At 41.4% G+C, this 121,783-nt stretch overlaps 4 protein-coding genes across 8 annotated transcripts; 2 read left to right on the plus strand and 2 right to left on the minus strand.

The window, feature by feature from the left end:
* Window positions 1–1,874: 1,874 nt before the first annotated feature.
* Window positions 1,875–35,720, minus strand: fam161b (FAM161 centrosomal protein B). Of its 2 annotated transcripts, none has more exons than XM_078562092.1 (11): window positions 35,674–35,720; window positions 32,108–32,431; window positions 30,907–31,052; window positions 20,730–21,140; window positions 19,698–20,038; window positions 17,660–17,787; window positions 9,152–9,319; window positions 8,731–8,830; window positions 7,544–7,698; window positions 5,682–5,844; window positions 1,875–2,065 (listed from the first exon to the last, which is right to left on the minus strand). In XM_078562092.1, exons 2-11 carry the CDS (start codon window positions 32,359–32,361, stop codon window positions 2,045–2,047), a joined length of 1,887 nt encoding a protein of 628 aa, XP_078418218.1. In that variant the 5' UTR covers window positions 32,362–32,431; window positions 35,674–35,720; the 3' UTR covers window positions 1,875–2,044. The 2 variants fall into 2 exon arrangements, with proteins under 2 accessions (XP_078418218.1, XP_078418217.1); XM_078562091.1 differs by lacking the exon at window positions 35,674–35,720 and adding an exon at window positions 34,963–35,165.
* Window positions 35,721–40,405: 4,685 nt separating this feature from the next.
* Window positions 40,406–59,709, plus strand: coq6 (coenzyme Q6 monooxygenase). The gene is made up of 12 exons (XM_078562110.1): window positions 40,406–40,678; window positions 43,685–43,819; window positions 44,745–44,803; window positions 47,994–48,120; window positions 50,788–50,918; window positions 52,424–52,531; window positions 52,814–52,876; window positions 54,042–54,149; window positions 55,456–55,658; window positions 57,365–57,480; window positions 58,361–58,527; window positions 58,958–59,709. Exons 1-12 carry the CDS (start codon window positions 40,483–40,485, stop codon window positions 58,985–58,987), a joined length of 1,443 nt encoding a protein of 480 aa, XP_078418236.1. The 5' UTR covers window positions 40,406–40,482; the 3' UTR covers window positions 58,988–59,709.
* Window positions 59,710–61,003: 1,294 nt separating this feature from the next.
* On the minus strand, window positions 61,004–98,616 carry entpd5a (ectonucleoside triphosphate diphosphohydrolase 5a). Its single transcript, XM_078562111.1, has 14 exons — window positions 98,585–98,616; window positions 87,925–88,225; window positions 85,025–85,101; window positions 83,571–83,714; window positions 82,436–82,511; window positions 78,268–78,303; window positions 77,717–77,805; window positions 75,200–75,279; window positions 69,500–69,561; window positions 67,950–68,051; window positions 66,485–66,625; window positions 66,331–66,387; window positions 64,811–64,926; window positions 61,004–63,419 (listed from the first exon to the last, which is right to left on the minus strand). The coding sequence occupies exons 2-14, from the start codon at window positions 88,151–88,153 to the stop codon at window positions 63,333–63,335; spliced, it is 1,296 nt and encodes a 431-aa protein (XP_078418237.1). The 5' UTR covers window positions 88,154–88,225; window positions 98,585–98,616; the 3' UTR covers window positions 61,004–63,332.
* A 207-nt stretch (window positions 98,617–98,823) lies between these two features.
* On the plus strand, window positions 98,824–119,257 carry LOC144692940 (basal body-orientation factor 1-like). Of its 4 annotated transcripts, XM_078562107.1 has the most exons (12): window positions 101,027–101,138; window positions 101,170–101,289; window positions 101,712–101,964; window positions 104,710–104,775; window positions 106,504–106,647; window positions 109,308–109,388; window positions 110,555–110,625; window positions 111,891–112,035; window positions 114,427–114,920; window positions 115,220–115,321; window positions 117,554–117,613; window positions 119,001–119,257. In XM_078562107.1, the coding sequence occupies exons 2-12, from the start codon at window positions 101,270–101,272 to the stop codon at window positions 119,131–119,133; spliced, it is 1,569 nt and encodes a 522-aa protein (XP_078418233.1). In that variant the 5' UTR covers window positions 101,027–101,138; window positions 101,170–101,269; the 3' UTR covers window positions 119,134–119,257. The 4 variants fall into 4 exon arrangements, with proteins under 4 accessions (XP_078418231.1, XP_078418233.1, XP_078418232.1 ...); XM_078562105.1 differs by lacking the exons at window positions 101,027–101,138; window positions 101,170–101,289 and adding an exon at window positions 98,824–99,277; XM_078562106.1 differs by having other exon boundaries at window positions 101,138–101,289.
* The last annotated feature ends 2,526 nt before the right edge of the window (window positions 119,258–121,783 follow it).

Genomic DNA, 121,783 nt, shown 5'->3' on the forward strand with positions numbered 1-121,783 from the left:
GCAGCATTTGTTGCTCATCTCTATTTGCCCTTGAGAAGGTGGGTGTGGTCAACATGGATTTTAGCAAGGCTTTTGATGAGGACCCATGTGGCAGATTGGTCAAAGAAGTAAAAGTCCTTGGGATCCAAGGGATACTGACGAATTGGATCCCAAATTAGCTCTGGCAGGAAGCAAAGATTAATGGTTATTGGGTGTTTTGTGGCTGGGAGGCTGTTACCAGTGGAGTTCCACAGGGCTCAGTACTCGATCCCTTGCTTTCTGTAGTTTATATTAATGCTTTAGATTCAAATGTAGGGGGTGTGATAAAGAAGTTTGCAGATGATGCAAAAATTGGCCATATGGTTGATATTGAGGAAGAAAGTTATAGATGGTCTGGTCAGTTGCACAGAAAAATGAAAGATAGAATTCACTGTGGATAAGTGTGAGGTAATACATTTTCAGAGATGCAGCAAGGCAAGGGAATACACAATAAATGGGAAGGTATTGCGTAGTGTGGAGGATCAGCAGGACCTTGAAGTATTTGTCCACACATTCTTAAAGATTGCAGCACAGGACAATGTGGTTAAGAAGGCATAGGGTATGCTTTCCTCTAGCTGAGGCATTGCATAAAAGAGCAGGGAGGTTATATTAGAACTGTATAACATTATTCTGATTACGGCTTAACTTCTGCAAGGGGTGAATTAATTGAGGGGGTGGGATAGAATCCATAGGGATGACCTATTTACCTTAGCAGACAGGGCATAGATTTAAAGGGGAGATGAGGAAATTTTTTTTCACCGAGGATGGTAGTGATCTGGATTTCGCTGACTGAAAGGGTAGCGAAGGCAGAAACTCTCATCACATTTAATGGCTACTTGAGGAGCTATGACCTGTAGGGCTATGGACCTTGTGCAGGAAGATGGTAGGATGAGGCTGGATAGCTCTGCATCAACTGCCATGGACATGATGGGCCAAATGATAGGCTACTGTGTGGGAAGGTTTCTATGCCTGCCACTGTAATCCTGAAGCAGAATGTGTTTGTAATATCCTGTGCAAAATTGTAGATGATGTCCAAGGTTAATGGAGTCAAAATGCACACTGCTTCTGCTGTTGAATGATATATGATGTTGAGGCCAACATTGGTATATCGATTAGCAATAGACAAACAGCCCGTGAGCACTGGAAATATAGTGTTTCCGAACTGCAGTACTGTACCATAGAACACAAAGGAATACAGTTCCTGCTTTAATAAGATGTTCCCTTTCTTGTTTTGCTTATTTCCCCAAGTGTACGTGCTCCCCTGGGTGTCTGCTAATGCAGCTCTATAACAATGCTCGAAGTCACAGAAGAATTGCATAGAAATTACAACACGGAAACACTTGGCCCAACCAGTCCCTGTTGGTGTTTATCCTACACAAGAGTGGAGTACCTCAGCCATCATTCATTTTTGTTTTTCCTGTCTCTCTGAGGAAACACCTGGGTTTACTGTTTTTCACTAATGGTATTGTTAAGGCTGGTGTTGGAGATGTGAAGCTGTAGCCTGGCATAGCATGTAGAAACATCAGAGTACTGTACCACTCTCCTATCATACTGAATTTGAAAGGCATCCACATTCTCTGAATTAAGGGGACCAAACAGAAATAATTAGCCATTATCTCCAACTGGTTAAGGATAGGCTGTCATTGGAACCTGGAAGTGTGGTTGTCTTGCAGAGATACCAAGTAGGTCAGGTGAAAGGAGCTGGAGCCAGTTGAGGGGAACTGATTCCTCTCAATCACCAGTGCGAATTGCTGGTAGGAAGAGGGATTGGTTCTTTGTAACAAGGTTACGGGTGATGCATATTCACTTGGTTACCAGAAACTAATCAGATCCAAGAAGAAGGAATGATGGAAACTGACAGTGGCTAGACGTAATTTAATTTTAAAGATACAATTCCTTTTCAGAGATATTTTGTTACAGTTAAAATTAAAATCAGTATTGCCAAATGAACAAGTGTGAGACAGACAGGAACAACTGATCAGAGCGACAATGATCCACATATAGGTTGCTCCATTCTGTAGTGCGTTTACCATCTGATCTTATTCTCCTGCAAAAATGAAGATTCTAAACTTGCGTAAGTGTTATCAGGATCCAAATTCTGAGCCATATTAACATACTTTTGATTGGGATCAATTTATGATATACAATTTCCTATATTCCATAGAAAACAGTGAGTGAGTTGACCATTTTACACACATTGGAGATCGCAATGATAAATGTAGATAGTGTTGTTTTCCAAGATAAATTATAACCAAATCACAACAAAGACAGCAAAAAGAAAAAATAGGCAGAAAGCCAGATTTTTAAAACAATATAGTAGTTATCGACCTTTCTGTATTCTGGAGCAAGAGACCCGTTCAGAAAGCTTCTAAGATTAGCACAAAGGCTTGTTATGACTTGCAAAAGAGTTCACATTTGCATCAGTCTTACTCAATAATAAAGTAGGAATTTGCCAGATAAAAATTGGATCCAAACACAAAAAAAAACCAATGCATACGAAAACAACAAAATAAAACAAATCAAGCTATAACAAAAGTAAAGAAATTACCTGGGACAAGTATTTTACTTTTTTAAGAGGCAAATCAGTTCAAAGATTTTGCTGCAGCAAACTGGAAAATCTCTGTTCCTCACCTGAGGAAGTGACTTTCAGAAATAAAATTCAGAGACATTTAAAAGAAACATAGGATGCAGCTTCTGACAGTAAAGAGCTGGGATTATTGCAGCTCATGCCATTGAGGAGATTTTGCTTGATAAAGCTCCTATGAAGTACCTTGGGATGTTTTACTACATCAAAGGTGCTATATAATTGCAAGTTACAGGAACAGGGCCCAGGGAGAATAACACAAAACTAAAAAAAGTGTTGCTACTGTACCCAGAACTTCAGTGGAAGGAGAAGAAAATGTAAAGAAATAATATACAAACAATAAAATGCATTTTCTTATCCGCTACAATGATATAATAGCATTGCTGTCTCAACCTGATTACGCACGAAGAATACAATTTAAGTGTTTTTTTTTAAACTTGCATCTTACTGTTTCCAATTCTGACTTGTGTTTGTGACTCATTCTTTAAACCCTACCTACTCTTTTCAGTTCCCATAGCAATAAGGATTATTTTCTTCTTACTGCATTTTTAAAAAACCTGTTTAGAATCAGACTTGAAGGGTAGAGTGTTGCGAATTAAAATAAAAACTCTTTAAAATTCCGAATGGATAGTTATTCACTTTTTATAAGAAGTTCCAGTAAAAGTTACCAGGCGGACATCTTAGACAAGCTGTGATCAAAACTTAGTAAGTAGCGGCCTAGCAAGATTCAACAAACCACAGCCAGAGGGGAAGAAACTTGATTATTAATGTACTGGGGCTGAAAGGTGGTGTATTTGCAAGGGATTGAGGTGTAGTCATGTGCACTGAGGCCTGGAAGATACCTTTGAGGCAAGACTGATTGATCCAAACTGTAGGAAGGGAGACTATAAAAGGGGTTTCAGCCCTCCATCTTGTAAGATGATGGTTTGCACCGTGTTGCTCAACTCTGTGCTAAGCATCACCTGGTCTGGCTTAGGAGCCCCACTCTCGCATCTCAGTCTCTGTTGCATTTGCTGCAGAGGAAGATGTTGGGCTGAGAAGATGCACGATTTGCTGGCCTCTGTTTTCTTTGGGCCCTCTTCTCGGCCAGCTGAGCTTTTAGTTTCTGCTCGCCTCTTCCAATGCCCTTCTAAACAGTCAGCCTCCAGAGGTCTCAGCCATCAGCAACTGTATTCCGGTTGTGTCAAAGTTCGCCATCTTTATGTCTCACTTGTAGGTGTCTTTGTAATGGAGGTCATTACTCAGTGGCCAGTTCACCGTACAGATGGTCTTTAGTTATAGGCCTTCATCATCCAATGAATGTGGCTGAGCCAGCGCAGACACCATTGGCTTAGCAATGAGTGTATGCTGATGGAATTAGCATGCCTCAGGACCTCCGAGTTGGTGACCTTATCCTGCCTAGAGATGCCAAGGCTACGTCTGAGACAGCATAGGTGGAAACTGTTCAGCCCATTTTTCCTGCCTAGTATATGTTGTCCAGGTCTCACTACTTCGAGGAGGGCGCTGAGGATGCAGGCTTGGTAGACTCGCAGTTTGGTGTTCTCAATCATGTTGCTGTTATTTTACACACCCTTACTTAGCTTGGTCATAACAACTGCAGCTTTTATGATGCATGCGGTGATTCCAGCATCAAGTGACAGAATGCTAGTGATTGTGGAGCCCAGATATCGAAGCTATCAACAACCTCCAGTGTCACATTGTCATTGCAGATAGATGGTGGTATGGCAACATCCTGGACCCTGACATTTGTCTTCCTGATGCTGCTGGCCAAACTAAACTCTTTACAGGTGTGAGAGTATCTATCCTGAAGGTATGAAAGGGGAGTCCTTAAGTTTCTTTAGTTATTGGATCATAGGGTGGAGAATTACTGATTTTAATGTGATTTTTGTAGTTCATTAGGAATTTATTTTTACCATTATGTGATATTGTGGGTGCCGAAAGGAGTGTAATATTTTCAGTGATTTGATTGCTTATTCATTAAATGTGTGTGCAATTAGGAAATGTATTAGAATGATTCTAATTTTAAGGATAGCAGAAATTTGAAGAGAAAGAATGGGAAGTGGGACTAATTAGATAGCTCTTACAATCAGCTAGTGTAATAGGCCGAATAGCCTCTTTCCATGATAAAAGCAAAATACTGCGGATGCTGGAAATCTGAAACAAAAACAAAAATAGCTGGTAAAACTCAGCAGGTCTGACAGCATCTGCGGAGAGGAATACAGTTAACGTTTCGGGTCCATATGACTCTTCATCAGACCTCTTTCCATGCATACTTTGCTTCCTGGTTTATGGACATTTTCCAGGAATAGTCTGTGCATTTATGCCATCCAAACACACAGATGGAAAACATTACATTAAGTACATAAATAAAATAACCCAGAGACTTGGACGTCTGACCAGTTACAACTTTTGAAATATTACATTAACTGGTCAAAGTGAAATTCAAATGGTTTATCAATGCTATCTCAGCTCTAGATGACAATATCTGTGCGCTTGGACTCTGAAGTGATGTGTTTCCCAGATACACTGATAACAGGCTCATGCAGATGAGGGGGAATTTCTTCTCTCAGAGGGTCATTAGTCTTTGGAATTCTCTTCCCCAGAGGGCAGTGGATGTTGGATCACCGAATGTGTTTGAGTCTGAGTTAGATTTTTGATCTACAAAAGAGTCAAGCGTTATGACGCAGGCAGGAAAATGGAGTTAGGGCAAGAATCAGATCAGTCATGATCTTGTTGAATGGTGGAGCAGGCTTGATGGGCCGAATGGCCTACTCCTGCTTTCATTTCTTATGATTTTATAAAACAACCAGGCATGGGTCAACATTAAGCAATGGAAGAGAAGAATGAAAACATACCCAAATGCCAGTCTAACCTCCAAGCCAACAGCAAGAACCAGAACCAACAGAGCCTGCCATTCTGACAGAATGAGAAATGTTTGCTAATGTACCCAAGTCAGAAACTACAAACTGCAGGAACTGCAATTGTTTCAGTAGAAGGCAAGAAGAGTCTCTCGAGATACAAAAGCAACAAGAGAAGGTTAAAATTATTAGTACCATTCACAGGTTGAATTTTATCTTACGTAAGAATCGAGACTATTTTGCTTGTCAGGGTAGGAATCATCCTCTTGCTCTCTGTTCTTTTCACCTTCGTCCCTGTACTGAATATCTTTTTCTTCATCTACTTCCACTGGTTTGATGCTTTCCAAAGACTCACTCGTCTCACCATTCTCATGTTTTGCTCTGCTATAAGAGGAAAACAACATAGCTCAGAATTTGGATCCTGATAACACTTAACGCAAGTTTAGAATCTTCATTTTTGCAGCTCTGAACCATGTCACAGATTGAGGTTTTGAAAATTCAAAACTGGATTTTGCAAAGTAAAACTCAAGTCTCCATATTCAATCTGTCAAACTGGCATCCCTGCCCAGTAAGCAAAACTGAATAACTCAACAAGCTATGTAGTTCCTTTTCGTGACCAAGAAATTCTGTATATCAATGACTTAGCACCCAGCACACACATAAGATAAAGAAAATTGGAAGATTAAAGGGGTAATCTGAGGTATTTAAAATGATAAAGGGGCTCAATAGGGTAGGTATGAGATACTATTTCTTCTGGTGTGGGAAATCAAGAGGAAACATAATCTTAAAATTAGAGCTAGGTCATTTAAGAGGGAAGTTAGGAAGCACTTTTTCTACACAAATGATAATAGAAATCTGGAATTCTCTCCCCAAAACGTGATGGATGCTGGAAGAATGGAGCTTTCAAGGATATTGATAAAGTGTTGCTGGGTAAAGGTATCATGGAACTAAGGTGGGTGAGTGGAGGTACAAATCAGCCATAATGTAATTGAATGGCAGAGCAGGCTTGAGAGATTAAATGGCCTCCTCCTGTTCTTAAAATATAAATGATTCCACTGTTTTATGTGTGTTCATTGATACAAATGTCGCTGCTGCTTTAATACTTCCTGTGCCTATATATTTTCATTGAGAATCCTAAGTGAAGGTTCAGCTTCAACCTTGGCTCTGTAGTAACACCCATCTCTCTCTCTCCCTCGTTCTCTCTCAAGCCCTATCAACCTCCTTGGAAAGATACATAGTACTATTTCAAGATGGGCAGGAGACCATCTTCAAACACCACCAATGGCTGGCTTCTATATTGCTCCTATCCTGTTGTCCCTAACCTCTTTTGGTTCCTTGTTCTCATGCTGCATACCTCACAAAAATTGTCTCTTTTGGTTACTAGCCCATTATCTTCCCATACCTCCCAAATAGCCAGAGTACCATCAGGAATGTGCTGTGTAAAGAGCCAGTGTCCTACTCTTCAGACTAGATTTAATGGAGAAGGATATGCTGTGTAAATGGGGTGGGGTACTTTATATTGAAAACACTGGCCCTGAGCTTCAGTGGAGTTCTTCTGATCTCCTGCTGTGACTTTAGTCGGAAACCCACAAGAAATGACGTAAACAGCCTTTTAACTGGTAACACTTCCTCCAGGGTTTCTGTTGATCTCCCGCTAGGGAACCCCGGTGGATATGCCATGCATCCCTTTCCATCCTCCCCATCTTTGAAATCTTGAAAAAGAAAGTGTACAATCCTCTATCTGACAGGATACAATCTATCATTTCCTTCATCTGAGACCTACTGTTTTGTTCTCTAACACCAACGAGCATTTGACCTTAGTTATGGGTGCAAGGGGGAATGATACGTGACTGCTCTGAATGTCAAAAGAAAAGCTGGGAAATAGCAAAATTGCTGAGCATCTCCTACCATTTATTTCAACTGTCATGTGAAGGCCCCCCCCCACCACCCCCACCACTACCTTCCCAGCAATGAGATTTATTTCTTGCAATCTGATGTGGCAGTAATTCACAATTCGGTTTTCTTTTGCCAGCACCCTGTAATAGCCCAATACCTCTAATATATATGTCACAAATCGCTCTACCTGTATTCACTGCCAAAGCTACTGTCTTCATCGTTGGATATTGTGAGAGGAATATCCTCTGCATTTCTTCCTTTATTCTGGACAAATTCTTCATCCACCCCAGCTTGCCGCAACCTTTCACGAAATCGTCTCTCAGCTTCTGATGCAGCATTTTTCTGAAGAAAAAAAGGAACATTTATAGTGCTAAGTAGATATCTATGTTGCACTCTTTCACATGGGGCAGAATTTTGCTGTCGGTGAGCAGGGGGCGGGGCCCGCTCGGCGACGCGTAAAATGACGCGGGATGATGTCGAGCGGAACTCCCGACGTCATCCCGCCCCATTTAAATTTTCAGGAAGGCGGGGGCGCAGCAAAATTAGCTGCGGGCCCATCGACCTGTCAATGGTCAATTGTGGCCATTGACAGGATCATTTAAACAATTAAAGGACCTGCCCGTCCAACCTTAAGGTTGGCGGGCAGGCCAGGAGCCCCGGCGGCAAATAGAGAAAACATGAAACCTCATCCAGCAGCGGGATGTTTCATGCAGGGTTTTAAAAATTTTAATAAAGTTATTATGTAAATAATGAACATGTCACATGAGGGGGACATGTAAGGGATTTTTTTTTTTCTATTTTTAATATTTTTCAACGTGGAAGCAATCTCCCTGAGGCTGCACTTAGCCTCAAGGAGATGTGCGCACTTTCATCCGCATGCGCGAAAGAGCGCACTTTCACTTTTAGGGAATCCCCCCCACCCACACAGGAAGCACATAGCGCTTCCCGCTGGACGACACGCTGGGCTGGCCTTAATTGGCCCTCCCACGTAAAATGGTGGCGCAGCCCACTTCTCTGGCAGGGATCGACTCCCCACCCGCCCGACAGGCAGAAAATTCTGCCCTTGGAGATGTTAAATTTAAATAATTTTCAATCTTCTGTTTAATTCTCTCTCCTTTTCCTTCCTGAATGTATTGGCTTCCTTGTTTAATAGTTTTACTGGTGATGGTCAAATCATGTGGTCATACTTCCAGTATCCTCTTAACAGGTTATTGATCTGAAACATTAACTCTGTTTCTCTCTCCACAGGTGCTGCATAACCTTCTGAGTATTTCCAGAACACACTTTTTTATTTCAGATTTCCAGCATCTGCAGTATTTGGCTTTTGTATTTGTAGCTCTGTGCTTTATTACTCTCAGCCATTTAATTCCTCACCTGAGTGACTTGTTCAAAGAGGTAGGGTCTGCTGCGGACTCGCCTCTTCATCTCCTCCAGTTCCTTCTTGTACTCTTTCTTCCTCTTGAGATCTCTCTGCCTGAAAATGAAAGGACAACTGATTAATTGGAATTTGGGGACACCAAGGTTTCAAAAACTACAAGTGAGATGATGGAGCAGTTAATCTGTCTTTGGTGTTGGTTGACAGAGGCAATGTTGGGCATACACTGGCAGAACTCGCTTGTGTCTGAAATAATGCCATGTGATTTTTAACATCCAACTGAACAGAGATTATATAAATCATGTCTAATTACCATTAAGCGTACATAGTAGATAAGCCATTTTATTATATGTTATTGATATTGCAAGACATCTTTATTTCTATACAGCTGAAAAGTGGTATAGCAAGAATCAAACAAACCTATACTGCTGCAATGTTTTTTTGTAGGTCTCTGCTAGACTTTGATGAGGATCCATAGCTTTAGCCCGTGTCAGTAATGTTTTGCTCATGTCATGGGTGTTCACCTTGTACTTCTCCATCCATTGAGCTTTCTCTAGTTCCTGTTTATCCCGTTTTTCCAGGGATTTTCTATGGGATAAAATCATATCACCTATTCAAAGAACTATAAAACACTAATGTTTCCTGGTGCTCACCGATTGTGGGCTGACCCAAAGGTGGACTTGTCATTCTTGTCCTTTCTGCCAGCCATTTTCCATGTTAGTTTTATCAGATTTTAGTCTAAATAGCTGAAAGAATGAGCACAACAGAATGGAGATGCAGAGCAAATAATGGATAAGTATATAACTATTAATTTGCTTATGTGGCACTATTTTCTTTCATTGCATGCTACACGCTGTTTCTGCATCAAGAGCACAGATGTGCTATTTAACCTCCAGTCTCCAGTTAAAATGTCACTTTTTATCTAGCATGATTCCTTGATTTGTCCTGGATGAACTAGAACTATCTCCAGCTCAATATCAACAAATAGAAACCAGAGCAAAAACCAGAAAGATAGGCCTTGATATTTACGGACCTGCACGTTCAGAACTGGGGATGGGGGTGTTGAGGGGAGGAATTACTTGTGAGGAAACCTGGAAGACAGATGTCTTTAGTATTTTTTTTCTTTAGGTTTCCCACACAACATCAAGCCTCCCTGACAAATTGGTTTTTGGGGGCAGAACTCTGCGGCAGGATAGAATGGAGGAACAGGTAGAGAGGGATTGCTGTCACAAATCTACTGAGGGTTGGAGAGATCACGAGAGTTGGAAAAATTGCTATTCGGGGATTGCAATGGTGGTTGGGTTGGGAGGGTCTCATCGTGCCAGGGGAGGCAGGGGTGCTGAGATCGGGGGTCAGACATAGTGTAGTTGGGAAGGAGACGAGGTCAGACAGATCATGAATTTACAGGTTATTCAACTGAGATAAAAATCTCCTGCTCCTCCTGGCCCATAAGCAGTGCTGGAAAAGCACTTACCTGATATCCAACCTTTCTTGCCTCCTTTTACCTGTCAGGAAAACCCAATTTAAAATTTAAAAAATTGTTAAAATGGAATCACGCAGTCTCCTTAAAAAGTTTTACCAACTGATCCGCCCCGGGAGTTTTTTGGTCGCCCGCCTTCGCCCTGTCTCCATTAAAACTGCAAGTTGGCGGGTTTGTCAGGTTTTGAAATCTTTAAAATTTTCAGGTGACCCAAACCCACCTTTTTTAGGGAAGTTAAAATTACCCCACATAGTGCCTGAGGTATCAATTCTATTCCCCTTCCTGACTGCTCACTTAGGCTGGTGCACAACATCGGTGTCCTGTTTGACTCCCAGCTGAGCTGAGCTTCAAATCTATCACATCCAGTCCCCAAGACTATCTATGTGCACCTCGATACCATCACCTACATAGCTAACTCAGCTCACTGTCACAGACAGTGCCAATCACATCTTTGGCAACTCAAGGCTCCATTTCTCCAGTGCTCTGCACTTGCCTCCTGAGATCCACCATGTAGAAACTCAATTTATCTATCACTCTGCCAATGGTATGCTACCCCATCCCATGTCTCACCCGCCTATCATTCCTGTCCTTTGCCAATCTGCAATGATTCACTAACTTTATCATTATTCACGTTTTTAGATGCCTTCATGGCCCCATTCCACCTGACCTCTATCACTTTTTTTAGTCCTATACTCAGCCTGCACGTGCCACTCTTCTGATTTTGGTCTATTATCACAGTTCACCCTTAGGAGAGGGAAACTTCTGCCATTAAGGCTTACATAAACATAAGAAACATAAGAAATAGGAACAGGAGTAGACCATTCGGCCCCTCAAGCCTGCTCCGCCATTCAATAAGATCATGGCTGATCTGCTTGTTTCGAATTCCACATTCCCATTTACCCCAGATAACCTTTGATTCCCTTGCCTAACAAGAATCTATCTACCTCTGCCTTAAAAATATTCAATGGCCCTGCCTTCCGAGGCAGAGAGATCCAAAGTCGCACAACCCTCAGAAAAAATTTCTCCTCATCTCTGTCCTAAAAGGGCAGCCCTAATTTTAAAACACTGACCACTAGAACTCTATTCCTAAATCTCTCCACTGCACATTCTACCTTCAAAATCCTCCTCAAAACTTGCAGCTTCCACTGCGCCTCTAATCATCTCCTGGAACCTCTCCCATTTCCTTCTTGGTGCTCTCTAAATTCCTGGAAAGCATGGTGGGCCATTTATGCTAGGAAAGGTGCTACATAAGTATAGTTATGTTTGGTTGCTGTACAAGTGTTAAGTTGTAAGCTGATATCTAAGTTTAAGTTGTTGGCTGCTGTTGTAGTTGGCTGATATATAAATGTGAACTGTTGTTGGCTGTCATGCGAGAGTAAGTTATTGTTGGAATTTTCCTAAGTACAAGTTGTATTTGGCTCCTATGTAATTCACTTGTTGGCAGTAATAGAAGTTTAACTTGCTGTTGTTGTTTCTGGCAATGTAAGTCTAAGTTGTTGGGAATTTTGCAAATATGTATAAATTGTTGATGGATACTGTAAGTTGCTGTAAATGCAAGCTCTTGTTGGCTGCCAGGTAAGTGTAAGTTGTTGTTGAATGTTTGATAAGTGTGAGATATGTTTGGCTGCTATTTAAGTGTAGGTGTTATTTGTTGCTATACGAACGAACACTACTGATGTTGCCTGTTATACTAGCATAAGTTGTTAGTTCTCTCGCAGCTTCTCTAGTTTAGGAGACCCACTTCTTGCTCCCTCAAATCTATTTTCACAAAACAGCTGACCACCCAACTTTCCTTCCTGTCTCATATTAACTAATATTGTTACCTGATCCTTCCCCTCAGGTACTGTCCTGCTCCCCTTCTAATTTGCAGTCATCACCTTCCTTCAAAGGAAACTCATCTTTGACCCCTCTGCCCTACAAAGCACAGCGGCCATCCCCAATACAAAGGTAAAATACTGTGCATGCTGGAATTTGCATTTTAAACAAAAAATGCTAGAAATACTCAGTCAGCTCAGGTCCATCCCCAATTTCCACTTCATCTCCAAAAGATCTGTGCCCATCTCGCCCATAACTCCATATTTGAACCCATTGTTTCTGATGAAAAGTCATTGATCTGAAATGTTAACTCTGTTTCTCTCTCCACAGATGCTGCCTGACCTGTTGAGTATTTCCAGCATTCTTGATTTTATTTCAGATTTCCAGAAACCACAATCTTTTGCAATTGTGATGAGCAATTGTTTTTTTAAGAATGGAGGGAAGTGTGCCGCATGGGTCAGTATTTGAGCTACTGCTCTTTTTGATTTAAGCATATGAACTAGGAGCAGGAGAAGGCCATTCAGCCCCTTGAGCCTGCTCCGCCATTCAATAAGATCATAGCTGATCTAATTGTGACCTCATGCCACTTTCCTGCCTACCTCCTATACTCTTTGGTGCCCTTGTTAGTCAAGAATCTATTCAATGACCCTGCCTCTGCCACTCTCTGGGGAAAAGAGTTCCATAGTCTCATGACCCTCTGAGGGAAATAAATTCTCCTCACTGTCTTAAATTGAAGACCTCTTTTACCCTAGTTGTGGTCTCTCCCACAAGAGAAAACATACTCTCAGCATCCACCCTGTCAAGTCCCCTCAGGATCTTGCATGTTTCAATAAGATCACTCTCATTCTTCCAAACTCCGATGGATACAGACCCAGCCTGTCCAACCTTTCCCCTCAGGTTAATAAACAACAATTCCATTTGCTTTCCTAATCATTTGCTATACCTGCATACTAATTTTTTTTGTGATTCATGTACCACGACACCCAAATCCCTCTATACCTCAAGAATTCTGAAATCTCTCTTCATTTAGGTAATATGCTGATTTTCTATTGTTCCTGCTAAAGTGGGCAATTTCACATTTCCCCACATTATACTCCATCGGCCAATTTTTTTGCCCAGTCACTAACCTAGCTATATCCCTTTGCAGATTCCTTATGTCCCATTCACAACTTACTTTCCTATCTATCTTTGTGTCATCAGCAAATTTAGCAACTATACATTCAGTCTCTTCATCCAAATCATTGATATTGATATTTAAATAGTTGAGGCCCCCATTGATTCCTTACATCCTGCCAACCTGAAAATGACCCATTTATGCCCACTCTTTGCTTCCTGTTAACTTATATCCCACCATGGCAGCCATTTGGCCCATCATGTCTGTGCTGGCTTTCTGCAAGAACAACTCACCTATCCCATTATATTCCCCATAGCCCTGCCAATTTTTTTCTTTCCAGATAATTCTCTTTTGAAGGCTTAAATTGAATCTGCCTTCACCACTCTCAGGCCCTGGATTCCAGATCCTAACCACTTGCTGCTTAAAAAAGATTTTCCTCATGTTGCTGTTGCTTCTTTTGCCAGTCACCTTAAAACAGTGCCCTCTGGTTCTTGATCCTTCTGCCAATGGGAAAATTTCTCCTTACCTGTCTATCCAGACCCCTGATAATTTTGAACACCTCTATCAAATTTCCTCTTAATCTTCCCTTCTCTAAGGAGGACAGCCCCAGCTTTTCCAATCTATCCATGCAATTATGTTCTTCATCCCTGGAATTGTTCTCTTAAATCTCTTCTGCAGCCTCTCTAATGCTTTCACACCCTTCCTGGACACAGTACTCTAGTTGAAGCCAAATGAGTGTTTTATACAGGTTTTTCATAACTTCCTTGCTTTTGTACTCTCTGCTCCTACTTATAAAGCCCAGGATCCCAGCATCACTAGTATCACTAATGATGAATTCTCCAGAAAATGAACTACTGGGTTGTTGTAAAAAAAAACCCATCTGGTTCAAATGTCCTTTAGGAAAGAAAATCTGCCGTTTTTATCTGGTCTGGCCTATATGTGACTCCAAACCCACAGCAATGTGGTTGACCCTTAGCTGCCTTCTGAAATGGATTACTACCTGAGCCACAGGCAAACTGGCACAGGGTAAATAAAGTTAAGGCGTGAAATGCTTGGCTCAAAGATTGGTGTGGGAGGAATGGGTTTCAATTCATCGGGCACTGGCACCAGTACTGGGGTAGAAGGGAGCTGTTCTGGTGGTATGGGCTTCACTTGAACCATCCTGGGACCAGTGTCCTGGCGAATCGAATAACTAGGGCTGTAGAGAGGGCTTTAAACTAAATAGAGCAGGGGGAGGGTTCTGGAGACGGGATACGTAGGCTTACAAATCAAAATGATATGGCAGCATTGCAGGGCAGCTATTTAGATAATGATACCCAGAGTGTGACAGGAAGGGACAAACAATAGCAAATAGGGTCAAAGGGAAAAAAAAAATCATAAAAAGGCAATCGTAAAAGGGGAAAAAGTTGTAAAAAAGGAAAAATTAATGGCTCTTTACTTAAATGTATGTAGTATTCGGACAAAATAAATGAATTAAAGGCACAAATGGAGGTTAATGGGTATGATCTTATAGCCATTATGGAGACATGGTTACAAGGAGATCAAAGCTGGGAACTAAATATTCAGAGGTATGTGGCTTTTTGAAAGGATAAGCAGGAAGGAAAGGGTGGTGGGGTAGCTTTGTTAGTACAAGATGGAATAAGTATGATAGCAAGAAATGATCTTGGATCGGAAGATGTAGAATCCATATGGGTGGAGGTAAGAAAGAACAAGGGGAAAACACTTGTGGGAGTAGTCTATAAACCCCCTAACAGTAGCTATACTATAGGACAGAATAAATCAGGAGATAGTGAGGGCACGTAAAAAAAGCAGTACATTAATCATGGGTGACTTTAATATTCATGTAGATTGGGAAAATCAAATTGGCACAGGTAGCCACGAGCAAGAATTCATAGAGTGTATTCAGGACAGTTTCCTAGAACAATATGTTGTGGATCCAACCAGGGATCAGGCTATTTTGGATCTGGTAATGTGTAATGAGGCAGGTTTAATAAATGATCTCAGAGTAAAAGATCCCCTAGGAAACAGTGACCATAACATGGTAGAATTTAACATTTAGTTTGAGAGTGAGAAACTTGGGCTGGAAACAACTGTGCTGACCTTAAATAAGGGTAATTACAAAGGAATGAGGGCAGAGTTGGCTGGAGTGGACTGGGAAAGGAGTTTGGCAGAATAGCAGAAAAGGCAGCTGATGAACGATGGCAGACGGTTTAAGACAACAAAGATATATCCCAGTGAGGAAGAATGATTCTAGGAAGGAGATAAACCAACCATGGTTAACCAAGGAAGTTAAGGATAGTATCAAATTGAAAGAAAAAACATACAATGTGGTAAAGATTACTGGTAAGCCAGAGGATTGAGAAAGTTTTAAAAACCAACAAAAGATGACCAAAATAATAATAAAGAGGGAGAAAATAAACTTTGAGAGTAAACTACCAAGTAATATAAAAACGGACAGTAAGAGCCTCTTTAAGTATATAAAAAGGAAGAGAGACGCCAGCAGCCCATTAGAGATGAGGCTGGGGAAATAATAATGGGGAACCAGGAAATGCCAGAGGAGTTGAATAAATACTTTGCATCAGTCTTCACAGTAGAAGACACTAATAGCATTCCAAAATACTAAATAACCAATGGGCAAAAGCGGGGCAGGAAATAAATCAATAACTATCACTAGAGAAAAAGTACTAGAGAAACTAATGGGGCTAAAGGCTGATAAGTCCCCTGGACCTGATGCATTGCATCCTAGGATATTAAAGGAAGTAGCTACAAAGATAATGGATGCACTGGTAGTGATCTTCTAAGAATCCTTAGATTCTGGCAAAATCCCAGAGGATTGGAAAACTGCCTATGTAACATCCTTATTCAAAAAGGGAGACAAAAAACAGATAACTATAGGCCAGTTAGCTTAACATCTGTCATTGGGAAAATATTAGTCTATTATAAAGATGTAATAGCAGAGCATTTAGAAATAAATAATATAATCAAGCAGAGTCAGCATGGCTTCATGAAGGGGAAATCATGGCTGACAAATTTATTAGAATTCTTTTAGGAGGTAACAAGCAGGATAGATAAAGGGGAACCAGTGGATGTAATATTTGGATTTCCAAAAGGCGTTCAATAAGGTACCGCACATGAGGCTACTTAATAAGATAAAAGCCCATACTGTTGGGGGTAGTATATTAGCACGGATAGAGGATTGGCTAATAGAAGACAGAGAGTTGGGATAAGGGGGGCATTTTCAGGATGGCAACCTGTGACTAGTGGAGTGCCACAGGAATCAGTGCTCAGGCCACAATTATTTATAATATTTATTGACTTGGATGAGGGAAGTGAATGTACTATCACCAAGTTTGCAGATGACACAAAAATAAGTGGGAAGGCAAGTGGTGAGGGTGACACAATGAGTCTACAGAGGGAGACAGGTTAAGTGAGTGGGCAAAAACTTGGCAGATGGAATATAATGTGGGAAAATGTGAGGTTATCCGCTTTGGCAGGAAGAATAGAGGAGCTGAATATTACTTAAATGGAGAAAGACTGCAGAAAGATGCAGCACAGAGGGATTTGGGGGTCCTCATGCATGAATCACAAAAAGCTAGCATACAAGTTCAACAGGTAATAAGGAAGGCAAATGGAATGTTGGCCTTTATTTCAAAGGGAATGGAGTATAAAAATAGGGAAGTCATTGCTAAAACTATACAAGGCACTAATTCGACTACATCTAGAATACTGTGAACAGTTTTGGTTCCCTTGACTAAGGAAAAATATACTGGCATTGGAGGCAGTCCAGAGAAGGTTCACTAGGTTGACGCCGGGTATGGTGGGATTTTCTTATGAGGAGATGTTGAGTCGGTTGGGACTGTACTCATTGGAGTTTAGAAAAATGAGATGCGACCTTATTGAAACATAGAAGATTCTAAGGGGTCTTGACAGGGTAGATGCTGAGAGGCTGTTTCCCCTTCTGGGAGAGTCTAGGACCAGAGGGCATAATCTCAGAGTAAGGGGTTGCCCATTTAAGGCAGACTGAGGAGGAATTTCATCTCAGAGGGTAATGAATCTGTGGAATTCTTTACTGAAGAGGGCTGTAGAGGCTGGGTCGTTAAGTATATTCAAGGCTGTGAAAGACAGATTTTTAATCAGTAAGGGAATCAAGGATTATGGGGAAAAGGCAGGAAAGTGGAATTAAGGATTATCAGATCAGCCATGATATCACTGAATGGCGGAGCAGACTCGATGGGCAGAATAGCCTACTTCTGCTCCTATGTTTTATGGCTTAGCAAGTTACTCAGTTGTATTCAAGAAGGAAGCTCATCAATACCTTCTCAAGGGCAATGAGGGATGGCAATAAATGCTGGCCTTGCCACAACGGCAACATTCCATGAATGAATAATAAAAAATAAAAAAAAATTCTGAGGCAGACTTCACACTCCATCATTTGGTAAATTTATTTTCAATGCATTGAAAAGAAAGCATGGTCGCACCTATCATGACGGTTTATACTTAACTTCCAATTTTGTTTTACCTGACAGCTGATTGCCTTTTTCTTGCAGCATCTGTTGTATAGGTGGGAAGCGTATCAGAAGATAGTGAATGAATGCCACCGAAAGAATTTCTTCTAGTCAACCGAGTATTTACCTTCTTATGAGAATCCTGTTAATGTGACAGCAAAGTATCCACTTACTGCTTAAAAAGTGTTGTGCAATACCCATAGTTGTTTAATACAAGATTTTTATAAGGAAGTAACGATTTTTAATAAGAAAAAGGGGCAAATTATTGCACTTGCACTAAAGTTGGATAATTAAGTGCAGTTAAATGAATGTTGTTTAATCCAAAAGGAGCCACAAGTATACAATCTGAATTAAGGGCTTCAATTAAGGTTATAGCCACCATCTGAACCCCAATATTTGATTACAGAGTTTACTCCTGATAATTCAAAATTATTTTCTGAATCATCTGATCATTTGAATAAAGCCATGCGAATAACACAACAGAATCATATAAAAATATTGATTTGGATCAAGCAAATTTGTACTCAGACTGCATACAAGGGTATGGTGAAAAGAATACAGGAATATAGGGAACACTTTTCACCAAGTGCACAGATACTACCAGTCCTGGGGGGTCAGTTGGTGTTGCTAGAGATTTTGCCTTCCTTCATGCCAGGATCATTGACTCAAGTTTGTTTCTGTTTTTTCACACTGGAGTTACGCTACTGCTGCTCAAGACTCTCGATAATGAGGAGCTGGACACTCATTACAGTTTTGAAATGATGCTAATCAGTCCTGGGTTCATTACAGTTTTGAAATGATGCTAATCAGTCCTGGGTTCCTTATCCATGCTGTACTCACCTGAGTTAACGTGTAGGAATCTGATTGTCTGACCCACAAGGTCAATTTTGGCATTAATAGTTTCACTCCAATCATAAATAGCTAACTCAGTACAAGTCATACATTGAACCTAGCACCTACAGGCCTCAGATACCACATCAGGCAGTGTACTTAGCCTCTGAGCTATGGAGCTGCCAGACAGTTTACATTTTAAGTTTAAAAAATACAAACTCTGTTTCTTACTTTCAGTCTGGAGTATTTCAGTGACTTGCACAAATTTTCTCACCAGACTTGCATCCTACAGCCAGCTCTATGTACATTTGTAGTCTGGAATGATGTAGGTATATTCTTTCCACACTTGATTACCTGTAAGCAGACACCTCACAGCACTGGTGAAGTATCACTAGTGGTGCCTTCGCAAGATTCTCCAAATCTGCTGTCAAGAAAGTGCAACATTAGTGTCCTCTCCAAATCAACTTGCCCAGCATTGAGGTGCTAATCACTTAAAATCAGCTCCGCTGGGTGGGACGTGTCGTTTGTATGCCTGACGCCAAACTCCCAAAGCAACTATTCTACTTGAAACTTGGGTGCGGCAGGAGACTCCCAAGAGGACAGTGGGAATGCTTTAGGGATGTCCTCAAAGCATCTCCGAAAAAGTCAAACATCCCTACTGACTCATGGGAGTCCCTGGCTTGTGACCAACCAAAATGGAGAAACCGCATCCAGGAAGACACCTAACACATTGGAAGATTTTGTCGGGAACATGCAAAGGTGAAGTCTAGGTGGCAGAGGGAGTGCACAAGCCTCCAAACAACCCATCTGCCCATCCTTTCAAGCACCATGACCACGCATTGCACTTATCAACCATCTCGGAATCCATTGAACCGCAGTGGAATCAAGTCATCGTCGATCCCAAGGGACTGCCTAGAAAGAATAACCTGTAAGTAAAGTCCCAAGGGTAAAGTTTCCACGGTGATTCCCTGCTCTTCTGCCGTAACTTCGGCAGAAGATTGGGTGAAACCCTGGAGAAATGGCATAAACAAAGGCTAGAAAACCAAGCACTAATGGTGGGCAATCTGCGCTGCCAGGTTATAGCCCATTAAGTGAAAATGAAGATCTACTCCTGTGTATCCAGATAGGGATTCTTGGTATGTATGTGGCTGCTGGAATTAATTCTCATAATACATCAAGCTTTGACATGGTCCTCCAGTGGCGTTGCAGAGAAAAACTTACCTTCGAAACAATGTCTTCACTTGTTTTACTTTGCCGTGGTGCTAACTTTGATGTATGGAGTTCAAAAGGTACACATTTTGTTGTCTCCTTCACCTGTTGCTTTCTTCTCACTTCTCTTTGAAATGCTTTATAGAGTTTTGTATAATCTGGAACTTCATGATTTATCCTTGGTTTGAACTTTGGTATTTCTTCTAAGAATCCCAGCTTTTCCTGTCTTGTTTTTGTAGAGCTTGATCTGGCCAGCCCTTTTTTGTAAGGATGAAGATCGATAGGTGAGGAAGCACTTTTGAGCAAGTCTGCAGCTCGCATCTGTATCCGGATCTTTCTGAACAGTTCCTCTTCTTTAAGAAAGAGATATAAAAAAAATGTACTTTAACAGAAACATACTTAGCAATATGCTTGGTAGCATTAATATGTGATAAACTGGGGAGAGGATAAGCAAAGATTCAAACTCAACACTGCACGATTGGAATCTCAGCTGTACTATTATGGGGCATTTTAAGCAGAGGCCTGGTCTCTTCTGTTAGGGATAGTTGTCCCAGGTTTCAGCTCAGTCAGTTCCAAACCTCTGATAAGAATACCTTTAAGTGCCACATGGTTCTGGCAGAGGGTTATTAATAATTAATTATCTAATATGTTGTGTGGTGTGTTGGACATTCAACAGCTGTATATAATAGGCAACGTGTGTTGGTTTGTTCCTGAGGTTTCTGCAGCAAATTTCCAATCTCAGCCATCTTGTCCACTGGAAGAGAGAGGGATGGAGCAAGGGCTAGAAACAAAATCGCACAGAAGAGAAAGATAAATAGGTTCCCTACCCTCATTCCTGTCACTACCTGCTCTCAAGACAGCTCCTATTTTTAGTTGATGGCTGCATAGGCAGATGCTGGAGGATCAGGTTACCATCCCATTTGGAGATGGTCTGTGCCATTGGGAATTCTGTTTTGGTTACCGAGGTGTAGCATGACCAGAATATTGCACCACAATGTAGACCAGTCATTATAAATGCATATTGCAATCAGTTACTCAGCTTACCTTTTAATTTCTCGCTTACTGTTGGATCTTGAACGGACCAAGGAATTTTCTTTATCTGTTTGACCGTTTTTGCTGTTTCTGGTGCCGCTGTACTATGCTGTAGTTTCAGCTTCTCCTTCCTCTCTTCCTCCTTCTCAGTAAAATTAAATGGTTTCTGTGTGGACATCAGAAATTCTCTGCGCTTCTCTCTTTCTCTCTTTCTCCTTTCCTCGTTCCGTTCATTCATTTCTTCATAAAGTTGCAAATAAACATGAGCGGGTACAGGAAGAGCCCGGAATTTCTTCTGGCATTCTGTTTCTTCCTCCTTCTGTTTTTCCACTAGATCCTTCTCTATTTCCAGCAATAACCTGGATCTGAGAAGCTGAGTCTTCTTTTGACCTTCCCGCATCGTCATGTTGAATGGCTGAGGGACTGCACAAAACAATTCAGTAAGAAAGTATGTAGAGTCATGTAACAGTGACGGATATTACACAAGTTCTTCCCCGGGTTTTAAAACATCCATAAATCATTGAATGTCTTTGCTATGAACGATAGAAGAGCATCAGCTGTTCAATTTCTCTCTCCCTAGAATTTACAGCATAGAAACAAGCCATTTGGGTCCAATTGGTCTATACTCACCCACCTTTCTTTATCTTACCCTATCAACATATCCTTCTATCCCCTTCTCCCTCACGTACTTATCTAGTGTTTCCTTAAATGCATCTATTCTACCCACCTCAACCATTCAATGTGGTAGCGAATTCCACATTCTAACTACTCTAAGTAAAGAAATTGGTCCTGAATTTCTTATTAGATTTAAGAACATAAGAACAGAAGAAATAGAAGCCAATCAAAAATGATCATGGATGATTTTCTGCCTCAACGCCACTTTTCCATCCATGCCTCATCTCCCTCGATTCCCTGAGAACACAAAAATCTATCTGTCTCAGCCTTGAATATACTCAATGATGGAACATCCACATCCTCTGGGGTAGAGAATTCCAAAGATTGATAACACTCAGTGAAGAAATTTCTCCTTATCTCAGTCCTAAATGATCGACTCCTTATCCTTAGACCCGTGTTCTAGATTCCCCTCCCAAGGGATTATCTTATATTTATGACTTTTGATTATTTTTGTGCCCACCAAGGTGAAGTGCAGTACCTTTCTACTTTGGATATCAAATGCACCCAGGTCAGCTATAACACAGGTCACATGCAAAATCATGCCCCCTCTAACCATCATACTCAGAAGAATGTCCCTGTTGAACTAATGTGAATCACATCAGCCACCCTTATGTTCTCTCTTTCCAATATTAATTGTGAGTTTGTATAATTACTGCACTGTCTATCACTTATTACACAGGGTGAGCATTTTGTCATCTCCAACTTTGTTTTAACACTGTTGACAAATCATCTTGGAGGTATGTTGGTGTGGTTGACTCCTTATTCTTCAATGCTATTCCATTGAAAGCAGAAGAGTTTGTAGTTCTCTTGATTTCAATACTGCATAGTCTCCACCCCCCCACCCCGAGTTTTCTTCTTTATTTGTCCTCCTTTCCTGAAGGCAGTGGCTGAAACTCAAATATTTTTCCACAACCATAACATAACAACTCTCTAGCAATGAGGAGTCATAAAGATAACATCTCTTTCCAACAAGCATCTTGGAAAGGCAGTGGCTTAGTGGTATTGTCACTGACTAGTATCCCAGAATCCCAGAGACCCAGGGTAATGCTCTGGGGACCCGGGTTCAAATCCCACAGCAGCTGGCGAAATTTGAATTCATAAACCATTGCCGATTGTTGTAAACATCCATCTGGTTCACTTGTACCTAATATGGCAAAGATGTGACTCCAGACACACAGCAATGTGCCCTCTTACATGTACTCTGAACAAAGGCAATTAGGGATGGGCAATAAATGCTGGCCACATCCCATGATTGAATTTTTAAAAAGCCTCCTTCGCCAGCTCCTTCTAAACCCGTGACCTCCACCACCTAGGAGGACAAAGGCACAGGGGCAAGGGAACACCACCACCTGCAAGTTCCCCTCCAAGCCACACACCATCCTGACTTGGAACTATACTGCCTTCCTTCACTGTTGCTAGGTCAAAAACCTGGAACTCCCTTCCTAACTATAGGTGTACCTACATGGACTGCAGCTGTTCAAGAAGTGGGCTCACTATCACCACCTCAAGGGATGGGCTGGGCAATAAATGCTTGCCTTGACATTCACATCCCATGAATGAATTAAGAAAAAAATAGTTGTACATTACTGATGTACAACTGATTTCCCAATCCTATTTCAGGGTCTACTGCCATGTTTCGCATGGCCATTCCTAGGGCTGGTGGAGATCAAGGCAATATCTACTAGTTATTACTTGGAAGGTTCAAGTCCTTTAGGGAAGGACTTGAAAGGTAGAGGAACAAAGGGATCTCAGAGTACAAATGCACCAATCACTACAAGTCGTGCCAAAGGTTAACAAGGTCATTAAAAAAAAACCAAGCACTCGGCTTTATTTTTAGAGGGATAGGGCTAAAAAAGTTAGGGACGTTATGTTAAACCTATAACAGGTTTAGACGAGAGCTTAGAATACTGCGTGCAGCTCTGGTCACCATATTGTAAAAGGATATAGAGGCACTGGAGAGAGTGCAGATAAGATTTACAAGAATTATAGCAGAAATGTGTGGGTATTTATATTAGGAAAGGACTGACAGGCTGGGTCTCTTTTTTCTTGAAAAAAAGGCAGAGGAGTGACCTAATTGAGGCCTTTAAAATTATGAAAGGTTTTGATAGAGTGTAAATGGAGAGAATGTTTCTGTTTTGTGGGAAAGAGCACAACTAGAGGTCATCAGTATAAAATAGTCACCAAGAAATCCAATAGGGAGTCCAGAAGAATCTTTACCAAAAGAGTGGTGAGAATATGGAACTTGTTACCACAGGGTGTGGTTGAAGTGAATATGTAAATGCATTTAAGGGGAAGCTACACCAGCATATGAGGAAGAAGGGAATTAATGGTTAGGATGATAGATTTAGATGAGATAAGATGGAGGAGGCTCGAGCAGAGTATAAACACCAGCATGGACTGGATTGGCCAAATGGCCTGTTTCTGTGCCATATTTCCTATGTAATCCTATATGAGTCAGCTCACTAGACTTCATTTCCCTGCCAGTACTTGCATGTGGCTGCTGGGGAATGGGCAGCTGATAACTGTCCCAGCAGAATTAGAGGGAAAGAAATTGAGTTTGGGGTTGGAATGTAACATTAAGGTTTACTAACTGACTTTGCCCCATTTTTCATCACTATCACACTTGTCTGTCCTGTTCAGACATATCCTGCTAAAAGTTCAAACAGCAATTATCATTTTATTGCAATCATGACTACAGTGTGCTTGCACACGAACAGGGGAGAGAGCACATCCTGAGTGGGGCACAGCCAGAATGGGTATTGGCAAATTGGTGCAAAGTGGGAATTCAGTGCATAAGGGACGAGGTGCTCTTTGCATTTTTTCCTTGCTATCCAACCTCTTAAATCTTCACAGCGTGGGTGTTGCCCTGCTGCAGCAGTAGAGGCTAAAAGGGAAAGGAATCACTGGTAAGTAGCGGGTAAGGTTTTTACTACTTTAATCGCTTATAGTTGAAGCTCTTTTTGTGGTTTATAGTTTGTATATTCTACAGTAATGAGGATCAGGAAAGAAGAGCCCTAGAATAATTGACTTAAAAGGTTTAATTTAAAGGGATAAGTCATGGCAGGAGCGCTCAAAGCCGTGGTGTGCTCCTCGTGCTCCATGTGGGAAGCCATTTCCAGTGCCCGGGACCAGCATATGTGCAGGAAGTGTGTCCAGCCTCAGCTCCTGGAAGCTCGGGTTTCAAAGCTGGAACGCGGCTGAGGACACTGTGGAGCATCCGCGAGTCTGAGAGCATCGTGGATAGCAGGTTTAGAGAGTTGGTCACACCGAAGATGAAGGGACTTGAGGAAGGAAGGGAATGAGTAACCACCAGGCAGTCCAAGAGAAACAGGCAAGTAGTTCAGGAGTCCCCTGGGGTCCCGCTTGCAAATTGGTATTCCATTTTGGAGGCTGATGAGGGTGCTGGTTCCTCCAGGGAGTGCGGACAGAGCCAAGCTTCTGGCACCACAAGCAGCTTGTCTGTACAGGAGGGGAGGAAGGGAGGAAGAGCAATAGTAATAGGGGATTCTATAGTCAGGGGAACAGATAGCCACAGTAGTGCCTGTCAATGTGACTCTAGGATGGTATGTTGCCTCCCTGATTCCAGGGTCCAGGATGTCACTGAACGGCTGCAGGGCATCCTGAAGGGGGAGGGTGAAAAGGCAGAGGTCATGGTACATGTTGGTACCAATGACATAGGTAGAAAGAGGGATGAGGTCTTGCATCAAGAATTCAGGGAGTTAGGCAGTAGACTAAAAAGCAAGACCTCTCGGGTTGTAATCTCTGGATTACTCCCAGTGCCACGTGCTAGCGAGCTCAGAAATAGGAGAATAGCACAGATGAATACGTGGCTTAAGAGTTGATGCAGGAGGGAGGGTTTTAGATTCCTGGATCACCGGGACCGTTTCTGGGGAAGGTGGGACCTGTACAAGCGAGATGGTCTACATCTGAACCAGAGCAGGACTAACATCCTTGTGGGAGGGTTTGCTAGTGCTGTTAGGAGGAGTTTAAATTAATTCGGCAGGGGGAGGGGACACAGAATGTTAGCAGAATAGGGACACATCATAAAACAGTAAAACAATCAAGTCAGAGGGAGTACAGCTGCATTAAGCTTCAAGGGAGTAAGGCAAGGCTGGATGGCCTCTAATTTAATGCCAGGAGTATTACAGGTAAAACAGATGAGTTAAGGGTGAGGATTGACATGTGCAAGTGTGATATAATAGCCATCACTGAGACGTGGTTGAGGGAAGGGCAGGATTGGCAGCTCAACATTCCGGGATATAGAATCTTCAGGCGAGACAGGGGATGGGGTAAAAGAGGAGGAAGAGTTGCATTATTAGTTAAGGAGTCAGTTACTGCAGTAAGGAGAGATGATATCTTGGAGGGGGCATCGAATGAAGCTTTGTGGATAGAGCTTAGGAATAAAAAAGGGGCAGCCACATTGTTAGGCATTTATTATAGACCCCCAGGTAGTCAGCAGGAAATTGAGGAGCAAATATGTGCACAATTTGTGGAGGTGTGTAAAAACAAAAACAATAGGGTAATTATATTAGGTGATTTCAACTTTCCCAACATTAATTGGGATAGACATAGTGTTAAGGGCTTGGATAGAGTGGGTTTCTTGAAATGTGTACAGGAGAACTTTTGAGGATAATATGTAGAGGGCCCAACAAGGGACAGCGCAGTGCTGGACCTAATTCTGGGGAATGAAGCCGGACAGGTGGCTGAGGTGGTGGTGGGCGAGCATTTTAGCGATAGCAACCACAACATGGTACAGTTTAAGTTTGTTATGGACAAAGAAATCGACAAGTTGCAAAAATATGTTTTGGACTGGGGGAGAGTGGACTTTAGTAAAATAAGGCAGGATCTGGCCAAGGTAGACTGGGAACAGTTACTTGTGGGGAAATCTACAGAGGAACAGTGGGGGGTGTTTAAAAAGGAAATGGGGAGGGTACAGGCTCAACATGTTCCCGCGAGGGTGATAGGAAGGAGTAACAAGCCCAGAGAACCATAAGATATTCAGGTTACGACGAGAAGGAAAAGAGAGGCTTTTAGCAGGTACAAGGGAAGCAAATCAGCAGAGGCATTAGTGGAGTACAGAAAGCGCAGGGTGGAGCTTAAAAAAGCAATTAGGAGAGCAGAGGGGATATGAGAAAGCTCTGGCTGGTAAAAGTAGGGAAAATCCCAAGATATTCTATAAGTATATCAATGGGAAGAGGATAACCAGGGAAAGAGTAAGGCCCATAAGGGACCAAGGGGGCAATCTATGGGTGGATCAGAGGATGTCGTTAGAGTGATGAATGAATACTTCACATCCGTCTTCACTCAAGAGAATGAGGATGAAGGTATCGAACTCAGGGAGAGAGACTGCAAGGTTCTTGGGCAAATTGATATAGGGAGTGACAAGGTATTGGAGGCGTTGGCAGGCTTAAAAGTGGACAAATCTCCAGGTCAGAATGATTTGTGTCCCAGACTGCTGAAGGAGGCAAGGGAGGAGATCGTAGGGGCTCTGACCCAAATTTTTAAGTCATCTCTGGCCACGAGGGAGGCGCCAGAGGACTGGAGAACAGCTAATGTGGTTCCGCTATTTAAGAAGGGTTGTAGAGAGAAGCCAGGGAACTACAGGCCAGTGAGTCCCATGTCAGTGGTAGGGAAACTATTGGAGAAAGTTCTGAAGGAGAGAATCTATCTCCACTTGGAGAGGCAAGGTTTGATCAGGGATAGTCAGCAATGGCTTTGTCAGAGGGAGGTCATGCCTAACAAATTTGATTGAATTTGTTGAGGCGGTGACCAGGTGTGTAGATGAGGGTAGTGTAGTTGATGTAGTTTATATGGATTTCAGCAAAGCCTTTGACAAGGTCCCACATGGGAGACTTATAAAGAAGGCAAATGCACATGGGATACAGGGTAATCTGATAAGGTGGATTCAAAATTGACTTAGTTGTAGGAGGCAGAGGGTGATGACAGAAGGATGCTTTAGTGACTGGAAGCCAGTGTCCAGTGGCGTACCGCAGGGATCTGTGCTCGGTCCCCTATTATATGTCATTTATATAAACGATATAGATGACTATGTGGGGGGTAGGATTAGTAAGTTTGCGGATGACACACAGATTGGCCGGGTGGTTAACAGTGAGGTTGAGTGTCTTGGGCTACAGGAAGATATAGACGGGATGGTCAAATGGGCAGATAAGTGGCAGATGGAATTTAACCCTGAAAACTGAGAGGTGATACACTTTGGAAGGAGTAATTTGACAAGGAAGTATTTATTGAACGGCATGACACTAGGAAGTTCTGAGGAACAAAGGGACCTTGGTGTGTGTGTCCACAGATCTCTGAAGGCAGAGGGGCATGTTAGTGGGGTGGTGAAAAAGGCATATGGGACACTTGCCTTTATCAATCGAGGCATAGATTACAAAAATAGGGAGGTCATGTTGGAGTTGTATGGAGCCTTGGTGAGGCCACATCTGGAGTACTGTGTGCAGTTCTGGTCGCCTCATTATAGGAAGGATGTGATTGCACCGGAGTGGGTGCAGAGGAGATTCACCAGGATGTTGCCTGGGATGAAACATTTAAGTTATGAAGAGAGGTTGGATAGACTTGGGTTGCTTTCGTTGGAGCAGAGAAGACTGAGGGGCGACCTGATTGAGGTGTACAAGATTATGAGGGGCATGGACAGGGTGGATAGGGAGCAGCTGTTCCCCTTAGTTGAAGGGTCAGTCACAAGGGGGCATAAGTTCAAGGTGAGGTGCAGGAGGTATAGGGGGGATGTGAGGAAAAACATTTTTTACCCAGAGAGTGGTGACGGTCTGGAATGCACTGCCTGGGAGGGTGGTGGAGGCGGGTTGCCTCACATCCTTTAAAAAGTACCTGGATGAGCACTTGGCATGTCATAACATTCAAGGCTATGGGCCAAGAGCTGGTAAATGGGATTAGGCAGGTAGATCAGGTGTTTCTCACGTGTCGGTGCAGACTCGATGGGCCAAAAGGCCTCTTCTGCACTGTGATTCTGTGATGGTGGGGAGATGGTGGTATAATGATAATGTCACTGGATTAGTAATCCAGAGGCCCAAGCTAATGCTTTGGGACACAGGTTCAAATCTGACATGGCTGCTGGTGGAATTTAAATTCAATTAATAAACCTAGAATATAAAGCTAGTCTAAGTAATAGTAACCATGACAACTATCATCAATTGTTGTAAAACCCATCTGGTTTACTAAATCTGCTAAACTTATCTGGTCTGGCCTACACAGAACTCCAGACCCATAGCAATGTGGTTGACTTTAACTGCCCTCTGAAATGGCCTAGCAAGTCACTTAGTACTAGGGCAATTAGGGATGGGCATCAAAAGCTGGCCTTGCCTGTAATGCCCACATGCTATGAAATAATAAATTTAGAAGACACCTTATTTTAGATGGCATTGCGAAGGAAAATCCAGCCCCTCCATCATTTTCACATGGTCCATCTCTGACACTTCCCTTCCCTTCCTTGACCTCTCTGTCTCAATTTCTGGTGATAGACTGTCCACCAGTATCCATTACAAGCCTACCGACTCCCACAGCTACCTCGACTACAGCTCCTCACACCCCGCTTCCTGTAAGGACTCCATCCCATTCTCTCAGTTCCTTCGCCTCCGTCGCATCTGTTCTGATGATGCCACTTTCAAAAACAGTTCCTCTGACATGTCCTCCTTCTTCCTTAACCGAGGTTTTCCACCCACGGTCGTTGACAGGGCCCTCAACCGTGTCCGGCCCATCTCGCGCGCATCCGCCCTCACGCCTTCTCCTCCCTCCCAGAAACATGATAGTGTCCCCCTTGTCCTCACTTATCACCCCACCAGCCTCCGCATTCAAAGGATCATCCTCCGCCATTTCCGCCAACTCCAGCATGATGCCACCACCAAACACATCTTCCCTTCACCCCCCCCGGCGGCATTCTGTAGGGATCGTTCCCTCCGGGACACCCTGGTCCACTCCTCCATAACCCCCTACTCCTTAACTCTCACCTACGGCACCTCCTCATGCATATGCAAAAGATGCAACACCTGCCCCTTCACTTCCTCTCTCCTCACCGTCCAAGGGCCCAAACACTCCTTTCAAGTGAAGCAGTATTTCACTTGCATTTCCCCCAACTTAGTCTACTGCATTCGTTACTCCCAATGCGGTCTCCTCTACATTGGAGAGACCAAACGCAAACTGGGCGACCGCTTTGCAGAACACCTGTGGTCTGTCCGCAAGAATGACCCAAACCTCCCTGTCGCTTGCCATTTTAACACTCCACCCTGCTCTCTTGCCCACATGTCTGTCCTTGGCTTGCTGCATTGTTCCAGTGAAGCTCAACACAAACTGGAGGAACAGCACCTCATCTTCCGACTAGGCACTTTACAGCCTTTCGGACTGAATATTGAATTCAACAACTTTAGATCTTGAACTCCCTCCTCCATCCCCACCCCCTTTCCATTTCTTCCCCCTCCCTTTTGTTTCTTCCAATAATTTATATAGATTTTTCTTTTCCCACCTACTTCCATTATTTTTAAATTTATACCTTTTATGCCCTGTTAGTCTTATTTCACCCCACCCCCACTAGAGCTGTACCTTGTGTGTCCTGCCATCCATTCTTAATTAGCACATTCTCTTAGATAATATCACCACCTTCAACACCTCTTTGTTCTTTTGTCTGTGACATCTTTTGATTATCTGCTCCTATCACTTCTTGCTTGTCCCTACAACCAACCCCCACCACCCCCACTTCTCTGCCCCCACACACCCCCTCTCCCCCCCACCCCCCCAACCTTAAACCAGCTTATATTTCACCCCTCTCCTAATTTTACTTAGTTCTGTTGAAGGGTCATGAGGACTCGAAACGTCAACATTATTCTTCTCCGCCAATGCTGCCAGACCTGCTGAGTTTTTCCAGGTAATTCTGTTTTTGTCCCAGAAATCTTTCTTTACTTTAACTTTTGTGCAGGTAGTAATAATTCTCCTTTCCCAACTGTTGATTGCAGAAGAGCTACTGGAGGCTTTGGCACAATGCTAAAAGATGTTTAGACAAAAATAACTCCCCCCCCCCCCCCCACCAACATATGTTTTTTGATATGTGGCTCTTAATAAATTTCTCCTTCTGATAGCAAATATTTTGTTTGCTATGGAAAGCTTGGTTTCTGTGTAGTTCAGTAATTCAAGCTGAGGTCATCAGACCTTGGGCATCCAAGTGGAGACTTTCCTGAGGTTTGTGAAATATTATGAAAGTGCAAGCTGGGAGGCAGGAGTGAAGAGTGGCTGGCACATATGCAGTGCAGAGTGGGTCTACTGACTCACTAACAGGGGAGCGTGCAAGGAGGAGCTGAAGTACAAAAAGTAAATACCTGTTTTCCCAAAAGCAATACTAAATCACTCTTTACACGCAGCATTTTCATATTATGAGTATTATATAGTATAATTTAGATGGGTCTGTGATTACTAGTGGGAAAGGAGTTCTTCAACCAAAAATAGTTTCTGAACCACATGGTGTTATTAATACATTTGGGAAACGTTTCACCTGTAAACTGCAAGATCCAATCTGAAGTAGTGCTCTTAGGTCTGCTGGACTTCTTCAGCTGTGAATGATCCTTTTTAGCATTCAACTCTGAATCAGTTAAACTGTAGCATTCTTTCGCAGAGTAGGAATTTCTCACCATTGTGTTTCTGACAAAAATAATAATAGCTGAGTGTAAGATTTAAAAAATGAATAAAATGGCCAGTGTTTGACACTGGTATATATAACCCAAACTATATAAGTATGATGAGTACTGTGCATTTGGTATCATACAATTTGGAATAGTAGTGGAGTCTGAAAGAATTCCCAGTTTGAAATTCCTAGGCAGAGGGTGCTGAAGGACATAGAGAAAATTGTCCTGCTCGCCTCTCATTTATTTATTACTAAACTGCATTATCATTTACTGCAGGCAGGTTTCGGGTCCAATTTCCCTTACTGCTCTGGCTGAAGTACAATTAGAGATAAGGCGATGGCGAGGGAATACAGATAAAATAAACTTGCAAAGTTTATTTTCAGTATATAAGAGACTATTACTGTTAACAAGGGAATCTTAGATTAAAAGCACCCAGTGACACTTTATGTCAATTCTCTATGCTGTTTGTAAACATTTGCTGAAATTCCCACATGCTGTCACATAAGAAATGGGTTCATGGCCACAATTCATGAGTACAAACCCACATCCATCCATTCAGTGGCACGGGACATAAGATTCCAAAGTGCTACATCACAAGTCCATCTGAGGTCAGCTTTAGTGAAAAATATTTTGCTTCAGAGTTTAACAGCAACGTTAATGGCTCCAAGATTGCCAATTTTAACTGAATTATTAACTCTGTGCATCCCTGATTTTAATCACTCCACCACTGGCAACTATGCTTTTGGCTGCCTGGGCCCTAAGTTCTGTAATTCCATCGCTAAATATTTCCACCTCTCTCCCTCCTCCTTTAAGGTCCTGCCTAAAACCCATCTCTTTGGCCAAGCTGTCCTGATATCTTCTTTGTGGCTCGGGGCTAAAAATATTTTTATTGATAACACTCTTGTTAAGTGCATTGGGATGTTTACCTATGATAAATGCATTATATAAATGCAAGTTGTTGTTGCTGAAGCACCAAAAGTGAACCGAGGGGCTAAATTAATGTGTATGGGAATTGAGGGGCAAATAATTAACCCAAGATGGATTTATCTATTTTGACCACAACAGACTCACCCAGATGAATACAACTTGCAGGGACTATTCATCACAGGAGTTCTTCCTTCATTAATCATGAAAAACTTGTCTAGTTCCTCCGTGAGTCCCAAACTTTTCATGTTATCCTTATGCTGCATGTTACACTTATTCTTCTGTTGCTTGTAGTGCTTGCCTAGCATCAGCAGCCTCTGCCTACGTGAGTTCTTTAAGGTCAAAAGCTCTTCGTAGTACTGATTTTCAAACAGTATTTGATCTTGCTCCAAAGTCTCCATTATTTCAGCTTTGTCGAACCTGTTTGACCCAGCAGTCTGAAATGAATCTATCTTGTTCAGACATATCCCGCTGAAAGATCAAACAGCAATTATCACTTTATTGCAATCATTAAGAAACCATGAATGTGTAAATCAATAATAATATAGTAACTTTTTGGATGAGTTCCCTTTCAAAGACTAACTGACCTTTTGTATGTTCCTAGGAATTTTATATTTTTACTGTGGTAGCTTTTGGCACTGCAAATTTTTCACTTGACAATCGTAATATTCATATTCTTCAGATCAGGAGTCAAAGATACTTTGAGTAAGCTCCTGAGCAAATTTATCAACCCAGTAGATCTACAATTCCCAAGAACTATGACTGGTAAAGATGTACATATAATAAATTACTCGATTTTATCAGCAACATTAGCTAGTTCAGTGGATATAGCAATGGACTAGCAAGCCAGAGTCCTTGAGTTCAAAGTCCTTGTATGAAAGATGTGAATGTAGTCTGGTAGTTTGTGGCTGATGTCAGAATAAAATGGCTATAAAATGTTGTTGTAAGGGAAGTGTCCTGCCATGTCTACTTTAGTCTGGCTTTGATGCAAGTCCCACACTATGCAGTTGACTTTTAATGTTCTTAGGGCATCTAGCAGTGCATAATAAATAATATCTTCCCAGTGTCATCCAGATCTCTATTATTAACAATAAAAAAGTTGAATTAATTTAAAAATATTTGTGCTAAGAAACTGTCATTATACTTTACTCAAAGTGCCATAAGTTTTTTTTTTAAGCCAGCAATTTCCTTCTGCTTTGCCTAACCTTCATAAAGTGACCTCTCCCCAAAGGTGGGAGTCGGAGACTGACAAGCTATCGACAAAATCTGTTCCTCCTCCACACAAAAGACTGTTAATTTTCCTCAGGCTATACATTTTTGGCCACACTAGGAGTTTTGCAGAAAGGCCTTAAAGGGAAAACCCACAGCCAGCACATCTAAATATCACAAGTATTCTCCAGACTTCCATTATCACTCCTCTACAGTTTTTGCACATCACTATAATTTCCTTGCAAATTTGCTTCCCGACATCTTTTCCACTATTTGGTGGCCTATAGAATACACTAATTCTCCAGCTGCCATGGTGGGAATTTGAACTTGTGGCTCTGGATTACCAGTCCAGTAAAATAGTCACTATGCTACCATTCCCCAACATAAAAATAAAATATAAAAAAGACAAAATACTGTGGATGCTGGAAATCTGAATAAAAACAAAAAGTGCTGGGAATAGTTTGCAGGTCAGGCAGCATCCATGGAGAGAGAAACAGAGTTCACGTTTCAGGTTGATAAACTTTTGTCAGAACTGGCAAAAGTTGGAGATGTAACAGGTTTTAAGCAAGGCAGGGAAAAGTGGGGTTTGGAGAGGGGCGGGGTGGGAACAAAGGGGAAAACCTGTCCTTGCTTAAATCCCATTATAACTCTAATTTTATCTAGTTCTGATATAAGGTCATAGATCTGAAATGTTAACTTACTTTCTCTTTCCACAGATACTGCCTGACCTGCTGAGTATTTTCAGCATTTTCTTGGTTTTATTTCCATTAAGAATAAAACTCCAAGTAGGTCTGGTTAAGTTTTTTTTCTTGGGAAATTTGTAACATAAACAACTTCTTAAAAAAAAATTTCATTTCAACTCAAAGGTTGGGAATGATATTCCAGCCCAAAGTAAGCTTGAGGAACAGCACCTCATCTTCCGATTAGGCACTTTACAGTCTTCTGGATTCAACATCGAGTTCAACAACTTGAGACCATGAACTCTGTCCTCCGGTTTTGTAATTTTTTTCCCCCCAGTGCCAGTCTGAATCTTGTTCTCTTGTTCCATTTTAAGCCAGTGCTTTCTTTTATTCTGCTATTACTCCTTTACTAACACCATTACCACACACTTTACCTTTGGTTCCGTGATTTTGTTGTCATTTGATCTCGCCTTCCCTCTAACCTATCTCTGATTTTTCCTTTTGCTCCACCTGACCCTGACCTCTTTTAAAACAGCATAAAACTCATCACATCGCTACCTCTTTTTCAGTTCTGAAGAATATCATACTGGACTCAAGATATTAACTATGTTTCTCTCTCTATAGACGATGCCAGACTGTCTGAATTTTTCCAGCACTTTGTTTTCATCCCAAGGATCTGTCAGGTCAACCTTCTCTTGCACTCTCAATAGCAAGCTTATCATTGCTTCTGTACAGGGACCAAAACTGTACACAATACTTTAGGTGCAGCCTCACCAAGGCTCTATATAATATATTGGAGTTGAAATGTTAATTCTGTTTCTTTCTCCACAGATGCTGCCAGACCCGCTGAGTTTTTCCAGCACTTTGTTTTTATTTCCGACCTCCAGCATCCACAGCATTTTGCTTTTATTATAATAGAAGTGAGATTGGTTGGGATAATAATCTCGAATAAACTGCAAACATTTACCATTAGGCTTGCCAACTGTAATTAAATGTATTCCTGGAGGTTACATGACTTGACCTCACGCTCCAGCCATTAGCCGGCCGGCACATCCATCCTTGTGACACAAACTGCCTTTCTACACCAATTGAAAAGTAAAAAAGACTCGTTACCTAATTGGATGATGTGTCAGCCAAATAGCCTCCCCTACCCCAAATTTTCAATATTTTTATAGCTGGTAAAGAGAAACGTTCAAAGAAAATGAATTAAAAAAAAAAAAATAAGCAAAAGATACTGGGGATTCTGGAAATCTGAAACAGAAATAGAAAATGCTGGGAAAACTCAGCAGGTCTGACAGCACCTGTGGAGAGAGAGAGAAAAACAGAGTTGACGTTTCTAGTCGGTATGACCCTTCTGCAGAGGACTTCAAAGGGACTTCAGCTCTGAAGGAGGGTCAATGGGGGCCGCATATGTACCAAGCCGGCCAGCTCAGCTATGGGCGTGTTACCATGGCAACCGACAAACAACCGGGCCTGAGGCCTGTAGGAGCCATGGCCGCACCGACAGAAGCTCGGGAAAGGGAGCAAAAAAATGAGCCGGCGGCCCGAGGTGTCGGTGAGCACACGAGCCGAGCCCGGCCCAGCCCCGCCGTGTCCCGGTGTCCGGCTGCAGTGTCGCCCGCCCTGTTATTCTGCGAAGGAAATGGCCCGGGTCCTTCACACTGCCCCGGGTCAGGAAGGGCCTTCCCCGCCGCCCGCTCCCCTCCCCTTCGGCGTCGCTTTCCCGAATTATCCAGAACCCGCAAAGCCTGCGGCACCGACTCTGAAGAGAGAAGAAGAAGAAAGAAAGGAAAAAAAAAATCAAATTTATATCATCTTCAGCACCAGAGGAAAAAAAAAACCGCAACCCGTTCACCGTGAGCGCCGCCTTCCGCTGCGCCCATTGGTGGGATCGCGGACCCGAGGTTGGTGCCGATTGGGCCATGCGGCCGTCAATCACGTCGCGGCCCCGCCCCCCCCGTTCCCCAGTGACCGTAAAGATAAAAGCGAAATATTGCCCATGCTGGAAATCAGAACTAAGAAGAGCCATATGGACTCGAAAGGTTAACTCTCTTCCTCTCTCTCTCTCTCTCTCCACAGATACTGCCAGACCTGCTACGTTTTTAACCAGAGATTAAAAACAAAAAACTGCAGATGCTGGAAATCCAAAACAAAAACAGAGACAGAAATACCTGGAAAAACTCAGCAGGTCTGGCAGCATCGGCGGAGAAGAGCACAGTTGACGTTTCGAGTCCTCATGACCCTTCAACAGAACGAAGTAAAATTAGGAAAGGGGTGAAATATAAGCTGGTTTAGGGAGGGGTGGGGGGTTGTTGGGACAAGCAGCCAGTGAAAGGAGGAGGAGGAGATACCCAAAAGATGTCACAGACAAAAGAACAAAGAGGTGTTGAAGGTGGTGATATTATCTGAAGGAATGTGCTAATAAAGAGTGGAGAGCAGGACAAGCAAGGTCTAGTGGGGGTGGGGTGAAATAAGACTAAAAGGGCATAAAAGGTATAGATAAACGATGGGTACATTTAAAAATAATGGAATAGGTGGGAAAAGAAAAATCTATATAAATTATTGGAAAAAACAAAAAGGAGGGGTAAGAAACGGAGAGGGGGTGGGGATGGAGGAGAGAATTCAAGATCTAAAATTGTTGAACTCCTGTGACACCCTGGTCCACTCCTCCGTCACCCCCTACTCCTCAACCCCCTCCCACGGCACCTCCCCATGCAAACACAGAAGATGCAACACCTGCCCCTTCACTTCCTCTCTCCTCACCGTCCAAGGGCCCAAACACTCCTTTCAAGTGAAGCAGCATTTCACTTGCACTTCCCTCAATTTAGTCTACTGCATTCGTTGCTCCCAATGCAGTTTCCTCTACATCGGAGAGACCAAACGCAGACTGGGTGACCGCATTGCAGAACACCTTCGGTCTGTCCGCAAGCATTACCCAGACCTCCCTGTCGCTTGCCATTTCAACACTCCACCCTGCTCTCTTGCCCACATGTCTGTCCTTGGCTTGCTGCATTGTTCCAGTGAAGCTCAATGCAAACTGGAGGAACAGTACCTCATCTTCCGACTAGGCACTTTACAGCCTTCTGGACTGAATATTGAGTTCAACAATTTTAGATCTTGAATTCTCTCCTCCATCCCCACCCCCTTTCCGTTTCTTCCCCCTCCTTTTTGTTTTTTCCAATAATTTATATAGATTTTTCTTTTCCCACCTATTTCCATTATTTTTAAATGTATTTCCACCCATCGTTTATCTATACCTTTTATGCCCTTTTAGTCTTATTTCACCCCACCCCCACTAGAGCTATCTGTACCTTGCTTGTCCTGCTCTCCACTCTTAATTAGCACATTCCTTTAGATAATATCACCACCTTCAACACCTCTTTGTTCTTTTGTCTGTGACATCTTTTGGTTATCTCCTCCTCCTCCTATCACTGGCTGCTTGTCCCAACAACCCCCCCTCCCCCCTTAAACCAGCTTATATTTCACCCCTTTCCTATTTTTACTTAGTTCTGTTGAAGGGTCATGAGGACTCGAAACGTCAACTGTGCTCTTCTCCACCGATGCTGCCAGACCTGCTGAGTTTTTCCAGGTGTTTCTGTTTATGTTTTTAACCAGCATTTTCTGTTTTTATACCCGGTGTCCGCTGCTGGCTGGGCTGCACAGGCTGTGATTGGCTCAATCATGCCATGTGCTCCACCATCTCCCCCCCCCCCCCCCCCCCCACCCCCTCTCCACCACCCAATCATGAATTGTGGCCCTGAAGGTGCTTCATAGTGAAGACTTGCATTGATGGAAGGCACTTCAAGGATATCAGGACAATTGCACAAAGTAAAAGCAAAATTCTGTGGATGCTGGAGATCTGACATAACAGAAAGTGCTGGAAAGGTCTGACAACATCCGTGGAGAGAGAAACAGAGTTAACATTTCGAGTCCAATATGACTCTTCAATTCTATCTTCTCCTTCTTAGGCAGTCCCTCAAGACCGAGGTTCCACTCTGGGGTTGTGGGTCCTGAAGTGACTAAAAAGTCCAATGCTGGATCTGCACCGGAAGTGCTGCGACCTGCAAGGCTACAAACCAGGTATTGGAAGGTGGGATTAGAATGGGTATGCGGACTCATACGGGAGTCATACAGACTCGAAACGTTAACTGTGTTCCTCTCCGCAGATGCTGCCAGACCTGCTGAGTTTTTCCAGGTATTTTTATTTTTGTTTAGAATGGGTAGCTAGTTTTTATATTTTTTCATTTTCAGCTGGCACAGACATGATGGGCTGAATGGCCCTTTTCTGTGCCGGAACTTTTCTATGGATCCGCACACACTGCTACAAGTAGGGGAGATAGTGTTTGATGAGGCGGATTGGCGGGATGCTCGGATTTTGGTTTGCTCCTTCTGCTGTTTGCGCTTGGTCTCCACCTGGGCCTGTTGGAGACGTTCAAAATAGTTGGCACCTTCACGGATGCTTCTTCTCCAGTTTTGGTGGTCTTGAGCAAGAGATTCCCACATTGCATAGCACCTTAGTGAGACCGCACTTGGAGTATTGTGTATCGTTTTGGTCTCCTTACCTAAGCAAGAATAGAGCAATTGCAACGAAAGTTCATCAGACTGGATCCCTTGGAATAAAAACAGAAAGTGCTGGAAAAAAAGCAGGTATGGCAGCATCTGTGGAGAGAGGAATAGAGTTAACATTTCGAGTCCAATATGACTCCTCGTATTCCTGGGCGGGAATGTACTTTGAGGAGAGATTGAGGAGACTGGGCCTGCATTCCATAGAGTTTAGAAGAATGAGAGGTGACCTCATTGAAACATACAAAATTCTTATAGGGCTTGGCAAGGTAGATGCAGGAAGGACTTTTCCCCAGGCTGGTGGGTCTAGAACCAGGGACACATTCACAGAATAAGGGGTAGGCCATTTAGGGCTGAGATGAGGGGGAATTTTATCACTCAGAGGGTGGTGAATTTTTGGAATTCTCTACCCCAGAGGGCTGTGGAAGCTCAGTCATTTGGTATGTTCAAGTCAAAGATTAATAGATTTCGAGATATTAAACACATCAAGGGATATGGGGATAGTGCAGGAAAACAGCGTTGAGGTAGAAGGTCAGCCATGATGTAGTTGAATGGCAGAGCAGGCTTGAGGGGCTGAATAGCCTACTCCTGCTCCTATTTCTTTTTTTTCCCTATGTTCAAGTGCTCCAAAGCCAACAAAGTACTTTTGAAGTGTGGATATTGTTGTAAAGTAGCCAATTTTCACACAGCACAAGCTCTCACAAATTTACAAGCTTCCCTCAAAGTCACATATCATCCTGACTTGGAAATATATCACTATTCCTTCATCGTTGCTGTGCCAAAATCATGAAATTCCCAAATAGCACCTTGTGGTTTTTTATACCACACAGACTACAGTAGCTTAAGATGGCAGCTCATCAACAGTTTGTCAAGGGCAATTTGGGATGGGCAATAAATGCTGACTTTGCCAGCAACAGCCACATACCTTGAACAAATTAAAGAAGCAGTGAAATAAATGATCAGATCTCCTCTAGAGCCATCTTTTATTTCTTGCACAATTACCACTCCCTTTAGCCTTGCATTATCATCCCTTTTTTGATTTAATCACAGACCTTCTTTCCTCCTAGCCCTTGCCTCTATACTTAGCACCTGTAACAGCTCTAAAGATTTCCAGTTCTGATGAAAAATCATTGATCTGAAATGTTAACTGGCTCTCTCTCAGCAAATGCTGCCTGACCTAGATACATAAAATTTATGGCACAGAATGTGACTATTCAGCCCATCATGTCAGTGCCAGCTGTGCCAACCTGCTGAGTATTTCCAGCATTTTCTATTTTTATTTCAGATTTCCAGGAACAGAATTTTGTGTTTGTATATTAAATCAACAGATCATTGGGATTAGATAAAGAGGGATGTATTTTTGGAGTTGTTGGGCCAATTTCTCTGTCAATGCTGTTAATGCTGCGTGATAATTATGTTGTTTGAGGTTAAATATTGGCTGGCACACTGGGGAAAACTTTTCTGCTGTTCTTCAAAATAGCACCAGGGGATCTTTACATCCACCTGTGAGGGCAGATGGGGGCCTCAGTTTGACATCTCATTTGAAAGTTGACACCTCCAATAGTGCAGCACTCTATGTAATGCACTGGAGATGTCAGCCTGGATTATGTATCAATTCCTTGAGTGGGGCTTGAACCCAAAGGTTTTGACTCAGAGGTGAGGCATAACATTAAATCACTCTGTAATGCTTCAGACTGATATAAATCATGGAATAGTACAGCGCAGAAAGAAGCCATTCAGCCCATTGATTCTGTGCTGGCCTTTCACTATAATCCTTTCAATGGTGCTGACTGTACGCATGACAGAATTTATTTTTGAATATTTATATCCAGTAATATAGGCATCAGATGGAATATTGCAATGAAACTTATCCTTAAACATAAACCCATGCTGGCACCATTCAGAAGTGTTTCAGAGCTGCAGCTGATGCGCATGACCGGAAGTATACGGGTACATGCCGCATTACGATTGGCTGACTATCACCTCACTTCCGCCCCGCAGCGCCATTTTGCCCCGCTGGTGGAAGGTGACCATTTCCATGGAGGACGCCCACCTGCTGGTCTGGTTGTCATGAACCTGTGGAGAGGAGTGGGGTTGCTTTGCGGCCTCCGGGCCCAGGGACGGCCTTGGCTGCTGGGGAGTGGAGGCTTAAGGCGATGCTCGTCCTCCTCCAAGCGGGAGCAGCAGGAGCCCAGGCCTCCCGAGCTCTACGATGTGGTCATCTCGGGCGGTGGAATGGTTGGCACCGCCATGGCCTGCGCCCTAGGTAGGACTCGGGGTACCTGCCCTACCGGTAGAGCGGGGGCTCCTGAGGTGAATAGGACATGGGTAGATTGTGAAAAGCTACCAACATAGGAGAAAAATGTGTACCAGGTGCTGGTAACACTACTAAGTTTGAGGAGCAGCACCTCATTTTCCGATTAGTCACTTTACAGCCTTCTGGACTCAACATTGAGTTCAACAACTTCAGATTGTGAACTCTCATTTTGTTTATTTGCCCAAGTGCCAGACAGTATCTTGTTTTCATGTTTTTTTCTTTCAGACAGAGCTGTCCTTTATTCTGCCATGAATACTTATTCTGGACCAATGCTTTGTTTCTTTACCACAACCGTCATTCCTCCCTTTGCCTTTTGTTTCATGACATTTTAGTCTTTTAATCTCTCCTGCCCTCTAACATATCCCTAACCTTCCTTTTTGTTCTGCTTGACCCTTTCTCCTTTTTTCAAAGGCATAAAACCCACCACATTTCTTCCTCTCTTGAGTTATCACTTGTGTCCTGGCCAATATTTACCTGTCAATCAACATTTAAAAAAAACAAACATTATCTGGTTATTACCCATATTCCAGATTTTTATTGAATGCAAATTTCACCATCTGCCATGGTGGGACTCAAACTTGGGTCCCCAGAGCATTACCCTAGGCCTCTGGAATACTAGTTCAGTGATAATATCACTGTGCCGCTGCCTCCCCACTTGAGGTCATCCAAAACACTACTATCCTTGTTCATGCCAATTCCTGCTCACCTATCACTCCTGTGTTCGTTGGCCTACATTAGCTCCTGGTTAAGTAACACCTCATTTAAAAATTCTGATTCTTGTTTCCAAATTGTTGCCCCCTTATCTCTTTAATCTCCTCCAGTCCCACAACTGCAGCAACTTGTATTATATAACACCTTTTAATGTAATAAAACACCCCCCCACCACCAAAGTGCTTCACAGGAACATTATAAAACAAAATGTGACATTAAACCACATAAGAGTTATTTGGACAGATGACCAAAAGCTTGGTCAAAGAGGTAGGTTTTAAGGAGTACGTTAAAGAAGGAAAGTTAAGTGAGGGAATTCTAGAGCTTGAGGCCTGGGCAGCTGAAGGCATGACCACCAGTGGTGGGGTGATTAAAATTGGGATCCTCGAATCCAGCATTAAAAGTGTGCGGAGACCCGGGAGGGTTGTTGGGCTGGAGGAGGTTCTAGAGATAGGGAGGCACATTTGGCTCATCGTGTTTGTGCCAGTCTTTTGATAGATCTATCTGATTAGTCCTATTCCCCATCACCTTTTAAGATTTTTTTCTCCAACTATTTATCCAATCCTCATTTGATTGTTGCAGTGGATTTACTTTTGCCACCTTTTCAGGCTGTGCATTCCAGAGCACCACAACTCGCTGTCTATTCTGGTTGTTTTGCCAATCACCTTAAATCTGTGCCCCCTGGTTCCTGACCCTTTTGACATTGGTTTCTGCCACATTTGCTACATTACAACCGTGACTATACTTCAAAAATACTTCAACTGTAAACCACTTTAGGATGTTCTTAGTCATGAAAGGCATTATATCATAGCAAGTCTCTTTTTTAACTTGTCATTCATCCACAGAGCGCTCTGTTCCTGTATCCCGTTTAATATTATGCTGTTTAGTTCATATTTTCTCTCCAGATACTTCTCCGCATTAAATTTTGAGCACTGATTTCATCCGTCTGTGCCTCCCTGAAGTCTGTTACTGGCCACCTTGCTGTTTACTATATAACTGCATTTCATGTCCTCTGCAAACTTTGAAGTTGTACCCAGTGTGTACCCAAGTCTGTCATTAACATCCATTAAAAAGAGCAATGCTACCGATACTGACTGTGGGCAACACACTTTATACTTTTCTCCAGACTGAAAACCAACCATTTACCACTGCTGTCTACTTCCTGTCCCTTAGCCTATTTTGTATCCATGCTGCAACTGTCCCTACAATCCTGTGGATTTTAACTTTGCTATCGTCTCTTAAGTGATATTTGTCAAATGCCTTTTGATATTCCAAATTCACATCAACCACACTACACTCTTCAACTCTCACTGATACGTCATCAAAGAATGCAATCAAGCTAGTCAACTGAGATTTGCCTTTAATATATCTGAGCTGATTTGCGTTTTTTAGACCATTCGTTTCTAAGTACAATTAATTTTGTGCCGGATTGTGATCTCCTAAAGTTTCCCCGCCACAGATGTTAGGCTGGCAGATTCGTTGCTGTGGGTTTGGCCCTCTCTCCTTTTTTAAATGGCTCTAACATTTTCAATCATCCAGTCCTCTGGTACCACCGCCATATCCAAGGAGGATTGGAAGATTGTTGCCAATACTTCTCTCAGTAACTGCGGATGCACCCAACCCAGACCAAGTGACTCTTCCGCTTTGAGGACTGAGGTACTTTTGAATACCTCTTTATCTGTTTTTATCCTATCCAGTTTTGATATTACCATCTCCTTTATTGCTGCATTCACAGCAACATCTTCTGTAGCTAAGACAGATGCAAAGTACTCAATACATCAGCTATGCCGCATGCTTTTCACTGGAAGGGCTTACTCTTGGTTCCTAATCGGCTCCACCCTTCCTCTGACTGCTAAAGAAGGAAGACTTGTATTAATATAGCACCTTTCATAACCTCTGTACCTCCATAAGCTTTACAGCCAGTGAAGTACTTTTTGAAGCGATAGTCACTGGTGCTGTCAGTTAAAGTGCAGGTCACATCAAGCCTGAAATATGTGACAAACGAGTCTGGCTAAGAATGTAGCCGATTAAATGAACTAATCATAGAAACAGAAAATTTGCATCACAGGAGGAGACCATTTTCCCTGTGTCAATGGTAAGAACTGTTGGGAAATATAAGATATTTCCTGCTTTTTAAAAGCAAAAACATTTGAAATGATCTTTATACGGTGACAGTCTTGTATAGTTATGTAAAATAATTTTCAGGTGAATATTTGTATCGCACTAGCTATCTTTATTTCTCTGCAGCTCATGATGAGAATCTATCAGAGAAAAAGATCCTGTTATTGGAGGCTGGAAATAAGAAAACAGATGGAAAGCTGCCAGAATTGCACAGTAACCGAGTGAGCGCACTCACTCCAGGCACTGCAGCCTTCCTAAGCAGTATGTTTCATTTAACCCTTCGTGCTTTTATTTCAGTGTTGTGCTGCAATTATTCATTTCTGGGAGGTAGCAGAGCAGAGTACTCAGGCTCGTCCATGCTCTTGAGGATTGCAGTTGGGTTAGGTTGCTAGTCTTGTGATGCCTGCCAGATTGGCTAGTGGGTGTACTTCAGCCTTCTCTCTTGCCAGTTTGCCTCTATGGCAGTGCTTCCCAAACTATTTTCCAAAACGACCGTATTTTAACTCTCAAAAATAAACGTGACCCCAGATACCTACAAAAGCAAAACAGCAATAAAGCAGCAGAATTCAGTATACGATTATTAAAGTTATTGTTTTACAGATCAACATATAATACATGATATAAATACGAAAACCCCAGCCCCTGAGTAACTAGGCTGCCCCGCAAGTCGCTGAATCCTCATCCTCCTCCATCACCGCTACTTCCAGAAGCCACTCCGGGAAACCTCTGATATATATTTATGTAGACGCATGGTTACCTCACAGCACACCTGATCAGAGCCACCACAGCCAATCAAAGTGCCCAATCGCAAGAGTTTGTCTTGTGATTAGTTATTTCCCACTGCTGGGACAATAAGAGGGGATGGGAGATTAATGTGATTTTTATTTCTCACTTGCTGTTTCTGCCACCCCAGTTGGGGTTGCGACCCACAGTTTGGGAACTGCTGCTCTATGAAAAGGGTTAAAAAGCCAAGCTGCTTTTTTCAGTATAAAGATGTGTTCTTATTTGTGTTCATCAGGATGAAGAGATAAAGGTGCCAAAGAATCTGCGTTGAACATTTTTCTTTCCCGATAATTCAGTGGTTTTGCTTTGTTCTTGTGCATGTACGTACTGCTCAAAATACCAAAAAAAAAGACCTTTTTCATTATTTGAGCTTTACTTTTCTATTACCTTCGTCTCTTTTTAGGTTTTGGGGCTTGGGATCATATATGCAACATGAGGTACAAGCCATTTAAGAGAATGCAGGTAAACACTATTGTTCCGTCAGTGGGATTTTTACCTGATTCATTTTCTACAGTTTTTTTGTTTTCAGTTTGTTTTTTAAGGTTAGATTGAAGCTCCCACTGATCACTGTGAATTTGGCCATTGAGGCGCTGAGCTATACACAGGAGGAAGATTCATGGTTCAACTCCTGGCCTGTGAGGAAGTTTTAATGAGTTGCAGCAGTGCATCTTGTAGCTGGTAACACACTGCTGCCATAGTGCACCTATAGCAGAGGGTGTGCTGGCCAAGTGGGCTGCTTTTGTCTTGTATGGTGCCGAGCTTTTTGAGTGTTGTTGGAGCTGCACTCATCCAGGCAAGGGGAGAGCATTCCATCACATTCCTGACTTGTGCCTTGTAGATGGTGGACAGGCTTTGGGGAGTCAGGTGAGTTACTCGTTTCATAATTCCCAGCCTTTGAGTTATTCTTAAAGACACAGTATTTATATAGCTGGCCCAGTTAAATTTCTGGTCTGTGGTGATCCCCAAATGTTGATGATGAAACAATTTGGCAATGGTAGAATGGTAGTGCTAGTGAGAAGAGAGCTGATCTTAACCAAGGTAATATTAGCAGCCTTGAAATGACTTTGAATCTCTTGTGATACATTGTTCACTGGTTGAGGACCCCATGTGGACTTTGTGACAGGAGTTTTTGGGGACAGTGTTTGAGGTCTGACCATCTTAGCTGCTTCATCAATGACCTTCCATCCCTCATAAGGTCAGAAGTGGGCATGTTCGCTGATGATTGTTCAGTACCATTTGAAACTTCTCAGAGACTTAAGTGGTTCATGCCCACATGCAGCAAGTCCTGGACAGAATTCAGGCTTGGGCTGATAAGCGGCATATAACATTCACGCCACAAGTGTCAGGCATCTCCAACAAGAGAGAATCTAACCATCTCTCCATGGTATTCAACAGCATTATCATCGCTGAATTTCACACCATCAACATTCTGGTGAACACCATTGACCAGAAATTTAATAAGGCCAACCACAAATACAGTGGCTGTAAGAGCAGGTCAGAGTCTGGGTATCCTGTGGTAAGTAACTTGCCTCCCTACTCCCCAAAACCTTTCCATTGTCTAAATGGCACAAATCAGGTGTATAATGGAGTAGTTCCTACTTGAATATGTGCAGTCCCTAAAATACACATGAAGCTTACCACTATCCAGGAAAAAGCAGCCCTCTTGATTAGCATCTCCTCCACTATGGGGGCATAGTGACAGCAGTGTGTACCATCTACAAGATGCAGTTCACTAATTCTTCTTTGATGGTATCTTCCAAATTCGTGACCTCTACCACCTAGAAGGGTGAGGCAGCATATTTGTGGGAACACCACCATCTGCAAATCCAGCTCCCGCCCACCACCACCCAATCCCCCCAAGCCACACAATGTTCCAACTTGGAATTAAATTGCTGTTCCTTCTTTATCACTGGATCAAAATCCTTGAGCTCCCTCCCTAAACAGCAAAGTCAGTGTACCTACACCACATGGACTGCAGTGGTTCAAGAATGTGTCTCATCATCACCTTCTCAAGGGTAATTGGGGAAGGGCAATAAATGCTGTCCTTGGTAGCGATGTTCACACCCCATAAATGAGTCAAAAGGTTGGGGATAGGATCCTGTTCTGAAGATAAACCCACTTTGATATTCAATGTTGAGGCTCGCATATAAACATTGGCCACTTATGCAAACGGCAGAGGGTAATTTGTTCCTGTGGAACCTCATTACAGCAAGGAGTCAGCACCTCGTTCAATGTTGGTGAAGATTTTCAGCAAGAGTAACAACAAAAGGTCTGGTTGCGGTAAAACTGGAGGCAAAGGGCGTGCCAAGGCCAAGACTCGCTCCTCCAGGCCGGTCTCCAGTTCCCCGTTGGCTGCATCCACTGGCTGCTGCGCAAGGGTCACTATGCCGAGTGTGTCAGGGTCGGAGCCCCCGTCTACTTGGCCGCTGTCCTCGAGTACCTGACGGCCAAGATCCTCGATCTGGCCGGCAACGCGGCCCGGGACAACAAGAAGACTCGCACCATCCCCCGCTACCTGCAGCTCGTCATCCGCAGTGACGAGGAGCTCAACAAGCTGCTGGGAGGGGCCACCATAGCCCAGGGTGGGGTCCTGCCCAACATCCAGGCTGTGCTACTGCCCAAGAAAACCGGCCACCCCAGCAAGTTTTATGCCTGAAGGGGCGAGATTAGAAAAAGATCAAGGAATCAGTACCTTGACATGAGGGGTGAAAATTGATGAGAGAGATTTCTGTTACCTGTATAACTTATTTCATGGCTCGAGTAAATAAATGGAGGAAGTTAGGAAGTGTGCAGTGGATCAATATCTCAAATGTGCTGAGTTACCTGATCTTAGGTGGGGGAATGAGAGTTACAATTGGCCTCAGCAATCCTAAACTAGAGAGGGGATAAACCAGCTAGGATTATCACTACTGTGGCTATCCACTGAGCTTTAACGATGGACATTATCAGAGGACAGAATCCAGCTGAGCAGTAATCTCGACCTTGTTTCCCACTCTGTCCCCAACATTCAACATCCAGGCTCACGTGAAGAAAGGACAGTTAGACGAGGCACCTGAGGGCCTCTATCTATGAAACTGTAAGAATTTGAGACTTTAGAAGATGTTTTGTAAGGGGAGAAAATGGAAGAAAGGACAGAATTGAATACATTTCCAAGTGATCACAAAAATCTTCCTTACTTGATCTCATCACTTAATGTACTAGGCTGGGTTGCGGGGGAAATGTTGAATAGAAAACTGGGAAGGGAAAATGGAGATATAATCAAGGTTTTAGAAATTCATAAAGTGACTTGGTTGTAAAGATAAGCGCTTCATGGTTAATTATGAGCTGGGAGCAAAATTAAGCAACCCTAAGATGACTGCAAGCCAAGCAAAAGTTGAACAGTAACTACCTGCGACACTGTTGTGTGTAGAATGTCGACTAGTTTGAAGCATTCATGAGAGGGAAGGGACAAATTTTAATTCCTCAAATGGTGCAGGGATATGGGAGGTGGGGAAAGGCATGAAAATGGACCTGTAGAATTACCTCATTGACAGGCTGGTTGCTCCTTGTTCCTTTTTTAAATGGTTAGCTTATGCCATGTTCTGTTGCTTCATCATTAAGTGCGATAGTGAGAGTGAACAGTGTCTCTGAAATTAGAATGTTTTCTACCCAGGTTTGGGATGAATGCTCAGATGCGATGATTACATTTGATAATGCTGACCTGTTGGAGGACATGGGCTTCATCGTTGAGAATGATGTAATATTGTCAGCTTTGTCTAAACAGCTGGCGGCTGCTGCTGGTAGGTGCTGGCCTCCTTGAAACTAAGATGTTCTGAAAATTTTCAAAACCAGAGTGTTGAGGTAATTGCAATGCTGTGAGGTGAAATGTGTGAACAACGTGTCACGTATGTTCTTGTCGTTTTTCTCCCACTTGGATTTTTTTCACCTCCTTTCTAAAGGTGCTGACTCATGTGATTCCCTGAGTTTAACCCATCCTCCAGTATCTTGCCTTAGCATCAGTCTTTCAGATCCGCCATTAAATTGAGGCTCAGTCTGAGCTCTCGAGTTAATCATAAAATTCCATGACATTATTTTGAAGAGGGGTAGGGTGTTATCCCAGTGTTCTGCCCCCAGTAATTATCCCTTAAAGAACACCATTAAAGCAGAGAGGTCACTGTCTCATTGCTGTTTTTAGTGTCTTGCTGTGTGTAAATATTGCATTTTCCTACATAACAGTAGTGACTGCATGTCAAAAATGCACAGTGCTGTGGGACGCTCTTGGGTTGGGAAAAGCGCTGTATAATTACAAGTCTTACTTTTTTTCTTAAACAGTGACTGCCAACAGACTAGTTAATTAGGGAAGGGAGCATCACAGCTTGACAGGGGAGGCACTGAGAGGTTGTTTGCCCCCGGCAGAGAATTTTGAACATGGAGCTACAGCTTCAGCATAAGGGCCGATCATTTAGGATTGTAATGAGGAGAAATCTCTTCACTCAAAGGGTTGTGAATCTTTGGAATTCACTATCCCATAAGGTTGATTTTTGATTTCTCAGAGAATCGCGAGTTATGGGGAGCGAGTGGGGCAGTGGAGTTGTGGCAGAAGATCAACCATGATTGTGTTGAATGGCGGACCAGGTTCGGCAAGCCATATTGTTTACTCGTGCCCCAATTTCTTATCTTCTTAGTTGAGCCCAATCTTTTTCACATGTGCACGCTCTCTGGAAGGGTCCCTTGCTAGTAACCGGAAGTGGGAATCTTTGCTGGCTATCTTTTTCTACCATTGTAGCCTTGGGACTCTGAGGCCAAACGTTGTGACCTTCCAGTTATTTAGCTGAAATCTACTAACTCGGATTAGAAATCAAATCTGGAACTTTGAATGACCCAATACTGTTTGAAGTGGTGCCATTGCCTTGTGACATCACAAATGTCTCTTTTACTGCAGTTATAGAGTGGCTGTTCATTCATAAAAGGTATGAATGGGAAATGTGGTTAAAACGACAAGAATCAATTGGTTTTAATTAAAACCAAATGATTGCGAGGCAAGCTTCCAGCTATAGAAGTTCTACACAAGTTTGGAGTAGTCTTTGGTCAATTCTTACTCTGTATAGTCCATGTACCAAAATAATCCAATTCAAATTGGCAATACATTGACCATCATGCTCCTCAGAGACCATGAGGATGGTTGCAGTGAAAGATGAAAATTTCACCCTGGGGCAATTGAAACTGTGTTTGAGGGCAGGATAAAACTGAGAGAACTTTTACCCTCTATCTTAACCAATGACAATAACTTTCATTTACACAGTGCCTTCAACATAATAAAAAAAATCCTAAGGCATTTCAGAGGAGAATATCATATAAAACCTGACACTGAACTACAAAAAGATATATTGGAGCAGGTGGCCAAAAGCCTGGTCAAAGAGGTAGGTTTTAAGGAAGAGAGTGAGAGTGAGAGGAATGGTGAGGAGATCTGAGGGCTGCAGGGCTGGAGAAAGATAGGCAGGGTCAAGATCATGGAGATATTTTAAAACGTGGGTGAGAATTTTAAAATTGGCTTGCGGTCTGGCAATGCCTCAGTGTCAGCCAGCAAACAAAGGGATGATAGGTGACTTCATGCAAGTTAGGGCAGAGCAATAGAGTTTTGGATGAGCTCAGGTTTTCAGAGGGAGGCTAGTCTGGAGTGTGTTGGAATAGTTAGATCTAGAGGTAACAAAGGCATGCATGAAGTTTCAGCAGCAGATGAGCTGAGACAAGGCCAAAGATAGGTGATATTATACAGGTAGAAGTAGACAGTTTTGCTGATGAAGAGGATATATTGCCTGAAGCTGAGCTAAGGTTGATGCTGACATGGGTATTGATTTTCCCTTGGGACTTATGTCACAAACAATAACTTATATTTATATAGCACCTTCAATGGAGTATAATGGGGTAAGGCGCTTCACAGGAGCGTTACCAAGTATAATTTGACACCAACTCACATAGGGGATATTAGGGCAGGTGACCATAAGCAAGAAGTAGGTTTTAAAGAGTGTCTTATAGGAGAAAAGAGAGTTAGAGAGGCACGAGATTTATGGAGGGAGTTCCAGGGCTTGGGGCCTAGTCGGCTGTAGGCATGGCTAACATTGATAGAACGATCAAAATGGGCTGCACCTGCTGCCAGACTTGGAAGAGCACCGATATCATGGAGAATTGTAGGGCTAGAGGATTACCGAGGGCTGAGTGAGGAATTTAAAATTTAAAAAATTAAGATTTAAAAAGAATGAGAATTCCTAAAATCAAGGTGTTTCTTAACCTGGAGCCATTGTAGGTCAACGAGCACAGGGGTGGTGGGTAAATGAGACTTGGTGCAATTTAGGAACTCTACTCATGAGAAAAGAAGTTGGATGTGAAGCAATTCCAGCGCAAGTGGTGGAAATGTAGAGAAGCAAAGATAAAATAGTTTGTGCTTAGCTTGGTGCTGTTTTTCTCAGACAGGGTGCATGTGTTATACAGGAGTAAAGTGGTGAACTACACATGGCCAGAGCCCTGCCCATCACCTGATGCCAATCCGTGGGTGCAAATTGAACTGGCTGATGGGAGTAAACTACAGACGACGTTATTGGTAAGCAACAGTCAATCCTTAAAACTCTCGGCTGCGGAGAGCATGAAATGTTTTTAATTTTTATATTGTTCTTCACTGTCTTCTTAACTGGAGGGATCACTTCATTATGGAATACATTTGAATGGGCACTGCAGTCCCTCTGGTACCTTGCCCGATCTTCAGAGGATAGGTTGGCAGACCTCTTAACATTGGGTCAGATATTGCAGCTGATTCTGATCTTGCCATCACCTGCAACCTGCAATCCACTCATATGTTTTGTGACATGAAACCTGACTAATTGCCCATGTTTCCTTCTCTTTCTCCTCCCTTCCCAGCTTGGGGATATGAAGGCCTGTTGTTATGTCCCTGGCCTGTTGTTATGATCCACACAGACCTGCATTCTAAGCCTGGGACCTTCTTGCTCTGTATTGTCGAGTTCCACACCACATGGTGAAATTACCCGCATCGGGGATGCTTTCATCCTTTACCCTGAATCTGAAAAATGTAGTTTTTTTCATTCCTTATCCCTCCTCCTAGCAAGGAGGCTAGGAGAGGTGGAGATGATCTGCTCCCTAACTGTGCTGCTCTAAAACCAGTAGCTAGGAGCTGAGGTTCTGCACACTCTTTTCCACATCCATACTGTATTTCATTATGCACAATGTATTAACTGATTACACTGTCCAGTTACCCCAGAACTAAACCTACTCTTGATGTATCAAAAATGTAATTTCAAAACTGATGCAAAGCCTACATGGCTCTCTAACATACTTAAACTAAAGGACCAATTGCAAGAGGAATGGAATATGAAAGTAGGTAAGTTCTACTGCAGCTGTACAGGGCCTTAGTGAGACCGCATCTGGAATACTGTGTCCAGTTTTGGTCTCCTTGTTTGGGAAAAAAAAGGATATAATTGCATGACTAGCAGTTCAGAGAAGGTTCCTTGATTCATTCCTGGGATGAAGGGCTTATCTAACAATGAAACGCTGAAAAGGTTGGGTCTATACCCATTGGGGTTTAGAAGAATGAGAGGTGATCTTATTGAAACATATAAGATCCTGAGGGACTTGATAGGGTGGATACCCGGAGGATGTTTCCCCTTGTCGGGGAGACTAGAACTAGGGAACGCAGTTTAAGAATAAGAAGTCTCCCTTTTAAGATGGAGATGAGGAGAAATTTTTTCTCCGGGTCATTAGCCTATGGAATTTGCTTCCCCAGAAAGCAGTGGAGGCTGGCTTGCTGAATTCATCCAAGGCTGGTTAGACAGCTATTTGATAGATACGACAGTCATGGCTTATGAGGGGCAGACAGGAAAGTGGAGTTGAGACCACAGCCAGGTCAGCCATGATCTTATGGATGGCAGAGCAGGCTCGAAGGCCAATGGCCTACTCCTCCTAAGTCCCGTGTTCCTATGTTCCTATATGGCTTGAGGGTGGGATAACTGATCACTCCATGGTGTCGATTAAATGACTGTTTTCTGTTCAATTTAGCTTGACCACGTTAATGGGCTGTATCTCTCCTCTGAATAGATTGGAGCAGATGGTCCAAACTCAATGGTGCGGCAGTCTACGGGTATTCAGACTGTGCAGTGGAAATACGATCAGTCTGCTGTGGTTGCTACCCTTCGTCTTGCTGAAGTACGTAGCCCCCTTTTGTCCTTACTCACTGCTGGGAATGTGTTTGGATGATTCATATGTGTCTGTGCATAACCATTCCGTTTGTGGATGAAGTGTTGGTTGCTGTGGCTACACACTTCAGATGGGTTACTGCATTGGCGTAAATGTCTAAGGTGGTGAGTGTGATTATGGCTGTCGGCAGAGGGGGCGGGGGAGGAGAGGCAGTAAGTTATCAAAGCAAATTGGGCGAACAGAATTGTTTGTCACTACTTCTAATTATTTGTTCTTCCTTCAAATCTTTAGCCTACTGACAACAATGTGGCTTGGCAGAGATTTCTGGTGACTGGGCCAATCGCAATGCTTCCGGTACACTTCACTTTCAATTTGAATTTACTTTTTGCATTAAAAGACAGATTTTCTGTAACCATTGCACTAAAAGGGTTTGTCACAAAATCACAGACCCTTGATTAAAATGTTCCTGCTAGTGCAATCCTTCCATTATCACATAGTATTACATACATAGTATTTACAGAACAGAAACAGGTTGTTTTCCTAACAGGTCCATGCCATTGTTTATGCTCCCCATGATCATTCTTCGTTTAATCCTGTCAACCTATCCTTCTATTCCTTTCTCCCACATGTGTTTATCTACCTTCCCCTAAAATGCATCTTTACTATTCATCTCAACTACTCCTTCTGATAGCGTGCTCATCTTTAAGCAGGCACTTGAATCAATAACTACAGTACAAATGTACTAGACTGAAAAAGATCAAGACAGATTGCTAGACAGAAAAAGATCAATGTCCACCTGGTTCGCCTTCTACTATTCTGCAAGTCACGTGGTACACTGACAGTGGGAGTTGTTGACTCATTGTCGCAATCTTTTATCAATTAGTCTACAACCGATCCAGACACGAGGTGAGAAACCCCCCCAGTGGTGGGGAGCTTTGGGAATGTGTAGACCCAATGTCACCTCCTCCTCCCAAGCATGCTGCACTTAACCATACATCATGCTCAAATTACTCGTATGCTGTAGACCCAAAGTGTTGTTTTCTAAAAGATATCGACCCCATTTTCATTTGAATGGCGGGGAAACTACTCTGTGCTGTCAATGTAAAAAAAAAAAGCAGAAAATGCACACATGGCCCTAGAATCCAAAAAGAGGAAAGGCAGGCTAAGGTTTCAGCTGTAGATCACCTTGAAGAAGGTACACAGATTCTGACAGATCCCAATGCGTATTTTCCTGCTTTTATTGTATATCAATTTTTAGTCCATATTAAGCCCTTTCTCTTAGATCTGCAGCAGCACAGTCACCCCACACTGTGCACACCTCGCCTGCACGCACGGTGTGCAAGGAGTGCAATGCACAGGCATTGGTGAGTCAATTCTTGTGGGAATTGTGACCCAGATGTGCCCACGTAATCCAATTGTTGCCCACAATTAGTGTGATGCATTTTGATACCCCAGCATGAGAATGATTGCATGATGTCCTACTGACGCAATCCTTGAACCTATCTCTGTTTTCTTCTAGCTCTCCGATAATCTTAGTTCATTGGTGTGGTCAACTTCCCACCAGCATGCATCTGACTTGCTCAGTATGGATGAGGAGACATTCGTGGATGCCATCAATTCAGCTTTTGTAAGTAGAGTGTGGAGATGGGGGTCGCCCAGTGCACAGTTGCTGTACGGTCACAGGTTGGGTATTGGTCCATGCAGAGTGCACTGAATTCCACTCGGGTGATGTTTAGCCATAGCATCTGAGGACTAGAGAGAGACTTGCTCTTTCTGATTGTCGTCCATTCTTTCTGAAATGTGCATGCATATAGTCCGGCTGGGTTCTAATGCTCATCTATCCATCTGTATTATTAGTAATTGTGCATGGGCATACTGCCTCTCTAACTTGCTGCCATCAAAGATTTTGTTCCCATTTATGTCCACATTTAAACTACCTATGTAAACATTTAGAATTGAAACATCGTTTGTAATAGCTGCCTGTAAAAGCGAAATTGTGTTTCTGGCCAATAGGTGGCGCAGTGGAGCAATTTTTGGAAGTCTTCCCATTTTGTCATTTATTCGTCAAGTGAAACGCGGCAACACAATGGGCAATTTATCAGCGATGATTTAAATTTATTATTATTATTTAAAAATCCAGCTTCTCAATATTTACCGTACAGACTCTGTAATGACAACCAGAGAGCAAATTTTCTCCTTCAGGCAAGGATAGAAAATTGAGGGAAAAGGAATTGAAACTTCTGTTGCTCTGAGTTGATAAGAAATTGGTCACACTTTATGTACTAAGTGGACTCCAGTGAAGATGCGCTCTTGCAAACCCATGTCTTATTACTTTATAGCACAGATTGTGTTCATTACTTTTTTAATATTGCTTTGTGCTCTCCCAAACTGTGAGTGTGCTCCTGCTGCGAAGGCAAGCTGGAGACTTGATTCAAGTACTTCATCCAGATTTTTATTTTGTCTCGTCTCCTTGCATATTTACTTGTGCTGCGGCATCTTTCTACTGGGCTCGCAGCCCCCCGGCAACCGTCTCTTGATACTGAGTCTTACGCCGTTGAGTATTGGTGGGCTGCTTGTCCTTGGGGCGGGTGGGGTGGGTGATGGTTGGTCAAGTGGGCATCACAGCCGAGCCCAAATCTGCCCTTTCCTGAACAGATATTGGTCATCAATACCCACTGGGAAACACTTGGCCTTCACTTGATTCTGCTGTATTGTCATAAACAAAATCAGCAATTTAGTATGTGGAAGATTGCTCACAGTTTTATTACTCCTCAGCAAGTTGGCATCTCTAGTCGAGTAAATATTTAAGACAAACCTTGAAATTTGCAGCAATCATGTTATTATATTTTGATTTGTGATGAATGGGGCTAAAATCCTGATTCCCTCAAGAAGAAATATTTTTATTGACTTTTTTTTTCTGACTTCTTTTGTAGTGGAGCAATGAGAATCACTCTGAATTCATTAACACTGCAGGCTCCATGTTAAGGACAGCTTTTATGTTCCTGATGCCATCGGGCACATCAGTACGTCAGCTGCCACCAAGCGTGGCTCACATTGACCCAAAAAGCAGGGCAATGTTTCCACTTGGACTGGGACACGCCACAAAGTATGTTGGACCACGAGTTGCCCTCATCGGGTAAGATAATGGGTATTTATTTTCCTCTCCCCTATCTCCTTGCATCATGACCCATCTGAGGCCCTAACAGTCTATGAAACCGTGCAGCGGTGAGACCTTGAACTGAACTGGTGTGCAGCTTCCCGACCCCGAATTGAAAATCCCAGCCATACTCTCAGTATTTTTAAATTATATATGCCCAGCCAAAATACCTAATTGTCGTTTGTGCTGACTCCATTGTGATAAAATAATGCTCAAATCCTTTGGGACTTCTTCTTTCTCTCCATCCAAAAGTATCATTCACCAGAAGATCTTTCATCAAAACTAACACTGTACCCGATTCAATTTGAAATCTTACCGATGTATTGCTCGGAGGCTCCCTCGTCTGTTGTATACAGGTACTGCATGACAATACTGCCCAAACCACTGCCATCCTTGCGTGGCTGGAACCTATCTCACTGAGTCCTGTTCAAAAACATGTTCCCCGTTCGTGATTTCACCATTTGAGAGATTTCACGGGAACGTAACCCCTGTGACTGGTGGGACTTTACTGTAATTGGTAGCTCTTACAGAGAACCAGCACCAGTTATAATGGGTCATATAGCTTCCTTCTGTACTGTATCATTCTGTGTCTTTATTTAGGCTGCAAGTGTCAAAGATGTCATTGGAGAAACTAATTACTAAACTCAATGATACATGAGCTGAATTAGCGCGCACAGGGCTTTGATGAAATTAGCTGGTTTAATGACTTGTTCCTAAATGAAATATCTTGGCTTTATATAGCACCTTTCATGCCCATGGAATGCCTCAAAAAGCTTCACAACCAATGAATTTACTTTTGAAAATGCAAAGAGGAAAAATAACTTGTATTTCTTTAGCCTTTTCATGACCTCAGGATGTCCCAATGTGCTTTGAAGCCAATGAAGTATTTTTATTGTAATGTAGGAAACAGGGCAGCCAATTTGTGCACGGCAAACTCACTCAAATAGCAATGTGATAATGACTAGAGAATCTAATTTAATGATGTTGGTTGGGATAAATGCTGTCATTGAAGTCCACCTGGGAGGGAAGATAGGTGTCCATTTAATGTCTCACTTGACATTCCCTTGGTACTGCGCTGGGGTGTCAGCCTAGATTTTTGTGCTTAGGTTTCTGGAGTGGGACATGAACCCACATCCTTCTCAGAGGCAAGAGAGCTACCAACTGAGAACCATGGCTGACACTTCTGAAGAGTAGTCACTGTTAAGATGGAAAACACGGTGCCAATTTTCCCAAAATAAGAGAGTGAACACCCCTCAACGGCAAATGAGCTGAATGATCAGTTAATTTGTCTTTGCTGGTGTTAGTTGAAAAGTATACACTGAGATATTCTACTAATGTTAGTTCAGCTCCCTGCTTTTAGTGGGGTTCAGTAATTTTGTATCCGCTGGCTTCTCTTCTATAAAGTCACTATCAATTACAATAATAAAAAAACTTTTGAATGTACCAAAAGTGACATTTCCAAAATCATTGCTCTGCTAAATAAATGTGAGCCTTCTGTACAGTTTGAACAGGAAATAACGTGCTTTAGTGTTAAACTTTACTTTCCTTTCTCAATTAGAAATTATGCAAATGAAGCTTGGTTGCCTTGATATGACTGGGTCTTTGGTTCTGGTGACCTGGCAGGAAAGATGGTTTCACTCTCGGAATAAATCTTCTCTTGACCTGTAATTTATCTCTTCCTGTAGTGATGCTGCTCATAGAGTTCACCCACTAGCAGGTCAGGGAGTCAATCTGGGCTTTGGCGATGTAGCCAGTCTCTTGCAACATCTCAGCGAGGCGGCCTTCAATGGCAGAGACCTAGGTAGGAGATCCTTTATGTCTCTGAATAGTGTCAATGTGAATGGGGTGGTTTTATGTTGTTGACGGGCAGAAAACACCAAGTTATTTTTCTAAGAATTCTCTCTTTAAGGGAGTCAGTGTTTCTGGACTTTGCAATGCAGGTTTAAATCCAGGACATCCCACTGAGTGCTCATTCCTACATTTTACATATTGTAGACTTTATCTCCCTTCCTTGACCACCACACCCACCATAACCCCATTTCTAACAGTGGCTAAGTGTGAGCAGAAGACCTGTCTGCCGAAGAATAAGAGGTTTGTGTGTGATTGAGATGTCTGTATTTTCCTCCCAAACCTGGCTCTCTGACTGTGGAGGGCATCAAAGCCTTGTTTGACCTTGTCTTCGCCTGACATTCCTGTCCATGCGTGCTGCCTAATGCCAGTGCATAGTGATCAGAAACAGTGGCTTAATTAAAAAAAAAAATTCCACTCTGTAGCCCAGGTGTGCTGATGCCATTTTTGGTACTACAACTGATACCAGCTCAGCACAGAGCAGAAATTGAACCTGGCATTTTCAGGCAACAGCACTAGTGTGGGTGAATGCTTCACCCAATGTGCTATCATGGAGCTGGGGTGATTCGGTCAGTAACTCATCAGACTGCTTTCTTTTAGCAGTTATAAAGAATAAAATCCATATTTTAGGCTGAATTTTCAAGTTTCATCATAGAGGGAAAAGGGTTATAATTTGCTATAAGCTGCCATTCTCGCCAGCCTTCAATCTATTATTTATAATGCTATAAAGACATGCTCGCTTTTCCAAGCACAGTTAACTTTGGTAGAGTTGAGTTGACTTCACTGTGTTTTAACCAATGCCTTCATTAGCCACTGCCTGCTCTTTTATCCAGGGTCCACCAAGCACCTGAATGCGTTTGAAACTGAACGTCAGAGACATAATCTCCCCGTCATGGCTGCAATAGACCTGCTGAAAAGGCTGTATTCAACCAAAAGTATACCAGTGGTCTTGCTGAGGAGTCTTGGTCTGCAGGCAACAAACGCCTTTGTACCTGTTAAGGTAATCAGTGAAACCATTTTGCTGCAGTAGGGATGAGTTATGGAATAAGACAAGGGTTTGGATACTAAAAGATTATTTCTACTGGTCTATCAATTGGCTGGTAATGGGAGATAAACTTGGTTTGGTGCTAGAAGCATAAATGTGCTTCATAAATGTGTTTTCACACAGTATCATCAGAACATGGAATGCACTAGCACATATGGCTATTGTTAATTAGATAAACACCTCTAACAGAGTGCAGAAAAAGTAGCAGATCATTTAGTCAAGATTGCTCTTGGCCATTTTAGAATGACATTGACTGTGGGTGGCCTCATGGCACTCATTTCAAGGATTTAAAAAAGCTATTGAGAGAAAAAGAAATTTGAGCAAAACTGGCTTGAGTGATATTTGCCTTTTTTTTTGAAAACAAAATCTTTTCATTGTTTTCCAGGAACAAATCATGGCATTTGTCAGTAGGTGAATTGTATTCTGCAACTTTCCTGGATTTCTTCAGTCTCTAGAGGATGCTGCAAGTTCTGGCTGCCAGGAAGTTTTTGCTTTGGACTCCTGTTTGCTCTAAAGGACTGATTTGTGATTTATTGCATTTGAATTGAATACGTGGTAAATATTGATTTGTACTATCTCAAAAAAATTTCTTGGCAGCCTGCATCCAATGTACAGTCTGTCACCGAGCGGCAAACATTACTGGCGGTGAATGGTGTGAGCACTGCAAAAACATTTAGAATGACCTAAACATGCAATCACTGGTGAAGCTTGCTTGTGGTTTGTGACAATCCAGTGCATTATTAGATCTTAAAGAAAAGCACAAATTCATTGAGTCGTAAATGGATTTTAAAAAATTAAGAAGTTGATAATCAATTGAATGCTTAATTGTCCTAGTATCAAGTAGTCCTGCTTTGGGCTAAAATGTACTGTCACATCACTACCATTTGTTTATGGGAAGAGAGCATATCATACTCGTTCTGTCTGAACAGTATGGAAGGACTTCAAGATGATTGTGCAAGTTGGACTACTACCAGGCTTATGGAAATCCCAGAGCCTGTTGCATCTTATGCAGCCCAGGCCAATGCAAGTCTCAAGGTGAGGGAGAGAAAGCAAACTGATTTGAGAGATACCATAAGAGGGTGAATATACAATAAAGCTTACAAATGATTTTTCTTTAAATAAAATATAATAGCCCTGTTTTGTGTTTTGTGATTTCTAATCTTATTAATTTTGGTGTAAATATATCAGAAGTGACAAATCTTCTGAAGCGAGCCGTCACAAAATAGCAGAGTTTCTAAACAACAAGATTGCAAATTAAACAAGGCCTCCGATGTTACCTAGGTAAACTCAGATTACTGGTGGTCAGGTATCACTCGGGCCAAGTCCATCAGTGGATTTGTGTCTAGATTGAATTTCCACATTTTCTTACAATTTATGTTGGAGCAGGATGCATTTGGTTTCAGAGTTCAACTTCTGATTTTCCCCCAAGTGCTATGATTTTAAAATTCAACTCAGTACCTTCTTGAATGCTGTGAATTGCAGGGGCTAAACAGATGAAAATCTTATTTTCTAGTCTTGTCTGTGTTGATGTTTTTGTCAACTTATCTCAATGCCTGTAAGTAAATTACCTGGACAACGCCTTAGTAGTTACTATTTTGAAAAGTTATTGCACTCCAAAGGCACATTAAATATAAATCACAATATAATTTCATTACTGTACCTGTTGCTAATTTAATGGCCTGCTTTTTGCTGATGTTTTATGGATCACTTCTGAAGACATTTCCCTGCCAAATCAAGAAGTTTTTTTTCCTCCACCTTTTACCCCATTAAATAATTTTGGAACCAACAGGTTTTATGAGTTGCTTTTGGTGTTGCTCTTCAGTAACAATCTGTACTAGTGAATGTGACTTATTGCAGGTTCAGTTTTTTCTTTGTTTTGCCCTATTTCAATCCAGTAAATTTATGTCCTATGTATTAATGCATCGATTTATGCCTAAATTTCTGTTTGTTCCCTGGGTATACAGTTCTATTCCAGAAGAATTAAAGATTATTTGGCTTCCAATGGATGGACAATGCAGCTGAGAAGCTACTTCTAGCCAGTCTGTATCACACTATCTTGCAACACAAACAGCCCACCTTTAATATTCTTGTGTTTCATTAAAGAAAATACAAGTTTTTTTAAAATCAGAAGAAATTCTTATTCATATAGGACCATCCCAGCTTTATCTTTGGTCATAACAGTACATAATCGTATCCATGAATATCACATTAATCGAGGTAGATTTCATATTGAAGAGACCCAGTTCAAATGAGGTAAACCAACAAATAAATAGTTTGTGGAGATAAGATGGTGTTGTCTGGCCTTAAGGGGTTTGGGAGCTGTTGCTAAATGCTCCTAGCTGTAGGATATGTGAGAATGCAGACTGTTCTGCTGAGTATTCTGGTGGTGGTGTAGAAAGCAATGGATACAGAGCAAGCAGAATGTATATTCAATCAGTTTTAATTCACAAATTAAATACATAAATAATTCATGACAAAACATGTTTAAAACCATCTGGTAATATACAGTTGAATTTAGACCACAAGTCCATTTAGGACATTAAACTGCATGTCAATGTAAAATATCATGAACTTTTAATATAAAATATTCATTAATTACAGCCATGCAATTAATGTGCAATATATATGTTTTAATAAAAGCAGCAAAAATAATTTTGTACCTCAGAACTTAGCATAAATTCCAGAGTTCATGGAGAATCATGTACAACTGCAAGGAGTTGGCACACGTGCAAGGTTATCCCTCTGCTAACAGTGCTTGTCTGCCTTCCAGAACCACAAGCTTTTAGTTGGTTGAAGGCTCAGCTGGCCAAGGTGGTTTTCATTTTCCGAGATAGTCTGATGAGCTAGGCTCCCAGTGGCCAGCTTTTCAGACCAGGAAATCTATAGTTACCCTGGGCACTACATTTAACAAAAATGTTAGTGTGAAGGATGTTGTCAAAATTTAAATTAAATGTTTCTTTTAAACTTATTTTATCAGCTGATTAATGTTTCCAGTTTTTGTTACAGTTATACCTTTAAATTTGATATACCACAGGACAACAGCATAGTAATTAGTAATCTGAGAGGTCTTACAGAAACAACCCCTCAGTTTATCATACAAGAGTTGCAACTCATAAGGAAGTTGTGACGGAATGAGAGTCTAGTTATGGCAGGACCTTACACGTACCACAGTGGTTGAAGTACTTCATTTGAACCCTCTCTCAAATTCAAACTTATCCAAGAGTTAAATAATAGATGGGTCACTTCGAACCTCAATCATGGTTACAATTGAAAATCTAGGTTTCAATTCAAGGAAGACTACCCACCCCTCTTCCACCTCCACAACTACTTCAGTGCTTGATTTAAATTTTTATCTTCCACCTCCCTGCCATCTTCACAGTCTGTTCTCAGATGCTGGTCTCCTGGCATCTGAATGGATACAGGACCAGGGTAAACAAATGACATGCACACCTATTGACCGGATTAGCTTGGCTGAGGATAGCAGCCTCCTATATTAATTCTTCACAGGTTAAAATGCCTGTCCCTGCCCCTTCCTCTGCTCATTATTTTTATCTGTTAGCACAGCCAATACTGGTTCTGAATAGGAAGGTTTTACATTCCAGTGCTCTTACTTTTTAAAATGATAACATCACAATCAACTTCAAAATTGAGCTTCTATTTAAGAAACAAATCCATACTTGGAATCAAATCTGGTGCTTTGGTATAAGACAATGTTTGGACATGGTAATTAAAAAAAAAAATCTAGTCACAAAATTGCAGTATCTATGATTAATAGTAATCATGCTTTGTTTTTGTTTCTTTATTCTTTCATGGGATGTGGGCATCACTGGCAAGGCCAGCATTTGTTGCCTGTCCCTAATTGCACTTGAACTAAGTGGCTTACTAAGCCATTTCAGAGGGCAGTTAAGAGTCAACCACATTGCCGTGGGTCTGGAGTAAGACAAACCAGTTAAGGGTGGCAGATTTCCTTCCCTAAAGAGCCTTAGTGAACCAGATGGGTTTTTACAACAATCAATGATAATCTCATAGTCACCATTACTAAGACTAGCTTTATATTCCAGATTTTTTGACTGAATTCAAATTCCACCAGCTACTGTGGTGGTATTTGAAACCATGTCCCCAGAGCATTAGCCTGAGTCTCTGGATTACTGGTGCAGTGGCATTACCACTGTAGCACCATTACCACTGTAGCACCATCTCCCCTTCCTGTTTTAAAAAAATCAGCTGCATTTAATCAAGGTTTAGAACTGATCTACGATGTCATTTTTTTCATGCAGATTTATGAATTCCAGTTACAGTGGAATTGTTAATACCAAGAAGGATTAAAGTATATCAAAGTTGCTCCCAAACTCCAACAGAAGGGAGCATGGCACAATTATCACCGTGATATGTTCTGGGATACTGAGGATTTCCACAGTCAGATGGCAATACCACCAAAAGTTTTTTTGGAAGGCCCACAGACATTTCTATAGTTTTATTTTCTAATCATTGTACCTGAGAAGAGTCAAAAAATATAGCTTTTGCCTTCTGCCCCCCCGACCCCACCTTATGAATTAATTAATGAGACCCCTGCAATGAAGGGGACATGATTACTGACAAACATCATCTCCAAATTGGTTTCAGTGGGTGGAATCCAGTTTGGAATTGGAGTTAATTCCTCTCAGCTGGTATAAATCAGTGTTTTCATTGAATAGTAATAGAATCATACAGATCAGTACCCCTGTAATTAAAAGTGTCTTTTATTATGTTTGCTTTTCCATTCATGGAGTAGTCTTCAGTGACTGGATGAGGTGGAATGCTGCTCCTAATGCCCAGCTAGTTTCTATATTATTGACTTTCTTGGCCAGCTGTGAAAATAGGAAATGGAAGGATGAGAAATGCCGCAACAAAATAAACCTCCATCTGGAGCAAGTCATAAAACACAAACAATCTGGGGCAGAATTGAGTAGAAAGAGTCACAACAATAAGATTCTTCAATTTTATTCTTAGGGCAGAATTTTTTTTGGATGACAAGGTTTCTTGCTCTGCCGTTGAAAAAGTCTGCAGGAACCCTGCTCCTGATGAATGCCTCACAGCTGGAGATGGGCCTTCTGCCCTTATCTGGGGAGGAAGCCCTATCTCAGAGAGCTGCCAGCCAACATAATTGGCTGGCAGCTCTCTAGTCCCAGCAGCACCACCAGGAGCAGTGACCACCACTGGGACTACACAGTCCCATAGAACAAAATGCTGGAAGCTTAGGATACACAAGTCTGGGGGTCTCTTGTTAGGGAGAGGGGGGTTGTGGGGGAGGGGGGTTGTGGGGGGGTGGGAGAAGAGAGAGAGAGAGAGAACCAGGTTGCAAAAGTCAGGGGAAGGGGACACTTGTGGGAAGAGGGGGCTCCCAATCAGGAAAGGGAGCCTTTGAGGGACACACCCGCCCAAGCAGGCTTACCCCATCTGACCACCTTCTACCAGTTTAACCATTGCGGTCGGGTGGCAAGTGGCCATTAATTGGGGCATCAATTAGGGAGAGGGCTGGTGGCCTGCCCTGGGCCTCGCCTATCTCCAATAAAATCACTGCAAGGTCTGGGGCAGGCAGGGGATCATAGAATTCTGCCCTTAATATTGAAAACAATCTAGATTCTATGTTCAATCTAGTGTCAATGATATGTAATTGTGGGGTCTAATTTACCTCAAGTATGCATTTAATTCCCTTGGTCCTTTTGGATTTTCTCAACCTTATTAAAAATAAAATCATTTGAAAGTAATTTCTTTGATTTATCTGGATCCCCCTCCCCATTGACTATGTTTATATATTTTAAAAAAGGAGGAAAGAGTGAAAATAGACCCAAAACCTGAAAAAGTAGGAGTTTAAAATTAGCAGTGCAAAACGACTTTAAAAACCCTACCAATGTTATAATATGCATTGAATACCAGATAATATACATTGAAAATGGGTGCATTTGATAGATAGGGTTCACAAAATGGCTGCTGTTTTTAATTGCTAATGTTCAGCTAGGAGTGAAAAACAAATTAATCCTGTACCCTGAAAGAGTTTATGGTTAATCTTTGGACTTGTCTGATTAATATGTAAAATAGTATTGGTAATCCTGTATTATTAATAGCCAAGACTAAGTTTATAAACCTAATAACAAAAGGAACCATTATTGTGAAACTCCCAATTGAGCCGCTAGCAACCTTTCTTGCAAACTGCCTCTTGCACTCCTGGAATTGAAGTCAGTATAAGTGCCATGTTTACCTGTAGTTCTGTGTTATCATAGAATCCAAATCCTTCTTTGAGTAAGACAGTGATGTATGTTAGATCCATGCATAGGAAGGGACTGCCTCTGGTCGCCTCGTTTAAGTCTTCACACACTGAGGAGTTCAAAGTTCATAATTAGGCTGCAGGAAAACAGGAGTGACTCACTTCCACTCGGATCTGTTAGAAGGACTGTATTTACAAGCACACCACAGCTGGCAATCACTTTCCTTTTTCTTAATGTACATGTTTTGACTCCGTTAAATAGGGCAATCCATTCAAAATAGGCCACTTGGCCCAAGAGGTCCATGCTGGTGTTCATGCTCCACATGAACTCCCTCCCACACTTCTGTATCTAACCTCAGCATATCCTAATCCTCTGTGTACTTATCTAGCTTCCTCTTAAATGCATCCATGCTATTCACCCTAACTGCTCCTGTGATAACAAGTGATTCACCCTAACTGCTCCTGTGATAACAAGTGATTCACCCTAACTGCTCCTGTGATAACAAGTGATTCAACATGTGATTCACATTTTACCTAGTGGCTAGAAAAGTTTCTCCCAAATTTGTTATTAGATTTGTTAGTGTAGATCCTAAATTTACTACCCCTAGTTCTAGACTCTCCCACAAGTGGAACAGCTTTCCTATGTCCACCCTAACAAACTTCACCAAAATTTTAAAGACCTCTATTTGTTCACCCCTCAGCCTTTTCTAGAGAAAAAGAGACCCAATTTGTTCAGTCTTTTCTGATAGCAGAACTAAGAAGTTGTCTTCTCATCTGTGTAAATTGTCATTTGTACCTTCTCCAATGCCTCTAACTCCTTCATATAATTATGGAGGCCAGAACTGTACTTGAGAAATATTTGAGGAGAAAGACAAGTTAAGCTTTGCTTTTGATTTGACAGCATCACAAACAATGTTCCAAGTCGTATACCTCATGCTTGCAAATTTGGTTTGTTGCCTTTTCATGGAATAATTCTTTAAACAGGTTTAAATTTTTTTTAACAACACCTAGTGGTGTTTACGGCTTGGGATGTTTGTGTTGCTGGCAAGGCTGGCAATTATTGCACATTCCTAGTTACCCTTGAGGTAGTGGTAGTGGGCCACCTTCTTGAACTGCTGCAGTGTATGTAGTGAAGGCATTCCCTCAATGTTATTAGATAGTTTGTTCACCTCCCTGTCTGTCACTTCTGTCCATTTAGGAAGGCAATAACCTCTGACAAAAAGCAAAAATGTTCCATCAAAAAGAAAAGAATTTATGTTGGAAAAGGACTCCTTTCTACACTTTCCTCCCTAGCCCCCATATACTAACTTCCAAAGCAAGATTTTTAGTAAGGGTTGTAATGGAATCATGTCTTTCACTCAAAAGAATGGAAGTGCTGTAATCTTTGCCGGCAGGGAGTAGCCTGTTCTTAATGACAACCAGTTCTATTTAGTTAAGGAGAGGGTACAAACTTTTTACAGAACCGCCTTTAAGCACAGAAGATTCCTACTTAAGAGGCCAAATAACAAAAATACCTTCCACTGCTTTCATTTTAAAATCCTTCACAAGTAATACGCCACCCTTCTCACCATCTAAAAAATAAATAAGAAAAATAAAGCTTTTGGAAACTGTCTTCAGACATATGTAGAAGAATGAGGACAAAAAAAATAATTCTAATTGCCCACGCACCAATCATTCCTGCATCCACAGCTCGATCATAGTAATACGAGAAGGCATAGAAACTCCTGCGTTTGATTTCATCTTGCTGGTCAAGGTTCTTTTGTATCACCTTTGTAACTTCAGTGTAGCAGGAGTGGAAGCCAGAAGGAACTGTGATTACAAATACAAAGATAAAGACTTGCATAGTGCCTTTCAGCCAATGAAGACTTTTGAAATGTGGTCACTGTTACAATATAGGAAAGACAGCAGCAAATTTACATGTAGCAAACTTCCAACGACAGCAATGTGACGATGGCCAGATAATTGGTTTTAGTGATGTTGGTTAGGAGATAAATATTGGCCAAGACACCTGAGCTAACTCCACTGATGTTCTTCAAAAGTGCCATGAGATCTTTTATGCTCACCTGAGAGAGCAGACAGTGCCTCTGTTTAACACCTCATTTAAAATATGGTACCTCTGACAGTACAACACTCCTTCAATATTGCACTGCAATATCAACCTAAACTTTTACGCTCAAGTCACTAGAGTAGGACTTGAACCCACAACCTTCTAAGTCAGAGGCAACAGTGCCACCAACTGAGCCGCCGCAAACAAACAACTTTACACAGGTCATTCCCAGCTGAATCATAACATTTCCCTTCTCTAGGTCGGAACACACAAGCAAATTTTAATGGCCCTCAAATCATGACCAAAGTCAGTAAACATAGAACAGATCAGGAATAAATCATGACTCAATCTTCATTTGTACAGTAACAATACCATGACATGCTCTTGTATGTTTAAAAAAAAAGTACCACCAGGACAGCCTGGCATACTCTCTACTTCAGAGTGGACACCCAAGATAAGCAGAAGACAGTAACCCATGTGCAAGAGTCAAATCCAAGCAGTTTTATACACATTATCTGAGCAGACATATCATTCCACTTGTAACTCGGGTAAAGTATAAAGATGTTTAATTTAAAAATAAATCATAAATTTTAAAGCAAACAAAATAGAAGAATAAACCTTGTCCCAGTTTGATGCGTTGCAAAATCTAAAAGCAGTACTGAGCTCTATTGATGCAATGGAGGGCCATGCATATGGCAGTACAGCTCCTATTAGTACCGAAACCAGTACAGCTGGTTTTTTGATAAGAAGACTTCACCTGTGGTGCAAAACTAATCGGTTATACTCTGGAGAGGTAATATGCAGGTTCCTACAGTTCCGAAAAATGTGGTTTGAGTTCAGATGTGCTGAACAGACGTCAGACGGTTTACCACTCAGGGAGTAAATGTAATGTAAAGGGTATAATAATGTAGAAGATTATACTCTTTGGTGAAAGCCATAACCATGGGTGTGTTGCGCTAACCAACTTATTTGGGAGCATATTCTTGTGAGATATTCTTATTCATTCACTGAGCTTCACTTTACAGGAAGATTGAACTAGGTTCTGTGCAATCACAGTTGCCTAATTGTGGGGCAACATTATCCTACCTTCCTTCATTCCTCCAAACTTATAGTTGATTCCACCAAATTTCCATTCAGCTTTCAAAGACTGTGGTAAACATGAACTCCTATATCTTCTGCTCTCACCATCTGAAAGGAAGAATGGGCAGTGGGAGGATACAATAAAAAGAAATCAAAACTACACAAGGTTTAAAGAAACAAGTGAAAATAGTCTACAGTAACATTCACACATTAAAAGTCCTACCAAGATAATGGAAAGAACCCACTTACTTTTCCCTCACACAAGAACAACAAAGTGAGAGTATCAAGGGTTCATCTCAAGATTTGACAATTTTTGATCATGGATTCTATTCTATTTATTAAATTGTATGGAAAGCTGAGCAGAGAAGTACATAAACTGTTAAGTTCCATAGAGTGTTGACCATTACATTCCACAATTCTTCCTCGACAGACAACAGGAAGAGCAGTGGCCCTAGGAGGTTCCCCTCTTTTTGGGGGAGTGGGGATGAGAGTCACCTCAGGCTCAACTGCAGTAATAACCTAGATCTCCAGGCAGTTTTACTGTGACACTGCATTTGTACTAAAAATACAATTTCCACCTCAACAACAACAAAAATCCTGGGAAGGAATTCTCCCATTGCAAAATGAAGTGATAAAACTGAAACTTGTGCCATTTTTATGATCTGGAAGTCATGTAAAGCAGACAAGAAATGGAGCCACCCTAATTACACAAACACCCCCAATGTCTCAAGACAGAAGTGTAACATGTAGTTCATCAGTGGCCCATGCCAATTAGAGGTGTTCTGGATTTACTTTCCAGCCCGTGTGGTTAATCTCAGCCAGAACGATGGTGGGACACCACAATTGGCCTCAGCTTCCCTTACGTTGGGGGAGTGAGTGGCTATAAGGAGGGAAAATGCATGGCACTTGAGCTTAAGACTAAACCTGGATTTGGTTTGGATATGCCCATCATGACTGAAATAACCATTGAGTTGTTTCTGTATTGCTGATATAGCACCTTCCAAACCCATGACCTCCACCACTCAGAAGGACAAGGGAAGCAGATGTATGGGAACACCCCTACCTTCAAGTTCCCCTCCAAGCCTCACAGCATCCTGACTTGGAACTATATCACTGTTCCTTCACTGTCACTGAGTCAAAATCCTGGAACTCCCTCCCAAACAGCACTGTGGGTGTACCTACACCACTTGGACTGGAGTGGTTCAAGAAGGCGGCTTACCACCGCCTTCTCAAGGGCAATTTTAGGAATGAGCAATAAAAGTGCTGGCCGAGCCAGCGACGCCCATGTCCCATGAAAGAATTTTTAAAAAATTCTCCAGTGAAAATGGAGTGGATTCCAGAGCACTGGGAGTGTACAATGTGAATTCGCTTCTACTTCCTGTGCATCAAATTCTATCAACAACAAAAAGCTTACCTGGATTCCTAACTCAATGAAACATCAAGGTAAGCAATTATAATCCAGAGGGACAACTGGGGTGGGATAGGTCTAACACTCCAAATTTTTCTTTGAACTACAAAATCAATTTAGGCAGTAATTAAAACAAGACTGCACATACCTTTTGCATCCAATGCTCCCAGTACAGCCAGTCTTGCTACTTTCAGTCCAAAACCTAAATAACTAATAGTCAAAAATACAGGATACATCAGGATCTTCTTCAAGAATCATACCGATATTCTAGTCTTCTTATTGTGTCCACAGTCTATACATGGCCCAGCCAGAACTGGGCACATTTTTTCACCTTGTTAAATTCAGTAAGATCTGCAACAGTGCAGGGTTCCTCTAGCGATAGACATTGCAGGAGATGTTGCATAGTCTGTGATATTCTAGTAAACATGCATTATAATTTTATTTCTGCAAAAGTAAATGAAACTATTTTGTTTCAGCGTTGATCACTGCTATTAATCCTCGGTAGCCCAAGTAAGAGGGACCTTAATCCACTTTTGGTTGAAGAGAGTGAACCTGGCAGTGCTGCAGCTGTTTTATTGTAAACGCACCACTGCCTTCCTCAAAGGGGCTTGGCAAGTATATGCACTGCATGATATGGAACATAATCTTGCTGACTAGAAAGATCCTAGGTTTAGACCCTGGTGAGACCTGGTTTAGTTGATCTCACTGCATCACGAGTGAACTGAGTGTCTCTGGACTAAATGTCATGGTTGGCAGAGTTGGAACTATTGAATCGGAGGGGAAAAGGGAACCAAAAAAGGTTCTCCTTCCTGATCATTATAAACTAACCCCAGATAGAAAGTGCACACACATGCTTTGAGTGAGGACAGATAAGGATCCACTGTGTTGATCCCAACACATCTACTGTCTAAGCTCACAATGGAAGAGAAGCCATTTCATCATAGAGTGGTTACAGTATAGAAGGAGGAAATTTGACCCATTGTGTCTGTGTTGTCTCTCCAAATGTAGGCCTGCAATGTTTTTCTCTTCAGATAATTATCAAATTCTCTTTTGAACGCTTCTAATGAATCTGCCTCACCACCATTTGACACTCCTCAGATACTGAAGCAACCCATGCCCATTTGCAGCAAAACCTGGACAATATTCAGGCTTGGACTGATGAGTGGCGTAACATTCATGCCACACAAGTGCCATGCAATGACCATCTCCAACAAGAGAGATTCTAACCACCGCCCCTTGACATTCAATGGCATTACCATCACTGAATCCCCCACTAACATCATCGGGGGGTTTACCATTAACCAAAGACTTGAACTAGACCAGCCATACAGATACTGTGGCTGCAAGAGCAGGTCAGAAGCTGGGAATTCCGCAGAGAGTAACTCACCTCCCAACTCCCATAAGCCTGTCCACCATCTACAAAGCACAAGTCAGGAGTTTGATGGAGTACTCTCCACTGGCTTGGATGAGAGCAGCTCCAACAACACAAGAAGCTCAACATCACCCAGGACAAATTTACTTGGTTTATTTGGACTTTCAGAAGGCTTTCGACAAAGTCCCACATAAGAGAGTGGCGTGTAAAATTAAAGCGCATGGGATTGGGGCTAGTGTAATGAGATGGATAGAAAACTGGTTTACAGATAGGAAACAAAGAGTAGGAAATAAACGGGACTTTTTCCGAATGGCAGGCAGTGACTAGTGGGGTATCGCAGGGATCGGTGCTGGAACCCCAGTTATTCACAATATATATTAATGATTTAGATGAGGGAATTAAATGTAATATCTCCAAATTTGCAGATGACACAAAGCTGGGTGGGAGGGTGAGCTGTGAGGAGGATGCAGAGATGCTTCAGTGTGATTTGGACAAGCTGAGTGAGTGGGCAAATGCATGGCAGATGCAGTATAATGTGGATAAATGTGAGGTTATCTATTTTGGTAGCAAAAACAGGAAGGCATATTATTATTTGAATGGCTATAAATTGAGAGAGGGGAATGTGCAACGAGACCTGGGTGTCTTTGTACACCAGTCGCTGATGGTAAACATGCAGGTGCAGCAGGCGGTAAAGAAGGCAAATGGTATGTTGGCCTTCATAGCCAGAGGATTCGAGTACAGGAACAGAGATGTCTTGCTGCAACTGTACAGAGCCTTGGTGAGACCACACCTGGAATATTGTGTGCAGTTTTGGTCTCCTTATCTGAGGAAGGATGTACTTGCTATAGAGGGAGTGCAGCGAAGGTTTACCTGACTGATTCCTGGGATGGTGGGTCTGACATATGAGGAGAGATTGAGTCGATTAGGATTATATTCGCTGGAGTTCAGAAGAATGAGGGGGGATCTCATAAAAACATATAAAATTCTAACAGAACTAGATAGGGTAGATGCAGAAAGGATGTCCCCGATGGTGGGGGAGTCCAGAACCAGGGGTCACAGTCTGAGGATATGGGGTAGACCATTTAGGACTGAGATGAGGAGAGATTTCTTCACCTAGAGTGGTGAGCCTGTGGAATTCGTTACCACAGAAAGTAGTTGAGACCAAAACATTGTATGCTTTCAAAAAGGAGTTAGATATAACTCTTGAGGCAAAAGGGATCAAAGGGTATGGGGAGAAAGCGGGAGCAGGCTATTGAATTGGATGATCAGCCATGATCATAATGAATGGCGGAGCAGGCTCGAAGGGTCGAATGGCCTACTCCTAGTTTCTATAAAGCAGCCCATTAATTGTCACCCCATTCACCACCTTAAACATTCACTCCCGCACCACCAAATACACTGCAACAATTCACCAAGGCTCCTTCAAAAACACCTTTGAAACCTGTGACTTCTACCATCTGGAAGGACAAGGGCAGCAGGTGCATGGAAACACCACCATCTGCAAGTTCCCCTCCAAGCCACACACCATCCTGCCTTGGAACTATATCATCGTTCCTTCACTGTCACTGGGTCAAAATCCTGGAACTCCCTTCCGAACAGCACTATGGGTGTACCTACACCACATGGACTCCAGCAGTTCAAGAAGGTGGCTCACCACCACCTTCACAAGGGCAGTTAGGGATGGGAAAAAATGCTGGCCTAGCCAGTGAGGCTAACATCCAGTGAAAGAATTAAAAAAACAAGCTCAGGCAATGCAACATAGTTCCTTTTTGAAAAGTCTTCCCAATACAGAGGTTAAACCGACTGGCTTGTATTTCCTGGGCTTTCCCTTACACCCTTTTTGAACAAGGGTCTAATATTTGCAATTCTCTGGTCCTCTGGCAGCACCCTTGTTTCCAAGTGGGATTGGAAGATTACAGCCAGTGCCTCTGCAATTTCCACCCTTACTTTCCTCAATATGCTTAGATCAGTTTGAATGAGACACCAGAAGGCTGCAAGCATCTGTGAAATAATCATCTAGCATGAGTCAGTTTGGTCACCTAGATGTAAGGTGTAAAGAAGATATGGAAGATGCAGCAATTGTTCAGTTGAGTCGCAAAATGGATCCCATTGTCATAAGACATCAAAATGGAGAAAAACCTGGACTATCAATCCTACAAGAGATACATACAAATTAAATAGCATAGAAAATCCAAACTTAATACAGCAACAACAGGTCAAAGGTGCAAACCAGCAAAATACAAGAGGCAGAACGCCTGTGTCTGAACAGGTAGGTCCGGGCCTCAATTAAAATTGGGCTTCAGGTTTCATGAATAATTGGAACAAGGTGCCAGTACCAGTCATACCTTGAGGGGCAGCTAGCCCATGTCAACAGACCCAATTTGAATTACCTGCCTCTTGGGCAGTGGTCCTAAGGTAAGTCTGGGAGGAGGAGAATGAGGGAGGAATGACTGCAACACACGAGTGTTTATGGTGTCACATAGGAGAAGTCTCGTTTCCCTTGACTCCACATGGAAGTGATTTAGAAAAAAATACCTAACTTTTACTTGCAGCCAATTATAAAGCACATCCATGGCAGGAAAACCTGCGTGGAGGAGGCCCAGCTCAATGTAATTGTCAGGAAGATATAATAATTCTCATATTATTGGAATTTATTGTAAAATAGAGTAATAGTGGGATGTGTCTATATGTGTCTGTGTGTGTGTATATATGAGAGAGATTTAATTGAATTAGAGCCAGCTACCTGGGTGCTTTGATGTCAGAAGAGAAGTTAGGTTTGAAATGTTAATTAGGTAAACATGGGGAAGTATAGAATCATAGGTGTCAAGGGAACATTTTCATTTTTAAATAAACCAGACTAGATTGTTTTCAAAAGAGGGAGTGAAATGCGTCACCTAGCCAGGTGAAGTTTAGAAAGTGTGTGTTTATTTTTCCCAAAGATACTGGTGAAACTTAGTGCTATGAGAGGTTTTTATTATCAGGGAGATAAAGTCCAAAGACATAGTGAAACAATAGGTATTTGCTTTCAAAGGGGAAAATATGTATAAAGGAGCACAGGCTGTGTGTAGGGGTAGGCGTTTTAAGATCTTACAAGTGTGAAAAATCCTTCAGTATCTATGCCTCAAGCTACTGTCTCCAGGCACTGAAGTTAAGAGAACTCACTTTGAATTTGACTTGTTCAGAGTTTCATGTTTCTTTGCCTGAGTCTTTTAAAATCTATGCGTCTTACTGTTGCCTTAACGAAAGTGTAACCGGGAGTTAGATTCATTGGGGAGTTAGAAGTTATCATAGTAGTAATTTGTAGATCTATGTATGTATTTAAAATCATTTCTCTCATTAATAAATGTTTAATCTAGTGTTGTAAAAACCTATTACACCTGGTGGTCTTATTACTACTGAATTCAAGGCATGCATCTCGAAATTTATACAAATTGAAAATTAGTTGCGACAGTTGTTTCAAGTTTCCCTCTGGGATTTGAACGACTCAGCATTTACCATCTGCTGCGTCATAACAGTAAATCAGTGGTCAAGTGCTATGCGCCTTAATAACATATACAAGAGGCCGAATGCTTGTTTTAGGTGACCGTCAGAAATGCCTGCAAAATTGCCTGACCTAATATTGGGTTGGACACATTTCAGACGCCTTTGGAACAAGGGACCGACCCCAAACATTTGTCCTTTTTGTCCCCAGACAACAAAGTCCAATTTCTCCCAAAAGACTTTTGACTGATGTCAGGAAGTTTTTCACACAAGAAATAATCAACACATGGAATGGGTTTCTAGATAAAATAGTGGAGGCAAACTCAATGGAATCACTTAGAGATGCTTGCGTAATAACTGACTGATCAAGGATCCAGTTAACACAATGTTATTAAATTTATACCTACGCCTAAATCTTTATTCTTAAAGAAATCAATACTGAAACAATCAATCACGGGGGCAGAAACTTCCCCCCCGTTGGGGGGGTTGTGCAGGGGCGGGCGTGAACCCGACTGGCACCCTCGATCGGGGCTGCGCTGTCATTTTACATGGGCGGGTCAATTAAGGCCCGCCCAGCATGACGTGCGCCCAGAAGCACTGAGCGCTCCTTATGCGGGCTGATGGGAGGGCCTGCGCTCTTTCACACATGTGCGAAAGAGCGCAGAAATCTCCGAGGCACAGAGGTGCGCGCCTGCTGAACTGAAAATCTACATGACGCACGGCAACGTTGGGACGGACGTCCGATGTCATCGTGTGTCATTTTACACATCGGCGAGTGGGCCCTGCCCCCACTCACCGACCTGAAAATTCTTCCCATAGGGTTTCAGACAACTGCGCTCAGGAAGCCCTTAACTGGATTACCTGGACTAATAGAGTTACAATTAACTGGAATTACTATCAATACTTTACAACAAATATAGCGCACTCAACAACACAATATCATTGGTTGTACTTTTATTGCAAAGTTTGTTGAAAAGCTAGTATTATGAAACACACCTGTGGGTGTACAGTTTGTAGGAACTGTTAAACATATCAAAGGAACTGATATATTCTTCAGGTGCAGCATGAAGAGTACTCTGCAAGATTGAAAAAGAAACATGTCAGCTCAACACAAAAGGTTAAATACAAATATTCCTTCCCCAATTCCTCTTTGGAGCATGCCTTATGCTAAGGTCATGTGAGCTGGATTCCTGCACACTGGGAATAAGGCTGCACTGGATTGGGTTTGATTAAAAAACAGTATGTGTGATAAGATTAAGGTGAAAATCCAAATGATAACAAGAGGAGGAATAACAACAGGGACAGATTTGTTCTTTAGCATGTAAATGCTGAATGAATGTTTCTCCCCATACAATTAACGCTACAGCTGGAATCAACAAACCCAGTATTACAACTTGCATTACTATGGGCACTGGCCACTTTACAGCAGTGAAATAAAAAGTAAAGCTTTCTTGTAGGTCAACAATGCCTCAGTTGACCGCCGGCACCTCAGAGTCAAAAGGTTGTGTGTTCAAGTCCTATTCCAGACACTTGAGCACAAAATCTGAGGGAGTGCTATACTGTTGGAGCTGGTGTCTTCTGGGTGAGATGTTAAAGTCTATCTGGCCTCCCAAACAGAGATAAATAACCTCATCCAAAAGCAAAATACCGCAGATGCTGGAAATCTGAAATAAAAAGAGAAAATGCTAGAAATACCCAGGTCTGGCAGCATCTGTGGAGAGAGAAAGAGAATTAAGGCTTCAGGTAATGACCTTTAATCAAACTCAAAATAATCTCATTGCAGGGTGGTCTGGCTAAAAATTATTCATGACAACATCATTTAAAGAAATTTCCTAATTTATCACATTGATGTTTGTGGGACATTGCTGTGCACAAATTGGCTACATTGCAATGGTGATTACACTTCAAAAGTACTTCATTGGCCATAAGGTGCTTTGGTATATCTTGAGGTCATGAAAGGTGGTATATAAATGCAAGATTTTCTTTCAAGAAGGATTCCTTCTAACAATTTCAACAAGCACCAATATCCCTCAACCTAATAAACACCAACTATTAGATTTTTACAAAGCAAATCTTCAAGCCTCATTATAAAATGATATTAAAATAACTGACAAGTTAGTTAAAATAACGGCAAGTTTGCAGGTAAGGGTTGGCACAGCAATTGCCCAGAAGTGCACACTTCCTCTGGATTGGCTGCGCTGGGAACCATCGAAAAATGCAATTTAAATCACAAACTTCGGATGGTTCTGCCGAGGTTATACCAATAGTTCCCAAGAGAAAATTAGAAGTATTAAAACCTCTTCTAATTTCTGAGTAACTATTATAAAGACCCCAGATTGACCCCACAGGACTCCCACCCCCCCCACCCCCCCCCCCACCCCGACCCCCAAACAGGACACCCTGCATCACCCCCTGACCTCTGACACACCCCACCCCGACCTCAGACCCCCCCAACCATTCCCCCCCCCACCCCGGGCTTCCAACACCCCCATCCCCCTAGACTTCTGATCCCCCACCCCCCGGACTACCCCCTTGGACCAACCCCCAAATCCTATCTACTTACCTTAAGACACTTAACTTCTCCTGGCCTGTCAATTTCCCTGGCCCTTTAAACTTACCTGCTTTATGGCAACTAGTGCCGTGAAAAAATAGTGGCCTCCTTGAATACGCTGGATCTAGACTTTGCTGGGGCCTGTGGGGAGTCTTTCGATGCAGGCCCCAAGCAGCTCCGGCGAATGGAAGTGTCAATGTTATTTTCAAGGCCAGGTAAGTAAGTATTTACCACTTCTAAGTTCTGCTGGCCAGTACTTTGACGCTAGTCAGAGGTTACTGCCCAATGTCTTTCCTCTTATATCAAAGTACAATGAATTTGTTCACTATTTGCAAAATATTATATGCCTGATGGTTAGAGCAATGTGGTTGACACTTGGCTGCCCTCTAAAATGATCTAGTAAACCAGTCAGTTACAGCTGGCTAGTTCAGTTGGTTAAGAGTGTAGTGCTTAACACCGTTGACAGCCTGGGTTAAGGCATCGTACCAGTTGAGGTAGTTCTTGGGGCCAGCCTCTTCTACTTGCCCCATTGTGATATCATGGCATCAATGAGCCTTGATTAACGATCCTCAGACACTGAGGATGCTACAACCACTCAGTTAAGGGCAATCAGGGACAGGCAATGAATGCAGATCTTGCCAGTGATGCCCATTTCCAGCAAATGAAAGAAACTACATATATACTAAACTCCCTGCTTGCCTCAGTTGAACGTTGCCTCTCCTTACCCCTCCAACGACTCATCTAAACAACAGCTTTAATTCCTATTGAAGTGTTGCTGTCACCTGTACATGAGTGCTTGTACTACAACTTTTTGTAGCTGAAAACATGTGTACCCACAGATTCACATCTGTTACTGGCTGCTTTTTTTGGTTTCGGATCTGGGAGGGGAAGGAAGGGAAACTCCTTGCTAGATTTAATGAGTTCGATTTCTGGTTGGGTCAGGACCTTGTTGTTTTTCTTACCTCAGCCTGAGGGAGGAAAGTAATCTGTGTGGAAGCACCTCCCAAGTCCAGGATTCCTACAGTGTTTTCATTTGCACTGTATAAGTGGCCTATAAAATATATTTTTAAAAAAGTCAAATTCTGATTTGAAAATGCTGCTAGAAATCCTCCTTTTAAAAAAAAACTTTATTTGCTACTTTATTGGGCCATACCGCTCAATAAGCCGGTCCATTTTTGATTAAGCTTTAGTCCACTGAACTAGTCTTCTCACCATAGCGTTGTATGGCTCCTAAAGCTGGGTAATTGGTGGAAACTCTGGCAGAACCCAGAGAAATATTAGGCTTTGCATTTTTGTTATGATTAAATTATAGAAGATTACCATTGCAAGGGTTTTTTTTTAAGTGGCAGCACAAACTGCCATGTATTGTGAATATTTGGATGTTAATGGGGTAGTAAATCTTCAGAATAAAAAACCAGAACATTTTTAGTCACGCAAGAAATTCTAAACCATAGTTAGGTTTCAATGTGAAAATTATGAAGGCGACAGGGAAGAGGCAAAAACAGACACATACCAGTTAAGAAGTTTACTGTGATCCAGGCTAAAATTCCTACAAAAATAAAGAACAATAATCAGCTCAAACACCAAAAATATCCACATTATATGTAATACCCGAGCAGGTGAATGAATGCAAAAACAGGAAGCTGTTCTTTAGCCTTCCCAACTTGGTCCTTTGTTCAAGTTTTCTCTCTAGATCTCACTGGATCACTGCACTTCTCTCCCAGCATTACCCTAATGAATTAAAGAATTAGTCCATTAATTTGTTTTTTTTTAAATGAGTACTTTAACCAGCTTAACGTGCCCAAGTACCATTTAGTTATGGTTTCATTATCTTAATTGTGCCCTTTTGTCCTTTCTACACACACCCCATTGACTTTCTGCAGCACATTCCTCTCCTTAATATAAACATCTGCCTTTCAATAATAAGATAATTGGCAAAATGTTGGGGAAGTGGGGGAGAAGGTGAGGATAATTTTTTTAAATATAAAAATGCAGAAAGTGGTAATGATCTAGTATGCACTGACGAATGGAAGAAAGCAGGTTCAACTGTAATTTTCAAAAAAGGAATGGGATATATACTTGAAACAAGGGAAAAAATGTAGTGGAGTGGCGCCAATTGCATAGCTCTTTCAAAGATGTCAAGAAAACAAGAAATTGTCATTTTTTTCTGCCAATAACCCTGTCACATTTCTTATCTACTGGAAGACAGGCTGTTGGGGGGTAAATATGGTAATTGGATTAAGAGCCAGGTTGACTGCAAGAGTTTAAAGTGAACATTAAGAACCAAGAGGAACTTCAATCAGGGTTTTACGTAAAGCAATAACAAGAGCGTTTTTGAATTGAGTTGTTGTAGTTCAAAGGGTGAACATATGCAGGTTGTAAAAGGTGTAAGTAAGGTAAAGATAGGGTAAGTTTGTTTTTACAAGTCTGAAAGCTAGGGTAACAAAATGAGTTTAATCAATTCTGGAAGAAAGCATTTCTGAAGAGACTGGTTGAGACAATACAGAGATCAAAGGAAAGGAATGCATTTAAGGAAATACTGATGCCTAGGTGGGGGTAGCTGGTCAGATCTCCTAGAAGACAGCAGGATAGCTGGTCAGAACTCCAAGAACACAGTGTGAACAAGGCCAGACCTGAAGACCCAGTTGCTATCAGCCTCAGAGGACACCCCAAGAGGACAAAAGGCACTGTGTCGTAAAAATTACTGGAATTCTATAGATTTTAAAATCTATGCTGAACAGAAAAGGGGAAGGTTAGCTCCAAGGATAGTTAAGATTTGTGGAACTGTTTTAAAGTACTGTTTACTGTGTGAAGCCATTGTTGTTTTTAAGAGCAATTGTGTTTTTTTCTTTATTCTTTTAATAAATGTTTATTTTACTAAAAATCATAAGTAGTCAGGGACATCATTTTCTGACTTCAGAACCTCTCCCCAACTGTACAAATTTCAAAAACCATTTTGGCAGCTGTTTCAAGTTTCCTGCTGGGGTTTGGCAGCTTGGCATTTACCATCAGCCGTGCAAAGAGCCTCACAGGTTCTGCTCTGTACGCTGCTATAGAAACCACATCCAGCTCCTTCATAGTCAACTCACCGATCCAAAGTTGAAACCCACTATTTTGCTGAATCCATTCCAAAACCTCCTTTCATAAACAAGGTAATTAAAAACCATCACTTAATTTCACAATCATGGGAATCAACAGCTAAGGCTATAACAACATTTACAATGGCAACAAGTTTTGGTTTACCAATATTCCAGGTATGTAGTACAAACTGAAACTGGAAGTTATGAAGACAAGTGGAGTAAATGCTACTGCTTTTCGTTCAGGGATTCAAATCAAAATCTGATAAAACCACAAAAGTAGTTTAACCTTCCTTTATCTGAATGAACATGACTTTTTAAAAAAAGTTTCAGGAAACTGATATGATAGCCAATATGGCTAATAAGCCTGTTAAAAGAATCAGCTGAAATATGAAATGAGAGATGCCAATTATGCTAATTCTTGAATACAATCAATTTGAATTTTAGTTGATACTTGCCAAATTATTTCATCTCCTTGGAATGACCTTTTGTTCTGATGAAGGACCATCGACTTGAAATGGTAAATCCGTTTACCATAGATGCTGCCTAACCAGTTGTGCACTTTCAGCATTTTGTTACCATTAAAACTACTTGGATTCATATAATTTCTCTGTCTCAGGAGTACAAATAGTCATTTGGTAGTAGAGAAATTGAGTATTGCTGAAAAAAAAGAGACATATAGTTGAAGATTTTCATCTTGCACTCATCAGGACAGGTGCAAGAATACCAAACTTCAAACGGAACAACAATTTATACTGCATGTGAAAAAGGGTGCCAGCTGGTTGGCAAGTGGACTCTGGTTGGTTAAGGTATTGCCATGGAGAATGCACCAGGGAACAGTTATCCCCAAGTTTTTGTTTAAATTCAAAAAGTGCAAGTTGACGCTGACTGGTTGGAACGTTGCACCAGGAAACAAAAGCTTGGGGGATAACTGTTCCCTGGTGCATTCTCCATGGCAATGTCTCAACCAGAGTCCACTTGCCCCCTTTTTCTCATGCAGTATAAATAATTTTTCTCTTTGGAATTTGGTATTCTTGTGTCTTGATGAGTGCAAGACAAAAAGTTTGACATCGTCTCTTTTTTCAGCAATAATGCCTTTGATGTGGTATTACATTCCAAAGTACTTCACAAGTGTGAAATCAGGCAAAGACTGACACTGAGTTAAAGGAGATGTTAAGGCAGGTGACCAAAAGTAGTAGACGTGGTGAGGTTTAAGGAAGCAATTCAAGAGTTTGACCCTAGATGGCTGATGGCACAGCTGACAACGATGAGGCTAAGAAAGTGGAGACAAGGGGTCAAAGTTGGAGTGATTTTTGGCTGGAGGTGGTGTAGGGGTATTTGAACAATAGGATGAGAATTTTAAAATTGAGGTATTGCTGGACTGGAAGCCAATTTAAGTCAGTGAATGCAGAGGTGATAGGTGATTGGATCAGCTCAAGTTTATACAGGGTAAAGGATGGAACGTTCACCAGGAGAACACTAGAATAATCAAATCTGTGGATAAGTAAAGCATGAATAAGGGTTGCAGTAGCAGAAGGTCTGAAGCAGAGGTGGAGATGTCAATATGTTGGAGCTGGAAGTAGATGGTCTTCCTGATGGAGAGGATATGGAGTCTGGTGTTCAGCACAAGGACAAATATAAGAAGGTTGCAAGTGGTCTGCTTCAGCCTGGGACAGTAGGCAGGGAATCAGTGCCTCAGGAATGAAAATGGCATAGGGGAATAAAGACATTGGTTTCAGTCTTCCCAATAGTTAATTAGAGGAAATTTTGACTCATCCAGAATTCAATTTCAGACAAGCAATCTGACAACACAGAGGCAGTGAAGGAGTTGGGAGAGGTAGAACTGGGTGTAGATCCTGACTGTGTTTTTAGAACATCACCTAAGAAATAGAAGGAGTAAGCCAGATGGCCCCTGAAGCCTGCTCCGCCATCCAATACAGTCATGGTTTTGTATGATTACTATACATTATTCAACTCTGATTGAATCTGTTATTTTATCTTTCTCCTTCACTTTTCCCTGAAATTTCCTCCCAATATCAATCAACTTTTGAAGCTGGCACATACTGCGATACGCTTCCTCCAGTAATTCACCTAAATGGGCAGTCTTCATGTAAGTCTGAGTTGAGTATTCTATTGGCCAAGGGAGCAATCTTAAGTGTGTGAATAGCTACACTAACAACCAATATAGGGAGCCTATAGTTCTTTATTGCTTTCTCCTTGGCCAGAGTAAACTTGCCAGCCAATCAGCATCCTTTTCTCTTGTAGTATAAATTGTGATCATTTGAAATTTGCTATTCTTGCATTTGTCCTGATGAGTGTAGAATGAAAAGCTTTGGCAACATGTCTCTCTTTTCAACACATGTGAAATACAAATAACAATGTCTAAATTGTAACTTAAATTATCATAACTCAGCATAACAAATGTAAACCTCAAGTGATGGTTAATTGCTCAAATTTATACAGTATCATAGAATTAGATTGCCCCTTTCAATCTTTGAATGATGTAGCAGAAAATGGCCGATTCTCCGGAACTAATTCCCAATCTAGACACAATTTTCAGCAATAAAGGAAAAGCATAAGCACATTATAGACTTTGATACCAACCTTCATATGTCCCATTCATTATGGTAACACAGTCATCTGGTACTAGAAAAGGAGAATCTTCAAATAGTTCCTGGACCTAGATTAAAAATACACAGATCAGTGCAATGGCCAATTTATTTCACACGATGCTCATACAGTTTCTTCCATCTTTTTTCATCTCCCTCAAGGTTAGATTCTCATTTCTACTGCTTCCCCTCACCACCCACAAAAAGTTTATCCCAAGTCTCCCTCCCACCCATCTGTTACTGTCCACACATCTCTCTGAAGAATGGTCCTTCCTGCAGGGATACAGGTCCCTTGAGGAACTTCAATATCACAAACAAGCAAGTTCATTCTTGGAATGTGGATGTTGCTAGCAAGGCCAGCATTCATTGTCCATTTCTCACGGTGGCGATAGGCCCATTTCTTGAAGCACTGGTGGTATGATACAAGTGAGTGACTTAATAGGCCATTTTGGAGGGCAGGAAAAAGTTAGACTTGTATATATGCCAATCTGGGAAAGGACAGCAGATTTCATCTCCTGGAAAGGACATTGGTGAACCAATTGGGTATTTATGACAGCTTCATGGTCACTTTTATTGATAAAGGCCTTTTACTTGCAGATTTAAAAAAAACTGAATTCAAATTCTCAAACTGCCATGGTGAGTTTTGAACTCAGGATAAAAGTATGGATCTTTCTTGTCTGTATCTAATTAGTGTATTGATTTTTGCTGCTCCAGTTAAAAAGACAGAAGTCAGTCTAGGTTGAGGGTTTCTCCTTGGCCATAAACAACACTTTTTCCTCATAAGATGGCACAGTTCCAGTCATCATACAATTTTTTTGTCTTCAAAGTGTTACAAAGCTTGGATAGTAATGGTGCAAAATCTGTGAACAAAGCCAGGGATTCACAGTAACTGGAAAAGTCAAATTCTTTTTGTTACATGGGATTTCACTGACATCTTGGGGATGATGTTCTGTGAGTTCACCCACTCAATGAAAACTGTAAACAAGTGGTCACGCCTGTAAACTTTTAATACCAAGACACTGGGGTGGTCCAACATACTGAATTTTGCTTATTTTCATGTAATGGTGATTAAGTACTGCATCAGTACAGCTGAGTTTCCACAATGGCACCGCTATATTACAAGGTCACACCTCTAATAGCAGAGCTTGTGCTTTCTGCTCAGGAAGCAGTCGCAGTCCTGCTGTAGCTTTTAGTACCACAGGGGTAGTACGCCAGTGGGTTGAAGGTATCGTCTGCTTTGCCACGTCCAGTAGTTCACGCACAGTCTCCGCACCCTAAAATGCAACAATACAGGACTTTAAATAACAGGCTTTCCTCTATCCATTCTACACAATTCATTGAGTGTACCAGAGCCGGTTACTCAAGCACAGAAATTGATTCAAACCGTAGTATAATAAACAAAGCCCCATGCTAACATTGTTGCTAATGAAGCTAGGCACTGTTTGACTTTGCACAATGCCTTTTTGTATTTTAAAGATATGTGTGACTCATTAAAACGCAGTCAGTTTTCCACAAGATAATGATGGAAACACCACAAGAGTCAATGATGCTCAAGTTGGACCTACATATTTGTATATATAATGGTTGCAATCAATAATTCCATTTCTAACAAGTGAATAGGGCACTCAGTAGAGCGCATACCTCTGCCACACTCAAACATTATTACGATTACATAGATCTTCCTTGAAACTTTTCCCTGCCTGATTGATGCTCTGTAACTACAAAGCTGCAAAACAAAAAAATCTTTTTATGAAGAGTTTTCTTCTCACTGAGTAGGCCTCAGGACAATCTGCATCCAACAATCTGCTCTGAAAACTCTGCTCACTTTTTGACAGCTGTGAGAAATTGCACCGCAGTAGTTGAGACAATCCACAAGATTTTAAAACAATCAACAACATTCTAAATAAAGCAACCCACAGCATTCTTAAAAAAAGTAAAGCGGCCCTATCTCCCAATGTTAACAGATCCTTTAAAAAATTCCAGGATTTGGATATGCATCTTCACCAATAAACTAGTCAGTTTTTGCTTTGGCCATACCTTATGTGTATACCAAGTTTCGTTGAAATCTGTCCAATTTTTTTTGAGATATAATGTTTACAGATGAACTAATTAACAGGGGTGTTGTTTAAATAAAAAGCACATAATAACTGCTATATGAAAAATGAACATGGCTCATCTAGTACACTCTCTACAATCCTGCTGCTCCTGTGATACAACAGTAATGGAGAAGTTAACGAATCGTGGCAATCACTAGTCTGCAACACAGTCCTACGAGGAGAGTAAAATTCCAGTGGTGAAAAGCTTTGGGAACCTCCCAAGCACAAAACACTTATCAGATATAAGAAAAGGGAAAGAACCCTCTTCCTCTCTCTGTACTCCCCAGTAAGAAAGAATAAACATAGGAACCAACCAACTTGCATTTATGTACTGTTGTGAAGAGTCACATTGGAAGAGATAGCTGGCTTTATTACAGTTGCTTCCACTATACACTAATTTATATTACAGACCATGCAAACTAGTGCAAGGCGTCATTTGGAGTCCACCTAAATAAATCAAATTGTCCATGAAGAATTGCAGTACCCACCTGCTCAGGGTCATCTACATAGGCTGACAAACCAGGCTTTACTGATTCAAAGATTTCACTGTCCACTTGAGGGGGCTCTGTTTTAAAAACATGTCTGTTACTTACTTGAAAATTTTACAGAAATTTACAAGCTACAGCAAATTTTGCAAAAAGCATTAAGGAGAAAGAAGGCTTTTAGGTAGTATTTTATCATATTGCTCAAACAGTTTCAAATGAAATAAATTACTTTGAAATGCAGCGACTTATGTAAGCAGCACTGGAATCATAGAGTGTACAGCAAGATTCCACCAACAGCAATGAGATGACTGATGGATTAATATTTTATTGGTAGTGTCCTTTGAGAGAGGAATGTTGGTCAGGATACCCAGAAAACCTCCTTTTCTTCTTTGAATAGAGCCTCTGGGGTCTAATCCTTATTTCTGATTGCCATGTACCTTCGTTTCCCATAGCGGCTACAAGGGGGATGTAAGCCTGCTTTCAGATATTTCTCCTCTACTGTTGCTATGACCAGTTACTAGGATTATTCAAATAGAGACCTACCTTTCTTTGATTTTACTCAGTAATTTGCCTTGATGGGTCAAGATTTGTGGGTACTTGTAGTCAGTGATGAATGAATAGCACTCAACATTCATTACATCTGCACACATTTTCTGTGGGCTTTTGCAATTTGCTGTAATTAGAGCCAAAACAGTGCAGTGCCACCTACAGGGGATCAGGACCTGTGAGACTTCGGGAAGCAACAATGCATCTCCTCAATCAGGCTGAAGAACCCTTACTGAGGCATGCAGGGTCTAAATCAGGAAGTGTAAATTAGAATAGTCAATTCAATGCCAAATCAAATTAAAGAATCAAAAAAGATGGATTATGAGAGAAAGATAAAATACAGGAAGTAAAAAAATAAATAAATCTACAACAATAATTAAAATTATTCAGATTGGATCTTATTAACAACTGAGACCAGTTGATCCTAATATAATCATTTTTTCTGTGAAGCAGATGAGACACCAGGGATGAGACACCAGACTTGTAAAAAAAAAAAATTTTAACGTCAGAGATGTTGTTTGGCCAAAAATTAAGAATTATCATACCATCATACTTGAATTGAACAGGGCCCAACTTCCTCTGGCATATTTTGTGCATAAGTATTAAAAATTCAATGCCCTTCATATATATGAATGCAGAGTCTTTTGACTATTTATTGGTAGAACAAAGAATCTGGAGGAGCAAGGCAACTTGAACAGCAATTTCCTGATTTCCGTATTTAACTGTACATGCACAGGAAGTTGCTGTCCAATTTACTCCTTACTAATAGAGATTGCTGATATCCTCACCATTATTTCTGCTGCAAATTCTGGCTCAATGCCCTATCACAATAGTGCACTGATAATCTGAGACACCAAATTGTTACATTAATAGCCTAACTGGTGCTAAGTCCTAGGAAAAACTTTAATGTGTGTATTTAGTTCTCAGTGCTTGCAAGATAAGGTAAATAATTGTTGAAGGCTGGGTCATTCATTTCAAAATAGCAGGAAAGTGGGCAATCTTCAATGAAAATGAAGGTTTTTAGGACCATTAAGGAATTGGGGATAAAAGCATACATACCTAAAACATACAACAGGACCCAATCTACAGAGGCAAGTATATTTATTGATTTCAATCAGGAACCCCAAAAGCAGAAAAATAAAAGGTAAAAGAAAACCTGATTCACAGAAAAATGATTATATTAGGATCAACTGGTCTCAGTTGTTAATAGGAAGCTGAAACCAAGACACAGAGTTTTTCTTTATTGAGAGAGTTTATTGACTTGTTCAGTCTCACGTCTCCTCCAACTCAACCGAGTGTCCCAGCTGCCCTCTGTTTATATGCTCTTTTAAATAAAACACATGATCAATAAAATAAACTAATGAATGGAGGTTACAGGCCCTGGTGGGATCCCCTATTTATATGTGCTCAAAGACAATTAATACCCATCGCCTGTTTTCCTTAACCTTAAAAATGCAATTGACATTAACAAACCTTAACAACGTAATTAACAAGACATTAACATCAGTTGCTCATCACTTTAATGATGGTAACTTATCTAGCTGATGTGTCAGCAGTAATGAGCTAGATGAAGTGACAAAATTTAAAGATTCTTTTATGTTATGTAGCCAATGGCAAACATATGCATTTCCCACCATTAGCTTCACTTCGAAATGTAAGTGTCATCATTTACATTTTCTGCCAATTCGTGCAAATCTTGAGAGCTGCCCAAAAATACATTGAGTTGATTCAGCAGCTCTAATATCAATAGCATCATAGCAGTTGTACAAAAAGATAATGTGTCGATTGAAATGGTTTGGTGTGCCAAGCGTACATCCCAGATATCAGGTTCCCAAATGCCTAATTGCTATGTTACAGAGAATGGTGCCAAGCGGTGTAAAATGCTAGAACTGAAAAAAAGAGCTGCATGGGAGGCTAGTAAAATGCTGTTCTGAAAAAAAAGTGGACCAGCATCCATAAAAGTCCCTCAACTCAACCAGCATCCATTGACAGCTTGACATGCAGACAAGACAGGTTTAATGCGGGGCAAGTTGAGCACTGAAATAAAATGAGGGACGAAGGGGAGATATATTAACAACCTTCTTTTGGGTTTAGTTGCCTGGCTAGGTTGGGCACGGTAGGTTACAAAGATTGTTTGTATACCTACTGCAATTATGTGTGCCTGCTATACCACTGAGAAAGATAAAACTTAGGACATTATGTAACAATTTGTTCATTTGGACAATATAGAAATCTGACAGCAGCAGAATTAAATATATGTAGATTCAGCTGTGCCAAATACAAAATCACGGAAAATTTCAACATCACAATAAGCCAATACCTCATTGCATAGGAAAATCCAAACTGATTGTACTCACCAGGGCCCTTTTGAATGAATGAGTATATGTGTATGCGCGTCCCAGTGCTTCCAGCATCAAACATGATTCCATAAAACACGTTGGATATGTTTACAGAGGTTAACTTTGAAGGCAAGATATGCGGATTTTCAATTCCATACTGTGGGCTGCAAACATCTGCTTCTGACAACGTAATGCAGGCCAGGGCAAAAAGGAACTCCAGAACAAAGAAGCCCCTCAAGAAATCCATCTTTTCCTAGAGGAGGATATGTTGGCAGTGGAGGTGGAGGTCACGTCGTTAATCTGATCGGACTTTATGAATCTGGAACAAGAAGTTTTGTTAAGCAGTTTCTGTTGAATTTTAACCCAGGTTTACTTGTTGGCAGCCTCTCCCAAGAGAGTCACTTCTTTATCCTTCTCACTACTTGAAGTTTGTATTAAAGCTGCGTAGGAGGTGTTATGATACTGCAGGTGGTATTTGCTACGCTGACCAAATTCACAAGGGAAACCTTGCCACACTATCACAACAGTTTTGCAATATGTATTTATTACAAGAAAATATGTCAGAAGTAAGGAGTCCACTAATACCTTTAGAGATTTTAAACCATTAAATTTAAACATTTAACAACGTAAGGATAAAACACATACACAAGATTACAATTACATGGTTAATATAAATTATAACAATTCCCAAAATTGCTAGTTAACCAGGCCCCCAACTACACAACCCCTTTAAAGGCAACAGTCTAAAATAGATTTTAAATTTATAGTGACAATTCAGCAAGGTTACCACAAACACCCATTCGATTGTGGAGTTCCAAAGGCTTTTAACACAACTTTGGTTACTGGAACAGCAGACTTCTGCAAAGTGGCTAGGGGCTTTTCCCTACGTCTGTTTCACATAGCGTATCTTTCAGATCTTACACAGCTACCCCACACAGCCTTCCATCTTTCTTTAAATATATTTCTTCCTCTTTAATCTGTAAATCCCATTGTTCCCACATGTCTTTGGAATTTACTTTTCCCATTGTAAAAAAAATCTTTTATGTTGTCATTATGGCCAACACTTTCGGGGGAAAAACCAACGTAATAACCTGCCTTATTTATCTTGTTAGTTGTAAACATCCTACCACGGCTCTTTAAAAACCAAACACCTCTCCATTTATCTTAAAATGCAAATTTCATTCACACCCCATCTGCCGAGACTTTACCCTCGTTCACTCATTAGCATTTCATGTCCTTTTACACCTAACTCTTTAGATAATTTCAATCTTGCAGTCTATCCATCTCTAATTTAATTAAATCAGCCACACAGAACCATCCATACACACACACACAAACATAAGCCTACTTTACAATACCCCATGATAATATTATGAAAAATATGATAGTTTCCTGACAGAGGAAAGTTGAACCAAACATTAAGAGCTCCCATATACGTACCTTACCAAAAATTACTTTTTAGCAGAAATGGATGTTAAATTACAAATGTACTAAGTTGAATAGTGATTGCAGTAACTGTATTCATTAATCTAGCAGCTGCACAGCTGTATTTAAGTAGCGAAAAAGTGACAGATAGGCATTTTTACAAACATACATAGTTCCTTTTTTCTTTCGAATAAAATTAATGATGGTAAAATATCCACCTTAAAACAAAGGTTTTAAAACTTAAAAACACTCCTTATTGTTTTCTTCTTAAAGTAAAGCAATGCAGGATATTATAGACTATTCAAAACCCAGGGTCAGTTTAACCAATATACACAAATAGATCTTACCATTGAGATGTGCTCTGAATGCAATTTGCTATCCTAACAAGCAACTACTTCTAGTGTACATCTAAGTCTGATTCAACGTGTAGCATTTGTCCCGTCAAGTCAAACAAGTTAAAGATGCTTTGCAAGATCACTTATAGCTGTTTGGTAGTACAGAACTTGAGTATTGCTGAAAAAAAAAGAGAATATTGAGGCTATTCATCTTGCACTCACTAGGACACTTCGCAAGAATACCAACAGAAGCGGAAAACACCAATTTATACTGTATGAGAAGAGCGCTAATTGGTTGGCAACTGGACCAATCAGATTGGTAGAGGTGTTGCCATGGAGAATGCACCAGTGATGATGACTGACAGTTAACTGCCAAGGATTGTTTGAAATTTAAACCAGGCAGCTTGACCCCGATTGGTCAAGGCATTGCCCTGAGGAATGGGTCAGCGAATGGCTGTCACTTATTTTGTTTAGCAATGTGTGTACATGTTCTTTCTGTCTGCAAAGAACAGGGTCCTGTGTATTAATATATGTAGCTTGCAGTCCACGCAAATGCACCACACTGCGAGCCCAACTGACAATCTTAAATGAGTTGTCAGCGTAATTTTTGGCACATTGAAGATTATTTAGCAAATGTTGTCCAATTGCAGAATCACATCTAATGTTGGCTACTTCTCATACAATATAAATTGTTGTTTTCCCCTTATTGGTATTCTTGCAAAGTATCCTGATGAGTGCAAGACAAAAAGCTTCAGTATGCCTCTTTTTACAGCAATACTCAAGATTACTTATCCTGATGTTACGCAAGTTTATGGAAAATAAACAAAATATAGGTACAGCCCAAAATTAAAATAAAATTCCAAATACCCAGAACAAATGATCCCCTCCAATAAGTTTGAAGTGCCTGTGGGATAAGTAGTGACGGTTTGGGGCAGGACCATTCAAGGAATGGCAACGGCTCCAAGAAAATGCAAAATGGCTGTGGGAGGTGTGGGGGTGGTTGGGCGAAACTGGTGGGATTAGCAATTCAGTTAGTAATGGAACATTTTTCAAAAAGGAGGCAGTGCTAAGCCAACATTACAGGGTGAATCAAGTGGCAGAGGAAAAAACTACAATCTTTAATTAAAGATGAAAAGAAATTTAGAAGCAGTCACTACAGATTTCAAACAGGATGATGATGCTTAACAAACCTAATAGAGAGTTTTTTTGGGGAGGTGGTGCATGGGGAAATGGACTTTCAGAAAGCCTTTTACAAGGGAACACATGCAAGACTATTGAACAAGATTGATGAGTATGCAATTGGGGCTTGTCACAAATTGGATTGAAAGATGTTTAGGAGGGAGGAGGCAGAGAGCAGGTGCTAGGAAGCAGTTTCTCAGCATGTTTGGAAATGTGATCTGTTCTGGAACTACTACTGTTCTTGTGGACATCAATAATTTGGATATAGGGCTAGACGGAGTGGTTTTCAAATGGGAAGATGATTCTAAAATAGGACTAAATGATTCTGTAGAAGGGGATACTGAAGAGATGGTAGAATGAAGTAGTGGAAGGTGACATTCAAGGTCAGCTTCACAAGACATAAAAATACCGCAATAGAATAAAACCATAAATAACTTGGGGGGGGATACTAAGTTTTATGACAACAGGCATACATTATGCAAATTATGATATAACGATGAATATAGACTACAGTTGGTGTAGTGTAGTTTTTGGATCCAAACTATAGGACAGATGTTGAGGCAAGAGAGAGCATGGCACTGATGCACTGAGATGCAGCCTAGTATGAGGAACTATACACATGAAGATGATGTTAAAAGAAAGGGCCTGTTTTAATTGGAACAGCAGAGGTTAGAAGATAAAAATTACAAGATTAAAATTATGAAGGGATGGGGCAGAGTAGAGTGTTTCTAGAATGAAGGGGCATAATACAGCAAAGTCCCACAAACAGCAATGATAATCTGTTGGTGTGGGTTGATAATTATTCAAAATCATGCCATTAGATCTTTTACTGCTGTTTGAGGAGTCAGATGGAACCTCGATTACACATCTAATTCGAAAGCACTGCATTGAAGTGTTAGTCTAGATTGTGTGTTCAAGTTTCTGCAGCAAGGCTTAAAACTATAAACTGCTGACTCAGGTGACAGCCAAGGCTGAATCTGCAGCAAATATAGAGAAAAAAATGAACACTTTTTAAATAGATCTACCAATAAATAATCCAACAGACTCTAAACTTTCTCACTCCCATCTACGTGAGTATCAGAAAATAAAAATGTCAAAAGTTAAGCGAGTGAACGTCAGAAGTTATGAGAGTATGATTAACTGAATTTTTTTGTTTTGGGTTGTAATAAAATTATCCTGGTCTAAAAGCACAGCAAAAGGATATTCAGAACAGTGACACCCACCAAGATACCTTTGCTCACTGGCTGTGGAAAAATACTGACTCTTGTGTTTCGTGCTGTCTAGTTTGTGGACATGCCTTGACCCTAATGCTTTTAAATGTTTAAACCCAATCTGAATCAATATGTAAAGGATACATTGTAGTGCATTACTTATTCGGTTCTGGCATTAGTAATAGTTTTTAGATTAACTTTTGATAAAGTAAGCACATTTTGGAGGACAGGGCAAAGCATTTGCTGATTATGAAAGGTTTGTAGGCCAACATCAGAAACAAAAGAACTATTTTCCCCCTAAAAAAATCATTCTGATATACATCTGCCAAATCACAATCTGTTCTTACAGATTTCAGTTCATTTATTTTTATCCCTTCCAACGACAGGAACAATTCTTTTTTCAAAACAACACAGTTCACAACATTAAGTTACAGCTTATTTGTATTAATCCAGATCGCTACTCAAAACAGCAACTGCTGTTAATTCCAAAGGAGGCAACATGTTAGCTATGCCTTAAAAGCAGCAATTACTTGACAATTAAACTCTTAAGTATGCAGATTTGAAACTCCTCAGGGCTTTTAAGTGCATCAGAATTTTGATGTTCAAAGAAATGTTTCCTGCTGAAACTGCAACAGAAACCTGTCAGGTTTTTTGGTCTTAAGAGCTCACTATACAATAGCTACTGCTGGAAAGTACTCACATGTAGATATTGGGCAAAGGCTTATTTAGCCTTGGCTGTGATTCCCCAAGAGTCAAATAGTCCACTAACACACAATCTCTGGTTCACACTAAGAACAGGGATGGGAGCAAAATACCAGAAAGTCACTGGTTTTACAGAGCTTTGCAATTAGAAATAAAAAAACGACCTAGACTCAGGTGTAGGGAGCAGCACTAAAGTTTGCAGATGATAAATTTGGCAAGGTAGTAGGTCATGATCAGGACTGCTTCAGGATGACTTTGACAGGATGGTGAAACAGGGAGAAGCATAGCACATGGAGTTCAATGCAGAGAAGTGTGAAGTGATGCACTTGGCAGGACTAATATGGAAAGACAGCAAACTATAAATGGCATGATTTTGGAAAGTACAGATAAGCAGTAGGAACTTGGTGTTCATAGACAAAATTCCTTATAGGTGACAGGGCAAGTTGATACAGTAGTTAAAAAAAGCATATGAATTACTTGTGTTTATAAGTAGAAGAAACAGAATATTAATCATGAATATAGATCATGCTGAACTTTACAAAATACTGGTCAAGCCTCATCTGGATTACCCCGGGAAATTCTGGGTATCACACTTCAGAAAAGATGTAAAAGGTAGCAGAAAGAATATGGATGACATTTACCAGGGATGAGGAACTTCAGTTATATGAGGAGAGGATAGAAAAGTTGGGATTGTTCTCCTTGGAACAGAGAAGGTGATGTAATAGAGGATTTCAAGATTAATAAAAGTTTCGATAGAGGAGTTAGAGAAAAATTATTCTCTTTAGTGAGTGTGTCAATAACAAGAAGCCATAGATTTAAAATCATTGGAAGGAGACCTGGGGGGGAGAGGAGGAGTTTTTTCCCCCCTCTATCCAGTTGTGGGATCTGGAATGCTGTATGTAAAAATGCGGTGAAGCAGATTTCATAGGAAATATAAAAGAGAGAGTTGAACTTGAGATTGAGGAACTTATAGGGTTGATGGACAAAAATCTGGGACGTGGGCCTAAGAATGACTGATCTTTCAAAAAGCCACCACAGGAATGATGAGCCGAATGGCCTCCTTCTGTGTTGTATGATTCACCCCAACAAGAATATGGGAGAAGGGAGAGGAAAGAAAATCGACAAAAAACCTAACAATTACTCAATTCAACTCCAAGTTATGGCCCTTTGCCTAGGTTTCTCAAAGAGTAATAAAAAAGGAGATAAATAACTTCCCCTTCCCTGACAGAAAGAGGACACAGAAAACAATTTACATTTAGTGCCCATGCCTCAGCATTTTCACCATTCAGATCACATCCTTGGTCCTTTTCCTCCCCCCAGTGCATATATAAAAGTGTAATTCTACAAGCTTCTCTTCATCTGTTCCCAATTTCAGAATCCAGTCATTCTTGCTCTTCTTTGATCCTTCTCCAAAAGCCTCAATGTTTTTACAGAAATGAAAGAATCGCAAATTGTACATAATCTATAAAAAGGAAATCACCAATGCAATGTTAGGGAAATTTGCAATAAGCATCCGTCTTTGGCAAGCAATGCTGCTTTAACCTTCTCTCATTTACTACTCCTTCCTGAACACAATGGCAGCAGCTTGAATACTTCCATTGGGCAACTCTGAACAATGATGATAGTTGGGCTACACAGCTACCTCGACTACAGCTCCTCACACCCCGCTTCCTGTAAGGACTCCATCCCATTCTCTCAGTTCCTTCACCTCCGTCGCATCTGTTCTGATGATGCCACTTTCATAAACAGTTCCTCTGACATGTCTTCCTTCTTCCTTAACCGAGGTTTTCCACCCACGGTGGTTGACAGGGCCCTCAACCGTGTCAGGCCCATCTCGCGCGCATCCGCCCTAACACCTTCCTCTCCCTCCCAGAACCATGATAGGGTCCCCCTTGTCCTCACTTATCACCCCATCAGCCTCTGCATTCAAAGGATCATTTCCACCAACTCCAGCATGATGCCACCACCAAACACATCTTCCCTTCACCCCCCCACACCCCCCGCCCCCGGCAGCATTCTGCAGGAATCGTTCCCTCCGGGACACCCTGGTCCACTCCTCCATAACCCCATACACCTCAACCTCCTCCCATGGCACCTTCCCATGCAACCGCAGGAGGTGCAACACCTGCCCCTTTACTTCCCCTCTCCTCACTGTCCAAGGGCCCAAACACTCCTTTCAAGTGAAGCAGTATTTCACGTGCACTTCCCTCAATTTAATCTACTGCATTCGCTGCTCCCAATGCGGTTTCCTCTACATTGGAGAGACCAAATGCAGACTGGGTGACCGCTTTGCGGAACACCTTCGGTCTGTCCGCAAGCATAACCCAGACCTCCCTGTCGCTTGCCATTTCAACACTCCACCCTGCTCTCATGCCCACATGTCCGTCCTTGGCATGCTGCAATGTTCTAGTGAAGCTCAACGCAAACTGGAGGAACAGCACCTCATCTTCTGACTAGGCCCGTTACTAGTGAATATTGAGTTCAACAACTTTAGATCATGAACTCTCTCCTCCAACCCCACCCCCTTTCCGATCCCCCTTTTTTCCAATAATTTATATAGATTTTTCTTTTCCCACCTATTTCCATTATTTTTAAATGTATTTCCATCCATTGTTTTATTTCTACCTTTTAGCCTATTTCGATCCCTTCCCCCCACCCAACCCCCACTAGGGCTATCTGTACCTTGCTCGTCCTGCTTTCTGCCCTAATGTCACCTATTAGCACATTTCTTAGCTAATATCACCGTCAACACCTCTTTGTCCTTTTGTTCATGACATCTTTTGGCAATCTCCACCTCTCACTGGGCCTCTATCCAGCTCTACTTGTCCCACCCTCCCCTTAAACCAGCTTATATTTCACCTCTCTTCTATTTTTCCTTAGTTCTGTTGAAGAGTCATATGGACTCGAAACGTTAACTGTATTCCTCTCCGCAGATGCTGCCAGACCTGCTGAGTTTTTCCAGGTATTTTTATTTTTGTTTTTGTTTATGATAGTTGGGCTATTCAACTTTGGTGGGAATAACTGGGAACCCCAATTCTGCCATCACTTCCAACAGATCTTACTAGATAGCAATCAGTAATAGATACCATTCCTAGATTTCCCCTTCCTAGCCTGTGGACACAGTAGTGTCCTCCCAGGGATCAGCTAAATTGGCAGTGACTTTGTGCCAAACTTGCAACCTTTCTGCTCTGTACAACTAAGTGACATATTAAGTTCCAGCTATGGTTTGGTTGGTAGCACTCTCACCTTGGGAGTCAGAAGGTTGTGTGTGTTCAAGTCCCACTCCAGAGACGAGCACAAAAATCCATGCCAAAAATCCAGTGCAGTACTGAGGGAGAGCTGCATTTTTTGGAAGTGTTTTTTAGGAACATTCATTAAACCGAGGCTCCTTCTGCTGTCTCGGGTGGATGCAAAAGATCCCATGGCACTACTTTGAAGGGGAGTACATCCTGGTGTCCTGACCAATATTTATCCCTCAAACCAATATCACTTTTGATCGTTATCATATTGCTGTTTGTGGGAGTTTGCTGTGTGCAAATTGGCTGCTGCATTTCCCACATTATAACAGTGAAATTCAAAAATCATCATTAACTGTAATGCATTTTGGAGTCTCAAGGTTGTAATAGGCGCTACAAAAATGCATTCTTTCTTTTTCTTTCATGTTGGACTAATTTCATTTACTCAAAATCATTGGGAGAGTTTTAAGAAGCAATTTAAAAAATAAAACAAAGAACAACTGCACAGCATCAATAAAAGTCACAGCTAAACACAATGGAGATGAAGAGGGTTCCCATTGTCAGGAATATCCTTTAGTACTTCCAAAAAAAAAACCTTTCCCCTCATTTTCTGAAGCAAGTAGCCTTAGACAGTGAGTATTAACAAGAGACTAAATCATTAGCGACATCAATGCAGGTCTAGATCTCATTTTCACCCACTGCTTAGACATAACTAGTTTTCAGCAGAGATCACTGCGTAGCAATTGCGACCTGGAGTTCTGACTGATTTTTAGTAGTTTGTGAACTTTTGCTAGTTCAGAGGTGTGGCAGCTTATCCTAGTGCTGCCATGACCGAGATCAGTTAACAGCACAAAGAGAAGATCAAACCTACACCTTTTAAGTTATAAATGGCGAGGAGGTCAATTGCATTGCTTATCTTCAAAATAACTTTAGCTGAAAGAAAACACAGAAACATCATAAGAGATGGCCACCAGACCCATCAAGCTCCTTCCATCACATGGGAATGACACTTAGATTTTTGGGAGCATATCCCTTCTAAACATTTAACCACCCTAGAGAACATATGCATTAACATTCTCTGATCAGTCCCAAGCTGCTATTGAACTCTCCTAGTCTTCTGTTCTCCCAACATTCCTTGTCTCACATCACATGAACAATAGCTACAGGATAAAATGACTTCATTTTGTGTTGTACTGTTCCATGTTTCTACAACACAGTTAGATGAGTGACAGACATACATGGTCAAAATCATGTCACTCACTCAAGAAAACTTGCAGACAGAGAGAGCGGGGAAAAAGAGCAATTAAATTGGTGGAAGGGATTCACTCGTCATCTGTAGAAGTTAAAAATAAACATAATACCGTTAAAATAAATAAAGAACCACCAACATAACATCAGAGCTTTCCCAACGCCTCAGTTTGTAAATGCAGTATGGTACTGATCCGTATATTCCAAAAAGATCCCAGATTTGTCTGACGGTTTGTGCTGAGTTATCCGATTTTAGCCCACACAGCGGCTGAGAGTAGAGGTTTGGTTAATAAACAACTTATAGTCCCTTCCAATGTTTGTTAAGTGATCTTATGGAATAATTTTGAACATCAAAATGAAGACAGGCACAGTTACGCTGCCCCTATGATCCACTCACATTGTGGGTGAAAAGCACCACCAGCATAAGTTATCATCATTGAATTACCTGGCAAGCTCTGTTGCACTGTTTATACATGCAAATAAAGGATATTTATATAAAGAAAAATAAATTCAGAGAACATCACCATCATGAAAGATACATCAAGTTTTTTAAAAATGGCATTTAGATTTTTGGGTGCATATCCCACCCAGAACTGTCAATAATCAGGGAGAAAGAAAAACCTTAAATACTTTCACAGGATCAAAATGTTCATATTTTCATATTATAAATAACTTCTGACTGAGTGAGTGAGCAACGACCCACAGGGACCTCCTTCCCATTCTTCTACACACCATCAGATTAGACAGCAGCTGATGAAAGCTTTGAAAAGACTCTCCCACTCCTCTCCCCTTTATCAAGATCTCAAGACATGGAGGGCATCACCAATCTTCTGCACATTCTTTAAAAATCTAACTTCCACCTTCCTCTTCTCTGCTGGCAACTTTAAATTCAGGCTCCCAAACCCCCGGTTGGAAGCTTGTCGTCCATTCCTCCTCCTCCTCCTCCCCCACAATAAAAGCCAGAACCGAAGGGCGGCAGGGAGTTTTGCTGAGGTCTGAGCGTGAGATAAGCTGCAAACAGCAGCAAACTTCAAACTAAATGAGGAAAGCGACAAGAGGAACCAAACCTCAGAGAGGGGTCAGCAGCCTGGTCAGGATTTGTGTGACACACACACACACACAGTCAGGCAGGCAGGCGCGGGTATAATAAGGAGCCCCTGACACTTGTGGCTGTGGGAGGCGAGCGTCCTCCTCTCCTCTCCTGACAGAAACTTCCAGACCAGTCACGGCGTCAACTCTATAGTGACAAGGGGGGGGAGCTCTCACCAACAGCCCCGTCCACCCAATCCACCACCACGGCACTGAACGCCACACAGATCGGCAGCAAGACTCGAACACTCACCTCTGACTAAAACTCCTCTCATCTTTCCCCACGGAGGGGGCGGGGAGGGAAATACCGACGCTGCCCCGGCCTCCGCCTCCCGCCCCCTGCCCACCCTGCTGCCGAAAGTGTTCGCGTCACGCGCGTAAACGTCACCCCGACTTGACGCATGCGCCTCCCGGCCTCCGTTTCCATGGCGACGGGCCTCTCATTCGGCGGACGCGCACCGAAGGCATAGGCTCCCCTATTTATCAATCAATGGGAAAAAACTTTTTTTTTGTGTGTGCGTGTGCGCGCGCGTAGCCAAACACAAAAAAAAACAAAATAGGGCTAAGGTGAATTACTTGTCAGAGAAATAGCAGTTGGACCGAGGTTTCTTCCAACTGTGACCACCTCAAGAAACTCAAATGTAGTCAAAACAAGAAGAGGGAGGAAAGGAATCATTAAAGTGGCTCCGTCTCATAGCCACTAAAAGAAGAGGGTAAAATTGTGCTGAGAATCCCTGAGGATCACCTCACAGGCTTTAGAGAGGCAATCTCCCCCCTTGCGTTCTACATCAGCCCAGTATTGTGTAGGCCGTATCCTGGGGCAACAAACAGAAGTGTTTTATTTCCCAGTGTGGAGGGACTGGGGACTCTCCACAGCAGAAATCCTCACAGCACAGCAACTCTGAAGCTCACTGCAAGTCACCATGCCGAAGAAAAAGGGCAAAGGGTAATCTGCCTTCGCTTCTATTTTCTAGATTAACTTTGTACAGCTCTAAAGCTAATTTTAAAAGTTTTCCCTTTCCTACTCTTGCGTTTGCTTGTGGTTCTCTGCACTCAAAACTATTTTTCACGAGGAAGTCTTGAGACCATCATTTAAAAAAAAGGATTATTAGTGCGGGACGGGGCTATGATGATGAAGTATAATTGAACAAAACCACCACCCTGCAAATGCTGAAACAAATACCTGGGAGTAGGTAGCATGTTGGTCAGCATCTGTATAGAGAAAATAAAACATGCTGACATTTGGGATGTGATTCTTTGTCAGATTAGTTCTGTTAGAAAGAGTAGTATTGTTAATCTTTCATATTTACTTGAAAGACTAAGAGTAAATTGTGTTGTTATTGTTAAAAAGATGATGTACTGTAGGAACATAGCATACGATACAAGGAAGGTCAAGTTATCCTACCAGTTTAAGTTACCTGTGCGGCCACATTATTATTCCACTAATCCTATGTCAAGCAACTAAACATCTTCTGTTGGCTCACTGCATCATAGTCATTTGATCCCATCATAGTAACAAATTTAAAGGTGGCATGATGCAAATTACAATGACACAGTTGGCTGTTTTTCTGTAGTCTAATGGACAATGCTTTTTATTGTATTAATTTAATGTATCATAATGGGGATAACATTTAATTTCTTTTTCTTTAGAAATTTGTTTCATGCCCTTTTATTTCACTAAGGTTTTCTCCCTTTGCCATGTATATTTCCTATATGAAAAACTGGAGAACTGCTCCTATTCCTTCATTGATGATATCATAGCCAATAATAGCTGTGAGCACTTGGATGAGGTTATTTAAGGCACTCAACCCAGGCTCCAGCGTGAGTTGATTCTATCAGGAAGGAAGGGGAATAATGTGGGGGGGGAGAAATAATTTAGAAAGATCATAATTGCTGGCCAAAGACAGTGTAACAGCCTGTAGAGTGTACCATCAACCTTTTCCTTCCTGGTAAAATTTGCATGTAGGTGTTGGTCATGGGCTTAACTAGAATGCCCTCCAGGATTAACTAGCTTGTCAAAATTCTGTGATTTAGGCTCACACATAAGGAATGTGAATTTGGATGGGGTATCAGAGAGTTGCACCCTGTATGAGTACTTCAGAGAGGAAGGAAAGAAACTAGCTAGAAAAAAAACCTCACTTATTTATGACATAAAACTCCATGGGCAGAATTTTGCTGTCAGCGAGCAGGGGGTGGGGCCCGCTCGCCGATGTGGGATGATGTCGGGCAGAACCCCCGACGTCATCCCGCCCCATTTAAATTTTCAGGAAGGCGGGGGCGCAGCATAATCAGCTGCGGGCCTGCCGACCTGTCAATGGCCAATTGAGGCCATTGACAGGATCATTTAAACAATTAAAGGACCTGCCCATCCAACCTTAAGGTTGGCGGGCAGGCCATGAGCCCCGGCAGCAAATAGAGAAAACATGAAACCTCATCCACAGGCGGAATGAGGTTTCATGCAGGCTGTTAAAAATTTTAATAAAGTTAATCTGTAAATTATGAACATGTTCCATCTCATGTGACATTGTCACATGAGGGGGACATGTTAGGGAATTTTTTTTTCTATTTTTAATATTGTTCAAAATGGAAGCGATCTCCCTGAGGCTACACTTTGCCTCAGGGACATGTGCGCTCTTTAGTGCGCATGCGCGAAAGAGTGCACTCTTGCTTTTAGGCAATTCCCCCTGCCTGCACAGGAAGTGCATAGCGCTTCCCACCGGACGTCAAGCTGGGCGGGCCTTAATTGGCCCGCCCACATAAAATGGCGGTGCAGCCCGCTTCGCTGGCGGGGATTGGCTCCCTGCCCGCTGGAGATTGGGTCAGGCCCGCCCGCCCGACAGGCAGAAAATTCTGCCCCATTACTTCAAATGGGGCAGCCTTCATGCTATTAAAAAAAGCAAAATAATGCAGATGCTGGAAATCTAGATAAAAACAGAAAATGTTGGAACTATACAGCAGGTCAGTCAGTACTTGTAGGGAAAGAAACAGCTAACAGGCTGAATTTTTGTTCTGGGGTCAGGACCCTGATATTGGGTGAATTTTTGGGTCCTGACCCTGGATTTTTTTATCTTTAACCACCACCCTGTGGCCCAAAAATGAATCAAGCTTGAAAAACTGTAAACTTATACTCATCCTGGGAGAACCACCTCCAGCACCGACAAATCAGCAGACCCACTATCAGAGAGAGAGGATGCCTCAAGGTGGAAGCTCTTTTTAAATTTTTACATAAGGCCACAGCTGGCAGGCGGTCATTGTGGAGGAACAGCCCCACCGCAAGACAGCCAGCAGCCACAGCTGTGGCTGATGGCTGAGGGTGCAGGGAGGCGGGGATCACCGGCTGGATGGAGTGCTTTTACAAAAATGTTTGTTTATCTCTTAAGAAAAGGAAATAAAGATGAAAAGGGTGATTCAAAAATTACCATGGAATCAGATGCAGAGAAGGCAATAGCAAATGCTGCTTTGTGGGAATCAAGACTGAATACACTTGAGAGGTCGCGAGTACAGTACCGTGACACAGCTCGAACGCTTGCCAGGACCAATGAAACTTTAATGAACGATCGGTTTCAAATGGAGAAGGACGCCATAGAAGTGATTTCATATTTAAAGAAACAGGACTTGGAGAAAGAGGCAATGGTAATAATCTTGGATGTTTGGATGTTTTCTTGAATTTTTTAAACTTAATTTTATTTAAAATCTTTAATCTTCTCCCCACCCCCATCACATTCTCTGTGATGCTTGGCCATTTTGTCAACTAAAAGGTTCTGCTTTTTGGCATACATTAAGGCTATTTGATAGGTGGGCACTGCAAGAGTAACCTGGAGGGATCCCCTATGGAAGGTCCCTATGAGGATAGGCCAAGCCATTGCTTAGTGCATATCATAGACGGCTTTGTCCAGATCGGGAATTTATTATGTGGAGAACTACAGATGTTAACTGGCATGGTAACATTAAGTGGTTAAGTCACTGGAGCATCAAATGTTCACCACTTGATCAACTAATAATTGTGTCATTTAATGTTTTCAAAGAAAATTGGGTTTTACTGAAGTTCTCCTCTCGATCTAGTACCATAGTTATATATTATTAATAAGAACAAGAACTTTCAACATGACATCAACTCATAAGCAAAAATTTTTTAAAATTCTTTCATGGGACATGAGTGTTGCTGGTAAGGCCAGCTTTTGTTGCCCATCCCCAATTGCCTTTGAGACTGTGAGCTGCCTTCTTGAACCCCTGAAGTCCATCTGATGCAGGTACACTCACAGTGCTATTAGGAAGGGAGTCCCAGGATTTTGATTCAGCGAAAGTGAAGGAACAGCGGTATATTTCCAAGTCAGCATGGTATGTGGCTTGGATGATAACTTGCAGGTGGTAATGTTCCCATGTGTCTGCTACCATTGTCTTTCTAGGTGGCAGAGGTCTTGGGTTGAAAGGTGCTGTTGAAGGAGCCTCGGTGAGTTGCTGCAGTGTATCTTATAGATGGTGTTCACTGCTGTTGTTGTGTGTCAGTGGTGGAGGGAGTGAATGTTTAAGGTGGTGAATGGGGTGCATATCAATCCGGCTACTTTGTCCTGAACGGTGTCGAGCTTCTTGAGTGTTGTAGAAGCTGCACTCATCCAGGCAAGTGGAGAGTATTCCATCACACTCCTGACTTGTGCCTTGAAGATAATGGGCAGACTTTGGGTATCTGCATAAAGTTGACAGTTATAAGAAAAAATGTTCATGGAATTGATAGATAGGAATTCCCATTGGATAAATCAAGCCAGATAAACTGGGGTAAATAATTCTATATGATGAAGAATGTTTAGTGAGAAAATTGAGAGGGGAGATGGTGGCATAGTGGGTAATGTCTTTCGACAATCCAGAGGCCTAGGCTAATGTTCTGGGACTCAGGATTTAAACCTGGAATCCTGAGAAAGATAGGCATACATTTGAGAGGTGACGACATGTTCAAGGACTTTGGAAAGGAAAGAGAGGTTGGAGATGGGGTGTAGTTTTCAAGAATGTTGGTTCTTTGAGGAGAGTGGTGATGATGATAAGTTTAATGGATGGGGGGGAGTGGGGGGGAGGAATTAGTACCTGAGGAGGGAGAACTGTTAACAATATCAGTTAACATGGGAGCCATGAAGAGAAGTTGGATGGTCAGACTAGATGAGGTTGGAGAGGGCATGAGGAGAGATAGAAAGAAAACTAGAGAAATATGTGAAATGGACAAAAAGCAATCAAAAAGACTAATGGACTATGGACTTTTATCTTAATAGAGCTGCAAATCATGCTTACATTGTACAGAGCCTTAGTCAGACCACATTTGGAATACTGTGTTCAATTCTGGGCACCACACCACAGGGACAACAAATTGACCTTGAAGGAGGTCAGTGCAGTTTCATCAGAATGATACTGGGGTTTAGAAGGTTAAATGATGAGAACAGGCTGCATAATTGTGGCCTGTATTCCCTTGAGTGTTATGATCAAGGTATTTACAATGTTAAAAGGATTTGATGGGGTAGAAGCAAAAAACTTTTTTTTAACCAGTGGATGAATTAAGAACAGGGAAGTCTTGTCAGTGTTAGCATCCCTATCTCTGGGCCAGAAGCTTGAGGTTCAAGTCCTACTTCAGGACTTGATGGCCATGGAAGGTGTGTTCATAATGTGGCCAAACAGGTTGATTATCAACCTATAAATCCTTCCAATATGCCTGATGGCAGGTGGTAAAGGTAAGAGTGGGAGAGTTTCCTGGTCAGCCACACTACAGAAGGCGATGGCAAACAACTGCAGTACTTTGCCAAGCATAATCATGGATCAATCCAATGAAAGTACATGGTTACCAACACCCTTATAGGGCATGGTACCTGAAAGAGGAGGAGGAATCAAGAACAAAGGCACATAATCTTAAAATTAGGGATGAGGCTATAAAGGAATGAAATCAGGATACATTTTTTTCACGCAAAGGCTAGAGTTAATCTGGAACTCTCTCCTTAAATAGGACAAATGAGGCTTTCAAAACTGGGAATTGATAGATTATCGTAAGGTAAGGGATTCAAGGGATATGGGACAAAGGTAAGTAAATGGAGCTCAGGAGAGGTTTAGCCATAATTTAGTTGAATGACAGAGTAGGCTCCAAGGACTGAATAGTCTAGCCCTATTCCTATGTTCCTAAATATTCTTTTTTACTTTGCTTTACTTTACTTTGATTAGTTCAAGTAATCTTGGTGGCAAGATGGCTAAGGTGTTCGTAAATTAACATGGCAAATTCTGTGCCTTGCCATTTGGAAGAACGTGTCTGCAAGAAGGGAATGAAAATTGAAGACTTGTTGAAATTTGCCAGTGGTCTAAAATAGTTGAATTTTGTCAATGTGATTGAAAGATTTTTGTATTTTACAGATCAGCAAACTGCAACAGCAAATAGTGGACCAAAAGCAACAAGCAATTGAGGACAATAAAAAAATGGTAAGTTTTCCAGTTACAGCAGTAATTACAGGGCTTGTTCAAGGAAAGCACTGGTTTTGGAGAATGGTAGCCAATTCTGGGTACCACACTTTAGGAAGGATTTCAAGACCTGGGAGAGGGTGCAGAGGAGATTTACTAGAAAGGAGATTTACTAGAATAGATCAAGGGATGAGGGATTTGAGTTATGTGGAGAGACTAGAGAAGCTGGGGTCATTCTTCTTAGAGCAGAGAAGGCTGAGAAGATATTTGATAGAGGTATTCAAAGTCATGAATGGTTTTGATAAGGTAAGTAGGAGAAACTGTTTCCAGTCGTAGGAGGTTCAGTAACCAGAGGACACAGATTGGCAGAGGGATCAGAGGTGACAAGAGGAAACTTTTTTTAACACAGTGATTTATTGTGTTTTGGAATGCACTGTGAGAAAGGGTGGTGGAAGCATATGTAATAACAACACTCGAAAAATAACTGGATAAATATTCAAAGGGAAAAATTTAAAGAGCTATGGGAAAAGAGCAGGGGATTAATTGGATAGCTCTACGAAAGAGCCAGCACTGTCACAATGAGCTGAATGGTCTCCTGTGCTGTATCATTCTCTGATTCAATTAAATCAATTTTTTGAGAGTAATAAAAGGAAGGGCACTGCACCTACATATGAAGTTGTGTTGATGTATTCTCACTAATCCCACATTATAAAACGAAGTTGTAATATTCTGATTAACAGAGGGGCTTTCTGGCACAAAATGCTAATGACAGTTTCAAGAAGCTGGAGGCAAAATGGCTTTGGATAACCCACCTGACAAATTTAACGATCTGCCCTGTCATCTGGACAAATGTCCAATATATACATATATATTTTTATTAATAAAATTGAAGGTCATGGAATAGGATGGTCATTGTCAGCTTGAATAGAAAAAAAGACTTGAAAAAAGAAAAAGACTTGCATTTATGTATCGCTTTTCAAGACCACCGGATGTCTCAAAGCACTCCACAGCAAATAAAGTACTTTTGAAGTAATTGTTGTAATGTAGGAAACGACAGGATGGATAGAAAACAATGATAAATGAGGAAAGTAAACAGTGCTATTCTCCAAGGGCCAGTGATAGGACTGTTGCTTGTTTGATATATATAAATTACTTGGATATTGGGGTACAGAGTAAAATTTCAAAGTTTGCCTATGATATTAAACTCGGAGGTGTAGCAAACAATGAAGATGATGGACGTGATAGAGGTGTATAAGATTATGACAGCTTTAGATAAGGTGGACAAAGAAAGTTGTTCCCATTACCTGATCGTATAAGAACTAGGGGATATAGATCTTAGGTTTTGGGCAAGAGTTGCAGGGGGATCTGAGAAAGAACGTTTAACTCAGAGAGTGGTAATGACCTGGAACTCGATGCCGACAAGGGTGGTGGGAAGTGGAGACAATCGATGATTTCAAAAGGAAATTAGGTGGGCACTTGCAGGAAATAAACGTGCAGGGCTATGGGGATGGAGTGGGGGAATGGGAGTGACTGACAGATCAGCATGGTTTGATGTGCTGAATGACCTCCTTCTGTGCTGTAATGACTCTATTACTCCATCTGACACCTGGGATTTTCAGGTGAATATAATTGGATCCATTGTTATGTGGAAAAAAACCCTACATTTAAAAGGAGTGCAGTGCACCATCTGTGAAGACATCCACAGCAATAAGTGGATTAGCTTGCTCTCACATCGTCATCTTCCTACAGGTTGAAACCCACACTCAACAGATGGAACAACTGCAAAACAAAATGTGGCAAAAGACAAAAGAAATACAGCTGATCCAAGACGAACTGAACAGGGTCAAGGAGTTTAGGAAGAAACAAGTTTTCCTGGAAAATGAATTGGATGATGTGAGTCTGTTTAGATTTCCTTGTTTATTTATGTACATGTATATACTGAAGCAAGATCAATAGTTAAATGTCAACCAGCTGCCACCTCTGTGTTGATACAATTGAAATTAATAATTCAATGTTAAAGTAAAAACACTAAAAATAAAATAATTTAGACAGCTTGATAATTATTACCTTATGGGGTAAATTATATTTGTAGTAGAACCATCGTTCACATTTGCCCTGCCCTATGCCATTTTTCTGCTGATGGTGACTGTGTAAGCTGTTCACAGGCCATTAATAATTGCCATTGGAATGCAAAAAGCATTTCGTTTATGTGAATTGATATGAGAAGTTTCAATTTGAAAGTTATAATATGAATGCAAATATTTTTGATTTCTTTTTGCTCGATTTAAATACTCTGTTTTTTCCTGACATTTATTCCTATTCTCTCTTCCCATCCACCAGCTGTGGCTAAAATGATAGGCAGGAGATCTGCTCACTGCACAACTACCTCTCTTGCCGAATGCTCACAGATATTGTCAGTAACTCCCTTTTCCCTAGTTCCAACCATCCACCCTTCATGACTTCTGTTAACACCCACTCCTGTACACTCAGGAGATTTTTTTTTCAGCTTGCCTTTCTTTTAAGGTTCTCAGATGTGTCATGGACACCCAGCTCCATGCCCACTGCTCGCACTGAACCTTTTCAACCTTAGCAATAGAACCCAGATTTCACTGGCCATGTTAACCAACAGCACCCTCTATGACTGTTAAGCTCTCCCACTTTGTCCTCCTTCACTTCTTTGAGTCATTCAAGCAGATTGAGCACCCGTCCACTTCCAATGGCTCTCCTCTGTAACACTGTTCTTGTTCAGTCGCACTCTTACTAGTCCCAGAGCAGCAATCATACTTCTTGCAATAGCTTTTTCCACCCTTGCACTGTCACCTTGAGTGTTTCCATAGAGTTGGAGCAGACATTATGGCCGCATAGTATTTATGTGCTTTAATTGATTATTGTTCTATTAGATATAGTAGGCATATAGTGAGAAGTAGACCAGTCAGCCCCTCGAGCCTCATCTTCATCCCCTCTTTAGATTGGACTTGCCTTCCATGATAATATATAGAGAATGGTACAATGACATTGTAAAGGTGTGGCAGGACTACAATGCAACAGAACATTTTGTTTAGTCATTCCTGGGACGTGAACATCACTGACAAAGCCAGCATTTGTTGCCCATTTCCAATTGCCCTTGCGAAGTATGAGTTGCCAACTACAGACAAGAGCAGGGTAAGGAGAGAAAATTGGAGGTGCTGGGAAAATTTGTTTGCTCTGGTTAAATAATAGTTTGTAGCTTTTGTTAAGTGTAAACTTTATTTAAGGCATTAAAAAAATCCCCTCAATCTTTCCCAACTAATTGCAGCTGCCATTTATGATATTTCATTCATGTATTTTTTTCATTCGTTCATGGGATGTGGGCATCGCTGGCTAGGCCAGCATTTATTGCCCAACCCTGATTGCCCTTGAGAAGGTGACGGTGTCCCGATTCTTGAACTGTTACAGTCCATGTGTTGTAGGAACACCCACAGTGCTATTAAAAAGGGAATTCTAGGATTTTGACCCAGCAACGGGGTTGAACTCTATGCTCCTGCTTTTCCATTCTAACTGAGCAATTTCAGGTGGAGGTATCAGAATATGGGTACAATACCCAAAATCCAACTGTCGGAAAACCAGAATTGTCTGGAAACTGGACATTTTGGTGGTAGAGAACTTTACTGTTTGAACTATTGCACACTGGTTTATGTCTGCTTGAAAATTGCTCGCCCAGACTTGAACAGGAGCAGCTATGCTAACGAGCTGGTAATTGACATGCTGGTTTATGTCTGCTTGAAAATTGCTTGCCCATACCTGAATAGGAGCAGCCATGCTAATAAACCGGTAATTGACATGCTGTGGTACATTGGGGGTATCTTGAGGGTATCATCAACCATTACTGTTCACAAAAAAAACAAATCAATTTGAGTAAAGCAATTTAAGTAACCTGACATTATTGAAATGGCATGCTGATCTAGTGTCGGGGCACTGTACAGGTTGGATGTCCAAAAATTGGGGAAATCCAAAATCCAGCATGGTCCCATTAACAAGGGTGCTGGATTTTCGATGTCATACCTGTATACATGCACCTCAGAAGGGCGTTGCCCCCACTCTCAGATAAACAGCTGTGGGAAGATGCTGAGTGAACAGTTGTTTCCCCGTAAGACTTTCATCTCTGTTGCACATTTCAATCTCAGGATGGTCCAAAGAGCTTTATAGCTAGTGGATTGCTTTTGAAATGTAGTCATTTTTGTAAGGTAGATAACGCATCAGCCAATTTGTGCAATCAATTACCACAAACAGCAATGAGATAAATGACCAGATGATTAATTTTAGTGATTGTGCTTGGGATAAATATTGACCAGGACACTGAGGAGAATTCCCCTGTTCTTCTTCAAAATAGTGCCTTGGGATCTGTTACATCTACCTGAGAAGGCAGATGGAATCTTGGTTTAATGTCTCATCCAAAGTGTGCCATCACTTGGAAAAGATGCCGGATAAAGGGATGCAAATTTCATGGGTGATAAAAGGGAGACAGACAATAAAAGAAATGTTTCCTCATACTTCTTTTTCTTTTCTTCTCTCAGATAAAGGACATGATGGACACAGCAAACAAAGAACATAAAGAATCACTGAGGCAACTGGAAAGCAAGTTTTTTGAAGAAAAGGTATGTGAACAGGAGCCAAGAAGCTACTTTGAAACTAATTTATTTGAGCCTCACATATATCTTGATGGGATTCAGTAAAGTGTTTAACAGTAAGGTACAGAGTTGCTGGTGATAAATAGTGCTTGTGAAGCAATAGGATGTATACTTTTCCATTCTCTCCTTCCCTCGTGTCCTAGCATAGTGACTTCTGAGGCCAAAACAAAGACCAGAGTCTTCCAGATAGGACTTCAGGGCTAGGAGGGGAGATGGAGAGGGGAAGATCAACAGTGAGTCACGTTGCCTCTTTTAATAGATAATAAATTACACTTATAAGAACCTGGGTGTATAAGGCTGTTGGTTAGGAACAGTGCACGCTGCAAGCAGAATGTGAAACAAGGAGAAGAATATAAAATGTTTTAAAATTAAATAGAAAGATAAAACTTTAGCAACTTATCTATTCCTTTATGGGATTTTAAGCAAAGATTATGGACGTGGAGGGGCTACTGAGCCTTGTAGTGCAAGGGAGCTGAAATAACACATGTACTGTTGAAACCATTCCTTCACTGTGTGAAGATTTACAACAGATACTGGATAATGGAAACAACATGAGAAAATGCTGAGAATATGCAGCAGGCCTGTCAGTATCTGAAAAGGCTGAGACAGGTTGAATTTCAGGGTTAGGTCCTTGTACCAGATTGGTCGAATAAAGGATTTTGACCTGAAACGTTCATCTGTTTTTTCTCTTTTAAAATGCTGACACCCAATTGTGTGTTTCTTGCATCTTCTGTTTTTGATACCAAGGATACTGGCTGTAGCTCTACTGATGAAGCCTCACACTTTTGGGCTCAACTGACTTGCTTAAAGTTGATGCTAAAGGTCATTAAAGAAAAATGATCATACAGCCATGGAATATTACAGCACAGAAGCAGACCCATCCAATCTGTGACAGTGATTTTCTCCATATGAGCTTTCCTATTTATAATGGTCCTCTTTTTAAAGCAACTTTCTAATTGCCTTTTGAAAATGAATCACCCTGCTGCAAAAGTGGCAGAGAATTTTACATTCAAGGAAATCAAGAGATTTCTTTATCACACTGCATCATAATTGTTTGTTAAAAAGCAACTAATGGCAAGCTTTAAGCTTAAATGAAGTGTCCATGATTATGTGACTTTTTAAAAAACTTTTAGGTGCGACTGGAGAGGGAGGCTGAGCAGAGTCTAACTCAGCTGACTGAGCAGGCTCACACTGAAGCTATAATGTAAGTTTTTAACCACAGTGCTCCCAGATCTTGGTAAATTTTCTGCGTGGATGAAGTTTTATTTAGTAATAGCAATTAATGGTTATAATGGAATTTTGCTAAACAATCTGTGGATGTGACTAAATGCCTTAATGAGCCCGTGACATCATTTGAATAGCTTATGCATTTTAAGGCATCAATTTGGATTTTGGAAGCTCTGACACTAGAGAGAAAACGAAGGGGACACTGAACCCACTAATAAGGTGCTTTTGCTATTCTTATTCCTGGTACAAAGAAAGACTCGAACTTTAATAGCACCTTTCACCACTTTATAGCCAATTAAGTACTTCTGGTACAGCCACTGTTGCAATGTAGGAATCATGGCAGCCAAAATGCATCCAACAAAATCCCACAAACAACAATGAGCTAATAAGCAGATAATCTGTTTTAAGGCTGAGAGATAAGTATTGGCCTGGTTAAGAGTGCCATTTTACATCCATTTGAAAGACCAGGCAGGTTTAACGTCACATCCAAAAGACGATACCTCCCACAGCGCTTCTGTGAAAGTTTGTTTTTTTGTGTAATCTTGAGTGAGCATCAGCCATTGCATGTAAGGTACTCAATTCTGTGCTGAAAAAATTAAGGCCTAGTGTTATATCCTCAGGGCAGGAAAGTTAGGGACAATTTACTTTGAGGTCCAATATCTAGTGATCAGTAATTTATTCACTCCAAACATGACGACAAGTACCTCCTTTTCAGGCCTATTTTGTATTCACTTCTGGTTGACATCTTGGAGACAAAGGCAACTGGTCACTTCTGCTTTTTCCATCATGTGAGGCATTATTGTGTCCAGGACAGATGATGAATCATCACAAGCTCAATTCAGCGTTTTCCTTGTGTTGTAATACATTGAAACACCACTGTCCAGCAATTGTTTCACTGCATTCTCCTAAACAACCTATTTGCAGAAGCTTATGCCAGTTTCTGTGCTGCAGGGTAGATCCTATTGAATTGTTAGAGGCCTTAATTTGTGTTAACTAAATATTGCTTCCGTCTAGCTCTAGCTCTGGATAAACATTTAATAAAGCTATTTTTGAAACAGACATCATTTTTTTAAAAAAAGGTTGCTTGATAAAAAGGAATATGGTAAGGTATGGGCAATGAGCAGAAGAATTTGATTAGACTAGGTATGTAGAAAGTCACCAGTACAAACTTGTTGGGCCTATTGCCTATGAGCAGCAGTTCTAATTATTTAGTTATTCAAATCCTGCTCCCTCATTCCACAGGAGTCTTAATGAAAGAACTCGTTGTGTCTTTAAAGAAAACATAAGGCTACATGAGATGGTGAAGATCTATAAGATAGATGAAGAACAAATGAAGAAGTCTCAGAAGATTTTAAAAGAGAAGAGCACACAGCTTGCGAGTGAAAAGGTATTGCATTCATTGAAGACTAAGCGAAGCATCTGCTTTTTGTAAAACTCAACTCTTAAGCAGAACCAATGGGAACTTTTCAAATTTAGAAAGGGGTCATAGCTGCAAGGTTGGAGATCTAGACTGAAATTAGGTGATTGAATTTGGTCCTGCAATGCTCTCCTCTATTATCTTAATTTCAGTCTCAGTCAAAATACAAACACATATTGAAGGTAGGAATAGGATTTTTCACAGGTCTTCATTTTGAAGAGAAGCTAGTTTGGGGAAAGTGTATTCCCCACTGCATTGCTTCCTGGTGGTTTTGATCCAAGAATGGTATTTTTAAAAGCATTTGGTATTGTTGAATATTCATGCTTATTAATATGACAAATATTGGTGCTAGGGAGTGGAAAAATTTTCCAAGTTGATCTCTCAACATCCTTATCAATTATTAGGAGTGTGGTTACCTGATCATACTTAGCAGAAATTTTAAAAAGCCCCTTTATTGGAACTAAGCTATACAGACCAAAAGGCCTCTACTTTTAATGGGACATTGGTAAGGGTACTGCAATTCGTTTCAGCACCTCTAAGCTAGCCAGGTAGAAAGTCAGCAAGGGTTTATGCTCAGATCTATGTCAGTAACCATTGCTGGATCTCAATTAAAAACAGGACCAGGCTTGGTTCTGATGACCCCTGCCCCAACCCCACCACCCGCCAGTGAATTTGGCTGTTAGTGTCGCTGCCACGTTCTGGCATTGACAACATCTTCAGGAGAGTAGGTGTGAAAACAAATTAGAACAAAAGTCCAGTTACCTTAGTGGGACTGTTATGGCACAGCGGATGATAAATGCTGAGCTGCTCAAATCCCAGGGGGAAACTTGAAACAGCTGCCAGAACAGCTTTGCAATTTGTATTTTTATTTTGAAACACGTGCCTTGAATTCAATACTAATAAGTCCACTGAGTTTGAGGTTTTTTACAAAACTAAATTAAACATTTATTAATAGAAGAAAAGATTTTAAGCATATACATGGGTTTACAATTGCTACTATAATAACTCCTAACTCCCTTAATTAATCTGAGTCCCAGTTACACCTCCGTTATGGGCAACAGTAAAACAAAATAGATTTCAACAGACCCAGGTAAAGCACATAATATCCTGGACAGTGATGTTCACAGTGAGTTTTCTTAGCTTCGGTTCCTGTAGACAGCAACTTGATACATACAGGCTGGAGGCTTTTCACACTTGTTAGATTTTAGAATGCCTTCTCCCTTACACATAACCTCATCTCCTTTATACATGTTTCTCCTTTTTTAATGTAAATTCTGTTGTTCCAATATGTCTTTGCAACTTTACTTTTTCCATAAAATAAATCTTTCATAGTACTCATATCATCAGTAATCTTTGGGAAAGATAAACACACTGTTTGGCTTAACTTCTTATGGCTAGGTGTAACACGTTACCATCTCTTTGAAATTCACTACTCTGGTTTATCTAAAAATGCAAATGTTCCTCACACCTCACGTTCTAAGACTTCAGCCATGTTTACGTATTTAGCATTTCAAACCTAGCTTCCCTTTTGATCACTCAAAAGCTCCAGACTAGCTGTCTCTAATTCTATTAAATCCACCCCACACACAGAAAAACTAATCCAAACCCCATTATTAACCTACCTTTACAATAAATCACAATAATATTATGAAAATTATTATAGTTTCATGACAGGTTCTATAATTTTAGCAGTACAAAGTGACCTAATATGATAGCATCAAATAGAACCAGTGAATGGTTTTGTGCAAGGCCACTGGTTCTCACACTTCTGAGAATGGATGGAATTGAGAAAAGTCCTAGAATCTAACATGATGAAAATACAATTTTACTTCTGGAGACACCATAAAGCAGTGGTCCTGGCTTTACACACTGAGCTCATTGGTGAAGCAAGCATTAAAGCATAAGGAACAAGGTGAGGAAAGGCTTTTTAATTATGCAAGCTCAACGTTTCCCTGAATTTACCATGACAGCTTAACATTTTAAGCATTCCAAACTTTTTCCCATTAGTATCCTATACATTCCATACATACATTTAACATAAAAATAAAAATATTTTTCCTAATATCTGTTTTAAAATATTTCTTATTTAAAGTTGTATCACCATGGCTACACTTCCTGGCTGAATTTCAAGCAACCTTTTGAAAGCTATTTTGTCTGTACCATTTAATATTTTGTCTACCTTAATAAAGTCACCCTGACCTGAGTTTTTTTCCATACTGTCGAGCTTAAATTTCTCTAATCTTACCTCATAATTTTTTGCCTTTACTGTTGCATCCTTTCTAGTGCTTACATGTTTCTATATATATGTTTTTATAAGGGTCACAATCAATTGACATTAAAATAACTTGTTTCTTATTCCAGGAAACTAATGACCTATTAGTGAAAGAAAAAGTGTCAAACTCGAGGCAGCAGAGAAAAATGATCAATGAGCTTAAAAGGAAAGTGGAGAACCTGGAGAAAGCACTGGGACACATGGCATCGGAGTTTGAGGCAGAAAAGCAGGAGATCAAACAAGAAACTGAAATTAAAATGGCAACTGGCAAGGTAGAGATTGCAAGGCTGCAAGCAGTGATTAAGTTGAAAGACAGAGAGATGAACCGGGTGAAGAAGCTTGCCAAAAACATCCTGGACCAGCGCACTGAAGTGGAACTGTTTTTTCTGCAAGCCTTAGATGAAGTGAGGCAGCAGGTCTTCCATAGTCGGGCTCACTACAAGCAGGCGGCCCAAATCGCATACCAGAAATTAATGCTGAAGGCAAGTACTGGTAAAGAGGATTATCCCAAAATCAGGACCTTTAACAAAAGCGAGCATAGCACAAACTGTGTGTACCAAGATATGGAAGACGCCGATAAGTGGTATGTCAATTTCTTAATCTTATTTTACTTTGCGTGATGCCACATAGACTGTAACAAAGCTGTCATATAGTGGAAACATGTACTTGCAATTCCCAAACTTGTCCATATTCAGAAATGCATGTCCTTCATAATGTGTGAATTGGCCAATGAATTCAGGGGTTAGAGATACGGCGCGAGTTATATATCTACAAAACTTGCTTGTTAATTTACATCGCTGTGTCGTTTGCTTCTTACAAACAGCATCTTGCCCTAAACCTCTGTTATTTTTATTCCTAAATAAAACTACATGATCTTTTAAGCACTCAGATTGGAAAAGTGAATATCTCTGACTTAACTTGGGAGCAGAAAGAAAAAGTCCTGCGTCTGCTGTTTGCGAAGATGAATGGATTGAAAACAAACAGGTATGTTGAATTGAAAGGTGATACTTTGATCATGAACTTCAGAACATCAGATTCAGCTACAATGCTCAGAAGAGGTGGCCTGTATGGTAACATCATATTTTGTACTAAAGCGAATGCCACAGTCCTCTGAATATTCCACTTCAAATTGTACCTGCCTTCACTTCCCCTGTCTATTTCATTTGCTTGTCATTTTGCTCAGTTTTTACTAGGAACATATCTTATTATTTAGAAAATAAAATACCTAATACAGCCCACTCTTTAATAGTTATGTATTCAAATTATCTGAATTCCATGTTTTAGCACTAAAATTCCCAATTTGCTATATTCATGGTGCTTAATTGAACTATTGGATAATTAAAATTCTCACTGTAAAAAAAACCTTTGCATTATCAGGCTTAGACTCTGCATATTCATTAAGGTCCACTCTTTATATATTGACAATATGTCCTGGTTTATGTCCTCATAATCGGTCAAATGTTGACGAGGTCTATGCATATATATATAGCCAGACCTGGACAATATCCAGGCTTGTCTGTTAAATGGCATGTAATACTGAGCAACACACAAGTGCCAGGCAATTACCACCTCCAAACAGGAGAGAACCTCTTCAGTGGGCATGACTGTTACCAAGTCCCACACCATCAACATTTTGTACAAATTTACTGCACATAAATGCTGTGGCAGATACAGCAGGTCAGATGTGTATTTTGTGGCAAGTAGCTCGCCTGACTCCCCAAAATCCTTTCCACCATCTACGAAGGTACAAACCAGGTGTGTGATGGAACATGCTTCAATGATCTGAAAAGGTACAGCTGTAACAATATTCAAGAAGCTCAACATCTTCCAGGACAAAGCAACCTTTTGTTTTTTTGTTTTCTTGGGATGTAAGTGCTGCAGTCAAGGCCAGCATTTATTGCCCATCTAAATTAAAAGTTTGTATAAAATTTAGGTATATTTTCTGACAGGTGACATTGTTGGTTGCTATTGGGAAATTTACTGTTCCCAAACAGTAACTTCATTGTAATACCTGAATAAAGTTGTAATAATGTGTTGACATATACATAATGCCCTATGTCCAGCTGTAGGAGTAGGTAGCCATTACTTTGTAAAGAGAGAGGAAGCTAACATTTATAGTTAGGTCACCAGCTCCATATGTCACTGGATGCTGAAGGGTAATGGGTACAAAAGTAAACTGAAAAAGAATTTCCTCACATCTGCCTAAAATGCTGCTCTCTAGTGAGGAAAACATCTATTATTACACAGAAATTAAGATTTTATTACTTCACTCTTCCATTTTTGCCAACAAATCACACGTTCTTGCAAAGACAAGGGCCTGGATTTTCAATCCCAGGTCAGCTGTGCAGTGTTGGGACCTTTCTTCCCCGATCTGGGGGAAAAAAAAAGGCCCAAACGTTGGAATTTTCGATCAGGGGGTAGGCTGGATTAGAAGTTGTACCCATGCCTACCATGTCAACCCTGCACCCCCACCCCACCCAAATATATTGCATGTCAATCCTATGCTCTGTACCCATCCCCATGGATCCCCACACCCTCCATGTCAAACTATGCCCTTGTACCCAATCCCATACTCTGTGTCAAACCTACGCCCCTATATACCTTTGCCCCATACCCATTGCAAGCAATTTTTAGCACTCCAGATGTGTTTTTTTTTAAGTTTATAGGTCAAGTTCTTAAAATGTCCTTATGGTTCCCTTTGACAGATCCTCTTGACAGTTCTGACAGGTCCCTTTGACAGGTGCTTTAGACAGTTTTGACTGGTCTGTTGACCATTCCAAAAGCTTGACAGTAATGAGTTTGTACACTTCTTACGCACATTTTTGCCTACTTTTAACAATCCCAGAGGGCACCTTACCTCTCTGAAGGTGTCCTGGCACTAGATCCAAAGGCGTACCTTACCTCACCTCTTTAAGGGGATACCCTGGCTATCCAAACGAATCCACCAAGTTCAGTCCAATTCTTACCTGGTGTAATCTGCACGTCATGTTTCACACTCCTGACCTACCAAAATCCCACTTCAGTGGAGGCAGCTAATGAGTATGCATGAACCCCAACCCGACTCCATTCCCACCCCTGCAAAAATAGGAAGTGGCATGTTCTGATAAACAATTTTACATTTGCTTTGTGGAGTGCCTGCTTATTCAATAGGATAGAATTCAATGTTCTGCAGATAACAAGCCCGTAAATCATTTTGAGTTTCTCATTTACTTGTAGTCCAAAGAGGAAACAACTTGCTGAGAATGTAGTGTCTACAAAGGAACCAGAAAAAGCAAGGTAAGGATCAGACCCTGAAAGATAACAAGTGCATTACAAACCAAATGGTTTAATTTTATTCTCCAACAGCCATGTGGAAAATGTGATTTAATTCTATATTGCCATGAGCATTATAATTAAGAGTTGCCGCACATTATGGTGGAATGCAGGGTCACAAATGTTTGAGGATACCCACATGTAGGAGATGCATTTTTCCGTCTTTCACCTACCAGATGGCCTATCATTACCAGAGGGTGAACCTTGACTCATAATGAAAATGGTTGTATTATCTTGAAGGTGGTTGGGTACATTACTGGGGTTTTTTTGGGGGGAGGGAGGGGAAGTGGTAGGGAAGCCTCTAACTTTGAAAAACAAAGTATTTCCTCTTTCCTTTTTTGCTTCCCCAAGATGCAGGGCATTTGTTGTTGAAAGCGTACTGCTCCAAAACTACTACAGCATGGGGGAGTGGGAACAGGATAAAAACTGCCCCTCTGATTTGATCCTCACTTTACCTTCTTTGGGAAGCACAAATGAAGCTGGCAATCAGGTATAGTACAAGTAATGGCAGGAACAAACCTAGAATTCCACCAATCCCCATCCATGCTCCAGTATTTACTGGAGGAGAAATTTTGAAAACTGAAAATCAAAGAACTGACCAGCATAGAAAAACAGAAAATATAGAAGCTGCACAGTTGGCCAATCAACATCCACAAGAAAAACATTTGACAACTGTCACAGTGGGGCCCTTTATCAGATGCACCGAATAACCCATTAATCCCCAACGTTTTTCTTCTAATGCAATATCAGGGAATAGTTAGTGTTGTGATAATGTACAGTTTAAAAATTTTTCACAAATGTGAGGGTAAATGTTGTTCCCTACTGACTAGCCCACTTCAATTATTTTCTGATGTATATTACACTGGGGAATGGGCTTCAAGGTGGGAGTGAATCACAACACATTGAAAGGTGAACCAACACTTCCTACTGTAATGGAAGCATCATAGGTAGCCAGTATAGTACTTATCTAAATTAAGAAAATTCCTACCATTTCTTAACTCTTCTGCAACACCTCAATGACTCAACCAAAGACATTAATACCTGGGTAGCAGACGAGGGTTGACCTCTGCTCAATGCCACCATTGAGTTTGGAAGTTCAGCATACAAAAATAATTGCTTTCACAAATCAAAGTAATACATTAATGGAGATCATTACACCACATTGAGTCCTATATCATATTAATTTCGAGAAATAAATGAACAGATTCTAGGCAGGGAAGTTGGAACAGAAAAGAAGCAATTTAGGAAGTTGAGATCTGTACAATTTTAATGGCTTATTTTTGTTTCAACATAGTTTTGAGTTTGTCTGTCTCAGTTCAAAAGTCTGACTTAAACATTATTTCCTTCACAGCACTCAAGATGAGAACTACAATCCTACTTTTATCACCCAGGCTCCTGTTGAGCCCAAATTAAGCCACATCAGCAGCTTATCAGATCATCAGTTGACTAAAGAAGTTATATTACCAGATATAATGTCAAAATAAAAGAACCAAGCAACAGTTTATTACATTGGTATCCCAAAATATATGCGTCAGAAAAATCATGAAATTAAAAATTTAAAATGTGCATAAAATCTTCTTTCCTGTTTTTAAAAAAATTGTTTATGGCTCAAATGTTAGTGTTTCAAAAAGCATGTAACTTAAACAAGACATATGTTGGAGAACTGATGTACAATTGCAGGAGTGTGGTGAAGCGTTGATTTGACCACAGAGAAACCAAGTGGACTTCTGGTGAACATCCTGAAGAGTGTGGAGAAACTGGCGGGGGGGGGGGCGCGCACAGTGTGGTCTCCAACAGGTTTTCAGCAAAAGAGACTGAGCAACCTTTTTACATGTATTTGTTCTTGGGACGTGGGCATTGCTGGCAAGGCCAGCATTTATTGTCCATCCTCAATTTCCCTCAAGGTAGTAGTGAGCCACTGCAGTCCATAGTGCTGTTCCAAGGTTTTGACCCAGAAAGAGTGAAGGAATGGTAATATATTTCCAAGTCAAGATGGTGAGTGATTTGGAGGGGAAATTCCAGGTGGTGGGTTTCCATCTTTCTGCTGCCCTTGTCCTCCTAAATGGTGATGGTTGTGGGTTTGGAAGGTGCTGTTTTAAGAGCCTTGGTGAATTCCTGCAGTGCATCTTGTAGATAGTACACATTGCTGCTACTGTGTGTCGGTGGTGGAGGGAGTGAGCATTTGTGGACGTGGTGCCAATCCAGCAGGCTGCTGTGTCCTGACGGTATTAAGCTTCAAGTGTTGTGGGAGCTGCACTCTTCCAGACAAATGGGGAGTATTCCATCACACTTATGACTTGTAGATGGTGGACAGGCTTTGGAGAGTCAGGAGGGGAGTTAGTCGTTGCACTGCCCCGATGAATTCTTGCAGTGATGTCCCGGAGCTGAGATGACTGATCTCCAACAACCACAACCATCTTCCTTTGTGCTAGGTATGACTCCAACCAGTGGAGAATTTTCCCCGATTCCCTTTGACTCCGGTCTTGCTAGGGCTCCTTGATGCCTGAGTGTCAAATGTAGCCCTGATGTCAAGGGTAGTCACACCTAGCTCACCTCTGGAGTTCAGCTCTTTTGTCCATGTTTGAACCAAGGCTATAATGAGGTCAGGAGCTGAGTGGCCCTGGCAGAACCCAAACTGGGTGTCAGTGAGCAATTCATTAAAATGTATGGAGGGATTAAATATAACGTACATGGTTTCTTAATTTAAGACTGTTTTCTGTATCACCATAAATCAATATCATGAGAACACCATCACCTCTAAGTCACAAATCATCCTGACTTGAAATGTACGCTGTTGTTCTTCCATTGTCATTTTCAAGTAGGAAATTTCAGGATTTTAATCTATACACTATTGTTGAAGAACCATAAGGACTGTAGCAGCTCAAGCTGGTTCATTCATTCAGGGAAACTAGGGACAGGAAATAAATTTAGATTTGCGAACGTTTCCCACATCTAGAGAACAAATAAAAACATTCTGCAGATGACACCACTCTTGAGTTTTTCTGCACAAGAAGTGCTATATCAGTAAAAATTCTTCTTGCTTATCATGCAGTGATTTACTCACCACCTGAGTCCCCAAAGTCTTTCCACCACCTACAAGGGGAAAGTCAGTGTGGTGGAATATTCTCCACTTGCCTGATTAAGTGCACCTCCATCACAAGAAGCTTGACATTACCCAGGACAAAGAAGCTTGCTTGATTGGCACCCTTTCCACCACCATAGACCACAGGTACACAATAGCTACTGTATGCATCATCCCCAAAATACATTGCATCAACTCACCAAGGCTTCTTTTGACATTACCTTCTAAACCTGCAACTACTATCACCTAGAATAACAAAGGCAGCAGGCACGAGAATATCACCTCTTCCAAGTCATACACTATCCCGATTTGGAAATACATTGCTGTTCCTACATTATCACAGGGCCTAAATCCTGAAACTCTCCACTTACATCTCATGAACCAAAGTAGTTCACGCAGGTACGAAGCTCAACCGAGAGTGGCTGACCAACACGTTCAAGGGCAATTAGGGATGAGAAAGAAATGCTGGCCTTGTAAAAGGTTACTAATTTATATTTATTTACTAATGTTAAAACAGTTCTTGAACCCAAGAGTTAGGATTTTAGCCTATCAACAACAAGCACCTATAATGATGGCATGACCAAGATTGGAAACTTGCAGGGTTAAAAAAAAAACCTGTTCTCTTGAAGCACAGGATGTCAACCACCTGCAGTTTTTATCTTTTACTCAAAACATAGAACTATTTGTGGCAAATCATGTTCATCACCTGATGAGCATTTTGGCTGTTTTTTTTAACAGACTGCATACACACATATTGCCCTTTACTTGAACTTGCTGTTATTTGCCTGATCTTGACCAGAAAGGAAAGGAAGTGTCAAAAGTTTAATTGCTGAGTAGCAATCTTGAACTTAGTTTTTTAACCAAATTTCTGAGATTTATTTTTAAAATTTACACAAGATGTCATATCTCACTCAACATTACTCCACATCATAGGCAGCATTTGTTTTTTGTTTTATATTTCATCTAAAAAAGGACACTGTTTTCTCCCTTCATCTCATGAAGGCATCAACTCTTGATGGGACATAGGTTCACTGGCAACACCCTCAAAACCA

Source organism: Cetorhinus maximus, chromosome 18 (genome assembly GCF_964194155.1).
Source record: "Cetorhinus maximus chromosome 18, sCetMax3.hap1.1, whole genome shotgun sequence".
NCBI lineage: Eukaryota > Metazoa > Chordata > Chondrichthyes > Lamniformes > Cetorhinidae > Cetorhinus > Cetorhinus maximus.

What these genes read in the sequence shown, in the direction of transcription:
- coq6 (XM_078562110.1), top strand. Translation starts at nt 40,483, where the DNA reads ATGAACCTGTGGAGAGGAGTGGGGTTGCTTTGCGGCCTCCGGGCCCAG. An exon ending in ACAGCTGGCGGCTGCTGCTG is followed by an intron (nt 48,121 to 50,787) that starts GTAGGTGCTGGC and finishes TGTTTTTCTCAG; the next exon opens with ACAGGGTGCATGTGTTATAC. An exon ending in CTACCCTTCGTCTTGCTGAA is followed by an intron (nt 52,532 to 52,813) that starts GTACGTAGCCCC and finishes TCAAATCTTTAG; the next exon opens with CCTACTGACAACAATGTGGC.
- fam161b (XM_078562092.1), bottom strand. Translation starts at nt 32,361, where the DNA reads ATGGAGACTTTGGAGCAAGATCAAATACTGTTTGAAAATCAGTACTAC. An exon ending in TTGGATCTTGCAGTTTACAG is followed by an intron (nt 21,141 to 30,906) that starts GTGAAACGTTTC and finishes TGTTTTGTGCAG; the next exon opens with TCCCTCAGCCATTCAACATG. An exon ending in AAAACATTGCAGCAGTATAG is followed by an intron (nt 8,831 to 9,151) that starts GTTTGTTTGATT and finishes TTTCATTTTCAG; the next exon opens with GCAGAGAGATCTCAAGAGGA.
- LOC144692940 (XM_078562105.1), top strand. Translation starts at nt 99,255, where the DNA reads ATGCCGAAGAAAAAGGGCAAAGG. An exon ending in TTGAGGACAATAAAAAAATG is followed by an intron (nt 104,776 to 106,503) that starts GTAAGTTTTCCA and finishes ATCTTCCTACAG; the next exon opens with GTTGAAACCCACACTCAACA. An exon ending in AAGGAACCAGAAAAAGCAAG is followed by an intron (nt 117,614 to 119,000) that starts GTAAGGATCAGA and finishes TTTCCTTCACAG; the next exon opens with CACTCAAGATGAGAACTACA.
- entpd5a (XM_078562111.1), bottom strand. Translation starts at nt 88,153, where the DNA reads ATGGATTTCTTGAGGGGCTTCTTTGTTCTGGAGTTCCTTTTTGCCCTG. An exon ending in ATGTAGATGACCCTGAGCAG is followed by an intron (nt 83,715 to 85,024) that starts GTGGGTACTGCA and finishes GTTGCATTTTAG; the next exon opens with GGTGCGGAGACTGTGCGTGA. An exon ending in GGGAGCATTGGATGCAAAAG is followed by an intron (nt 68,052 to 69,499) that starts GTATGTGCAGTC and finishes TCTTCCTTTCAG; the next exon opens with ATGGTGAGAGCAGAAGATAT.